Here is a 144,179-nt window from a genome sequence, read left to right on the forward strand (position 1 = left end):
TAATGAACTTATTACAATAAAACCATTAAAAAAAACATTTTAAAAATCCAAACAATGGAGTTCAATGTCGAATACTCTAGTCATGCTGAACCTGCCTTTGCCTTAATTTACACGCTGTTGTCTTCTGCTTCATTAAGAGACAGTATGTACATTTTTTAAAAATCTGATTCATTAAAACATTTAATTGAAACATTTAATTTCAGTTAGCTTTTTTGTAGCTAAACAATAAAACAAACAAACGGTTACCTTAAAATGGAAATGAGAATCTCTGTTAAAGGCAGTCCCTAACCCTTCCAAATCATATTACCTCTGGCGGACCAAATCAAAGGATACAAAAGTACGAACTTTGGCCCGCAGGCCCTAGTTTGGGTATCTCTGGTAGAAACCCCTCATGTTTGGTTTTGTAGACTATCATAGAAAATAGATTAAATGATGAATATCTCATAAACCTGAAAGATCATTTGTTCAATATCAACATGTATTACTAATGTTAACTGAACAACAGACTTGATGGTGATATGCAGGGACATTTTTAGACCATCAGGCATAATATAAACATAATTTTGGTAAATGTAAAAATTGGATTGCTGAAATTCTTGTAATATTTAGGTACTTAAAACGATCAACCAAAATTGAAAATGTTATTGAAATGCTATACCCATAATATTTACCCAACAATATTGTTCCAAACATATTAGATCTATTTTTCTTCTTTGAAAGTCAATTGAGTCAAATGCTGGTTTGGACCAAGCTGAATTACACCGTAAAAGAAAGGACAAAAAGCATTGAAATATTGAACAGAATAACATCCGCACAGAATGTCTTTCATTTCACAGGAGAATGAGCCAGGTTTGGAATCAATGTAAATAAATCAAAACAGAAACATACATGTGCCCTACATACGTATGACTGAGAAGATCGTGTCTAATGTGAAAGACATTTAAAAGTGTTGTCCTTCCTGAGGTATGACAGTTGCTGGCGCTGAGGTTGACACAGCTGTCTGGGAGAGTCTGCTGCTGCTCTCGCAACGATGGGAATAGAAAAGGTCAGAGGACACTCGCATGTCAGTTGATGTCAAAACAGGTGCGAGCAAATCAGAGGTAAGCAGCTTATTCCATGCCACACAAACGTGCTGAAAATGGCTCTTTGAGTAATTTGAATTTCTTGGTTGGTATTTTGTTGTCAATTCACCTTTATTATTTTTCCTGCGGGATGACAATTTCTTTAATTTGCCATGAAAGTAAAGTTTGAAAGTAAAGTACAGTTTAACATCTCTAGTTGGGTATAATTTTTGTTTTCCGATACCCGTGCCAATTCGATAAAATGGTAATGGTGCCAAACCTACGGTGGCCGGGAGAGTTTAACATGCTGCAATTAAAGAAAACACTTTTATCAAAAAAATGCCAGCAAATTAAGAAAAGATCCTCATTGGTTTTACACAACACAATCTCACGGCAATTCGTAACTTTTTGATTTAGTGGCTAATTCGTATGAATTCGTACAATCTAATTCATACAATTTAGTACGATTTGCTCATCCCCCAATGGCGGTTGGGTTTAGGGGTGGGGTTAGATGCCACGTCTCCTTAAAATCGTACAATTTGGTACGACTGAACTCGGTACGAATTAGCCACTAAACTGACAAAGCGTAAAATACTTACGTTTTCTCGTGAGATTAGGCTGGGTTTACATCATACATGTTGCAAATCCTTACAACGCAAACACATTTAAAACAACATGTTGCAATTTCTCACAAACCAAACAAATTATACGTTATAATTACAAGTTATAAATTATAATTATTCCACCAAATAGCACAGAAGACAATGGAAATGTTGCAAGGGAACTCTAAAACAGGATGGACACCAATCTTTAGACTATGGTTATTTGCAGCATGTTAAGCTCTCTTGGTCACCGTAAAAAACAGCGCCTAAATAATACTTGTATAAAAGCCACAAAAACATAGATATATAGAAAGATATAGACACTAGATATCGCATACAGACCGTGAGCATGCGCCGCCGCCATATTTGTACAGTGCTCACAGGACAAATGTCATTTAAGCGCACTAGACTTAAAGCGCCTGGACTTTTGGGCCGTGTACAGGTGTAGTAATGAGCAAACAAAGAAAACAAAGCACAAAGGCATCACATTTTATAGGTAAACTTTTGTTTTTTTACGTTTTGTATGTTACAAACTTTTGTGCTAAACAAGTATTGATACAGTCTCTTACTGCACTGACCATGAAGCAAAGTAGGACCAACTCGCACTAAATTCTAGCTTATGCTAGTTTTGTTGAATAAAATCAGCAAACAAAGTAAATGAAATATGACAACAAGATGATGCAGTGCCAGAAACTTCTAAGTGAAGTAACGGTTGAAGTTGAAGTAACTTATAATGATGCCTGATAACATTACAGTGTCTGCAGCTCAGTGTGTATACTGTCCACCCTAAATGATTGAATATTACAAATGTTATATACCATTTAGATCAGAAAGGTGGATGTGCACATTGAGACACAGGGATATCAATAGTTCACACGAGTCATTCATAACGGAGATTCATTTACAAATGAATCGCTCCCTCCGTTAGAATTAGAAGTGAAAGCGGGTGAGGGGCTGTGTTTCAGGACATGGATTAGATCAAATTTAACAGGGAGGGAGGATAATACATTTCAACGCACACAAACACTTATCCATCAATGGAGAAAAGTGATGTAAAATGATAATTTTCATAATTTAAAAGAATATTTGAATATTGACCATCAGGAAAACTCCCGATTGTAGATATATGTATAAATGTTTATATGGCTACAGATGGCCAGTCCTCCACTACACCTACCACATTCATTTGAAAGGAATGCTACCCTGTACTAAAATGGCAGCTCTATTGACACATGCCATCCAATAGACAACAACAGAGTAGGCGATATCTAATGTATCTATGCACCACACAAAAAGATGACTCTCCCTATATACCCCTTTAAGTTTTTTTTTGTGACACTGGGAATATATGTGCGATAAGCAATACTGTTGATGTTGTTGAGTGTTGTATAATGACATGCACACAAATAATTGGCACATAAAATTAATTTAATGCACTTCTTTGCGATATGGATATTGTATACTATATATATATATATATATATATATATATATATATATATATATATATATATATATATATAAATATACTAGTATCGCAATGATAATGTTTCAATATATTGTGCAGCCCTTATAGTTTGAATTACGAGGACACATGGCATGTCCTCATGAACCACCCCAACATTATAATACATAGGTCATACCCTTGTCAATATACAAAAATGTCCACCAAATCACCAAAACACACACACACACACACACACACACACACACGCACACACACACACACACACACACACACGCACACACACACACACACCTGTTTACTCTGACCATAGCTTTTATATGCTTTTTTCCAGTCTCGTGTTGGCTAAAGCTTTAGTAATGAGGTAAATGCACACGGATATTTAATTTCAGTCAGCCAGCCCCAGGGCTTCTGGTTGATTTTCATCCCATACAAAATTGCCTCATTTAAGACATGATTTCTTTTTTTTAAAAAGCAGCAATCACTGCCTTGCTGAGATACGATGTAAAGTGGGTATCAGACCAAACAAGAAGCACTGCATTAAATTCTATTTTTCCATGCCATGTCTTTAAAATATGGAAATTAATTTTACCCCAGTATTTACAATGGAATTTCTGCGCTGACTTGCAGCTAATGACGATGCCTGCGTTTAAACATTTTTTCATCTCTTTTTATGCTTTAACAACCAAATAGATGCTTAAGTCTACTTAACTGAATGTATTGTAATTACATTACAACATCGATGCTGTAAAAGGAACCTTATGAAATTGAAAATAGTCACATTAAGCTTTCACCGGAAGTTTATCAGTGGCTGAAAAACACTAGCTGTGCATATAGCCCACTGAAGGCTAGATATTATTAAACAGCAGACCAAATGGTCATATGGCAGGAAATGCACCTTTGACCTCATCTGGTCGCTCCTTGAAGACCTACATAAAAGAGGCAAGGTGTCAGAGAAGATGCGTTGGTTCAACTGGTGTCAGCAATCACACACTATGAGCGGCCGAGGCCAGAGAATGAGCATTGGTGGTCAGGGTAAGATTGGGGTGACTAGGTCAAACCTGGCACGGTAACGTCAAATGACTAATGAACAAAGTATAATAGGTGTGGGAAATGAAGGATTCTACACTGAAGTCTACTGAAGCCATGATGTGCGACAAATAAGTAATATACTGCGATTGTCACTTCAGTGTTAAGATGGTCATTCACAATATGTCATCAATTGTTGTGGATTTTTTGGTCCATGCATCATGGTTCTTTCATCATATTTTCTGTCAAAAAGTAATATATGGGGTGTCAGAGCAAACTATTGACATGATGGTGCACATAAATTATACATACATATTTTATTATATTTTCAATGAATTTACCACAAAAACCCACTTACCATAGTTCAAACATATACTTTAATAGTAAAAACTAAATAAAATAAAACACAGTTAACACAATCGAATATCAAGCATTGCGATAGTTATTTATTAGATATCTTAATTAATTTTGAAGATAGAGTAGCTTAATTTCTTTTATTTGGGTTGGAGCTGCGCGTTCTGTTACTTCCTGTTTACAACCGGGCAAAATGGCGGCGCCCATGCGAATGGCACCACGGAGCATGTACAGTCTCTAAAACGACCGGCACATTTTTTTGAGAAATCAGTTTGAACACAGAATTTAAAGAATAAGTGATCCATAAAGAGTTTTCTGGGGGGTTGCACGCGTAGGCTACACAGCCCCGACTCATCTTTTTTTATACGACGCATTGACGGTCTGCAGTGCTCTGCGGCATGTTCTCGCTCGCTGTGTGTGCTCGTTATATCCGATCGTTAGAGAGTAAATTAACAGCGGATTGAACCGCAGACGAAACGGGGAAATATAAGCCGATTAATGCTGTTGGTAGTGTTGAAATCATCAAACTGAAGCTCTAGCAGGCATGCGGTGTGTGAAGGCGCTTCAGCTCACCCTTGCGGTCATCAAACCAGATGCTGTGGCTCATCCACTCATACTGGAGGTGAGATGATGATGATTACACTGCTCTCCACCTGTTATTATCAGCAGCACCTGTCTGATTACATACACAGATGAAGAAAAGTCAATGGCAGCAGACCATATGGAGTCTATATTTTTTATGTTCAAGAACTATTTTTGTCAAGTCTCCCCTATTTCATTGACAGGGAGACCAGAACTAGTTTTTTTTACTGGAGAATGAGGATATTTTCACAAGCAGTTGTTTTGGATTTTAGGTTTTGTAGTTTTTATTCCTATAGTAATTTATAGCAATCTATTTCATATTAGTGCTTATATTGTAGATGCTACATTGTAAAAATCAGTCATGATTTCAATGGTAAAAAATGTGTAACCTGGTTGACAGTAAGCTTTCTTTATGTATATATAAATTCGATATAAATTAGGTAAAATAATATATAAGAATAACTGTAAATTTACTTTCTCAGAATACCCTCCATTACACTTCATGTTTTTTTTCTTTGACTTTACTGTTTTGTTTTTTCCCCTCATATTCCATTGCTTTCCTTTTTCCTGTTGCCATTATGGTGTTTTGTAGATGTGTGAATAACACTGATTGCCTTCTAAATATTAATATGTTTTTTTATTATTTTTGTGGGAAAAGTTGTTTTAGTTTTGGTTCATTATATGACTTTATCATCTCTATATGCTTATGGTTGTGTAACAAAGGATATGATGTGTATATGTTAGTACATCAAAACATTAGTGTATTAACATTATAAGCTAAAGAAATATGGTAGTAAAAATTAAACATTTATTTTATGGTTTGTACCATATTTTAACAGTAAAATGCTGGAAACTAGCGCTGCTTTTTTAGCGTAAATTAAGATATTTTTTACAGTGTAGTATATTTTCTATACTAGTACTACTGATGAATTCCAGCGTTATGGATGTGACATTTGCAGTAAAAGCTTAAAACATAAATCACAGAGTTATGTGATCACAAAAATATCTATCTGCAAACCTTTATTTGTATTTTAAATGAGAAAAATAAACATGCGTTATGGATGTGACCAAAAAAGTCTTACAACATATAATGCACTTTGTTAAAATTCTGTAGAATGAAACTGCACAACCCTAAAGAAATAATGCTCATCAAAAGGATAAGAGTTGTCTCAATATAGAACAAACATTAAAGTATTATTTATCTGAAATGTTACTGGCAGGGGACCATTTAGAAACGGGTAATTAATAATTATATGAATGTATGATCTCATACAGCCGCCCCCCTCACTTTTAAAACGTCCGCTACGCCTCTGGTTACTGGTAAGCATGGGCCCTCTGACTAGATGATATTGAAGAGCGTGGTGGGTGGGGGGTGGGCGGTAGGGGGTTGTTATTGCGGATGAAAGTGAAGAGCAAATTGGCGTGGGCCTTTGATAATGTCTTTGATGTTTTTGGGGCCCCCCATAAATGTATGGTCCCTTAGAATCTTCCTAATTTTCCCCACCCTAGCGGCGCCCCTGCTGGTAAGATTTTTGTTTTACTCTTAAGATTTGTATTTCAACTCTGCTGTGACTTCTCGCATTACTCATAACATAAGACGAGTATAAAAAAGTACTCATTAACTTATCTAGTGGTCCGAAACCTTATAGACCCTATTCACATTACCAGGTTTCTCAGTAGCGGAACTCGTTATAGTTGGGTAAACTTAGCGTGCAGTGAATAGGAAAATAAAACAAATAATTTTTTTACAGCTTTATTTGCTTAAATAATAACCGAAAAACTTCACTATGGTGTTATCAAGACTTTCAAAAAAAAAGGAATAAAATTGTGTGAGACTGTTGACCGCTGCCAGAGGAGAGAATAACATCAAATTTCACTCTCAGCCCCAGAGATGCTACATTAGAAACACCTCGCATTAGTGGTCATTCGTTCGTGTAATTTGATGCAAAGATCATATAATACATATAAATGTTCATACGATGTATATATATGCATATAAATGTTCATACGATGTATATATATGCATATAAATGTTCATACGATTTAAAAAAAAATCTAAATATTAAAAACTTTTAAGGATTCAAAATTATGATGACCGTTAAATGCGTCATAACAGGCTTGTGAAAAGGGTCCATTGAGGTTTTTTCCTGTTGAACAAAACAGCAGATAGTGTTCAGAGTGAGCACTTCTCAAAAAAAAAAAAAGATATTTAGAAGAAATGGAAACCAATAACTATTGACAAACATTGTAGAAAAAGTAAAATTACATGGAAGTTGGTGGGTACAGGTTTCCAACATTCTTCCAAATATCTTCTGTTGCATTAAAAAAAAAGATACTCTAACAGAAAAAATGGAAGGAGGAGAGTAAATTATGACTTCTTTTTTCATAGAGGGGGGGAGTAAATCTCAATAAAGTCAGCGTGAAATTAAAATGTATGTTTATTTTGCCAGCTCACATTGTTATTCCTAAAGTGAATAATTTAAAGTGCGCAAATTGTTTTGGTAATCTTCAATTAAAATCTGACCATTTGCTTTCATCTTTGGAGTGGCGGTTCTTCTGTTAACGTCAACCTGATGGCTTCCAAAGCAACTGTTTATCAATATCTTTAACTACTCCCCTCTTACTATTAGTTTAGTATGGGAGGGTGATGCTTAAATAAAGCTCATTTTGATTGCTTTTAATGAGCAAAATTCAAAGTCAGTGGAGAATTAAAGCTACATAATAATTTGTCTTTACTAATAAACCGAGCAAAAGTCTCATCAGATGTAATTTCCGCTCTCCAATACTTCAAAGAGATAAAGGTGTCTTTAATTAGCAACAATTTGCTCTGATGCGATGTGGTTTTAAAAAACTGAAGCCTAGAACTGATTTAATTCACACCAGCATATTTTAAATGAAATGTTTGTGTATTCATTTGGAGTGAGACGTGCTTTCATCACTCAGCCTTTACTCTCCTTCTTCTGGGAGATTGAAACACTTAATTAACTCTTTTTAATTTACTTTTTTATGATCTTTGTTGATGGAAAAGATAAAATAAAAATCCCTACAAGCTTCCATTAGCATGTAGCGACACATTTATTACAGACAGCGATTTCAGTTTTATGCAGATGCAACATTCTTTAATATATTATTACTTTTAATTTCAGGCTCTTCATCAGAAGATTCTGGAAAACTTCATTATAATTAGAAAGAAAGATCTGATATGGCGAAAAGCTGATTCGGAGATGTTTTATGCTGAACATACAGGTAAAAACTGTTTTTTTTATTCTATGAAACACTGGATGAATGAAAACGCTGTGGGGTTTGTATGAGACTGAATGGTGAAGCACATGCGTGGGTGGTTGTCTGTGTGATGCGTGATTTTAACAGCGTGACTCATAGTAAAAGGCTTCACACAACCTGCAGATATAATGTAGAGACAGCATGTGGAGAGTGAACATGTTAGTCAGTCTCAGCTTATCTGATCCTGCATCCAAAGAAAAGCAGCTGCCTCACATTCAGATGTCTGAATAATATATGCACACGAGCCTGTTCAGATCACGTTAACAGATTGCAGAAGAAATCTGCGGAATAAAACAAATCAACCTCACTGGTTTATTCGTAATTGATAAACTGATTCAAAAAACAGTCAGTGTTTTTAAAAATAAAAATTATAATCTCTGTTTTTTTTTTATTTTACAGGACGTTTCTTCTTTCAAAGACTGGTTGAATTCATGTCGAGGTAATTTTAACTATTATTTCCTTGTTTAACTGTCAAGGTTTTAACTAATAATACTTTGGAAATTTACATGTTTATTTATACATACAATGTACATACACATATATTTTCTATGCTAATTTTGTGAAATGTATGTAAAAAAATGATAAAAAAGATAAGATTTCCCTGTTAATTGTGAGGGAAAAGTCTGAATTAACAAAATCACAGTTACCCTTTTCATTGTGAATTATAAACTCAGGATGAGATGAATTTAAAATTTAAAATACGATAAAAATGTAATAATATGAAAAAATATTATATTATTAGATATAAATTCTGAATTGCTTTTGTTTATTTTAGAAATTCTCACAATTCTGGCTTGCAAACTTGCTATTTTTATATGCGCAGCCTATGGATCATCCAGACATCTGTTGTTTTACATTAAAATATTCTGTAAATAGTACCTTTTTTATATATTTTGTTCTGTTTCATTCATTTATTTTCACATGTATTCAGACTTGAGGGTTCATTATGCTGTTATACAAAGTACAATTTGTTAACATTTCATCTATTTTATGAAAAGTTTCCTGGTAAAAACGTGTTCACATTACTGAGAAGAATGACTGATGTGGAACTTTCTAAAATTGTATGTTATTTAACTGAACATGCATTTATAAAGGTTATAGGTTAACCGCTTGCAGTTCACAAGCACTTTTCAGAGGTTTTCAGAAATTAATTGCCTCAAATTATTATCACGCATTCATAGAAAAGAAGATCTTCTTTCAGTGGATTTTTGAGGTCAGCAAGTTTGGGGACAGTTACATTTTGAAAGAAGTGAACAATTCAGACAGCAAAGATGCATTCAATTTATTGATGGGAACACTAAAGAGACTTATTGGGCCTATCATACACCTGGCGCAAGGCGCGACGCAATTGTTGTTTGCTAGTTTCAGCTTGGTACAAGAGTCGTTCTGACATTTTGCGCCACGCTGTTTAACTAGCAAATGCATTTGCGCATAAACGTGCGCCCATAGGCGTTCTGGTCTAAAAAAGGAGGCGTGTTGAGGCGCATTGCTGGCGCGTTGCTATTTTGAGGAACTTAAATAGACGGTTCAATAGACCAGATCAAAGCTGGTCTACTGTCCAGCGCAGAGCGCGTTAGTTATGCGCCTCGCTTACATGTTGCTTAATACACACAGAGTGAACAGCAATACGCAAATATCTTTACAAATCAAAAAGAATTAAAATATTAAGGATATATATAGGATATAATAAGTATATATGTATATATATATATATATATATATATATATATATATATATATATATATATATATATATATATATATATATATATATATATATATATATATATATATATATATATAAAGGAGTAAAATATTGCAAAAAATTCTATTTTCTAGCCTACATAAATATAAAAACCATACTTTCATGCCTACTTCATCTCGGGGGGCCTTTTCAATTTATTCATAATAATTTGCTTTTGTATAATGTTATTATTATTAGGATTATTATTTATTATATGCATATTTAATTTTTTTTTTATTAAAAACAAGCTTAGATTTGCCCACCTGTCAGGTTTTAGACCATATGGGGCATAGCATGTGTATTTAGATATAACTCAGTTGTTTGAACACACTTCGTTATTATTGTTCATTTATTCATTTGCTGGAAATTAGAATTGAATTTAGAAATGGTTTTGAAACAAATCTTTGTGCTTAATAAACAAAATTAATTATGTATAGGTTAATAGATGTCTGTGCGTACAACACGTTTCCCTATTCCAGAGAGTGAAAGTAAATAATGAGGAGGCTCATCTCTCATTCTCACACTGTAGATGCTCTGTTTAACTGTTTTATTGCTAGTAAAGGGTTCAGTTTTTCCACTTACAAAGTTTGCCATGTAAATAGCAAATGCACCATGGCGCGACGCAACTGACTCTTAAAGGGAATGGGAGATAAGGCTCTGATTGGTTTATTCTCAAAACACACCTATAAGCTATTAAGAAAATAAGCTCAACCCTGTAAGACCATGCGCCGTGGCACAAAGACGTTTTCCCGTCCTTAAAATAGCAAAAGTGGATTCTGACACGCCCTTAATGTGTTTGCGCCCTGCACTTTGCGCATGGATCGTCAAAATAGAGCCCATTATGTTACAAAAGATTTCATGAACAAATATGAACCAATAAGCGAAGAACCAGTGGTGGTCAGAAATAAAGAACTAGCATTTTATTACTTTTTTCAGATGTTTACTATCCTGTTGTCATTTTGCCATTGTTTATTAGTTCATTTGTTGGAGATTTTTACAACTGTAATACAGGTATGTTCCAAAAAAATTTAATATTGAGGGAAAGTCCATTTATTTCAATAGTTTGTTTCAAAAAGTGAAATTTGTGTGTTATATTAGTTCACTACACACAAAGTGAAATATTTCAATATTCCTTTGACACAGTTGAGGTATTATGGTAGTCCAAGTTGCTTTGATATCGGCCTTCAGCTCATCTGCATTTCGTGGTCTCTGTTCCCTCTACTTCTTCTTGACAATAGCCCATAGATTTTCAATGGGGTCAGGGTCAGGTGAGTTTCCTGGCCAATTAAGAATAGGGTACTGGTAGCTTTGGCATTGTGTGCAGGTTCCAAGTCCTGCTGGAAAATAAAATCATCATCTCCAAAAAGCTTGTTGGCAACAAGAAGCATGAAGTGCTCTAAAACATCCTGGTATAGAGCTGCGTTGACTGTGGACTTGATAAAAGACAGTGGGCCCACACCAGCATATGACACAGCTCTCCAAACCATCACTGACTGTGGAAACCTCACACTGGACTTTAAGCAGCTTGACTTTTGTGACAAAATTTGCATTCATCTGAAAAGAAGACCACTGCGCAACAGACCAGTACTTTTTCTCTTTAGCCCAGCACAGATGGTTCAGGAATGTCTTGACACATGGAATTCTACAGCTGTAGCCCATGTCATGCAGATGTCTGTATGTGGTGGTTCTTGATGCTCTAAAACCAGCATTGCTAAACAATCCTCTCAAGGCTGCGGTCAAACTCGTGCACCTTTTCCAGCCACATTTTTCCCTTCCTCTTAACACTTTATTAATATACTTAGATACTGCACTCTGAGAGCATCCAAATTATTTTGCAATTGCCTTTTGAGACCTTTCCTCATTATGGAGGGTTCCAATGATAGTCTTTTGCACAGCCATCAAGTCAGCAGTCTTCTCCATGATTCTGAAGCCTACTAAGCCACTAGATTGAGACATAGGGAGCCTACAATGTTGAACTTTGTCATGATATTCTAATTTTGTGAAATACTGGATTTGTTTTTGTTTTCTTCGTCTTTTATCCATAATCATTCAAATTTAAACAAATTAAGGCTTGAAATATTTTACTTTGTGTGTAGTGAACTAATATATCACACAAGTGTCACTTTTTGAAACAAATTATTGAAATAAATGGACTTTTCCTCGATATTCCCTTGATATTTGTATGATAATTAAGGTTAATGTTTTAAATTTACATGCACTTTGTACAATTATGCTCCTAAAGCTATCCATACTAAAGCATCCAGAAAAAACACTATAGTAATTTATATAAATAAATACTATAGTGTTTTAAATAGGCATAGGCCGGTAAAAGATTCTGACGGTATGATAACCTTGGATAAAAATATCATGGTTGCACGGTATCACGGTATTGTGCTCACTGCTCTAAAATAAATATTTTTTAAATGTCTGGGTAAAAAAAACAAACCTTTTTTTTCTCCTTTGAAAACAATATATTTTATTTTTTGAAATATTTATAATATTTTGGCACAGTGGACATGTCAGGCTAAGCAATTTAAATGAATCGTTGACTTCTGCTGTCTTCATATGTTTCAAAAACACAGATTTCTTTACAATTTAAAATGCCATCTTTGGATATTTTTTTTCTGCTGGAGATACTGTTGTCCTAATAAATTGTAAAAAAATGTAAATAAAAAATATTACATACCTTTGGAACGGTATTACAGAAAATGTTGACAGTTTTAAAACCTTGACTTTTCCAAACCATGGTATACCTTAAATGGTTATCGTCCCATGCCTAGTTTGTAACCATATTATAGTAAAGTACTTTAAGTAATCTGTTGTCATAATTCTATTATTTCTATGGTAAAAAACAGCTATATTAAACAAATTACCCAATACTGGATTATCTATAAATATAGGGTATATTATACTGCAAAACTCCATAGTTTTACTGTAGTAAAGTTTAATACAGCATTTAATAATGTTTAGTTGTTCACTGTAGGAAATACTACAGTATGCTGTCATTAACAAAGTGTTGTAAATAATATAAAATATACAGTATACAATTAGTATTATAGTATTAATAGTAGTATTTACTATAATTGGGAATTCAATATGTTATGCTATCGGTCCTTTTGAAAGTAATAATTAATGCAGATATGATCTTTCATCTGTGGAGAAGGGACATCAGTGCTCAAAGACGGTGAAACGGATGTTTCCATGGCAGCCTGTCCTCTGAACATGTCTTTGTCTATGAAAGATGAAACATTAGCCTGTGCTTATTTTAGTCTTCATTTTAAAAACAAGCAACTGATTATTCCCCAAGTTTCTATCCTTTTTGTGTGCCTGCAGAGCCATTAAGGTAGTACTTTTCAGGTCTGAATGCACCATCGACGTCTTGTAGCAAATTATGTCACTCTTCTGTTTTGATTCAGTTCTGTTTTTCCATCTAGAAAAAACACAGAGCTAATCCCGCTATTCACTTTAATTCTTATTTCCACAATAGCGGCCCAATGAGAGCGTACATCTTAGCCAGGGAAGACGCTATCACTCACTGGAGGATGATGATGGGGCCGACTAAAGTTTTTAGAGCTCGTTTCAGTTCTCCAGAGACCCTTCGGGGCCAGTATGGACTGACTGACACCAGAAACACCACTCATGGATCAGGTAGAGTAACACTCACATGTTTTGATGATTTTCCAAGCTAGATATTTTAAAGGATCAGTTCACGTCTAGAATTAAATACCCATCATTTACTCAGCTTGCAACGAAACTTTAAATGTGTTACTTTATTGTTTATGATTTAGAATTTTTTTTTGTTATTTTGTTGTGTGTAGTTTGATTTTGTTGAATGAATTAAGTTATGGTTGGGGGACTTTAATTATGACACTGAGATTACGGAGCCTATCGCATATATGACACGTATAATAATGGACATGAAGCAAAGCAGGCCAGGCATTGAACGCTAGGTGAAACACGGCAAAAAGGCATGGGTATACAGCTGATTCACAGATTCCCCATTTATTAAACCATTCCTGGTTTAAGGGAAAATAAGGTAATTTGGTTTATTTGTTTAAGATTAATGTTTGATTGTTGATGTTGGCCTAGTGTTTTAATTTTTGGGATTTATTTGTGTTTGTTTGTTTTCTCTCTAGTTCTCACGGTGATTCATGATGCAATGTTGTGTAATGGTTCCATGGGATGTGACCAATAAATGAATCGTGTACCATCAGTGAAACACTTAATCATCTTTTAACCAGGACGCGACACAGCTCTTTGTCATCCAAGATGTTAAAGATGCTATTGAATAAAAATCTGGATATACCTAGCCATAACTAAATAATAAGAGATCAGTACACAGAAATGGCATGTTGTGAGCCTCAAACACCGTTGCTTCTCATTCTCCAGTATGTGTAAAATCCCACTGATTAACAGGCCAATCAGAATAAAACAGACTCTGCCTGAAGTGTGCATATTAATGATCCTGTGAATTGTCAGAGTCTGATTGGCCACAACATTTCCTTATGAGATTAGAACAATGATATATGTTTTAAACACTTTTAAGTTTATATAATATTATCTTTACTTACTATATGTGTGGGACTCTGATTTTAGAAATGGGTCAGGCTTAAAGGGAGAGTAAAGAGCAGTTTTGTGAAACAGGCAGCCACACGGGATCATTAATATCAGGGTTTGTACGGGTGCTGAAAATCCTGGAAAATGCTTGATTCTTAATATAGTGTTTTCAAGGTTAGGAAAGTGCTTGGATCTTGGACAAAGTGCTTGAACCTGCTTGAATTTAAAATTGTCGGGCTCGAAATTGCAACGGTTTTGGTTGCATATGCACCCAAAATTTTGTCTATGCGAGCTCAACATATATTTGGGAGCATTTGTGCGAGTGCATAAAATTGTTGTCATCCGACCAGTTTTCACTGCAAAATGTTCACCACATGCATGTATTTAGGAGACATTCACACAGAATGCATATTTGCACCTAAAAACGCCAAACAAATCGCACAGAAATAGTTGAAAACAGACTTGTCAATTTGCTACTACATTCAAACAAAATCTGAATGTAAGCTGATTTTTTGAGATGTCAACTTTAGGTAAAAGCAGACCAAACTTGAAAAGATACTTCATCCAATAACTGAACTTTAAACATTTTTTTTGCCAGTTTTGGGTGAACTATCCCAATAAATCTATGCTCCAAAATATTCAACAATTTAAATTGAAATGTCATATTGTGTTTTTTAAAATAGCACAATGGATTTAAATGTGAAAAAGTACATACAGCATATATAAACGTAATTTACTTTGGTTGTTAGGTGCTGGAAAAGCATAAAAATGCACCTTGAAAGTGCTTGAAATGTGATGGAATTTGAAGTTGGAAAAGGTGTAAGAACCCCGTAATATGCACACTCTAGCAAGCATCTGATTGGCCACTGATATATATTTTCTCCCTCTAATATTAAGTTTATATAAGACTATATTTACTTATTATATGTGTGAGACTCTTATTTTGGAAATGGGACAGGCTTAAGGCTGATTTATACTTCTGCATCAAGCTTGCACCTCTCAAAAAATTTAACTACACATTGCACCGAAGCATAGCGCAAGCTGTGATTGGTCAGCTTGGTACCAGTGACGAGTGTGGGCAGTGCTGAGAGCTGCAAGTGCAATGAAATGAGTATCAAGTCTTGTGAAGGAGTTCCGGATGGAAACTTTTGTTTTGTCTTTATTCAATTATTTAGTCATTTTCTTTTTCGGCTTAGTCCCTTTATTAATCCGGGGTCGCCACAGCGGGATGAACCGCCAACTTATCCAGCATATGTTTTATACAGCAGATGCCCTTCCAGCTCCAACCCATCTCTGGGAAACATCCATACACTACGGACAATTTAGCCTACCCAAATCCACCTGTACCGCATGTCATTGGACTGTGGGAGAAACCAGAGCACCCGGAGGAAACCCACGCTTACGCAGGGAGAACATGCAAACTCCACACAGAAATGCCAACTGACCCAGCCGAGGCTCGAACCAGCGACCTTTTTGCTGTGAGGCGACAGCACTACCTACTGCGCCTACTGCACCTACTGGGCCTGTTTTGTATTTACCTTATGATTAAAGTTGTTGCACGTCCGCCAGTTCCAGCCTCTGAATGAGCACCTTTTAGCTACTTGTAGCCTTCAGAAAAAACAAAATACCCGTGAAGAAACTCGACACAGAGTAACATAAAAACCTCACTGCCAACTAGCGTCTCGGAAGTGTTATGCAGAGCAACACAAACAGCACAAAAAAGTATAAATGCCTGACTACGTGCAAGGCAGGTGCCGTGGGTCAAGCAAATCACTCAACTTGGAAGTATAAACCAGCCTTGAAAGGAAGAGTAAATAGCAGTTTTGAGAAACCGGCAGCCACCTATGATCTCATCTGCATATACTAACGTCAGAAGGCAAAATGCGGTATTTATGGATTATAAATGTATTCATTGCTCCTTCTATAAGACATAAGATATGTTTAAATGTATCTTTAGATAGTTTAATGTATACTTGCCACATATTTTGTAACGAGGCAACAACCACACATAGGCTGCTGAATATATGCACATTTATGCATCATGTCATATCGCTCTGCTCTTACTGTGATTTTAATGGAGTGAATATACAGCTATAAACTTTATAAAACACTTTATCCATCCTGTTGGATCCAAATCTTTTAAACTGTAACTTTGATTTCATAAATTAAAGACTTCTTTCTTATCTACTCTAAACACTAATACATTATTATCTTTAATTCTTTCTTTCAGATTCCATTGAATCAGCCAAAAGAGAGATTTTGTTTTTCTTCCCAGAATTCAGCGCAGATGAGTGGATGATAAGGGAAGAGCCACGTTTTCGGTTGGGACTCACTGAATATAATGAAGAGAGCCAGATTCATACTGTCAAGCACACATGAGGATCACTGGACTGATGGTATTTCTGCAGTGTTACATGATTGTGATTTTCACCACGTTTTCCTTCTGCTGCACTTGATGATGTTTTCTTTGCATTGCCATGTTACTCTATTGTAACTTCAGACTTCTACCACAGCTCTGCCAACAGTTTTGTATATACTGTATGCGTATTTATGAACATATGTACTAGCGTTGTAGTAGGTGTAAAATAAAATGTAAATTTCCCCAGCATAACCAATATATTTAAATATATTGATACATTAGGTGTCAATGGAAATAAGAACTGTAATTCTGTGTTCATTAGACATTTGATTTTGATTTCAACTTTGGAAATTCAGTTTTTCTCAACCCCAGCAATTAAAATGATATTAGATAATTTATAAATTATAATTTAAAAATACTTACAACTACATCATTCAATGACTAAATTCTCGTTTTTTTCTTATTACTTGCATTTAAAATTGATTTTTACAGGGTTTCCATGGGTCATGGTATTTTTTGAATATCATTGAACTTTAAAAAAAATATATTCCAAACTTGACTGAAAGTCAGGGAATTTTTAGATATTTTTTCTTTTGTCCAAGTTATGGAATATCTGTATTTTTGTTGGCTGCTTTAAAGGTTGTTTCCATTCATTCAGTCATTTTACTTCGGCTTAGTCCCTTATTTATCAGGGGTCGCCACAGCGGAATGAACCGCCAATAATGAACCAGCTAATGAATCAGCTAACTACTGAGCCACCGTGCCGCCATTGTTTCCATTTATCAAAATTTAATTTTACTGTTCCATTTTTAATCTTACATTAATTGTTTCATGCCTGTTGTTATGGTTAGGCTATTGTTCTGCTCCAATTTCTTTCTTTCATAAAGTAAATGTGATGCATATTTGTCCACCAGGTAAAACAAGAATAAGATTTTGCTGTACATTTGACTGATTTTGGTTACTGGAATCTACATTTTAACTGATCAAATTTAGTTCCACAGCTAACCCTATTTGGACCTTTAGAAATGATAACATTCAGTTGTTATCAAACTTTAGAGACTTTAAATAAATACATTTAGAAAATATGATTATGTAAAGGCATTTTTAATACTCTTTTTATTCTTTTGTAACAATACATTTGATCAAAAACAAACAGGAGGGAATGTATGCTTATTACTTTTTTCTGTCTTCAAGTGGTAAAATATGTTAGTAAATATAGAAACTTACATTAACCTATATTAATATGTGATGTAAAAATGGGAATGGGAAGGTTTAAGATATTTTGACAGTGTATTTATAATTGTAATCAGGGGAGTAGCGGACATTTTAAAAGTGGGGGGGACAACTGTATGACATCATACATTCATATAATTATAAATCACCTTTTTCTAAATGGTCTGTCTCTAAAAGTGAGGGGGACGTATCCCCCTGTCCCCCCCGGTTGCTGCGCCCCTGAGTGTAATTATATAAATCAATTGCATGCATAAAATGTGCATTGTACCAAATAACTAATTAAACTTTAACTACATAGTAATTAAGACCACCTAATAAAAAGGCTCAAACGTTTCGTACATTGGTAGTTATAACCAGCCAATCAAACACATGGCAGCAACTCAAATAGCATAGACATGTTTGAGGCAATCTGCTGGGGTTGAAACTGAGTGTAAGAACGGAGAAGAAAGCTGGTTTATTTGACTCTGAACAAGCCATTGTTGATGGTGTCAGATGGGCTGGTGATTTTGAAACACAATCATCTCTAAATTGTTTACAGAGAAGGTTTGAAAAGAGAAAATATGCACTTCTGTGCATGAAAAAGCCTTGTTGATGTCAAAGAAGAATGACAAGACTGGCTCATGCTGGGAGTAAGTAAAAGATCACATTGGTGTCACTCCTGTTAGCTGGGAACTGAAAAATGAGGCTACGATTGACACGAGTTCACCAAAAATTGGACTGAAGATTGGAAAAGTTTGCCTGGTCTGATGAGTTTTGTTTCTGCTGCAACATTTGGATGGCAGGGTCAGATATTCTACATAAACAACATAAAAACATGAATCAATACTGCCTTGAATTAATAATTCAGGATATGGTGTGTGGGAGATTTTTTTGGCACACTTGATGCCACTTATTACCAAGTTACCAACAGAGCATTGATAAAAGTTGGAATGAAACCAACATGTGCTGCTCTTATTTTTTTTAGTAGTGCTTGTTGTAAAAGATGCATCTGTGTTCGTCATTTTTTTGCCTTCATAATATTTTTTTTCAAATACCATAACCTTTCCTGCCCCCTCGAAATGACTTTTCTTCACTTCTGGTCACATGGGATGCCTTTAGGGTGGTGCTATCTGGACGTGTCTCGTTTCATCCATTCATCAATCTTCTTTCATTTTGTTAGCAAGACCATCTTCCAACATTACAATCAGATAATTCTCAAAGAACAAAATAATGCACCACCCTCCATTATAGGACCATTTCAATTGGATGTATTATGATATTGGAAAAAAATCTTAACTTCTGTTTCATGGCCACTTTAAATACCACAGCTAACCTGAATAGTAGGGTCTGTCTGCGGACTGCAAGACAGGGACGTAACATGAAGGGGCTTAATGGGCATAACTTGTAGTTATGGAGCCATGTAAAAACTATGTTGTCGGATGGTGCTTTAGTTATTAACATCTACACCTACTCCACTCCGAACCTCAATCAACAGTTATTAACGTCTATACCTACCACAACGTTAAACCCAACCATCATCATTATTAATGTCTGTACCTACCACAACCCTAAACCCAACCATCACATTTATTAATGTCTACACCTTCCCCAAACCTAAACCCAACCATCACAGTTAATAACGTCTACACCTTCCCCAAAACCCAACCATCACAGTTATTAACGCCTACACCTTCCCCATACCTAAACCCAACCATCACAGTTAATAACGTCTACACCTTCCCCAAAACCCAACCATCAGTTATTAACGCCTACACCTTCCCCATACCTAAACCCAACCATCACAGTTATTAACGTCTACACCTTCCCCAAACCTAAACCCAACCATCAGTTATTAACGTCTACACCTTCCCCAAACCTAAACCCACCCATCACAGTCATTAACGTCTACAACTTCCCCAACCCTAAACCCAACCATCACAGTTATTAACGTCTACACCTTCCCCAAACCTAAATCCACCCATCACAGTTAATAATGTCTACACCTTCCCCAAAACCCAACCATCACAGTTATTAACGTCTACACCTACCCCATACCTAAACCCAACCATCACAGTTATTTATGTCTACACCTTCCCCAAACCTAAACCCAACCATCAGTTATTTACGTCTACACCTTCCCCAAACCTAAACCCACCCATCACAGTCATTAACGTCTACACCTACCCCAACCCTAAACCCAACCATCACAATTATTAATGTCTACACCTTCCCCAACTCTAAACCCAACCATCACAGTTATTAACGTCTACACTTTCCCCAACTCTAAACCCAACCACCACAGTTATTAACGTCTACACCTTCCCCAAACCTAAACCCACCCATCACAGTTAAAAATGTCTACACCTTGCCCAAAACCCAACTATCACAGTTATTAACGTCTACACTTTCCCCAACTCTAAACCCAACCATCACAGTTATTCATGTCTACACCTTCCCCAAACCTAAACCCAACCATCAGTTATTTACGTCTACACCTTCCCCAAACCTAAACCCACCCATCACAGTCATTAACGTCTACAACTTCCCCAACCCTAAACCCAACCATCACATTTATTAATGTCTACACCTTCCCCAACTCTAAACCCAACCATCACAGTTATTAACGTCTACACTTTCCCCAACTCTAAACTCAACCACCACAGTTATTAACGTCTACACCTTCCCCAAACCTAAACCCACCCATCACAGTTAAAAATGTCTACACCTTGCCCAAAACCCAACCATCACAGTTATTAACGTCTACACCTTCCCCAAACCTAAACCCAACCATCAGTTATTAACGTCTACACCTTCCCCAAACCTAAACCCACCCATCACAGTTAAAAATGTCTACACCTTGCCCAAAACCCAACCCTCACAGTTATTAACGTCTACACCTTCCCCATACCTAAACCCAACCATCAGTTATTTATGTCTACACCTTCCCCAACCCTAAATCCAACTATCAGTTATTAACGTCTACACCTTCCCCAACCCTAAACCCAACCATCAGTTATTAACGTCTACACCTTTCCCAAACCTAAACCATCAGTCATTAACGTCTACACCTTCCCCAAACCTAAACCCAACCATCAGTTATTAATGTCTACACCTTCCCCAAACTTGAAACCACCCATCAGTTATTAACGTCTACACCTTCCCCAAACTTAAAACCACCCATCAGTCATTAACGTCTACAACTTCCCCAACCCTAAACCCAACCGTCAGTTATTAACGTCTACACCTAACTCAAACCTAAACCCAACCATCATCGTTATTAATGTCTACACCTTCCCCAAACTTAAACCCAACCATCACGTGTATTAACGTCTACACCTTCCCAAACCCTAAATCAAACCATCAGTTATTAACGTCTACACCTAACTCAAACCTAAACCCAACCATCACAGTCATTAACGTCTACACCTTCCCCAACCCTAAACCCAACCATCACAGTTACTAACGTCTACACCTAACTCAAACCTAAACCCAACAATCACAGTTATTAACGTTTATTATAGTTATTTGCAACCACAGGGGGCGACGCATGACGAAGTCAGCGAGTGGAGTTGCTAAATGAATTAAGATGATTTATCAAATGAATTGGTTTTGGATAAATTTGGAGAAAACTCATGAAAACATTTGATGAAAATGTTCTCTGTTAAGTATTTCCACCACCTTGCCAACAACATCTCGTTGTGACATCTCGCATGGTTCAATGGGATCTCGAAATCTGCAAGTTATGCCTCTAACTTACTACAAGTTATGCCCCTTCATCTTAAACCCTGGTCTTGCAGTCCGCAGACAGATACACTTGGACCTGAGCATTAAACTTGTTCATTCCTATGGCCACAGTGTACTCATTTGTTTTTGAAGCAAGAGAAAGACAGGAATACAGCAAGCGATTATGCTTTTCCAAATGACAGCAATAAATATTTAATAACTCTGCAATAAATAACATCTTTCAGTCAGTAAAGCAGTGATGTATCAAACAGTATTGGAATAACACAACTGAGCATCCAGTACCCTTTTCCCCCAGTAGTATTTGCTACAGAAACTGTAATCAGGCTTTAAGCAAATGTTTGAAGGCAACAATATTGTGGTAGTACTGCAAGTGTGCAGGATGTACAAAAGAGCCCTGATTTTCAAATCTAAAATCAAATGCAGTACATCAACTTTAAGCCACTGGAAACAAACAAACTAACAAAAAAAAAAACAAAACAAAACACATATGTTGTTGGTATTTTGTTAAACAATTAACTTTTTTGAACACTTAAAGTCAGTCAGTACGCCACTCAATTGCACTTCTTGATCCGTCATGTGCTTTCAGTGTGTGTACAGTAGATCCTTTACTAAGACTCATTTTGTTGCCATCAGAAAACAACATTTAACATTATTTTGACACGCACTATAAAGATAAGATGTACATTAAAAATAGACATTTATAAAGTGGTCAAATGTAACCAGAAAAAACAAAACAAAAAACAAAACTTTTTTTGACCCTTGAATGAAACCCGTTAATCGCAGCACTGATGAATTTCTTCATTTAGGTCGTCCCTGCTTTGTACTTCTTTGGTCCACTCCTTCACCAAAGCTTTCAGGCAATCCAGATACAATCTTCATGAGGTCTTGAACCTCACTGAGGCACCGAGTCGATCGCTGCGGCCATCAGACCGTCCACCGGCTTCATCAGCTCATAGGTGGTCTGCGATGTCTCCTTGACCTTTCCGCTCTTGTCCACCTGTCGGATACTTTGAGTCACAGTGATGGTCACTTGCTTGGTGGACATCCTGTTGTCCTGCCATTTGGTCTAACAAATATTGACAGATTATTAAAGGTTGTTGTAAGGTTACACTGTTAACAATTTTCTGTAGAATCTACAGTAACTCACTGGCAGCAGTTGGCCAGTAACTTACTGTAAATCAATTGCATCAAAGATACTGTATTCACATTTATAGCACTATTTTTCTAGCTGTATATGGATTTACAGAATTACAGTGTGTATATCTTTAGCTTAAATTACTTTAAAATACAGTGCAACTTTAAAATACAGTAATATACTGTATAACTGTCCTAAAGTAAAATAGTTCATATTACAGTTAAATACTGTGTAATTTACAAAAACTGTGTATATTTAGACGCAGAACGCGCAAATAAATGCATGTGAATAGACACGTGAACATTTTGATTTTACTCACTTTATTCACGCGTCAAATTCCCTTTATTCGCACGTCAAATTCGCATTATTTGCGCATCAAATTCGCTTCATTCGTGCATCAAATTCGCTTCACAATAGATACGGATTCGCATCATGGGCGAGGATTCTGTCTGCCCGGAGCCTCTAGTTTTGTTGCTAAATGTCTAACATGGATTTTATTGAGATAGTAGCTTTGTTTACGTGCTTTAGGAAAGCTGAAAAACATTGTAGATTTGTTCAGCTCCGTGTCCACTAGATCCTTTTAGAGGTGCACCCAGCTCTGTGAGTTCATCAACGTATCCAGAAGCTTATCCTGGATGATGGAGGCTTTTAGCGGTGCTTCAGACTGAGCCGAGCCCAGTTTGATGAACTGTTGTTCGGTGTCGGCAAGAGGACACCAACAACGTGCACTACGTCATAATCATTACAAGAGCAAGCTCATGATTGGTTAACCCGCCACGAATGTCCGCTGAAGTTCAGATTTTCCAACTTGAGTAATTTGAGTCAAGTGCACAAAATGCTCAACTCGTGGCGCTTCATTCGTGCAAATCTTATCAGGACGATAATCATCAGGATGTCTATTCACGTCTTTGCATTGACTTAACATGTAAATCACTCACACTTGATGCTTCATCCGCGTCTGGTGTGAACACAGCATAACAGTTTCTTACATTCTGATGTTTGCACCCACAGTTTTCTTAAAGTCTAAAAATAAATTGTATTTAAAAATTCAAATTATGTATTTGATAGTTATAGTCCTCGAATCTGATTGATTGAGCCCATTCAAAGCTGTTGTAAGGAAATCTATAAACATACACCTGTGAATGTGGCTTACCAAACTTTTCACTGTCAGTACTGAGTCAAAGAAGCTTTGTTTTGTATATGGAATAAATGTTTTATAAAAGAAAGTGCCAAGAAGCTGTGGTTTACCATCAATTTATAACAGCTACGGGGTGTTTAGGCATGATGAACACTATAATCAGTTCCTCATAAACCACCGCAGTATGATTGGATTCAACTTGGCAAAAACTGATTTAATTGTAAGGACATCTTGAAAATGTTTGCTTATACACTTCACCAGACCCACAATACAAATAAATGAAATCATCTCTTAATATTACAATATTAATTTTGACATACTAAATATATGCATAATAAATATATATATAATATATGTACAATAAACTGAATACCAGTATCAATTTTCAAATTAAACATTCTCATTTATTTAACTTTCATTAAATATGATTGTTTCTGTTTGGTAAATATAATCAATTCAACTAAATGTTATATATCGGCGCTTAAAGGGATAGTTCACCCAAAATTACGATTTACTCTCCCTCCTAGTGGTTCAAAACCTTATAGAAGATATTTTGAAGAAATCTGAAACCCTCTAACCATTGACTCCCTTAGTAGGAAAAACAAATCTATGGAAGTCAAAGCTTACAGGTTTCCAGCTTTCTTCAAAATATCTTCTTTTGTGTTCAACAGAAGAAAGTTATATAGGTTTGGAACAAGTAAAGGAGGTGTAAAAAATGACAGAGTTTTCAGTTTTCATATCTTTAATGCAAATGTAATATTTACTAAACCTGGCTATGCAAATATCTTTTTATTTATAAAGGGAATGCGGACAGGTCTAGTTTAAATAAGTATAATAATATATATTTATTATTATTAAATCATACACAAAATATTGTTTATACACAAAAACACTTAATTGAAAATGTATTATACACACACACACACATATACATAAATATATATATATATATATATATATATATATATATATATATATATATATATATATATATATATATATATATATATATATCTATATCACAAAACCTTTTTTTGAAAAGGACACTATTGTTTAACTGCAGATTAATTAGCTATATATGCTGTCCATCCTATACCCAACACCTTAACTTTTCTGATTATGACAGTAATGTAATATTGTGTCACATGCACCATCTGCAAAGCTGCTTTGGAGCAATAATTACAGTGAAATCACTATCCAAATATACTTCAAGTTAATTCAATTAATTTCAATATATTTGATTCTTCTTTTTGCTTGTCTAAATATGATTATCTGCATTATAAGTAAACAAATTCCACAATTATTGTAATATACTGTATGGTTAAAATTTCCTTCAGAACGGCCTTAAAACATCCCTGATTTGGTGTGAAACCCTGCAGAAACCCTGGCACTATATTCAAATCAAATACTCACTATTTCTTCAGTCCGCAGCACACTTCTCCTCTGCACAGTGGTAGCAGATGAAGACAGCACATCCTGCTCTTGAGAAGAGAGGATTGCTGGGGTGCTGCCAGTTTTCATGTCATTCAGGCCCACCTCAGACATGGCAGAACACACTTTCAGATAAGCCTGAGCTGGTGTCGGCAGACCATCATCAAAGAGATCTTTAAAGAGAAAATAATAAGGACATCAGCAATTCTCACTCCAAAGGTGATTATTTCAGAAATATTTTACAGTTTCACTGACATTTATCTATCTAAGGTATAGGGGTGTAACAATACATTGCTATATCAATTGTTTGCGTAAAGCATCGATACCTCAGTAAATTTTTTATAAGCCTCTTATGATGCAAAATTAACTTTTGGAAGCAGTTTGGAAAGAACTGTGTGAAAGTATAGTTTGTTCACAGTTATGAAATAAACACCTAGTCCCAAGTTTATAAGAAAAAAAATTCTAATGTTAAAATAGAATCCAAATCCCATCAATTTTGAGGCTCACCGCAACGTGATGTAGCACTACGGTTTTCCCTGCCCACCGAATTGATTGATATGCACATACAGTTGCAATCAGAATTATTAACCCCCCTGAATATTTAGCCCCCTATTTATTTTTTCCCCAATTTTTGTTTCACACATTTGTTCAACACATTTCTATACATAATAGTTTTAATAACTCGTTTTCAAAAACTTTAGCTTTTATCTCCCCATGTTCGCGGGGGTTTCCTCCGGGTGCTCCGGTTTTCCCCACAAGTCCAAAGACATGCGCTATAGATGAATTGGGTAAGCTAAATTGTCCATTGTGTATGTGTGTGAATAAGAATGTATGGATGTTTCCCAGTGATGGGTTGCAGCAGGAAGAGCATGCCTGGAACAAGCTGGATAAGTTGGCAGTTGATTCCGCTGTGGCGACCCCAGATTAGTGGAGGGGCTAAGCCGAAAAGAAAATGAATGAATAGAAAACTGCTTTTATTTAGCCAAAATAAAACAAATAAGACTTTCTCCAGAAGAAAAAATATTATCAGACATACTATGAAAATTTCCTTGCTCTGTTAATCATCATTTGGGAAATATTTAAAAAAGAAAAAAATTCTAATGGGGTTTAATAATTCTGATTGCAACTGTATCTATATGTATCCGTAACACAAATACATATGTCCACAAGACCATTTGCAAAGAAACTGGGATTAAAAGATCTGTTCCAACTCTCTGTGATCAGCTGCATGCCAAGAATGAGTTTTACAAGTTTAAAATATTTTTAAAGCAGAGCAATAAAATACATTTTTTTAAAAATAAATGATTTTTTCCACCGTTTATTCAGCATCAGTTCATAAAAGCACTACACTTCGCACTGCTGATGTATAACCTGTGGAAATATGCATCAGCAGCACAAAATGCATGCAGTGCACAGTACACTCATGAAAGCATGCCCTGAACTGATGCTGAGGAGAAAAAAAGTCATCGTTTTTGTTTTTGTGTACACAAATATACTCATAGCTTCATGAAATAATGATTGAAGCACTGATGACACTTTTGATTATGTTCTTGGTACTTTACTGGACTATGATAAGCCAGAAAGCTCCCGGATTTCATCTAAAATGTCTTAATTTGTGTTCCAAATATGATCGAAGGTCTCAGGCGTTTGGAGGAGCTTGATGGTGAGTTATTCACTTTTTTGGGTGATCTAACATTTAGGGTTGCACCAGCTGTTCATAAGTTCTTTCTTAAACTGGAATGTAAAGTCACTATTCAATTCAATTCACCTTTATTTGTATAGCGCTTTTACAATGTAGATTGTGTCAAAGCAGCTTCACATAAAAGGTCATAGTAAATTGGAACAGTGTACACTAGAGGCTTAGTACCTACTAGCTAGCTATATATATATATATATATATATATATATATATATATATATATATATATATATATATATATATATAAATATAAATATAAATAACTGTGCCATTTATAGTACATTACAATAATAACAGACGCCGCGCATACACAAAGTTATTAAAACATTAAACTTGATTTTTTTATATCCTACATATGAAAAAGAAAAGAACAAGAAGAAAAACATGAAAGAATTTTTGATTTAATTGATGAATGATTAAAAAAAAATTTAACTCTTCTTTCACAAACTGAAAAAAATGCCAGATTTGTGAGGAAATTCAGGCTATGTGAGTAGAGGGATATCATTCATTGTTATTATTATTATTATTGTGAGCTCCTTAAAGTAAACTAATCTCGCTGTCATCTCTTTTCTACTGTTATACATGAGGGGATGTTGCCATAAATTTTTATTTGGAATGTAGTGTTACATTTAAATGAAGTTCAAAATATTCACTAATATTTATTTATTTTCAAATATTTACTAGTGTGTAAGTTGTAACTTTGTGTCCCTTCACGTCACAACTAGGCTCATTTTGACTTACCCTTGTGTCATTTTGACTTGAATATTGTCTTTTCATTTATAAAAATTAAGTGTTCATGGGACAGATCCTTTACTGGAGACAAACCCTGGACACTGAACGCTCTGTCCAGCTTGCCAAGACCAGACATGACTGATTTTATACAGAAGGATATTCATGTTGTTTAAGGACACTGATAAGCCAGCCATCCATAACTGGCTAAATGACAGCTCTTCATTTTTCAACATGCTTTAAAAGGTACTACTATGGTGTGATGTACCCTCATAAATAAATGTTTTCTTAGGTTAGAAAAGAAATTTGACAGATTGTTTTTTTTTCAGTTGAGAACTTTAAACTATAAGATTTGAAAGGAGTCAGAACAGCACCAAAATCCCCTTCTGATGCACTTAAATAAAAATATTCTGCAATTAGATGCGTTTTTGACACCTGTATGTATTAATGAGTTAATTCAATTTTGCAGTTATGAAGACAGAAACTAATGGATTCTACCCATTTTGTTGTTTTATCTAGTTATCTATCTAATCATATCCTGCTTTTAGTTTAAGATATCTTTGGTGGCAGTTTATATTTCCTGTTGTGCACCAGAGTTCAGATGGCAGTGTTCAGACTTGCTCAAAAGAACACACCAACACAGGAGTTTTCAAACTTTTTCAACCGAGGGCCCAATTGTGTAGGGCGAATTCTTTTGGGGAGCCCCAAAAATAAAAACAATGCAAAAAAACACTTAAATTAACAACTTTACTTAAAACATTTTAAATTGCATTATTCATGTTCTGGAATAATTTTTGTGAGATGTCAGTTGAGTTGACGGTTTTAGTGCTTCAATCAATTGATCAAATCTTCAAGTGCAGTATTCACTGTGGTCTGCTCTCACTGGATTCCATCAAGCCATATTTTGTGTACGAGTCATCACATTTACAGTTTTTTAATGCCAGGTTTTATGCTTTTTTTAATGCCTATGCACAGCTAGGCATTTCTGTATTTACCCCTACAGCTGAGAGTCTAAATTTATCTAAAGATTTAAAGCTTTAAAGAGTTTTGTCATTCATCAGCCTGTTAATGGTTAACAGTTAACAGTACTGTTGTAACTAGCAATACTACAATGGAGGCTGTAGTGGTTCAGTGTGTTGAAGTTTTGTTTATTTTTATTCCTTTTTTTGTGGACATTATAATTTACTCAGGTCGACAATCCTGACCTGCACTGTTCATTTCCTAAATGCATTCTAGAATGGGATATGCAAGTTCAAAGAGCCACAAGTTTTACTTTGCATAATTTTAGCAGCTTTGCTGACTTTAAAATGTTCATTACCAATTTGTTCTATTAATAATAATACTGAACACTGCATTTAAATGAGTTACACAAAAAATGGATTCATATCTTGAAAAAAATGCCTTTATATTCAAGTTTGGGCAGATATGTTGAGCTCCATTAAATATAGAGCACTAATAAAATTTAGCGCCCAGGTGATCGGTTACTTAGCAGCGCAAGCCATATACAGGGAAGAGTTTTCAGCCACCGATAATGTTCTTATTGGCCATGTTTTTTAACTGAAATATAGTCTGTTAAATAGACCTGAGCATTCATTCAGTTGTTTAAGTGTAAACGAGATAAGGGTAAGTGAAAAGTAAACGCCGTCAGGTGCAGCAGACAAGCGCCAAAAATCACCGGAAGCGCTCAGCCGGAAATGCTTATTCAATAAAAGTCCCCGTGCATAGCACGGCACGGAGCTTCTTTTCCTGCATGCGAAAGTGTCAACTGCATTTAAATAACACAAGGTTAAAGCTTAATATTTGCGGTACTTTTGAGCTCAAATTATAATAAAGAAATACAATAACCTACAAAATGACGCAGGACACAAAATTAATTCAGGTGGGCCCATTGATTACCCCTCGTTTAGAATTTCTTTGCGGCCCCCCTAGCTCCATCTGGTGGCCCCCAGTTTGAAAACCACTGCACTAACAGGGCAATCACAGTTTGTTTTGATTTTTTTGTTTTGAGGTCTAACTTTAATTTAAACACACTCAGCAAGTGTGAACACACCCTTTGGAGAATCTGAAATCAATAGTCAAGTTATTTAGCTATTTTTGACTATCCCTATGAAGCTGCACTGACATCTGTACTGTTTAAAATGTTATACAAATGAAGGTGACTTGCTAAACTGACATCTCACCACAACCATATCACCCTGCAGCCCAAGACTGAAACGGGAAAACTAGGATGCTGTTGGAAGTAGTGTTGGTGAGGCCAGCAGGGGGGCGCTCAACCTGTGGTCTTGTGAGTCCAAATGCCCCAGTAAAAATGAAGGGGACACTATATTGTCAGTGAGCACCGTCTTTCGGAAGAGACGTTAAACCGAGGGCCTGACTCTGTGGTCATTAAAAATCCCATGGCACTTCTCTTAAAAAGAGTAGGGGTGTAACCCCGGTGTCCTGGCTAAATTCCCTCCATTGGCCCTTAACTATCATGGTCTGAAAAAAAATTCTAATGTTAAAATAGGATCCAAATCCCACTGATTTTGAGGCTCACTGCAACCTGATGTAGCAGTTTGGTTTTCCCTGCCCACCGAATTGATTGATATGCACATACAGTTGCATTCAGAATTATTAACCCCCCTGAATTTTTAGCCCCCTGTTTATTTTTTTAACCAATTTCTGTTTAACGGAGAGAAAATTTTTCAACACATTTCTAAACATAATAGTTTTAATAACTCACAATCATCCTCATCCACCGAATTGGCTTTATCACTGTCTCTCCACTCCACCAATAGCTGGTGTGTGGTGAGCGCACTGGCGCCGTTGTCCTGTGACTGCCATTGCATCATCCAAGTGGATGCTGCACACTGGTGGTGGTCAGGAGAGACCCCCTCTCATGATTGTGAATCGCTTTGGGTGTATGGCCATACACAATAAATGCGCTACATAAATCCACATTACATTACATCACCAACAGGGCTAAAACAAAACAAGAATTGAAATACTGACACCAGTAGTCATTATGAATGCCACTTTAATGATCCATTAGCAGTTAATCTGACTTCTTTTCATTTTAACACTACAGCCTAAAGTGTAACAACTCTGCACAAAGAGGTATGGAGTGCTTATTGTGCTCATCCCTGCTCATATTGTTGTATCGAAGTACTGCAGGGACTTAAGCATTGCCATGGCAACAAGAGGCCCACTTCAATGACTTGCTCACCAACAGCACACTCGCAACACTTTCCCTGTGCTTTTGGCAAAGAAACCTCTTTTGAAGGCTTTTACAGGTTACACCAGGCTGACTAAGTTCAAATGTGATGTCAGATGTGTTTAACCGTGTTTAACTGAAACTGTGTGATTTTCAAAAACGTTATAAACAACACTCTCAGTCCATTCTTACCCAGGTTGGCAGTTTTCTCTGAAGGAAAGCCCACCTCTGAAGAGTTTTCTGAGGGGATGCTTTGGATGGAGGACAGGGGGATGTCTGTGTCCGTGCTGGTCAGCCAAGTGGACTCTGTCTCTTTGGTCCAGCTTTCCATGTATCTCGGTTCCAACACATCTGTCCTGGAGCCTCCACAACCCATAATGTCAAAGGCAAATCCACACCTACACAGCCTCGTTTGGCAGGTCCATTAGAACACCTCCCAAATAGCAAATAAAAGGTGTTTAATATATGATTTCGAGTGCATTAGCCATTGCCATCAAGTGTAAAAGTTATGTAATTTAGTATCAAGAACCCATATTAGCAAAAATGAGTCGTCCATTGTCCAGGTCAGTCAAACATTGAGATCTGGGATTGATTCTGTTGAAGAGAAGTGATAGATGTTTGTGAACTACTTTTATTTTCATTAACATAATTCTGTAAATGGCTAGCTACACATAGTACCTCACATTATTATCCATGTAGCAAACATAAAAATGGTCACAGAAGTTCTAATGTTTCCACTAAAATAACATTAAAACAATAAAAACCATCAAATGCTAATACTTGAAACCAGTGGCCTACAATGTAATTTTTAAATTTAGTTTTGGAACATCTTCCATTAGGATTTAACATGCCACTATTAGAACAACAAGGGACATAATCCCTTTAACTGCCCCACCAAGAAAAAAAAATGGATTGCATTTCTTAACTCCTAAAGTCGCTAGTTAACACACTCAATGCATTTATTTTCAACAAATAAACTCTAAAACAAATTAAAACAAATTCTAAAATATTAACCTCTACCAAATAGTTGATGTTTGTTTATGGAAAAAGTACCAGAAATAATTCACATACTATGAAAAATCTGATAATATGAAGTGTAAGACCAATTTATTTAAAGACAATCAAAATTAATAATTTTGAACACTAATCATCTTTATTTTGTGATGTCATAAAATATTTCAGATTCTCATTTAACATGCTTTCTTGTTTGTTCGTGTTCTAGAATAAAACCAAAATCAAGTGTAGTGCAACATGATTATGTTTGTTTGATTTTTTTTGTAAACCAACAAAGCTGTGTGTGTAAACCACACTTTAACAGTCATTATCTAAAACAGCCAAAATATGGTCAACCATTTGGTCGAGGAGGCAGTTAACGGGATATAGTTTACAGTACAACTAATATAGCTCTTATTGCTAACCATTAAAGCAATTACAAATTCTATGAGCGTTTCTACATGTATTTTTTTGGCTGCAATATTGCATTGATTGTTTCCAATTTTCCCAGCATGCTGGTTCACTCACATAGCCTACATAATGTAAACAAAGACAAGTTGGTTATATTATCGGTTCCAAAAATAAATAAACCACAAATACATTGGGAGTAAACGCGAATTTTCAATCCAACGATGCTTATTAATCGGTCATCATTAATCGATTGATAATTCTTCATATGAGCTTCGTTGTTTGTGATGACGGCGCGTTGCTGCTCTCACATAATTAGAAAATGTGATAATAATGTGCAGAAACACGCATTACGCTGCCATGCAGTGGGGAAAAAGATTATTCAGTCATTCGAACCGAATCGCTTGGTCTTTCGCAAGACGAATTTGTTTGGACATTACCTTAAGTCGACAGAGGATTCAGTATCAGGAGTCGAACAGTTTTCATCGGTATGTTCACTGTATATTGGAATAAAATATTATTTCCACGATTCGTAGAGAAGCTTCACCGCGACGAAAAACCAAACACTGAGAGATAATGACACTCCCCCATCTCACCGCGACGAAAAACCAAACACTGAGAGATAATGACACTCCCCCATCTCTCTCTCTCTCTCTCTCTCTCTCTCTCTCTCTCTCTCTCTCTCTCTCTCTCTCTCTCTCTCTCTCTCTCTCTCTCTCTTTCTCCCTCTTTCTCCCTCTCTCCCTCTCTGCTGGTGTAAATGATGCTGACCCTCCCTTCTCTTGACCCTTAACCGTGGGAAAAATAGTGACAATAACGGAGTATAACTGTGAAAAATGATTTTGGTCCTTCCTTTTTTGTTAATGTTTTTATTATTATTATTATTATTGTTATTATTATGCAAGAATTAGAACATTTACAAAGATATAATATGAACAAAAAGGGTTACATAAATAAATTCCTAGCAAATTATTAAACAAGTTTAAATGATTTACACCAAGAAAGAGTTTTACATGCAATACAATTATTAAAGTTCACATATAAATCAAAATCCTTTCTGAAGATAAAAAAGTAAGGGTGTTTCTTTGAAAATTGACAGTTATGGATGGAAAATTTAACCAGAAAAAGCAATAAATTAATAAATTTACAATGAGAAGGATCTAAGATGGGCGACGCAGTGGGTTGCGCTCTCGCCTCACAGCAAGAAGGTTGCTGGTTTGAGCCTCAGTTGGATCAGTTGCCGTTTCTCTGTGGAGTTTACAAGTTCTCCCCGTGTTCATGTGGGTTTCCTCTGGGTGCTCCGGTTTCTCCCACAAGTCCAAAGACATGCAGTACAGGTGAATTGAGTAGGCTAAATTGTGTAGTGTATGTGAATGAGAATGTATGGGTGTTTCCCAGTGATTGGTTGCAGCTGGAAGGGTATCCGCTGCGTAAAACATATGCTGGATAAGTTGGCGGTTCATTCCGCTGTGGCAACCCCAGATTAATAGAGGGACTAAGCTGAAAAGAAAATGAATGTATGAATGAATTAATAAATGAAATGATCTAAGCTCTAAGATCTAAGACTAACCAAAGAATAAAATGTTTGGGGAAATAAAAAAGTTTGGAAATAAGAATGATTTTGGACCTGGCAGCATTTGAAACCCCTCTGTAATGCTTCAGCATTTCATTAGTGTGATATTTATGTTTCACTTCATATGAGGGGGTAGAGTTTGCAGTAAAATTGCATGTTTCAGGCCATGAGTTTCCTCTTGAAAACATGGGTTTGTACACATATACTTGCTATATTGCTGTATTGTAGGCTAGATGTCAGTTCCATGTAGACTACTGATGACATTTACATGAATGTACTCATGAATCAACATTTGATTACATTTATGCTTTTCAGATAAGGACAAATGCCCTGCTTAACTGATTCAGATGAATAAATTATGTGACTATAATGTGTCGCATACCTATATTGCTGGTTTAATTTTTTTTGGTTTACTATGGAGTAGAAAATGGACAAAATTATTCAGTTTGGCCCGTCAAACTCTTCCAGAGCACTGTTAATCTAGAAAAATTACGTTTTTCTATGAAACCCTGGGTAAAAAATCTGGGTGCTATTCTGGATGATGGCTTGAGCTTTGACAAACAGATTAATGCAGTGGTCAAATCCTGCTTCTTTCAGCTTCAACTTTTAAAAACAGTCAAATCTGTTTCATCTAGAATAAAAAACAACAGTCTATGCTTTTATTACCACTAGATTGGACTATTGTCACTCATTACACTTTGGGTTAGTCAGAAAACCTTATCCCGGTTACAATTAGTTCAAAATTCTGCTGCAAGGCATTTAACAGGTACTAAGAAACATGATCACATTACACCAGTTTTACGCTCTTTGCACTGGCTGACTGTGCACTATCAAGTCACTTTTAAAATGCTTCTCTTGGTTCTTAAATCTCTAAATGGCCTGGCACCTTCTTATCTGTCAGACATGTTAATTAAGCATCAGTCTGGTCCGTCTCTTCGGTCATTTAAACAGAGACTGTTATGCATCCCTAAGTCGAGGCTGAAATGCAGAGGTGACCGTGCCTTCACAGTAGCTGTTCCTAGGTTGTGGAATGCTCTGCCACTCTGTATTAGATCTGTTTCATCCCTGTCTGTTTTTAAATCTAGGTTGAAACTTTGATTTGGCATATCTGTGAAAATTGTCTGTTTTAGCTATAATTTATATATGTATATTTGTCTGTTTTAGCTATAATCTATATATTTGTTTTTTTCTTTGTCTTAATTTGTACTGTGCAGCACATTGGTAAACCTATGGTCATACTTGTCAACCCTTCCGTTTTTACTGGGATTCTCCCGTATTTTACAGTTCTATCCTGCTATCATCCCGTAAAAGTATTTTTCTGTATTTTTCCCGTATTTTCAGTCTTTCTCTGAAGAGTGGCAAATAAACATTAAAGAGCCGAGTCTCCCTATAACCAACCCATACCGCCGAACCACCAGGGGCCGCCCCTTGCTCTTAAATGTGAGTCTATGTTTTATTATTATTCATATGCAATTCTCAAAACAGTCATATAGTGGTGCATGACTGTCAGCTGACGCGGTCCATCGTGATAGACGCTGTTTCCCAAACGGATTCTGTACACGTGATTTGAAGCGGAGTAAAAGTCTGGGTTTTGGGTGCGTGTTTAAACAGACATATACACATAATTAATTATAATAACACCTAAAGATGTCGATCTTGGTAGGTATTTTCAAACACAACTAATTTCGTCCTAAATGTGCATAAAAAGTTAGGAAAGCAATCGAAAGCTTTCATAATAACGTTAGATGTGTGCATTTTTAAAGTGACACCTGTTATTTAATGTAATGAAAAGAAAAAAAATGAAATAAATAAGAGATTCATTCGTTGCTCTTTAATCAGAATGTGTAAGTTATACAGTAAAGAAACGGCTGATGAGATTTGATAGCTTGAATCTATTTCATTATAATAGCTTTTAATTTTAATAAGCTGAACTGTTTGCTAATGTATACTATTTATTTTTCTTTTGTAAATAATAATAACAAAACATATTACTGACCATTTAACTGTTTATTTACAATGAAACGGCTCCAAATGAACATATTTATTAATTTGGGTATTTTATTATTTACCTTATTATGGTGGCATATCCCTTATTTTTTATGGCATATCCCTTATTTTCACATCCCAATGTTGACAGGTATGCCTCTGGTTGTGTTAAATAGTGCTATATAAATAAAATTAAAAAACATTGACAAACTATTTGAATGCTGCAGTAGAATTAGCTTCTCCGCCATTAGCCAAAGATGAAATAAAAACAAAAAGCTGATAACTTGGGTTTTAATAATACAATAATCTCCATATACAGGGTTTCCACTCAGTCCATTCCACAAAAACTTACACTAAAATAAAAATAATAATTCCTTGCATTCGTATAACACATATCTGGACACTCAAAGCACTTTACACATTGGAGGGAATCTCCTCATTCACCACCAGTGTGCAGCATCCACATGGATGACGCGATGGCAGCCATATTGCACCAGACCACACACCGTAAACCCCTACTCTTTTTGAAGGACATCCTGGGATTTTTAATGACCACAGAGAGTCAGGACCTCGGTTTAACATCTCATCCAAAAGATGGTGCTCACTGAGCAGTATAGAGTCCCCTTCACTATACTGGGGCATCAGGATCCACACAGACCACTCCCTGCTGGCCTCACTAACACCACTTCCAGCAGCAACCTAGCTTTGCCATGTGGTCTCCCATCCAGGTATTGACCAGGAGCAGCCCTGTTTAGCTTCAGTGGATGACCATGTGAGAGTTGCAGAGAGATGACTGCCGGTTAAAGTGAGAGTGCTCTAATGTGTGTATGGTTCAAATGAAAAGAGTAGGTGCTAGCACTTCTTTAGAAAAAGTCTATCTAGGCATCCCAACATAGACATCTTGTCTAAAACTAAGCTAATTTTGGGCTGACAAATCTTATAGATATTAAGGAATAGCCCCAAATCATCAAATAGACAAAAATGAATGACTGCACATCTGAAGTCTGTTTAATCTGTCTATGTTTGGGCTATTCTTGGACATCTATTAGATTTTTACTGACAGCCCAAATTTAGCCTTGTTTTAGCCAAGCTGTCTATGTTTAGATGTCTATTAAACAGAAAATTGCTTGATGGAAGAGTTCAGCAAATGTTTATGTTTATGAATGTGATGTTCTTTCAAAATGATTGGGTAATCAGAGAATAAAAGTTAGCTGCAGTGTTATGATCATCAAACATCAGTCTGAAAGTATATCACATACATATCTCAGCTCTTTTGTGAGTATATTTCTCAGTGCTTGACAACTGACCAAGACTTCAGAACTGTCAATAATAAAGGGCAATAGGAAAATGTGGTGAACCTTTTAATAATGGCTGTAATGTGCAACACTTAAAGATGCCATAAAATGCTGATGGGAAGCAATTTAAATGGGTTTTAAAATTCACCACAGAGCTAGTAAACCACTAAGTGAGCAGAGCCGTAAACCATCAAGTCATGCTGTGAAGCGCTTTTCACCAGATGGGGGCAGTGCAGGCATTGTTTTCAGAGGATCAGAATATAACTTAGTAATCTTTTTGACCTAAAGTAGCTCAAAAATAATAATTTTTTTTGCAAAGTGTGTCATTTGGCCCTTTATTATGTACACTTTATTATAATGTGGGCCATGTTTGCCTTAAATTCTTCATGTCATTGATTCACAAAGGCACTGGATAAATTCCTTACAGATTGTGCTCCATTGCACAGCTGCTGCAGGTTTGTCGGCTGCACATCCATGATGCAGTTCTCCTGTTCCTCCACATTCTAAAGGTGCTCTAATGGATTGAGATCTGGCAACTGTGCCATTTGAGTTTAGTGAACTCACTGCCATGTTCAAGAAACCAGCTTGAGGTGATTTGTCCTTTGTGACATGGCATGATATCCTGCTGATATCACAAGATGAGTGCACAGTGGTCACAAAGGGATAGACATTCTCTGGCAGGCTGTAGTGTTTAAATGAAGCTCAGTTAGTTATAAGAGGACCAAAGTGTACACGGAAAATCACCCTCATGTCATCACATCATCAACTGCCTGTATCGTTACCAATACTAGGCAGGATGGATCCATACTTTCATGTTGTTTAATGGCAAAATTCTGACCCTACCATCAAAATGTCACATCAGAAATCGAGAATCATCAAAGCAGATGTGTACAAATGTGTACCACAAGTTTATTCTTAAGGTACCAATGTGGACATGTTTGGTACAAATATATTCCTTTTAAAAAGTTACTGCCTCTAGTGACAGGTTTTGTAATTTTCGGTGACATTTTCACCCACGGAACTGCTGCTGGCTTGATATTTTCTCTTTTTATACCACTCTCCGTAAACACTGGAGATGAATGTATGTGAAAATCCCAGTAGTTTTTGAAATACGCAGACCAGCCTGTCTGAAACCATCAACCAAGCAGAGTTCAAATGATCTGTTGCTCAGTTTAAACTTCAGCAGATCATCTTGATCACGTCTACATGCTTAAACTTTTTCAAGGCTTCACACTTAGTTGACGATTGATAATAAAGCTTGTTTGGCATGCTGTCCTGGGAGAGAGCCCCAAGCTTATGAGATCCTCGAGTACTGGGCTCCCTCCCGTTAGCAGGGTGAGAGGAGCGTTTGAGCTCAGGTATGTCTCGATGAAATCCCCCGACTTATTTCTGGCTAATGACAGATATAGGGATGCTAATGAGAGATATACAGCTTTCTAAGAGCTTGACTGTGATGTCAATTTGGTATTTTCAATTTACTTAGTTTACGTGTTTTTTGGACTGTGGGAGGAAACCGGAAAACCCACGCGAGCACAGGGAGAACGAGCAAACTCCGCACATTAATGTCAACTGGTTTAGTAGGGACTTTAACCAAAGACATTTTTGCTGTGAGACAACAGTGCTAATCACTGGGCTGCCGTGTCGCAAATCTAGAAAGGAGGGGAGTAGGGGTGGAAGTAGGGGACGAAGATACTGAAATAAGAAACTCTGGTTATTTGTATTCTGATTGGTAATTCTCGTAAGCTAATGGAAATTGGTTTAGAAATAAACTTCACTTAGCAAATCATGTATATATCTGTTACACAAACAAGCTAAAGATATAAACATGAATTGTTACATGTTAGGTTATGTTGGTAATATGGGAGGGGAATCCTTATTGCTCTTGCTTGGACAAAAATCTGTGGAGGGCACTTTGAGTGATTAAAGGTGCTGTAGGTGATTGTCTTCAGAAACATTTTTTGTTGTGCTGGTTGAAAGTCTCTTCACATTCTAATAGTAATGATTAAAGTAAATGATCTAAATGTATTTATATGTTTTGTTTTATTCTGGGTAAGGCATAAGACTAAAAAATGTTCATATTGTCTGGCCGATAATTCCCATAATTCTGATAAGAAGCCCCAAACTGTCTGTCAACAAATGTGGATTTGTACATCTGTGCACCGTTCACGCAGATCTGCTGTTTGCGCGTGCACACGCACTGCATTCACGTGCAGACAAGAGAGTGACGGCGGTAAAAACAAACGCTGAATCAAAACTTTAAAATCCTGAATGAATATTGGAGTTACTTTGCATGCTGGAGTATTTCTTTCAGACAGGTAATGTTATGTTTTAAGACTCCTTTAGTCACACAAAGCTGATGTAGATTGAATTGTATTATGTATGGGTTATATGCACAAAAGTTTTGATCAGCCACTGAAATCCTCTGGCGAAAGATTGATGTGACTATTTTCAGTTTCATAAGGGACCTTTTACAGCATCGATAATGATAATGATTTTTATTCAGTTTAACAACAAACATCAGTAAAATAGCGCTAATTCACCTAGCCTGCTTTACTGAGGTGAAGTTGGTTTTATATTCATCACCCTGTGACACGCTCCCTATATTGTTTACCATGCTACTCTGAATATTCGGTCTGAAAGAGAATGTAAGTTTGGCTTAGTAATAAGTGTAAATCCTGCAGCCCGCCAGCCAACCACTAAGCATACAGTAGTTGCTTTAGGATAGCCTGTGAGAGAGTGAGACCATGACAAGTGTTATGACAAGTTTTGCTTGCTACACAACTGAAAACGTGCTAGATATAATACAGTTTTTCGTTTAGAATTGTAGTAAAGCACTGTAAAGTTTTCTAACTGGCTAGTGACATGATCTAGTGATTTGTCTACTGTCATCTTTAGGGTGTGCTTTCATGAAGGACTGTGTTTTAATGTAATTATGGTAACAAATAGCATTTTGGCAGATCACCTACTGCACCTTTAATATTGTTGGTTCAGTTTCCCATCTGACTGTGAATTATAATTTTCTACATAGTACAATAGATGATCTCAAAGCTAACACGCATGGACTACATGCCACAAAATTCTCAATTTGGTCTAATTAGGTTTTTAATAAAAAAACATATTACTCAAGCTCATATCTACTACCAACAGGCTTCCTGTATTGTATTTTTTCTGACTTGTTTTATGCTTGTTGTTTATCCTGCAAACACATCCTCCTTCTTTCAAAGCAAATTTATTGAACCGAATAAAAGGAAACACTAAATGAAAGCAAAAACCATGCCAATAGCAGTTTGAAAAGCTTTCTTGATTCCACGGCTGTCTTACTATGCTTACAATCACAGTTTCCCATTTTACATGCAGTAAGTGTATGCTTGCACACTGTGGATTTTGCTTTGTCAAGGTGACAGGATCCTGTTCTCTGTGTCAGCTAAGATTCCCATCAAGACTGGCGTCTTCTGGCAGAATATACTCCACTTTTCTGATCCCACTATTTTTCGCTTAGTCGAGCCAAGCCCAGTCAACACAACGCTGGGAGTTAAATCCACCTCATCCATCACAGCCAGACCTGAAGCAGGCAACGCACACATATAGGACATATGAGGAGGAACCAGACTAAATAACCTGCATAGCCCTAAAGCTTTATAAGATTCTACCAATCTTTGGATGCTCAAACTATTAGTAATATCAGTGATGGATGATATGATTTTAATTGTTTTTGAATTGGTAGAAATTTATTCACTTGTTTGATAATACTCAAGTCTGCTTTCCACATTTAAATATCCATCATCATCATTATCATCATCATCTAAAGCAAAGCTGTAAGCAAGTGATTTGATCAATGTTCATGTTTATTGCACTGTAAAATGACTAATAATAATAACATTTGATGCAAACTACTGGGATTTGTTTTGTGTGTAATATTTTACTATTTTTATAAAAACTATTGAAGGAGTCATTAAGAATACATGGCTCATGTTTCTGTTAGCACTGGATATACAAAAGCATTTTTCTCATTCCTTCTTCCCACAGTGGTTTAAAGAAAGCTTTTCTTACAATCTATAATATAAAACTGAAATATCTAAAGTATTAATATCTATTGAAACAACATTTATTGAAAATGCACACACTTGTTGGGTCCAAAAACTTATTGAGCAGTGCACCATCATGTAATGTGATGTGTATTTATATAGCGCATTTATTGTGTATGGCCATACACCCAAAGCGCTTCACAATCATGAAGGGGGTCTCTCCACACCACCACCAATGTGCAGCATTCACGTGGATGATGCGACGGCAGGAACAGGACAACGGCGCCAGTGCGCTCACCACACACCAGCTATTGGTGGAGTGAAGAGACAGTGATACAGCCAATTCGGTGGATGGGGATGATTGGGAGGCCATGATCGTAAAGGCCGATTGATGGCCAGAACACCGGGGTTACACCCCTGCTCTTTACGAGAAGTGCCATAGGATTTTAAATGACCACAGAGAGTCAGGACCTCGGTTTAACGTCTCTTCCGAACGATGGCGCTCACTGACAGTATAGTGTCTCCTTCACTTATACTGGGGCATTTGGACTCACACAGAACACAGGTTGAGCACCCCCTGCTGGCCTCTCTAACAGCAACCTAGTTTTCCCATGTGGTCTCCCATCGAGGTACTGACCAGGCTCAGCGCTGCTTAGCTTCAGTAAGTTACCGGTCTTGGCCTGCAGGGTGATATATATAACAGTTGAAATCATATATTGTAATTGCGCTGCAGGAGTCTAGAATTACAGTCCCAACTTTTGGACTTTTCTAAACTCACCCTTCCCCCATCTTTCTCCAACTTAACTTTCTGTCTTGTCATAATAAACAAAACAAAAAATGAAATGAAATTCAATGAATTTAAATTGAATTTTGAGAGCTTTGTGTAACTGATTTGATTTTATTAAGTAAACAAACTGGCAGACACAAAATGTTGCTTTTTACTATGGAGGAATGACTGCGCTGACTGATTGTATCCCTGCTCATAGTATACTATATAGTTTGTGTACATCACTTTAGACAAACTATATGTTTTAAAACAATGTTTTAATGCATTGCACTTCACTTCAGGAGGAGTGAATTAATTTAGCTAAACTGCGACATAGTCATCTTGCGGAAATATTACCAACGATCCATCAGGTAATGTCTTTCTCTCTCTCTCTCTCTATTGGTAAAGTGCTGTCAACAAATGTTCCTCCACATTCCATAATGCACAGCGCATCGGCCTAAGTTAGCTGCATTAGTCCAAAAAGGCGCAGTACATTTTGCGGTTGGGTCTGTTTTAGTTCAGATTATAAGCCGCTTCAGGGTTTGTTTTAAAGTATACTGAGACCACCTCTTCAAGTAGGGCTCAGTACACTTTTTTAGGTCCGCTTTTGGTGCACACTCGAGTGAGATAGCTACATTGTACTAGGGTGTGGTGTGAGAGGACGCTGGCGCAACCTGGCTGCCGCTTCTCCGCCAGGTTATGCAAATTATGCAGCTCCTGTGAATAGAGCGCTTACTTTTCGCGACTGTGGTTTCAGTCATATTTTATCGTGACTGCATCGTGACATTTGATCGGAGCTGGAACTTTACTGCTTTTGCCACCAGGTATTCCTTATGCTCCTTTTAGCATCTGTTTTGCTAGCACGCGGCTATGCTCCTATGCTTTTATCCTGGATTTTATTGGAGCACTCGTCACGACCTTTATTGGTCGCCTGGATTTTAATATGATCACCTATTCTGCCAATGAACTGTACAATTTTGAACACACTTCGTTTCCTGATACTGATGTGCTGTCCACTCTACGCTCGTTACGACTTATATGTCGCCCAAGATACAGCCACAGAGGCTCTCGCCGGAATCTCCAAGCAACGTTACACCCTGCTGGTACAATTAACATGGTCTGGTCTAACAGGTATGTGGATTATCATCATCTTCCATCGCGGTGTTGTATATGTGTACTTTACCTGGCTATAAATACCTTGAGCGGCCTTGCTCCACCGGCCGGGGTGGTGGCTTGGCTGTCGTTTTCCGATCGGACGTGGCTGTATCTGCAGTAACACTGCCCTTCTTCCCCACCTTTGAATGTTTAGTGTTTAAAATATCTGGTCCATCCCATGTCCTGATTTTAAACCTCTATTGTCCACCCAAACTCAATATTGACTTTTTCTCAGAATTTTCTGAGTTGTTAACGCTCGCCAGCGCACACTGCTCTGCTATTCTTCCAACTGGTGACCTGAATTTTCATGTTGACAATATGAACTGTGTCCATGCTTCATGTTTTATGGACATTTTAGACTGTTTTAACTTCATTCAGCATGTTCATTTTCCGACGCATAAACATAGTCACACACTGGACTTGGTTTGCTCCTCTGGAGTGATTATTAATTCACTTGCAGGGGCTGAAGTTTCGATTAGTGACCATAAACTCCTCACTTTCAATCTCACTCTACCCGCCACTCAGATTGCCAGTGGGCGCACTATTTTCTTTAGGCAACTTGGAAAAATTGACCATGATCAACTCAGGCAAATAACTGGTGGATTATCTGTTATGCCATCTGTCGACCAGTACAATCTTGTTTTCAAGTGTTTATTGGATGACATTGCTCCCATGAGAAGTCGTATTGTTACATTTAAAAGATTATCTCCGTGGTATACACACAATCTTCGTAAAATGAAAGCTGTTGGCAGGCAGTTGGAGCGGAAGTACATTAAATCTGGTCTCCTAGTGCATAAACTTTTGTTTGATCAGCACCAAAATAACTATCGCGATGCTCTTACAGCCGCAAAAAGGGAGTTTTATTCAAGAACCATATGTAGTAATAGTTCTAATTCCAGAGTTCTATTTCATACAGTCAACAATCTGATCAAACCCTCTTGTAACTCAGACCTCCCGACTATTGAACGATGCAATGAGTTTCTTAAATTCTTTACAGATAAAATTAATGACATATTCAACTCTATTGCCTATAATCACACTTCTGTCCCTGTTGAGTTGTTTCCCTCCGTCCTTCCTGTCTCTGGTTTCTCAACTTTTAACACGGTTGACTCTGATTTTATTATACATCTTGTACTGTCAATGAATTCTACCACCTGTATACTCTATCCACTTCCTACGACTGTCTTGAAGCACTCTGTGTCTGTTTTTGAGCCCCACATCACTGCCATTGTTTATGCCTCCCTCAGTAGTGGGTTTGTTTCACCTGTTCTGAAGATGGCTGCTGTAACTCCAGTTCTCAAAAACCTGGCAGTGACATTTCGCTGTTGTCTAATTATCGGCAGATCTCAAATCTTCCATTCTTGGCTAAAGTCCTTGAGCGTGTGGTGGTGTGCCAACTACAAAACCATCTTCAAACAAACAGTTTATCTGAGAAATTTCAGTCTGGTTTTAGATTGGGACACTGAAACTGCCTTAGTTAGAGTTGTCAATGACCTTCTTTTAACTGCGGACTCTGGGGCATGTAGCATCTTAGTTTTCTCAGATCTGACTGCAGCTTTTGGTACCATCTGTCACAAGATATTGCTGGACAGGCTTAATAAGTGGATTGGTATATCTGGTACGGTGTTTAGCTGGTTTGTGTCTTATCTCACTGACCGTTCACAGTTTGTCAGTTTGGGTGGTCATAGATCTAAGACTATCCCACTGCACCAGGGTGTTCCCCAAGGATCTGTCCTTGGCCCACTCCTATTTAGTATCTACATGTTGCCTCTTGGACAGATCATGCATAAATTTGGCTGCTATGCTGATGACACACAGATTTACATCAGTGCTTGCCCTGATCTCACCTCTGCCACGTCAGTTTTATCTGCCTGTTTACTGGAAGTTAAAGTCTGGATGAATCCAAATTTCCTCAAATTAAACAGTTCTAAAACAGAGGTTCTACTAATTGGCACTCCTACCAATGTTAACCAGTGTAATGATTTTAAACTCTCGGTTGGTCATCTTCAAGTGTCTCCCTCTACCCAGGTGCGCAACCTTGGGGTGCTTTTTGATGCACAGCTTAGTTTTAACTTACACCCAAACACTTGACTAAAATAGCCTTCTTTCACCTACGTAACATTGCACGGATTAGACTTTTTTTTATCACGGCCTGATGCGGAAAGGCTTATCCATGCCTTTATTACATCACGCCTTGACTTCTGTAACTCACTCTTCGGGGGCCTACCAGCAAGCTCTCTGAGACATTTACAGTACATTCAAAATTCTGCTGCACGGGTTTTAACACATACTTCCTCGCGCCACCATATCACTCCTGTACTTCAGCAACTTCACTGGCTTCAAGTTAAATCACGTATTGATTTTAAGACTCTGATTTTAACATAGAAAGCAGTGCATGGGCTAGCACCTGATTACATTTGTGACCTGGTAACTCTGGCCACTCCCACCCGCAGTCTTCATTCTTCATCTGCAATCTTGCTGTATCAGCCACGCTGTAAACTGAAGACTATGGGTGGTCATGCTTTTTCGTACAGTGCGCCTAAGTTATGGAATGGCCTACCCACCAGCATCAGGAATGCTGTTTCTCTGGAATGTTTTAAGAAACTCCTTAAGACTCACCTTTTTACCGTTGCTTTTAACTTAGATTGATTATTTTTGTTAATTTTATCATCCAATTGTATTAATAGTTCATATTTTGGTCTTTTTATTTTTTTGACTGTTTTTATTATTCTGCTTTGTTTGCCTTGTCTCTCTGTTAGCGCTTTGGGACTGAGAAAAGCGCATTATAAATAAAATGTATTATTATTATTATTATTCACACCTGCCCAAACGAACTGCACCAAGAGGGAAAACGAACTCTAGTGCGATTCAACCGAACTAAATAAGGCAGGTGTGAAAGCACCCTTTATTAACTTAAATTTAATACCTTACATTTTTTTAAATTACCTTACAAATGTTACCTTATGTTAACTAATATGTTAACGGTGGCTCAGTGGTTAGCTCTGTCACCTCACAGCAAGAAGGTCGCTGATTCGAGTCCCAGCTCGGCCAACTGGCATTTCTGTGTGGAGTTTGCATGTTCTCCCTGTGTTGGTGTGGGCTTCCTCCAGTTGCTCCGGTTTCCCCTACAGTCCAAAGACGTGCTATAGGTGAATTGGATTAACTAAATTGGCTGTAGTGTATGAGTGTCTTTGTGAGTCCAAAAGTGTATGGGTGTTTCCCAGTAATGGGTTGCGGCCAAAAGGGCATCTGCAGTATTAAACATATGCTGGAATAGTTGGCGGTTCTTTCCGCTGCGGCGACCCCTGATAAATAAGGGACTAAATCAAAAAAAAATTTATGAATGTTACCTAATATGTAGCTACCTATTTTAAATAAATAAAACCTTATTGTAAAAGGTTATGGCGATGCGGTGGCACAGTGGGAAGCACAATCGCAGCAAAAAGGTCGCTTGTTCGAGCCTCAGCTGGATCAGTTGGTATTTCTGTGTGGAGTTTGCATGTTCTCCCTGTGATCGCGTGGGTTTCCTGTGGGTGCTCCGGTTTCCCCCACAAGTCCAAAGACATGCTATAAGTAAATTGGGTAAGCTAAATTGTCAGTAGTGTATGTGTGTGAATGAGTGTGTATGGACATTTCCCAGTGATGGATTGCAGCTGGAAGGGCATTCGCTGTGTAAAACATATGTTGGATAAGTTGGCGGTTCATTCCACTGTGGCGACCCCAGATTAATAAAGGGACTAAGCTGAAAAGAAAATGAAGGAATGAATTTAAAATGTTACGGAATTTTTAAATATCTTCTGTTCAATGTTATCAGTAATTATTGGACACAATTTTGAATAAAACTGTCTCTCTAACATTAGTACTTAAACATAAAAAACTGCATACAAGCTATATCATTTTGTGAAGAATAATTTCAATGAAGTAAAAGGAAGATTAAAGGAGAAAATCTAATTATTCCAGGCAGTACAAGAGTCTTTAAATAGACAAGAGAATCAATGGACTTTGTTAAACGTTGATGGCCTTGCATTGATGGACCTTTCCCATTTCCTTTACCTACGTTAAATGAAATGTGGACAGCTTATTTAAAAATGCTGACCTCTCCGCTGACTAAGGGTTTAGCAGAATAAAAGCTCTTGGCATAAAAAGTAATGTTTCACTTAAAGAGCTCCAGCATATTAGCATAATAAGAGCTTACATGTTGACAGATGGAAGAAGCCAGTGGATGTCAACAGGCCAGCTGGCCCTGTCTGATATTTCTGGATTGCTCTGATTCTTTTTGTTCGACAGGCATAACATTTTGTTGGCTTTGGCATTCTCTGCTTTGTGCCGGTTGATTCTCCAGCAGACAATAGACAGTAAAATGGTTCAGAGTACAGGAATTTTCCAGATTGAACATTATCAATTAACCTGTTAGGGGATGATGAAAGGAATGTCTATATCCATTTAGATGGATTTCAACAACATGTTAATAAACGAAAAGCAAGCAAAGCTTTTTATTGCATGAATACCAGTGGTGGAAAGAGTACTGAAAAATCAAACTTAAGTAAAAGTAGTATTACTTGCCTAAAAATGTAGTCCAAGTAGAGTAAAAGTATCTGTTGTAAATATTACTTAAAATATAAGTAAAAAGTAGACCTTTCAAAAGTACTCATGAGTAGTGAGTATTACGCTGTAAAAAGCCGATGGATTCACATGTAATTTGTGGATGTGTGTAAACGCAACATTCTGTAGTGCATTTAGTTATTGCCCAGCAGGCACACAATGTCATAAGACATTAATATTAGGTTAGATTTAAGGTGTGATGTCAGGTGACCAAAATTCAATGTCTAGCCAGAGCCCTAGCACAACGTTATGTTGATCACCAATAACAATGTCAAATGACGTTGATGTTTAGTTGATTTTAGGTTGTATTAGAAAGTGACCAAAATGCAACATCAAACTGACATCAAATACTGACATTTATTCGTCAGATATGGCAACAAACATCCAACGTCTGATAGACATCATAGGGGTATAATCCACACAACGTCAAGCTGTAACATCATTAGACATTGATATTTGGTTGATTTTAGGTTGGAGGTTTTACATTGACGTCGGCCTGACGTTAGGTTCTGACATCAACCCGATTTTCATTTCCAAACAAAATTCAACATCCCATGATGTTGGGGTACAACAACAACCGTTATCTTCTCATCAGTGACATGCATCTAAACAGTCTCTTGAAAGATTTTGGGTATCATCTTGGACACTTTTAATGCTTCCAAACAGTTTGTTGCAATTATAAATCACCCATGTCTTCAAGTAGTTCATTATGAGGCGATTTACATTCTATGTGCGATTTGATTGGACAGCAATAACAAGACAGATTTTTCTAATCCCCATAGACAAGAAAAAATAAAGTAGTGACTGCGGGTTGAAGTAAAGTAGTGGAGTAAAAGTGTCAATACTGCACTAAAACTTTACTCAAGGGAAAGTAAAAGTACAAGTTTTTAAAACTACTCAGTAAATTACAATTCCTGAGAAAAACTACTCAACTACAGTAAGTTGACAATTTGTATTTAGTTACTTTACACCACTGATGAATACTTGGAATAATGCACAGTAGTTTACTGAACAGATTTGGAACTGGTTCTTGGCTTGATTTTATGTTTAGTTTGGCTCTAAATCAGAATAGTCTGTCCTATGAAGTGTTGTTGAACCGTTTTATTATATGACTATTTCTTAGTATTGTAGGAGAGGCTATTTAACAACAGTGGTTTAAGCTATAGTATGCCAAAGGTAGACATGGGATGTTAACCACTTTTAAAGGGTACCTATTTCATCCCTTTTTCAAGATTTAAGATAAGTCTTTTGTGTCTCCAGAATGTGTCTGTAAAGTTTCAGATCAAAACACCCATCAGATTAATTGTTTCAGCTTTCAGAATATTGGTTATTCTCGTTTGAACACAATGTAGATGTTTTTGTTGCCTGTGCATTTAATACTAGTTCTCCCACCCACCGTTCCCACATGCCTGTCAGAGTGTGCCTCAGTCTCCACCTCGGCTGTGTCACATTAACAGCACAGTGACAGACATGAAGGAAGCAGATCTCACGTCACGTTTGTGAGCAATATCACAGTAAGAACTTTCCCAATGATTATTTGGTGTATTTGTTGTGGAGTTATTTCAAGCCATTGGATGAGTCACACATCTCAACAGTCAGTGTTTTTTTATGACTGTTTTATTTAGTTTTTTAGGGCAACAGTTTCTCCAGCAGAAAAGGATGCTCCACATCAAAAGCTACTGGCCAGGCCATGATTCAGGAAACATCTAAAAAAGATAGATCTCCAAATATGCCTTTTCAAGTTGTGTTCTTGAAAATAATGAAGACAATGATTTATTTAAATTATTTAGCCTGACATGTTTACTGCTCCAAAATATTTTAAATCTTTCTTAATATAAAATATATTGTGTTCAATGGGGAAAAGGTTTTTCACCCTGACATTAAAAAAAGAACTTAGAGCATTGATCAAAACACTGTGAAACCGTGATATTTTTAACCAAGGTTATCATACCATCATCTTATAGCAGACCATGCCTAGCCGAAGGTCTAAAAAATAAATCAGCATGATGGTGTACAACTACATTTCTAATCGAGCCACTTTTTGCAGTTATAATGAAGAACAGATTATAAGAACAGTTATGTATGGCTACAATTAGATGATAATGGCTAATTATGTGGGAGTGTGTTGCTAATATACCATAATAGTATATTGTATTACACAACTAAAGCTGCGGTCACACTGGGCTTTTCCTCCCATAGACCTCCATTCATACGCACGCGAATGCGTCAGACCGGAAACGCAAGGTCATGCGTCAAGTTTCGCATGTCGCTGCGGTGCAAAGTTCAAGCTTGGTGAACTCTGACCTGCGAAATCGCATCATTTGCCTGCGTGAGACCAATGGAGGATCAAAACAGCACCTCTCTGGACAGAAATTTAAAACATGGAGCAAATCGCTGGCTTTTTAATGTCTAATCATCTTGTTTAATCCTGCCCCTTTTCGCAGCGCCATACGACAGAATTTCGCACACACAAAGCCCAATGTGACCATAGCTTAAGTGTTAAGATTAAAGTCATTCACAGAACACTTAAAAATGAAATATTTTAATAAAAATATTTTGCTATGGTTACACTGTATTAGATTAAAAAGGTGAAATGATAAAAACGTAGCAATTATGATGTAACCTTGAATCAAATATGTTCATCTGTGAGGAGTGGAAAACATTACGAACAACATCTTTCATCATGTGATAAATGATCCTGATAAAAGTCCTGTATGCATCCTGAAATCAATCTTTCTACGTTCAGCTGCACTGAACGTACTGCATTACCTGTATTGAACGAGTAGCATGTATGAATATAATAGAGAGAAATGCATGTCTTAAAGCAGCAGCTGCTGCAGGGCTTTCTGGAAAAATGAAGAAGACAAGCAGCTCAACACATCTGAGTCCTTAATGGACAACTCATTCGTCATCTTCTTTAGCCTATTTACATTGATCTTCTTCAGCTCTTTTTTGTTTTTTTCTTTCCTGAGGGATTTTATTTAGCCAGGTGTTTTTCTTAAATTCAGGAAGGCAGGTGTTGGGAATTGTACTCTTGCAAATCTGCAGGTGTTGATGGAAGTTTAATTACAAGGTTGTGGGAAAAGTTGCAATCCCGAGAGCTAAAGTGAAATTAATACATGTTTATTGTTATTTCATCATTCTGTTTTAGTAGTCTTGGAGTTTAACTTTACCCACAGGTTTTTCCCTGTATAGTTATGTGTATCCTCTGGTGATGAATACGTACACTTAATGAAACTACGCTAGATTGTATTAAAAGAAAACATTGCATTGTCTTGGGTGCTAAAGCAGCACTATTAGCATGATTTCCTGGCTTGCAGAAAAAATTAATTATGACCAGATATTAAATTGCATTAATTACTATCAAGTTTGGCTTTTAAACTTTATTAAATGGGTTGGAGATGATGCTATAAGTTTTGTTAAGCCAGAATATTATACCATTATTTATTCACAATCATTTATAGTTATTTCTTATGTGCACAAGACAAAAAAGATATTACAAATATACTAAAACTATTTCAGGGAAAGCTACTAGGGTTCAAAATATAAATTGCTGAGGATCTTGTTTCTAAATGGCAAATGTAACCAGTACTTTCAGATTATTTATTACTTATTTATTTATTTTTCTTGTTATTTTAATTTTAAATTCTGGTAATTTAGTTGTGGTATGTTTATTTTTACAACTGTTTAAATACCTACAATGGGTTAAAATGTTCAATATTGAGAAAATCAAGTTTAAAGTTGTCCAAATTAAGTTCTTAGCAATGCCAACTCAAAGATTTTAGTTTTATTTTAATGAAAAATTTTGCCCACCTATTTTGCGCCTTTTTACAAGATGAAAGATAAGCCTTTGGTGTCTCCAGAATGTGTCTGTAAAATTTCAGCTCAAAATATAATTTATTATAGCCTTCAGAATATACCTATTTGGTGTCTTGAGTACATTGTAGCTGTTTTTGTAGCCTGTGGCTTTAAATGCAAATGAGCTTCTTCTCCCTGACCACCGTTCCCAGGAGTGTGTCTGCTTCTCAACATGCTTAGACAGAGACAGACTCGGATGAAGTGGAAATACAGCTAATTAGTCAAAAATGCCATGTAATTTTGTTTCATGTATTTGTGGTGGAGTTTTTTTAAGCCTTTCTGAAACGATGAGTCTCACACAAATGCCATTTGCAGTACACATACACACATATTGCCATTTGCTGACACCATGCGGCGGTGATTATAGTGGTTAAGAATTAGATAGCAATTTTTCTGTTTTTATTACAAACATGCTCTGTTTTAAAAACATTTTAAACTTAAAAAAATCACAGAGGGTTGTAACAAATATATACATGTTATTATAGAAACATGATGACTGTCAGTCAATTTGAAGGGCAGGGAAACCACACTCCTACGTCACGTTGCAGTTGGACCTCAAAATCACTGGGATTTGGGTCCTATTTTAACGACTTTTAAAAAAAAGAGACTTGTTGTGTTTATATCACTCCAATATTACAGTGAAAACACTATACCTACACACAGTTCTGTCCAAACAGCTTACAAAAGATGATTTTCATCATAGGTGCCCTTTAATAACGATTTTTTTCGTGATATAGTTGTAGTTTTAGCTGTACAAAAAACTTTTGCAGATATATAAAATAAAATAAAACAAAATGGACAACAGCAGCTGAAACATTCTTTAAATTATCTTCTTTTATTGCACAAAAGAAAGCGAATCATAATTTGCTGATCGATGACATTATTTCCATGTTTGGTCCTCTTTAGACGCAGACACTATTCAGCTGGGGATATTAGGTGTTTGCAATAAAAAAAAGCATGTTGTTTGTCTCACTGAGCTCTTCAGGTTCTCTGCCAACATGGTGCCAATGTTCTGTGGCTATTTTGCTGATAAATGCTTGACTAAAACAGAACAGACAGGTAGCTGACGACAGCGGCACTCCAGTTAACAAAACTCCGCTTCCACAACAGCTTCAACACAAGCTTATTTTCAACTTGTTTTAGCTGTAAACCCTAAAAAAACATCCTATATTATTGCACTTGCATACATGGATGACTTTTAGTAAAACTTTTAGTGAATACTAACAGATATTGATAGTACTAGAGACTGAGGATGAAAGAAAGGAGAAATCTGCAATGATCCAGTAAAGAAGGGCAAATGTGTTCGTCCATGGTTAACGGGTGAATGACCGCTGCTGAAGCTGATATGCAGAGTCATCAGTGAGATCTGACAGATGGCGATGATATAAAGCTCATGAGGACAGTGGTGGACCCTTTTCTTCTGTTTGCCCTTTATCATCTCAGGCTGAAAGTTTGGTACAAGTTCAATGCAAGTCAGTGCTGATTTATGTGACCTGCAGTTTCTCCTATAGATATAGGACAGGGAGAGAGTGAAACTTGGAGTCTTTTAGTGACAGAAGCACCTTAAAGGATCTAATACTCATAGCCAAAAGCTTTTTCAGTCTTTGTTTGGGGGTAAAAATAAGTTTGAAATACCTGAGAAATGGTATAGTGTTAGTGGAAGAGTGGCATTTAGATGAATATGCAAACGTGTTTTCATGTCAATAACAAAAAGACATTACTCAAGTGTAGCATTAATAAAACAGCAGTTAGCATCTGATCCTGGTAATTATTGATGTTTTCATGAGCTCTACAATTCAGAAAGTTAAGCCACACACCATGTAAAGATGAATAAATTTACTCCACAACAACTAAATGAATGTATCCATTAACCTTTCAAAAGCATCAGTGGATCAAATGAGATGAGGTCAGTCAAATGAGGTCAGTCAATTGGTCAGTCAGTCGACAGCAGCCTCTGGTGGATTTACGCAAGAACAGCAGGCAAGAATGGCACTCGTGAGAGAAATCTGAGATCTCAAAAAATGTACACTGCAGCCTTTGGTGGATTCATGAAAACAAAAACTGTTAAAAAACTTACCTCCTGGGATGTATTTTCCTCTCTGCAGAAATGTATATAGCGGTACGTTTTCAGAATAAGCCTGGGTTAGACATTTTAAACTATTGATAAACAAATTCAATACAGAAAAGGTAAATCACACTATAAGTAAAGCTCCATCTCTTTTACATTTTGTATTACTCTATTCAAAGTACAATAATCTAAGGTGCTTGCTTTGCTTGGGCTATTATCAGGATAAAGGGGATGCAGCAGAGAAATACAATCAAAACTCTGTGAACGTCTGATGTTTTATGCCATTCAGCTGTGAAGCAAGATCCTCTGTTTTGTCATCACTAAGACATTATAATGCAATACATTAGGCAAGGGAATAATTTAAAAAACTAGTTCTAAAGTGATGATTTTGAACTGGATTTTGCTGTTTAGACAGTCATCTCATCTGCAGATACCAAATCCATGGCAGAAGAAAGTAGTTCTTCACACAAAAGGGTTTTTAAGACTCTCCTCAGTGATGGGAATAACGTTACTAACAGCGCTACTTTTTCAGTAACAAGTAATCAAATGAAGTACTGATTGCCCCGTTACAACGCCATTACCGGGTGTGGGCAGGACACATAACCAACCAGTGATTATTCAGTTCAATTCAATTTATCTTCATTTGTATTGCGCAATGTAGATTTTGTCAAAGCAGCTTCACATAGAAGATTATAGTAAATTGAATACAATGTCAGTTCAATTTTCAGAGTTTAAGTTCAGTTCAGTTCAGTTCAGTGTGGTTTAATATTCACTACTGAGAGTCCAAACACTAAAGAGCAATCCATTGGTGGGAAGCTCTACAAGTCCCGAACTATGCAAGCCAGTGACAACATCGGCGAGGGAAAAACTTCACCCATTGGCGAAAGTGAAGGATAAAAAACCTTGAGAGAAACCAGGCTCAGTTGGGCAGGACCATTTCTCCTATGGCCAAACTTCTTGTGCAGAGCTGCAGTCTTGGCACCGGGGCTGGAGAACACTAGACGTCAGCAAAGACTCATCTGCCACAAATGCAATTTCTGTATATGATTTCAATCATTTTTTTAATTCAAATCACTGTATTTTGCATATTTCCTGCTCAATTACAGTGTAGGAAGCGAGCTGAGGCAGCACCGAGCTGTGCCTCACGTCAGATTGCAGAGTCCCTTGTAAACTGGCTTGAGCCCGCCCCTTTTGCTCACTCCAGTTTGCAAATCCTGTGTGTGTGTGTGTGTGTGTGTGTGTGTGTGTGTGTGTGTGTGTGTGTGCACACAAGCAAACTCAAGTTTACATTATTTGTACACTGGATTCCACTTTAATGAAAATACATTTAAAAACTCGATTATTGTAACCATTTAGAAGAAAACAGCATGCTTTACTATTGCTTTTAGACCTACAGTAGGGTGCCGCCATCTTGGAAGGTCTCTGTGTCTGACATCATGGGGTTGGTTCTGTTCCCTCAGCTGAACAGATACAGTGGAAGTAATGGACTGAACACGGAGACTGTAATGCCTATTTTAACCCAATGCGTGACCTGGAGCTGGTGCAAATACAACCATCAGATGTGGGTCTAATATAAAAATATATATATTTATTCAATTTGTCTTTTTTTCCTTTCAATTACCGATCATTTGATGTGCTTTGACTCACTCTCTGTATTACGCTGCCTGACTGTCTGTCTGGGTTTCAACCATAATTGTAAAGGACTGAAACACGGAGACTCGATCTCTCAACATGTATGGAGGATAAAAACCTAACATGTGAAAAATGGCACCGATCTTAGTTTGGTTTAAACACAAACAGAGGTGAGCAGCTGTAGTAGTCAAAAAAGTGAAAGTACCCGCCTCCATTACGTCAATAGCAGACCTTGTTGAAACCATGGTTGAAACCCAGACATGCAGTCGTAATACAGGGAGTGAGTCAAAGCACATCAAATGATCGTAATTAAAAGAGAAAAAAAGAAAAATAGAATAAATATATATTTTTATATAAGACACACGTCTGATGCTTGTATTTGCACCAGCTCCACATCCACAACTTTACGCATTGGGTTAAATTACGCTTTACAGTCTCCGTGTTCAGTCCATTACTTCCACTGTATCTGTTCAGCTGAGGGAACGGAACCAACCCCGTGACGTCAGACACAGAGAAATTCCAAGATGGCGGTGCCCTAGGTCTAAAAGCTATAATAAAACATGCTGTTTCCTTCTAAATGGTTACATTTAATCAAATTTTTTAAAAAATATATTTACATTAAAGTGGAATCCAATGTACAAAATAATGTAAACTTGACTGAGTGCTTCATTTTCCCTTTAAAGTAATGCAATAGTTACTTTCCCTGGTAATTAGTTACTTTTATAATCTCAGTTACTAACTCATTTACTATTTGTGAGAAGTAATTAGTAACTAATTACTATTTTAAAGGAACGTGCCCAACACTGGTATTAATGCAAATAAATGTACTCTATATTAATATAAGCATTGCTTTCCCAACATTCTGCATAAAGAACTAAACGTGCAAGAGCTCACAAACCATAAACATAGTTGATTCCCCTTACAGGACAGTCTCATAGATTCAGCTATTGACATGAGGTATAAACCAGAGCGCAGCAGTCCATTTCTATTTCCTATGGTAGACAGGCTGCAGTGCAGTGCTGCCATATAATACACAGGCAGTAAGTAACTCAGTGAGCCATACAGTAGATGATTGGACAACCTCCACTTCAGCTGCATCACTGCCATCGCAACGCATTCTTTTAAACAATGAATCTTGTAGCTGGATTTCACAACATAAAACAAAATCAAAATAAATTGTTCTCTGTTCTGTATTCACTCTTGAGTTATTCATTTTTTTTTTCACCTATGAAGCTGTACTAGTGCACTAGCTGCTTGATGTTTCTTGTTTCATTACACTGTCATTGTGTGTCTTTCTGAAGGACTTTTCTAAAATGTTTTTTTTTCACACAGTAACAGCTGAAGCTTTACAGGCCTTGTGGGAATTTGTACTTCTGGAGGGGATTTGTCGAGACTTATGGCGGCAAGTTTGGACAAGGTTTGTTCAGTTTCTCTGGGGAAAGTAAACTGCAGGAAGCGGGAACATTTGGGATCTGGATTAGGGAGGTTCAAGTCATGTCAGATCTGATTAGCAAGAACAGTTTCCTGAGATGAATTTACAGAAAGGATCATTTATTAATTGTTATTTCGCTGCAAAGAGACAGAGAAAAGCATTTGATTTCATAGAAAAGATGCCAAATTATGTTTTAAAGAGGCTTTTTTGCATTGTAATGTTGCTGTTTGAGCAAAAATTACACTATATCCCTGATACACACTATATGGCTACATGATCCACTTCAAAGCAGTGATCTACTGAGAAGTATTTTTATTCTTTTATTTTAGGATATTTTTTCTTCACTATTAGAACAAATCACGGTACTTTTTTCTGCACTACATTTCATAAATGTCACAGAGTAAAAAGTATTTTGAACTAAAGGATCACCTATAAACCTGATAGTGGTGTGCGATTCATGATCAAGCTTGACAAATCATCCTGAACAATACATTTATGAACTGGAAAGATCTGATTGCACCGTGAAGCTTTAATATGAGCTCAGGTATATTCTGTTTCCACTGATCATTCTTGAGATGTTTCAGCAGCTTAATTTGAGTTCACCTGTGGTAAATTCAATTGATTGGACACAATTTGAAAAGGCATACACCTGTCTATATAAGGTCCCAGGGTTGATAGTGCATGTCAAAGCACAAACCAAGCATGCAGACAAAGGACTTGTTTGTAGACACAAGGCTGGGGAAGGTTACAGAAAAAATTCCTCTGCTCTGAAAGTTTAAATGAGCACAGTGGCCTCCATCATCCTTAAGTGGAAGATGTTTGGAACCACCAGGACTCTTCCTAGAGCTGACCAGCCATCTAAGCTGAGTGATTGGGGAGAAGGGCCTTAGTCAGGGAGGTGATCAATAACCTGATGGTAACTCTTGTCTGATCTCCAGCTTTCTTCTGTGGAGAGAGGAGAACCTTACAGAAGGACAACCATCTGTGCAGCAATCCACCAATCAGGCCTGTATGGAGAGTGGACAGACGCAAGCCACTCCCCACCTGGAATTTGTCAAAAGGCATCTGAAGGACTCTCAGACCATAAGAAACAAAATTCTTTGGTCTGATGAGACTAAAATTGAATTCTTCGAAGTGAATGCCAGGCATTACGTTTGGAGAAAACCAGGCACCACTCATCACCAGGCTAATACCATCCCTACAGTGAAGCATGGTGGTGGCAGCATCATGCTGTGGGGATATTTTTCAGCAGCAGGAACTGGAAGACTAGTCAGGATAGACAGAAAGATGAATGCAGCAATGTACAGAGTCATGCTAAATGAAAACCTGCTTCAGAGTGCTCTTGACCTCAGACTGGGGCGACGGTTCATTTTCCTGCAGGACAATGACCCAAAGCACACAGCCAAAATATCAATAGAGTGGCTTCACAACAACTCGGTGAATGGCCTTGAGTGGCCCACCCAGAGCCCAGATCTAAATCCTATTGAACATCTCTGGAGAGATCTGAAAATGGCTGTACACCGTCGCTTCCCATCCAACCTGCTAGAGCTTGAGAGGTACTGCAAAGAGAAATGGGCAAAAATTCCCAAAGACAGGTGTGCCAAGCTTGTGGCATCATATTCAAAAAGAATATTTTTGAGAAACTTGAGGCTGTAACTGCTGCCAAAGGTGAATTAACAAAGTATTGAGCAAAGGCTATGAATACTTATATACATGTGCTTTTTCAGGTTTTTTATTTTTAAAAAATTTGCAACAATTAAAAAATCTTTTTTCACATTGTCATTATGGGGTATTGTGTGTAGAATTTTGAGGAAATAAATTAATTTAATCCCTTAATGTAATAAGGCTGTGACATAAAAAATGTGAAAAAAAGTGATGTGCTATGAATACTTTCCGGATGCACTGTATTTTATTATGAACTACATTTCTCTTTGTTTGGTATCTCACATGATACAGCATTGCATTTATGATGTAAGGCCTATGGATCTTGTAATATGTAGTTCAACAGAAGAACTCAAATAGTATGGATGCTTGAGCAAATACAGTTTTGTTATGGTTACTTGTTAACTCTCTTAGGTTTAGTGTACACTCAAAAAATGCAGGGTTGTGACCCAATGTTGGGTCAAATATGGACAAATTGTTTGATAGAACAAGTCGGAATTTAAGATATAATTTACTGAAAAAAACTTGAATTTATTGAATTTATTGAAAACAAACAACACAGTTATTTTTTAGAATGTATGATTTAGTATAGTTGATTTGTTAAAAAAATTATGCTTCATAAGTATTTAAAGCTTTGCAGAATCATAGTGTCCTGTATTTTCATTGAGCATGTGCAATATGTAACACACAATCTGAACACTGGCTTTCTATGTGAGCACTTTATGTCTTTGTTGTCAGAGATCATATTTTAAAGCATTTAACACACAGATAAGTTATTTGTTGTTGTGGAGTAACTGAGATACAGATTGTAAAGACACCTCTCTTTTCCCAAAAGGAGCAGCAACTCATTTGCATTTATAGTGACCAAAAAGGGGCATTTACAGTACAGCATGCTATAATAAATGATCTGAGCTGTATTTTGAGCCGGACAACCGAGACGTAACAGGACCAATTTAAATATGGTGTATCTAGTGCTTTAATTGTGTCTATTTATTAAATAAGTAAATCCCCTTCACTTGATAAGTGGGACGACACTCACTACAAGTAATTAAAAAACATCATTTGGCTACAAGAACACTTGGTTGACCAATCATAAGAAATTAACCTCTTTTACACAACACCTTTCACTGGTTTAAAAGGTATATGAATATATTTTTACCTCATTTACTTCATATAAGCATTAAAGTCTAAAGTGTACAGTGAACGTATTTTGTACTGTTGTGCTGGGAGTCACACAGCCTTTGAAAACCTTGGACTGAAACACCTCTGTGAATTAGCACAGAACAGAACCAAATCTAATGAAGAATCCACTTTTTCTAACTTTTGCCACTTGGTGGCAACATTAACACATATTGTAGTCAGCTAACAGTATTTGACCCCTCAATATCCTGTAATTAGTTCCACTCATAATACTGCATAACACAGGTCATCTTACTAAATACTGCCATGCAGGCAAAAAAAAAAAATAATAATAAAAATAAGAATCTACATTAAAAATATACATATGAAATATCTTTTTGCTTCAGCAGTGATATGGTTTCCTGTAAAAAAACAACAACTAAAATATGACAAAAAACCTGCTGAAAATTTTTAAAAACATTTGTATTATTGTTGAAGAATAAGAGAGCTACTATAAAATGTACACTTTTTTTTTTAATTTAAGCAGAGCATTCTCTTTAAATTACATACGGCATATACACACTGGAAAACCCAAAAGGTTAAGGTAACTCAAACCATTTGAAGAAACCGATTGCAACAAACCATTTAAGTTCAAAAATGAATCGTAATGAGTTCTGTGAACTTAATCCATTTGAGTAAACAAAGCAATTTGAGCACAGTAAAACGCAATAAATGAAGAGAACTCAAACCAATTGAGTACTGTAAAACACAATCAGTTAAAACAACTCAAACCATTTGAGGAAACCGACTTCTACAAACTAATTCAGACGAATCTATATGAGTACTGTGAACTGAAGTTGAGTTTAGTTTAAGTTGAAATTTGAATTAATGAGGTATTTAATTAACTCATTACCTTCAACACTTTGTTCAAAACTCTTTCAAATGAGTAGAATTAACTTTCAGTCAATTTTGAGTTAACTACACTCATTTCATTTGATAAAGTCGACTGTTGGGTTTTACAGTGCAGTATATGCTCTATTTAAAAATAAAAATGCTAAATTATTTCAACTTTCAAGCCAAAAGAAAAATATCTCTTTTCAATTTCCAGGCAGAATCGCTAACTCTACTAACATACAGTAATCTCTAGTTATAGATATTCACAAATGTAATTAACCTCAGATTTACAATCCCAAGATAAGCTCAGTTTAATATATTGTTAATGAGAATCCGACTTCTGACATTTCACTCCCACTTACTCTCATTAGCATAAAACTATGTAAAAAAAGCATATCAAACTATCTGCTCTAATACAACTAATGGGATGAGCATAACAGATTTATTAAGTTTAACATGTCACAAGCTGCTGTCTAGGGTTTTTTGATTGACTTCCAATTAAGGTGTGCTGCTTGTATAAACACCAACCACGAATGATTAAGGTTCAATAAAGATGTAATATTAATGTCATGAATATTACGTAGTCATGATTCCTGAAACCATCCTGCAGGATTGTGGCCTTGATTACAGCACATCTACCTGTAAAAATGACCTTCTTTCATGAAGGTAGAGCGAAAACATGTCCTTGCACACTTTTACTGTGGGCCAGTGGTGGGCAAACTTTTTAGGCCCGAGGGCCACATCAAGTTTTGCAAACCAGGTGAAGGGCACATGTCAAATCCTTCAAAAAATAGCTTTTATTTATAGTGGCAGTGTGCGTGAGACATGTAATATTGGACAGGAACATGTCACATTAACACAAAACTGATTTTTTTAATAGTTATTATTGAGTCAAATTTACAAGTCAAATGAATTTAAACTGCTATTTATATTTATCATCACTCATCAATAATCATAAAACAATAAAATAATCTCTTATAAAATATAATAATAATGTAATAATTTTTTACAGTGGAGAATTGAAAATATATTGTCTTATAGAAAAAAATCTCATATTAACACATTAAAAAATTCTTAAGTTTACTATTCAGTCAAATTGACAATAATCTAATTTGCACTGCTTTTAGAATATTAAGATCAATCATCATAAAACTTGATAAAACCATACATTTTTGATAAAATTACTTTTTAAAGTGGATGTTTGCATGGAAAATATATTCAATGACAAAAATTCACAATTAATCAGCAATTGTTATATAATTTAAGTCAAATTCACAACAATCTCATTTGAGCTTGTATTAATATGCTCATATCAATCATTATAAAACGGAAGAAGAATCTCAGTCTTTGTTATTTCAAGTCATGTTAATATGAGTGTGTTAATGTGAACAATGAGCCTGAAAATAAATTATATTAATATCAACAGCAACACCCTCGCAAAATACCTAGCTGATATAGTCGTTGCCTAACGACATTAAAAAAGCGCAGCGTGCTCCTTTTTTTCTTGTCAACAAGAAGGCAGTGTGGTGCACCTCACGTTTTTGGAACGTAAATGCACGTTTGGTGTGATCGGCCCCTAAGGTCGTAGTCTTTAAAAACAGCAATAATTTCTTGGCATATTCGACCTACCGCTTTCTGTCCGATATTGGTAAAGAAGTATTTTGTTGTCCATTCTTCCTTAAACACATGACACAGAGTCTATTTTTATTTTTTTTGCCAGACTCATTTTCAATCATTAACGGTTGAGTGCATTTTAATATCCGAGAGTGTTTTCTAATTCTACTGGTTGCACTAACAGTACCACGTGGCGTTTACTTGTATTGCATCATTAATTTACTACTTCTGAACCAAACCGTTACTCTGAACCAGCATTGTAAAAACTCCATCGCCGGCTGGATGTAAGTGTTCAGCGGGCCGCATATGGCCCGCGGGCCGTAGTTTGCCCACCTCTGCTGTAGGCTCACTCTGATTAAAGTAATCCGTTTTGTAAATGTTAGTTATCTAAAAACAACAATGGAAGCTACAGTACTTTACTTCGGAAGAGTTTAGGAGAGATTTTGTGGATGGACTTGTTTCTGTTCACTGCTTTTTTAACACTAATGTGTAATGGTCCCCTAATGATTGCCAAAACCTAAATTTGTTTAATGGACAGTGAAAAATAGGCATGAAAGGAGAAATGCAAATTGCCTTATGGCAGCAGGTAATACATGTACATGTCATATTTATATCCAGATACTAAATATGCATGGGCTGTTTACACTTTGACTATATAGGCTAAATGGCATATCGGCAAATGTGATTGCTGTGAGTGAAGACTCATTTTCAAGGGACCTTGGTGACAAGTTCATGCAAAACATATTTACACTTTGTTTGCAAATGCCTGGAGCAAATGTACTGTGGCAGCTAAATGGAGGAAAGGAAACATAAATCTAATTTGTCATCTAAATGGCCGGAATATTTAAATTCAGACTGTAATTTGAGATGGTAACGGATGTGAACTGCATAACTGACATTATGTTTGCAAGTACAACAGAATATTACTTATTAAAGTCATACTTTTGAAGTTCACCCAAAAATGAAAATTCTGTCATTATTTCACTACCCTTTACTTATTCCAAATCTGTCTGTGTTTCTTTTCTCTGTTGAACACAAAGAAGGATATATTGAAGAATGTTAGAGGCACGTATGGAATGCTGGATATCTCAGCATTGCATAATATATCAGCTTGATATAGACTGACCCACACACCCCCTTCCCTAAACCCAACCTATAGTGCTTTCAAGACCAAAGTGAAAAGCCATCGCGGACCGCATGCTTCTACTGCAACCTAGTGATCATAGTATTACAATTAGTTTTTATTTTTACATAATTTTCAGAGCTCAAAATGAAGGTTTTACCAAATTTATATCTGACCACACCAAACATAATTAATTATTTCTTAGCCACAAATTTTAAATGTATCAAAACAAGCAAAATATAGCTGTATACTGCACATTTTATTTAACAAAACATATGCACAGTAATCTGTCCTGGCTAAAGGTCCCAGATCATCAGTTAACTAAACATAAATGGGGAGTTAATCTCCAATTAAAGCAATGTTATTGTAAAAAATTATAATTAAACCATATTAACGCAAAAGAAAGCAGGTAAAAAACATACCGTGTGATAATGAAAGGATAATCACACACACACACACGATTAATGTTAGACCTATAAATAATCTCTTCAAAGAATTAAAGCGAAAGCAACCGGTGCTGCTTACAAAAAGACAAATCTGGAGCTCTTGAAAGCAGCAGGACTGTGGGGGCATGAGCACAACTTTTTGTCTACTCTATTCGAAAGAGAACCGATCACATCAATTGTGTTTCTAGACACAGTTGCTTCACGCAAGGAAACGGGAGCGTGCACGCGTTTTAAACAGTCGCGCGCATCACCTCAGCTGATCATCCTCCATTCGGTATTCACCTGCTTTCTATTGCTCACGCGAACGCAATTATATTTGTCAGTTGTGTTGCTTCTCAATTCTATGATCGGCTTTGCATGCATATTGGACCATCCTTATTGTGGAACCCTGCTTTTAAGAATTATTATCTGGGAAAATGATTTTCATCTCAAATTATTGTCTTACCCGACACCGCTGAATCTACCTGCATTAGTTAATGTCAAGCCCTGTTAATGACCTCCAGAATCAAGAGTGTCTATGCTCCACGGCAGTTACTGCATGTCAGGATTGCCTTCTGAGGCACTTATTTATTAATAAATAGTCATTAATAAATAGTATTTTAACTATTTAACTATTAATAAATAGACATTTATTAAATGAAGAAAAGATTCACAGCAAATTCTGTTTTTACTGTTGATATTTGGTGCCAATAATTAAGAATGACAATTTTGTTCGTTTTGAATCATTGGATGGAAATGCTGCTTTCTTTTATGTGATATTCCAGTTTTGCGCATAAAGTTAATTTGCATTTTTAGATGGAAACATAGCTAACGAGGAAATATTGTACTGATCTGTCCCTTTAAATAGCATGCTGTACTTAAAGGAAATTCTGACCTGTTTACACACATTCTTCTGTGATAATAAACAACGTAAGCCCAAAAGATTGCACACGAGATTGTAGAAAAATCAAAACACAATGTTGCTGGTTTATCCATTAATGGCATCCAAAAATGCCTATTTTTGTTGTCACATGATCTCTTAAAGGTCCTGTGAGTGCTTTGTAATGTGTATTTTTATATGATGTTCAACGTAATCTCAACCGAAACATGTAGAGAGGGTGCCAAAAGCTTTTCGTTTTATCACTGCTCTGCCAGTGATAGTGGTTGAATTCAAGCGCATCAAATGTAAAGCTTCTTGAGGGGCACGGAGCATACTAGAGAGCATTTGATTGGTCAAAATTTGATGAGAAACTGAAGTATAATGGCCCGTTTCCACTGAGTGGTACGGTACGGTACGGTTCGGTTTGGTACGCTTTTATGGCCGTTTCCACTGTCAAAAGGCGTACCGAACCGAACCGTACCGTACCACTTTTTCGGCACCCTTTCGAAAGGGTACCAAACACAAGAAAGGGTACCAAAAGGCGGAGCCACACGCGCAGCTGAATGCTATTGGTTTACAGAGATACGCCATTCTCTTACGCAACAAGCCAGAATGAAAACAAAAAACCCGCCATGTTTGAAAAACACAGCGAGAGATTATAGCGGAATTAAAAATACATATAATAATGAGCCATGGTCGATCTGGGCTCAAACAAACCTTGTCGTCGTCTTGATGAACAGCAACAAATCCAAGAAGAAGAGCAAATTTACCCTGTGCCCCGTAGTTTTTTACGAGCCAGTCTGAGGCGCGAGCGAATTCGCTTTCTTGCTCGCCGCGCGTCTATATCTGAAATAAGAAACTTCTTGAGCTGATGATGATAACAACCTGCGCTTGATTATTGACGTGCTTTTGAAACCCGATCCTGTCAGACACTGACAAATGCGAGAGTGAAGCGCGGAAAAAACAAGGGAGGAGCCGGAAAAAAGGAGCACATTATTTTTCAGCAAACATGAACAAAATGCAATGTATAACTAACTAATTATCTTCACCTTTTGGACTAATATGAACTGGGAATGACGGAATTACTCTCTAACAGAGGCTACATGTGCTGCTGAAGATTACAGACACAGATAAGGGGTTTTCACTGACTGTAGGCTATAATTTCTGTTGTTTTGAACCTAAATACGGGCGAAATGTCTGCTTTATGTAGTTCTTCTGTAGTTGGTAACATATCGGAGACTGTAAGGGGTTGTATGTGTTTATATATGTTCATTTATTTAGTTATTTAATATAATTACAGACGTTACAGTAGGCTGTTTCGCACTGTCTTTGATCTGCAGTTAAAATCAACTCATGTTCATTGAAAAGTTAGTAATGTTAGTAAAGTTAGTAACTTCTACACAAGTATTTATGTGTGTAAAGCATCTGTTTGTGAGAAGTGCTTCTCATATGATATGTGAGCGACCTGTACAGCTTTATTGTAGACATTTCCTCGAGCGAGAATGACGTCGACTGAAACTTTCTGTCATACACCATGCCCATCAAAAGGGTACCCATGTTAGTGGAAACGCAAGCCTGATAAAGGTGACCCGTACCAAACCAAACGGTACCTTACCGTACCAGTCAGTGGAAACGAGCCATAAGGTGGTGTGAATAAAACCGTTAACCAATTTAGGTGAAAATGACAAACTACAAGCTTTACATGTTTATATCTGTTTTACATCACATAAACACAAATTTTGTCACTGTTTTGGTGCACACTAGCTTATAGATATACTAAAAGCTAACAATGGTGGTACTAAAATATTTATTTTTTTTATGGGACCTTTAAAGACATACTTTTTGATGTTTATACAGAACTTATTCGGTAAACGTGTTTCCATCATAGTTTATGTGCATTATTTCTTATCGAATAAAATGTTTGTTTTTTTTCCGCATACATTTTTTAATGCACATTTTCAAAATTTATGTGCATTATATTTAAGCATTAAGCATTTGTTATGCGATAGTTCTAAATGCGCATAAAAATAGGTAGATGGAAATATAGGCTAGCTATTGACATTGCTTTCAGTTATATTTTAAATGTTTTCACTGTGAAAACTTTCAAGGTCAACATACAATAAGGGTTAGAAGTATTAAGTATACTTACAATTAAATAATAATCTTGTAAAGTATTAATTATAATATCAATGTATTGATGAGGTTGCATAAAGTGTCCTTATGAATTTATGAAGCATGAATTGAAAGTGTCAAGGAATTCAGAAACCTTGAGATGAGCCAAGACTCAAAACAATGACCTGTCCACCTCTGGCCAATCTGCTGAATAAATCTTTAAAAGACAATCAGCCTTCTGAACTCCAGCTGACCAGCTGCCAAACATTAAAGACAGAGCAGCTTAGGCACAGGACCGGCCCGAGGCGATGGAAACCACCTTCACCCTCAACAAACACACACAGATTCCACTGTAGGCGAACATGATTAGCGGTATACCTTCTGTAGCTCAGCCATAAAAATTTAATTGATATTTTATGCACATGTTTATTTAGTAAATTAAACACAAAAAATATAATAATTAGACTTAATTATCTGATGATAACTGAAGCTGAGGCTGAGACAATCAAAAATCAGTATAGTGGGTGTCTTTAACTTAATACTTTCAAGACAAAATTGTATTTGTTTTATTTGGTTTTATTCAAAACGGTTTCATTATAATTCTACTAATTGGTATTAGTAGATAATGGTGTTTTTTTTATCAGCTGCAAACCAGTGAATTGTATATTGTAAGTAATTTTTTTTTCTTCCAGTTATAGTCACAGTCATGAGGGCTCTAAATAGAAAGTCATAATTAGTGTCTGCTAGCAAAAAACTGTGCTCAGACTGATTTACATGTTTTTAAAGGCAAACTCTGCATTTACATTGTTAAATATCTTTAATATTAAGTGGTAAACATTGAACACAACATTCATATTTTGCTTCCATGAGAACAAAAAAGATGAATCGTCCGGACGTGGTTTTGGAAATGTATCCAGCTACACAAGGAAGCCACAATAGTTGTTATTTCAAACATAACTAACAGGGTTGTTATGTATGTATAACCACTAGTACTCAAGCAAGCACTTTATTCTGTGTTTATTTGAGTACTAAAGTATTAATTAAATCAAAACCATGATCTTTCATTCGAAACACTTTTAGTTTTAAGTCCACAGTTAATTAATAATTCACAAATAAGCAGATGACTTTCACTGTAATGCTTTTTCCACTTCAGCAATGAAAGCCATTTGCACAGAGTTCCAAGCATGAGCTAGTTCTAATATCTTAAAGGGACAGTTCACCATAAAAGGAGAAGTCGCTCAAACTCAGAGCTTCCAAGGTGTAGTTGACTTTTTAAATTCAGTATCTATTTTAATCGATTATTGTCCCAACTGTGTGTGTAGTCACCTGACCCCGCTCTGTTAAGGCCGATTTATACAGATTTATATTGAGAGCATGCATGGTCCAGCGCAGCCTTCGCACGGTCGCATACCCACGCACCTCTCAAAAATGCTCTCTGTTTGGTTGGTTTGGAATCGTTGACACGCATGGGTGGAGACCCGTAGGACAGCAGAGAGCCGGTTGGAGTGAGTGTTTACAAGTGTGGAGTCCAGTGGAGGAGCTGTTTTGTGTTTACCTTATGATTAAAGTTGCTGCACGTCTGCCTGTTCCGGCCTCGGAATGAGTGAGTTTACATGTACATTAAGGTAGCGTTCAGAAAAAAACAAAACACCAGAGAAGAAACTCGTTTCAAAAGTGTTATTGCAACATAAACAGCATGCAGAAGAATGTCAATGCACGGCTACGCACAAGGCATGCGTCGTGGGTCACGATGATCACTCGATGCAGATGTATAAATCAGCCTTTAAAGTCTGAGGCTGATTTATTCTTCTGCGGCCACTTTGCAGCCATGATCCCTGGTCAAGTAAGATGATGGACCCATTCTTGAGCCTTTGCACCAAATTGACGATGATTGGAAGCTGCGCCAGAGATGCCTTGAGACAGCATTTTATCCATTACATTAAAATTATTATTTACATTAAAATTTTTGTTTACAGAAGATGCAAGAATTTATTTAAGAAATTATTTAGAGAAACTGCTTATTTTTTACTTTTAATATGAAAAGCACTGAAAATAATTTATTTTGTTTCCAAAAATGCAAGTTATTTGTTTTCACGTTTTATAAGAAAAATTGACAGTTGGTTTTAGGCAATGTGTGTTTTAATTTCAGTTGTTCAATGTAGATGTTCAATTACTAATCATAGATAGTAGATAGTGTGCATCTTCTTTAATTTCTTGTAATATGTGAGCATACTGTATTTACTGTACAAAACTTGTCAGTAAACTATGAATGCAAAAAAAAAAAAAATAATAATATATATATATATATATATATATATATATATATATATATATATATATATATATATATATATATATATATATATTTATAAAAATAAAAATAATTGTTCATTAATCGTAATTGAGTTAAAATGTTCATTTAATCAATATTTTGATTTTAGGCCAAATGGCCCGCCCTACAGTATAGGGTATTTATTTTATTCACTGTATATTTTATTTATTTTTACTCTCAAAGTGCAAGTAGCTGTTAAACGTACATTTTTTAAAATCAATTTTACAGATAAAAAACAAAACACAAAAATAATAATAATTTAACAGCTACTGGCACTTTGACAGTGAAAATATACAAGCAAAACACATTTAATACCCATGGCTCCTAACAATACACTGAGCTCTCATGATAGCATAATGATTGGTCTATGCAAAAACTGAACATTATATGACATGATTTTCTTTAATCCACAGCCTCTGCAAACAGTTCTGTGTATGTGTTTGAATTATACATCTCAAATAATTGGTTAAAAGTCACATCACAGCACAAAAATAAAACATTACAGAAACATAGTTAAAATATGTTGGTCTGAAAGTAAAGCCTAAAGACAAAGAACATGAAACTGGACCTCCAAAATGTATTTTGAGGCTTTACTCTGATAAACTATATCTTGCTGGTTGCAGCATCACAAAACCTTTTTTTCAGCTGATACACATTGCAATTGGTGTTTATAGTCCAGTGAGGAAAGTCCGTCCAAAGCACTATCTGTTATCAGGCAGTGGATGCTTCCATCCTAATGGCTTTAGATTAATGGAGCACACGGGTCTGCCAGTGGATGAGGAGCTGCACTTTGCGTCCAGTGCCTAAACGGCAGACATCCAGAGTGGACATAAATCATGGCCACCTTTTGGACTGACCTGATGATAAAGTAAACTTTCTTCTGATTCGAAAAGGGTTGCGACAACCACTTTTCTGAGGTTTACATCACAGCTTTTCACCCTTGAAAAGTGAACACTGGTTCATTTTAAACATGGTAAATTTAACCCTTAGTTTAAATTTACATCCCAGGCATTTACATCTGCCTGGGTTTAACAATTAATCCTAAGTTTCACACAAGCCATTTGTGATATTTACATAATTTTATACTTTATTTTTTGTAAGATTATTGAGTAAATAAGATTAATAATCTTATGCTGTATTATTCTGTGTCACGGATTGAGTGGTTTGGTGATATGGATTAGCTCCACCTACATTTCACATCAGTTCACCTGCTTACGTAAGGGCTTACGTAAAACATCACTGCTCCAGTCAAAATGGCTCCATATTCACCAAATGAATCAGAGACCTTTAAATACTGTTTAACAGTGTATGTACAAGCTTAAGCTTAAGTGAACTATCTTCTTTTTGTTCTTGTCGGTTGATTGGACAAACACAGCATATGATCTGTTTACACAGAGGTTCGAACATCACAAGGTTTCCCAAATTAAACGAAATATCAAGTTCCCTGACATTTTCATCACATTCCCTGACTCAAAAGCTGATAGGATGTTGTTGTGCGTACATATTCATACACTAAAATGTTAAATGTACTCTGTTAAAATAGTAACATAAATAATATTAAAATTAAAATATTTATATATGAGAACATCAATGTATAATTTACCTCAAATAAGAAAAAAATGAGGTTCTTTGTGTGGCTGCAAAATGCATGAACCACCTTTATATAATATGGATGTTTTAAGTATCCAATCCATATTACGTAACATGTTACTTAAACATTTGTTATTTAAAAATGTCCTCAGGGTGAATAATTATAGATTATCAGTAGGGTTGCACGGTTTATCGGTACTATGGTAGTATCGTGGTAGTACTATGGCTCCAAAATACTGGCGATGCCACTGTAGTTTGTAAATGGTCGGATCGTCATTAGCGGTCCGTCTGCAATGCATAATGTTGCATGTGGAAAAGTCACTAAAATGCTCACATGTTTCTGCAACAATAGACCATTGTATTTTAATAGTCTATGGAGCCTTCTAAGGTTGCAAAACTGTAGAATTTGCGCCTTTTGTGGTAGCCTATTGCATATTTTCTCATGCTTCAGTTCGTATCTCAAGCCATTCATTTTTGCTCCTGTCGATATGATTTAATAGCTACAACAACCGTGACAATCTCTTAAAAAGAACAACTCACAAAGTGAAATTTTGAATTACTTTAGATTCTTACCTGATAAGACTGAAAAAAAAAAAACAACAGAAGAAAAACCCCAAATAGCAACAGGAAACATTGAAACAATTTTTGACCATTTCATATAGCTTAAGTTTGTTGAAAAGATGCTCTTTTTGCAACTAATTAGGTTTGGTATAATTTGTATCTTTATTTTAATGTATTTTTTGCTGGTATGAATACATTTTTGGTGAAGAGACGTGCAAATACTTTTTTTAAATAATAAGGGAATTATGGCGACGCAGTGGCGCAGTGCTGTCGCCTCACAGCAAGAAGGTCACAGGTTCGAGCCTTGGCTGGGTCAGTTGGCGTTTCTGTGTGGAGTTTGCATGTTCTCCCTGCATTCGCGTGGGTTTCCTCCGGGTGCTTCGGTCCAAAGACATGTGGTACAGGTGAATCGGGTAGGTTAAATTGTCCATAGTATATGTGTGTATGTATGAGTGTATAGATGTTTCCCAGAGATGGGTTACGGCTGGAAGGGCGTCCACTGCGTAAAAACATGCTGGATAAGTTGGTGGTTCATTCCGTTGCGGTTGTTCCGGATTAATAAATTGACTAAGCCGTAAAGAAAATGAATTAATGAATAATGGAATTATTAATTAAATTTAAGTAGGCCTATTAGAACAAATAAAATATAGTATTTCTTACATTTTCTTTAATTCATGGATTTGAGTTTTGAATTGCAGTATTGCAATCCTACTTGGTATCACGATACTTCAGCTGGTATAGTATCATGACATGAATTAATGGTATCGCGGTAACCCTAATTATAAGTATTTTCTGTCATTTCGATGGGTATAAGTTTTTGTATGCAGGTACTAAGCAGTTTATTTCCTCATCTCCTCTCAGATACTTTTATCTGTGTTTATTAGGGCAGCAAGGGTGTATCGTTTGCTGCCTTTGGTACCCCACAATCCAGTACACTCATTCCTGACTTGTCTTCTAACCATGACCTTTAGGCAAGGTTAAAATCATTGTCTGGAATAAACAATAACCTGGGCTAAAACAAATTTTAAAAAGCACTATTGTTTGCTAGACAATAGCATTATTCCATACACAACATCTGCATACGACAAGAGCCTTTACTATTGCTCATACACACTTGCCAGATATTAGTAGTCTCGTCACAATTGGCTCTCTTGCACAAGACATTACCATTTGAAGAGTCTCTTTTAGATTCTGGCTTGAAATTACTTTAGAAGTTATAAATTATGCCCCAAGTTAATTGAATGAGCATTTCAGGCACACTAAATAGCAAACGTCTGCAATCTACACATACTAAATGACAGGGGGGGAAAGCTGTTATTATTAATTGATGTGCTTTAGCTGTAGCTAGCTGTTCCATCATCTGTCTAAATAATTTGTTCATCCCACTTCTAAAATATCCACTAGATGTTCATAAATCTTAAATTTAAACATAATTTTAGCAATCTTTTGATTTGGTATCAACTAGGGTGGCACAGTATATCATTTCAATATCAATATCGCACATTGGCAATAGTCACATCTTCTTACTCTGAATTATAGCTGATCAGACACACAATTCAGAACACATGAGATTTGTTATGAACCATTATAGAGCAAAAGTTTATCATCCACATTTTACATATATTTGAATTCATACAATTGTTAAGAGGAGACTTGGTAATGGAGGAGTTCTAAGTGCAGATTTTAGAGAATGGTCAGCAGACAGTGGTTAACAGGTGCAAAACAGTTTCATAAGAAAAGTTTCATAAGTAAAGAGTCGGCGGCAAACAATCATAAAACAAGAGACAGTTCAACAATCACAAAATAAATACAAAGTCAATGACAGAAATAAACAATACACCATACAATATCCAATAATGAAAGTAAGTGAATGTGGTGCTTAAATAGTGTGTGTAATCTGTGATGATGAACCACAGCTGTGTGCTGTGTGAGAGTAAACTGTTTCAGCTGAGAGATGCAAAGCACAATGGGAGGTGTAGTCCATGTGAAAGTGTTCATATAGCCGGATTGCCTTCTAGTGAGTCTGGTGGTTACTCCAGCTAATACTAACAACAATGTAGGTCATGTGTGTTTAACTATTGATTATTCAATTACTGTACTTCAATACTGTTAGACTCCCCAGAAAACAATTGACAAAATTGAAGGGGTGGGGGGGAAGAGATGAGGATGATGGCGAGGCGTTGGATGGCGGAGGGGTGTCGCGGACGAAAGTAAAGAGGGTTGGGGAGTCGCGGAAGAAAGTGAAAGTGAACAGCAGACGGGGGAGGAGGGCGGTTGAGGAGGGGGATCACTAAAATGAGGTGATGAACCAGATCCTGATCTGGCGTGTTCCGGCACAAATTAAACCCTGGTCGCCAGTGTCTAAGGACAATGTTATTTTGACGTCCAATAACGATGTAAAATGACATTGATATTTTGTTGACCATCAACGCCTGTCCGATGATCTGACATCTGACGTCCTGTGCCTGCTGGGTACACTGCTTAAAAATACTAGATCATCCCACCCAAAACCTAAATTAATTGATTCCTCCAAGTAAAGCTATTCAAGTTAATTGGTGAAATTGTATTCATATCACAATACATATCACAAAAACAACGAAATATTGTAATGTCAGTCTTTTTCAACATCATGCAGCTCTACTACCAAATAGACTTTTAATCCAGTATGCGGTTAAAATAGTAGGTTCAATGAGATTCAAAGCCTGTGGAAAAGATAATAAAATAAAAACACAGTTGTGCGTCATTCGTGGTTCTGCGTAATGCCAGTCCTGATGCTGAAATAATGGTTATCAAATCAAAGCTCACTAAAGCTCAGCAAGTGTAATTATACCTCAGTATGAGTTTCACTGCTGTCATGAGTCATGCTGAGGACTTCATTTGTTTATTAAAAATCGAGTTAAATACTATTCAGAAATAATCAAATACGTAGGTTGGCCATTAACTGGGGTGATTGGGTCTCCTGGGTCAATCTGCAGTTTTAATGGCCCGGGCTTAATAAAATCACTGAAGAGAAATCACAGTTGATGCAGAAATAGCTGTAGAATGGCCACAAGCCTGTATGATGTCCAGTGCAGTAAATGTGTATAAAAAGGCAAATGTAAACCACATCAGAAGGTTTTTTATTCTGTGTTATTGTCTTTAAAACAGACCATTAATAATGTTTTAAACCTGGTGATGGCAAACATGTGGAACTGAAATCTTCCAGCAAGTCGTTTAACAACAGACTTATTAAATGTGTCATTGCTTTTCTTGTTAAATGCTTTCATACACTCTTGTACATGTTGTATTTTCTTTTACTATCTAGTGAGGGGAAAATGAAGAAAAAAATCTTCCTATTCTACGTCCTCAATGGCTGAACAAACAATTTAAGAGCATTATCTCGTTCCTGCTAATTAAAACTGCACAAGTAAACGTGTGATTTCATGATTATTTCTCTAAATTATCGCCTTTAATAATGGTTAAATTGCATGCATTCCCAAAGGGATTGACATGTTTTGATGGTAAACTAAAATACTTGCATGCGATTTAAATATATTTGTGATTAAAAAAATTGGAATTACGAAGTTTTAATTGATTATGATGATGATAATAATAATAATAATAATAGTAATAATAATAATACATTTATTCATTCAAAGCACTGTACAAATCAAGACAACATACAAAAGATACAACAATGATAAAAAATAAAAACATTTTTTTATTAAAAACATTTTTATATAAAAACAAGATTATTTCATCTAAAACATATTAAAAGTAATATTGACACTGAAATACTATGATACTGAAAATTAAAACATGAAAAAAAGTGTACTTAAAAATACAAGTAGCTCAAATTTAAGGACATTAATGGAGGATATGAGAAGAGCCTGCAATACAATAACTTGCCTATATACAATACATTACCCTAATCTGTCTAGTTAACCTAATTAACCTAGTTAAGCCTTTAAATGTCACTTTAAGCTGTATAGAAGTGTCTTGAAAAATATCTAGTCAAATATTATTTACTGTCATCATGGCAAAGATAAAATAAATCAGTTATTAGAAATGAGTTATTAAAACTATTATGATTAGAAATGTGTTGACAAAATCTTCTCTCCGTTAAACAGAAATTGGGGAAAAATAAACAGGGTGGCTAATAATTCAGGGGAGCTAATAATTCTGACTTCAACTATATATATATATATATATATATATATATATATATATATATATATATATATATATATATATATACACACACACACACAAAAGAAAGAATGTGTACACTGTTTATTTTCCTTATTTTATAAAAGCACAAACTTTTGTTGTTATACACAAAAAAGTAAACACCTAACAGATTTGAATGCTGTATAACACTTATTTGTGTGACCAAAATCAACAGAGTATTCTTAGTGTCTTTGGCACTGATAAGAAAAAAGAGATGCTAAACATGCTAAGATCTGGCGACCTCAGAGGGTTAACTGCATTCATACAAATTATAACTTCTGGAATTCTGATAATTTAACACATGATTTTCTATTTGGAGTTTTTCACATCTTAGAACTTAGAATTGTGTATTTCTATGTCAACACTACCAACTCCTAAATCTAACTATAGCACCTAAATTAATCTATTAATTAGTCAGAATTTCATAATAACAAGATGGATGCAGCTATATAGAGTTATGTCCAAAGTGTACTTTTTTTATAACAAACATGCTAGCATACACTCACGGTCAAACACACACTAACATTACGTGTGATTTAAAAAGAAATAGGGCTGTGTGCGTACTGTTCTGTGAAATAAAACCAGTTAGATGAGATGGACACATTAATGTGTCGCCGAAATTAGATCAAACCGGAATTAAAGCAACACAAAGTTTTCTTCGCCGAGCTGACCCAGAGATCAAAACCAGGGCTTTTGCTCTAGTCATTAATCACCTTACAGCAAACTCACTTCTATCTTTCCAAGAGGTCGTTGTGAAGACCAGGAAACCCATACGAAATAGGATTTTAAAGCTGACGGTCTAAAATTAGCTTCAAACCAATCAATTCCTCCTGTCAGGACTCACACCTATGCAATTAATTAATAACTACAGCACAATAGACAAAGCAGCAGACCCAATTTATGATGACTTTGCAGAAAATTTCATATTAAGGAGCTAAAACTTTGCCTGATTTTGCCCACAGCAGACTCTTGTAAATGGGAAAGTGTGAAAAGACGTATTTAACTGGAAGCAGCTTAAGAAATCTGTGCGCTGATGGTGGTTGTGGACTGCTGTGCTGTGGTGTAGGAGCGTAATTCATCTTAACATACACTTTTAGAGGTTAATCAGGTTGATTTAGACCATGTCTGATAAATGATGCAACACTCTGCCTGTTTTAACACAGTCCTGTAGATCAATGCAATCAATGATGAGAGTAATGCAGGACGATGGCTTGGACAGGTGCCTTTGAACATGTTCTCTGTGATAACATGCATTCAGGAGAAAAAACGAATCTGTCAGGCAGAGAGCTCAGATTCATGCAAAATTACCTCTGAATCAAAATCCTGCAGGTCAGTGCAATCAGTGGTGAGAATGATGCATCAGAATAAGAAATTCATTTTGAATTGTATACCAAAATATTTGTCTTTATTGTGGTAATATTTTCTATAATCTTTTGAATTTTATTTAAATTTATTTTATATTGGGTCATAGAAAAGTCGTTACCAAGCATGTAATATGTTTTTTTCCTATTACTATATTGGATTTATTAAATGTAATTAACTGTAAAAAAACAAAACAAAAACAAAGTATATAATAATATATAATAATATAGTATATATATAATAATAAAGAACTATTTAAGTTCCCACTATTTAACTATATAATAATAAATAATAATAAACAACTATTTTGGCATATTCCAGCCACAACCCAGTATTGCGAAACATTAATACACGCTCATTCACACAAACACTCATACACTAATCCTAATTTTAGTTTAAAATTCTTTTTGGACTGTGGGGGAAACTGGAGCACACGGAGGAAACCCACGCAAACACAAGGAGAACATGCAAACTTCACACAGAAATGCCAACTGGTCCAGCCGGGACTCAAATCAGCAATATTCTTGCTATGAGGTGACAGTGCGTACCATACTTTAGTTCAGGTAGAAGAAAATAAATAAATAAATAAAAATAAAACAAAATATGCAATTAATAAAATTATATGGACATCTAAAAAAATAAACACAATAGAATGACTAAAATACTAACTTTAAAACAAATAAATACAAAGATACATGTTTTTTTTTTAAATAGTACAATATACACTTACAGTACAATACATACAATATGTCATAATCAATAAAATTAAGTCAAATCAGTGGTTGCATATTTGATTTTCTCTTTGCCAAACTTTAAGGACAGTTTTAAAAATGTTAAAAGTGGTACTCCGGAAAGTATTCATAGCACTTAACTTTTTCCACTCTTACAGCATTATTCCAAAATGAATTGAATTCATTGATTTCCTCAAAATTCTACGCACAATACCCCATAATGTCAATGTGAAAAAATATTTGAATTGTTGAAAATTTCTTAAAAATAAAAACACATAGTTTTCACAGCCATTGCTCAATACTTTGTTGATGCACCTTTGGCTCCTGAAGCTCCTTCAGGTTGGATGGGAAGCAACGGTGTACAGCCATTTTCAGATCTCTCCAAAGATGTTCAATAGGATTTAGGTCTGAGCTCTGGCTGGGCCACTCAGGGACATTCACCGAGTTGTTGTGAAGCCACTCCATTGATATTTTGGTGGTGTGCCTTGGGTCATTGTCCTGCTGAAAGATGAATCATCACCCCAGTCTGAGGTCAAGACCACTCTGAAGCAGGTTTTTATTCAGGATGACTCTGTACATAGCTGCATTCATCTTTCCCTCTAGCCTGACTAGTCTTCCAGTTCCTGCTGCTGAAAAACATCCCCACAGCATGATGCTGCTACCTCCATGCTTCCCTGTAGGGATGGTTTTAGCCTGGGGATGAGCGGTGCCTGTTAACGTAACGCCTGGCATTCGCTCCAAAGAGTTCAATTTTAGTCTCAGCATTCCTTCTTAGGTCTGAGAGTCCTTCAGATGTATTTTGGCAAATTCCAGGTAGGGAGTGGCTTCCATCTGGCCAATTTACCATACAGGCCTGATTGGTGGATTGCTGCACAGATGGTTGTCCTTCTGTAAGCTCAGACAGAGTGACCATCGGGTTAATGATCACCTCGCTGACTAAGGCGCTTCTCCCCAGATCACTCAGCTTAGATGGCCGGCCAGCTCTAGGAAGAGCCCTAGTGGTTCCTGTCTCTGAGGTCTACAGACATTTCCTTTGTTTTCATGCTTGGTTTGTGCTTTGGCATGCACTGTCAACCCTGGGACCTTATATAGACAGGTGTATACCCTTTTAAATCATGTTCAATCAACTGAATTTACCACAGGTGAACTCCAATTAAGCTGCTGAAACATCTCAAGAATGATCAGTGGAAACAGAATGTATCTGAGCTCAATTTAGAGCTTCACGGCAAAAGCTGTGAATACTTATGTACATGTAATTTTTCAGGTTTTTTATTTTTAATACATTATTTCACATTGTCTATATGGCGTATTGTGTGTAGAATTTTGAGGAAATACATGAATTTAATCCATTTTGTGATAAGGCTATAACATAAAAAAATTGGTATTTTATGCCATCTTTCTGCTGTTCTGACTGAAAAAACTGATTGTCCAAAAACAGTTAACTTGAGTTTAACAAACACCTCTAACCAATGACCTAGTCTGTCTTACTGTATGTTGTCCTTGCAGGGAATCACACATTGTTTGAGAGGTGGTGGTGCATAATTATTATTAAATATTTTGTACATTAAACAGACATCAGCATAAAATAGGAATATGATAAATGTTTGTAATTTATGTTGTGCAAAACAGCTCCAGTAATGATAGCTCATTGGCTTTTAGCTAAAACTTTTACAGTTTGTTAATATACAGTGGTTACAATGTTGTAATGTTCATGTGGGACCAGCTTGTAGCACAATAAGATAAATGAGGGAAAATTATTGTGTTCATAAAAAGTTTAGCAGCAGCCATAGGTAACTGATGCCTGATGTTTTTATACATTCTCAGGCTTGCTCTAGCACTTTTGGAAACATTGTTAATGTGTTTTTTTTTATTAAATTAGAGTCAATAATTATACCAAAATATTTAAAATAATTGAATAAATTAAATATTCCCACAGTTTTACTTACATTAAGGGTAAGAAATGAATGACATAACCAGTCTGAAACTTTCATGAGTGCAGCAGTCATATTTGCTTCCTTCTTGTAAGCAGTTTAAAATAAATGTAACAAGGATGTCCATGCATGTCCTTCTCTCCCTCCAGACAGCTGTTACAGACTCTGGCAACAGCTGGAGAACAGAGCCATGACCACCTTCATCACAGAAACAGCCATGTATAACCCTGATCCACAGGCTGGCTCAGAACCCAACAAAATCTGTCCGATTCTATATTTAAAATTCATTTAAACTCTGACAATACTCGGTTGCTGTGCTGCGATGAGTCGGATTGTGACTGAAATAGGAAAAAAATGCAGGCCCTCTATCTATTCATTCAAACTATAAAGTCCTATGTAGGGTTGATGGTGTTGGAATATCTAGCCAATTCCATGCATGTTCAATACAAAAAGGTCAGGAGAGGCTTTTCCTCAAATGCACAAAATTTGTGTAATTTATTAGATACAATTGAATAATTCGATGACAGAACTCTGGGTTATGTTACACCAATGCAATACAAGAATTGCATTCAGGAGGTTTGCAACTACCTTACATTATCCTTGACTCCAGCATATATGCACAGCTGATACTAACAGGTAGAGTTTTGTATAATTTGTCACTTGTCAATTATTCTACAGTCCTTTGGCTGTTGTACCCAAACATACTTCCTCTTTCTGCAACCCTACTCTGCATACCAGAACTGAACAGTTAAATGTATCCTTATTATATTTCACAACTTATACAACTATCCAACCCATTGTGACATGTCTACACTTCTTATTATACAGCAGTCTGGGGCAAGGGCTCCCGCGCTATATTTATTCTTATTCTGCTATTTCCCTCTTGTCAGCAGTTCCTTCTAAAAAGTATGCAACACAGTAAGAAATAAGATGCATGCTTGGTTAACATATGGTATCATACAAAAGAAAAAGACTGATTAATCTGTTCAAAATCAGAATCAGAAAGAGCTTTATTGCCAGGTATGTTCACACATACGAGGAATTTGTTTTCGTGACAGAGCTTCTACAGTGCATCAGAATTACAGAGACAGAACAAAAAACAGATAATAAATATAGTTTAAAAATAGAAGTAAGTAGTGAATGCATATATGCAAATTGACAAGTGTATGTACAGGTATGTTACTATATACAACGTTGTATGTGCAGCTGTTATGTGCAAATTGGCATGTAAAGTGTGTTGTTAAATAAGTCTATATGTGTATAAAAGTGTATAGCAAGTAGTGATGTTGGTTTCGCAATTATTCTCATCAAGTGTACATAAGATAGATTGCCAGAGGGAAGAAACTGTTTCTGTGTCGGGCTGTTCTGGTGCACAGTGCTCTGTAGCGTCGACCAGAAGGTAAAAGTTCAAAGAGGCAGTGTGCTGGGTGTGAGGGGTCCAGAGTGATTTTGCCAGCCCTTCTGCTTGCTTTGGATAAGTACAGTTCTTGGAGAGTAGGGCGGGTTGTACCAATGATTCGCTCAGCAGTCTAAACTATTTGACGTAGTCTTCGGAGTTCGGATTTGGTAGCTGAGCTAAACCAGACAGTTATTGACATGCAGATGACTGATTCAATGATGGAAAGTAGAACTGTTTCAACAGCTCCCTTGGAAGGTTGAACTTCCTCAGCTGACGAAGAAAGTACAGCTTTTGTTGAGCTCTTTTGACAATGGAGTCAATGTGAGTGTCCCACTTCAGGTCCTTAGAGATGGTGGTGCCCAGGTACCTAACTGACTTCACTGCTGCCACAGTGCTGTCCATGATGCTCGGTGGGGGGAGACCAGGGGGCTTTCTCCTGAAGTCCACTATCATCTCCACTGTTTTGAGCGTGTTGAGCTCCAGGTTGTTGTGACTGCACCAGACAGCCAACTCCTTAACCTCCTGTCTGTAAGCAGACTCATCACCGTCCTGAATGAGGCCGATAAGTGTGGTGTCGTCTGCAAACTTAAGGAGCTTGACAGAGGAGTCCTTTGAAGTGCAGTCATTCGTGTACAGAGAGCAGAGCGGTGGGGAGAGGACACACCCTGGGGGGCGCCAGTGCTAATTGTCCGGGTACTGGATGTGCGTGAACTGGAGTTAATTTGGGCAGGAGAAGTTTCGGGATGATAGTGTTAAAAGCCGAGCTGAAGTCAAAAAACAAGATCCTCACATAGGACCCTGGTCTGTCTAGGTGTTGCAGAACATAATGCAGTCCCATATTTACTGCATCATCCACAGACCTGTTTGCTCTTTAGGTAAACTGAATAGAGTCCAGTGAGGGTTCAGTGATGTCTTTCAGGTGGGCCAGCACCAGTTTTTCTTGTTTCTTGTTTTTCTCAAGACTTCATGACCACAGATGTTAGTGCCACCGGTCTGTAGTCATTTAGTCCTGTAAATTTGGGTTTCTTTGGTATGGGAATGATGATGGAGCATTTGAGGCAGGAGGGCACTTCATACAGCTCCAGTGATCTGTTGAAGATCAGGGTAAAGATGGGGGCCAGTTGGTCAGCACAGGATTTTAAACAGGCTGGTGTTATAAAATCTGGGCCTGGTGCTTTTTTCCTCTTCTGTTTCTGGAAGACCTGGCACACATCATCTTCGCTGAACTGAAGAGCAGGTATGGGGGAGGCGGTGGGTGGTGGTGGTGTTAATTGTGGCATGAAGAGCAGTTCAGAGTGGGTGTGGGGGTTTTTCTCAAACCGGCAGTAAAACTCATTCAGGTCGTTTGCAAGTCGTTCATTGTCTACAGTGCTGGGGGATGGTGTCTTGTAGTTTGTGATGTTTTTCAAACTTTTCCACACAGATGCTGGGTCGTTGGAAGAGAACTGACTCCTTAGTTTTTCAGAATAGTTCCTTTTTGCAACTCTGATCTCCTTTTCCAGTGTGTATTTGGCCTGCTTATACAAGGCCCTATCCCTATTCCTGTAAGCAACCTCTTGGCCTGACGTAGCTGTCTGAGTTTCACAGTGAACCATGGTTTGTCATTGTTGTATGTGAGTTGAGTCCTGGTAGGAATGCACATGACATCACAGAAACTGATATAAGATGTTACAGTCTCTGTGAGCTCATCCAGATCATTTGCAGCAGCTTCAATAACACTCCAGTCAGTGAGGTCGAAACAGGCTTGTAGATCCCGCTCTGTTTCGTTAGTCCATCTTTTCACAGATCTTAATACAGTTTGGGATGTTTTCAGTTTCTGCCTGTAGGTTGGTATGAGATGTTGTTATTCTAAACCTTTTTTCTTATAAAAATAAATTCATTTTCCCCCACAATGGGATGCTGGAGCCTTCTTAAATATTAATAAAATTTTTTTAAATCACATAAGTTTTAAATGTTTCCAGAACCCCAGAAATTGAGCTGCTTGATATTTTTGTAAAGCCTAACAACTTTTAATATTGAGGAGGTTAACAAAGTGACTTTTACCAAGATTAAGTTTTAAAATCTGCACTCCGGTGACATGGTGGCTGAGTGGTTAGCACTGTTGCCTCACAGCAAGAAGTTTGCTGGCTTGAGTCCCAGCTGGGTCAGTTGGCATTTCTGTGTGGAGTTTGCATGTTCTCCCCGTGTTCGCGTGGGTTTCCTCCGAGTGCTCCGGTTTCCCCTACAGTCCAAAGACATGCACTATAGGTGAAGTGAATAAACTTAATTGTCCGTAGTGTGTGTGTGAATGAGTGTGTATGGATGTTTCCCATTACTGGGTTGCAGCTGAAAGGGCATCCAGTGTGTAAAACATATGCTGGATAAGTTGGTGGTTCATTCCGCTGTGGTGACCCCTGTTGAATAAAGGGACTAAGCCGAAGGAAAATGAATGAATGAATGAATGAATGAATCTGCATTCCAAAAAATTATATTTGATATATATTCAAACTATTTATTTTAAATGAGCTGAAACACAATTCTTGACATTTTTTTGGGGACAACTTTATGTTAAATCCACTTAAATATGTAAAACTAATATTATAATCTAATTACTTTATGTTGTCTCAGCAACACAAATCGATTGTGTGGAACCCAACATTTTTTACAGTTTGTATGATGTTCTGACAGCACTTTTTCTGTCATTGCACATATTTATTTCTTTTGAAATATATTGCTTCAAGGTACTAAACTATGAATAAAAGTATTTAATTACAATCCTGAAGAGCAAATGAACTGAAAACACCCATGAATAACATGCTACAGTATGTGCAATTGTTAATTAACAGTTTTTTACAGTGAGTTAACAGAGTTAAAGTCCAAAAACGTGTTTTCAATATCTAAATTTAAATTTAAACCCAATCTCAGACTCGCAATGCAGAGTAAAGAATTAGCTAAAATGCTCTTCTCTGTCAGTTCATCATCAGTCAGTGAATTACTGCTGCCTTGATCAATAAAGAAAGCACACAAATTCTGTTTACCACCTGTCTTCCATGAGCAGTAATAGGACAACAAACACTGCCAGGAAAAAAACTGCTGAGTTTTGTGAACGAGACGCAATCTGTAAAAAAAAATCTAATTTACAAAGACAAGAGAAAATAAATAAATTAAATAAGCACATGCACACACACACTTTGACTAGTTAATGAATAAGAACAGTGATGAAACAGAGTGTACTGGAGTCTGGTTAGTGAATGGGAAAAGTGCTGTAATGCTGTGGAAAAGTGAGACAACTTTGTAAATCCACCCCTGAGACTTGTAAATAGAGAAACTGAAAGCATGTGAAGAGATAGCAGAGCAAAGCCCTATTCAAAAGAGTGTATCTGACGAAAGCTCGATAAAGCAATGGATGTGCCGCATGAATATTCCATTGTGTGGATAAAAAAAAGCATCTGTTAAATAAATAATGTAAATGAAAACATTCAGATCTGAGAAATAACCTGTCCTGTATTAAATATTCATTACAAAACTCAGAACTTTAAATGGCTTACACCTGCATTTAATTGTGCACTGTACAAAACATGAATCATATATTTGTTCAGTCTGTTCTGGTTCTGAAATCTGATTTTCTAGTCTTTCTAGCTATCACGTATTATCACACTGCGTGTATGACTTCATTTGCAGCAATTCTCCCAGAGAGTGGGATGGCCAAGAACTCACTAGTTTTACAAAAATGTCAGCATTTGTGTCATGGATCATCGTTTTAGGAGTTGGGCGACATGGTGGCTCAGTGGGTAGCACTGTCGCCTCACAGCAAGAAGGTCACTGGTTCGAGTCTCGGCTGGGTCAGGTCGCGTTTTTATGTGGAGTTTGCATGTTCTCCCCGTATTCGCGTGGGTTTCCTCTGGGTGCTCCGGTTTCCCCCACAGTCCAAACACATGCTATAGGTGAATTGAATAAACAAAATTGGCTGTATGAGTGTGAATGAGTGGGTATGGATGTTTCCCAGCTCTGGGTTGCAGCTGGAAGGGCATCTGCTGTGTAAAACATATGCTGGATAATTGGTGGTTCATTCTGCTGTGGCGACCCCTGATAAATAAAGAGACTAAGCCGAAGGAAAATGAATGAGTGATTAATGTTATTATTTCATTATTATCTATAAAGGAAATATTTGATCACTGTCATCTCTTATTTGTTCCAGAACAGATACATTTGGCTGCACTGTTAAATTTGACAGTTTTCTGTTTGAAAACTTGGCCATTGTTCATTTGTCTGGTTTACCAATCTTTATATTGTTTGTTAAATGCTATTGTTCACTAAATAATGGGCAATAGCACATGAGTTGCACTGCAATATGGCTGTATATCAGCACTGCAGTGACGCAGGCCTACAGTTTAACAGTGTATAAAACAGGACAGAGACTATTATATATATATATATATATATATATATATATATATATATATATATATATATATATATATATATATATATATATATATATATATAAACACATATAAATACATATATATATAATCAGTCCTACAGGCTTTAAGGGAGGAAGTGCTTTCCTCAGCGAACATTTTAAACTACTTTATAGTATTATTTATATTTAAAACTACACTTTAAAACCCAAAAAGTTAAGGTAGCTCAAACAATTTGAGAAAAATGATTGCTCCAAACCATTTAAGTTCAAAAACTAATCCTAATGAGTACTGTGAACTTAATCCATTTGAGTAAACGGCAAAATTTGAGCACAGTAAAACCCAACAAATGAAGAGAACTTAAACCAACTGAGTACTGTAAAACCCAATAAGTTAAGGCAACTCCATACGAGTACTGTAAACTTACTCCATTTAAGATGAAGTAATGAGGTATTTAGTTACCTTCAACAATGAGTTCAAAACTCTTATCAAGTGAGTAGAATTAACTTTCTGTTAATTTTGAGATAACTACACTCATTTGATAAAGTTGATTGTTAGGTTTTACAGTGTTCCTATAACTACTAAAACTAAACTACTAAAGTATTAAACTACTTCAAAATCCTATTATAAACACAGAAATGTACGTAAATAATCCTGATCTTTGAGCAAGAGCCTCTGTTTTGTTTATAGACTGTCTGTCATCACTAAGACATTAAAATACTCTACATAATGCAATGAAATGATTAAATACTTGTTCTGTATGGCAACTTAGCTTTTGCCATACAATTGTCGACTTCAGATGTGAATCCAGTAGCTCTCCAACTTCCTTATACAAAAGCAGTTTTTGAGACACTTTAGTTGTTTTAATTTTTTTATTTACACACTTTTGCCATCAAACTTTTGTTTAAACATATCCTACTTGCAGTACTGCTGTGATTATTTCCACATGAATTATAACAGTGCTAATATACAGCCAAATCATGCTGTAATTGAGATATTGATCATTTAAGGAGAGACAACAACACTGAATTGTTTATTCATTCATTTTATATTCGGCTTAGTGAACCGCCAACTTAACCAGCATAAGTTTTACACAGCAGATGCCCTTCCAGTCACAATCCATCACCGGGAAACAGCCATACACACTCATTCACACACTTACACTACGGACAATTTAGCTTACCCAATTCACCTGTACCACATGTATTTGGACTTGTTGGGGAAACCTACACGAACACAGGGAGAACATGCAAACTCCACACAGAAACGCCAACTGACCCAGCCGAGGCTCGAACCAGCGACCTTCTTGCTGTGAGGCAAACGTGCTTCCCACTGCGCCACCTGAATTTTTTATATTAGCTGTATATGTGCGTGAGTATACATTCAACTTTGGTCCCTGATTAAGTTGTTCATTTTGTTTGATAAACTGTATCACTGTATGAGCCTGGAAACACATGGAGATAATATATTGTCTATTGGAAGCTCTGCAGTGGTATAATCCCCACTGAGGAGAAGGGACCTCCAATTCAAAGCCATAAATGTTTCGATATCAGAGCTGTGACCCTCGAAAAAGGTTAAAACCAGCCGAAATAGCATATAATTCCTCAGTGTCCATAGCACAGTGTTTTAAAACTGATCCAAACTCCTCAGATTCCACTAGTGCTCTTGATGAAAAGCTGGTAGGCCATTATTCTATACTTTATCTGCTGGGCACGAGCTCTTTCAGATTCTGCCCTTGAGATATATGGGAAGTGTGGACGGACCCGATTTCGAACACTGAGCTTTAGAAATGTGTGCTGTGCCAGTAATAGGATTCCAGGCTTATACAGACAATAATAATGGGGGGGAAATCGCAGCCTCCAAGGCATTCTTTTTCAAATGCATGAATAACAATATGAAAAGATGTTGATTTTATAATACACTTGAAAAACTACTGGAAAGTGTGTGGAAAACATCTCAGCCATAGCTAAGTTTTACATCGGCCTTCAAGTATTTCATGCATGGACATATTTAAATAGTTTCCGTCCTTCATCCATATCTGATCTCGCTGCTTCACGGCAGACCATAAGATTTTGCTACATTGAATTTACAGTGCATATCGATTTATGTAGCGTTTCTTGCACAGCCATCTGGGAAAAACGATATATTTATGAGGACAGGATTGGCAATCTTCAAGTTGCAAGGGATGACTTCACTTGACCTTTTACAAATCAACCATATTCACTTACATGGACAGGGTTTTTTGAGGTGAGATGCACCAAATGAGTTATTTATTATTATTACACCATTAGTTTTCCTTGTAAATTATTGCATTAAAACTGTAGTTTGTTCAATAATTTAATTATTTATTGTAATTATTATCAACACATTTATTTATTACATTAATATAAGTTTTTACATAATTTTACATCACTTCTTGCACATAAATTGGTGTCACATTGTGCACTTGTTTTAGTTTTTTCTCCCTGCAGTGAATCTGGCAATGTTATATTGATTGATTCATGCTTGTAAGTAAGTATTCCGAGGTCAGAATTGGCACATTAATATTCATTTTCAAAAAAGCTAATTTTTTTGTATAGCTATGATAAAAAGCACTGGCATTTTAACCGTTAATGTAAAAAATAAAGCACAGAAAACATAATTAGCATTTGTCCTACTCCATGTCTTAAATTGCACAAATTTTATGAAAAGATCCAATCAAAAGCATCAGTATAGCTAAACTAAACAGCATTAACTGACATACATTTACTAAACGAAACATCCTTTACTAAACAGCATTTTACTGACACAAGGCATCATGAATATTAAAAATTAGGCAAAGCAACAAATTGATATCAATGTATACAATGTTTAAAAAAATATTCATATGTAACGCCCTTTGTAATCAGTAACATTTATAAAAAAGTCACTGTAATTTAATTACTTTGTTTGTAATATATTACTTTGATATATTTTAGATTAATTTTGGCATAGAAGTACAGTTCCTACTGTTTACCCAAAAATGAAAATTCTGTCACAGTTTACTCACGCTCCACTTGTTTCAACATTTTTTTTTAACACAAAACAAAGTTGGTGACACTTCAGTTTAGGTCACAATTCATGGTATTAACATTGACACTACTACAGTAACTTAATAAACTACTAATTAGCTGTTTATTAATATTAATAAGGTAGAAAATGGGTTTAGGTTTTGGGCAGGATTAGGGATGCAGAATAAGATCATAATTTATAATCACTAATGAACAGTTAATAACTTAATAATAGACAGGTAATAAGCCAGTAGTTAAGATTTTATGAAGAATGTTGGAAATCAGTAGCCATTGACTTCCACAGTATTGTTGTTGTTGTTGTTTTTTTTTCTCTGGAGAAGTAAATGGTGACAGAATTTTCATTTTAGGGTCATCACAGCCATATCATCCTGCAGCCTAAGACCGATTACTCACTGAACCTAAGCAGGGTTGACCCTGGTCAGTACCTGAAAGGGAGACCACATGGGAAAACTAGGCTGCTGTTGGAAGTGGTGTTACTGAGGCCAGCAGGGGGTGCTCAACCTGCGGCCTGTGTGAGTCCTAATGCCCCAGTAAAGTGAAGAGGACACTATACTGTCAGTCAGTGCCGTCTTTCAGATGAGACGTTACACCAAGGTCCTGACTCACTGTCATCATTAAAACTCGCATGGCACTTCTTGAGAGTAGGAGTGTTATGCTGCGTTCACACCACACATGGATGAATCATCAAGCGTGAGTGGTTTACATGTTAAATCAATGCAAAGGTGCAAATAGACATTCTGCGGCACGATACGGACATTCGTCAGTGGACATTCGTGCCACATTAACCAATCAGGAGATTTCTCGTAAAGGGCCATGATTATGACGTAGCGCCTGTTGTTGGTGTCCCGGGGGAAAATCCTCTTGCCGAAAATTCTCCCGACATAGGATAACAGTTCATTAAACTGGGCTTAGCTCAGTCTGAAGCACCGCTAAAAGCCTCCATCATCCAGGTTAAGTTGGTGAACTCACAGAGCTGGGTGCATCTCTGAATGGATCTAGCGCACTCAGGCATGGCTCTAAATTAATCTACGCTGTTTATCAGCCTTCCTAAAGCACATAAACACAGCTATTCTCTCAATAAAATCCATGTTAGCCATTTAGCAACGAAGCTAGAGTCACCGGGCAGACAGAAGCCCTACCCATGACGCAAATCCGTGTCTATTGTGACATGAATTTGATGGGTGAATGAAACGGATTTGATGCGCAAATGAAGCAAGTAAACTCAAAATGGTCACATGTCTATTTATGCACGAATAGAGTGATTTATTTCCATGTTCCACATCTGGTCTAAACACACGCTGTTGTCCTGGCTAAATTCCCTCCATCGGCCCTTACCCATCACAGCCTCCCAATCATCCCCATCCACCGAATTGGCTGTATCACTGTCTCTCCATGCCACCAATAGCTGGTGTGTGGTTAGCACATTGATGTCGTCATTGTCCTGTGGCTGCCGTCTGGTAATCATGGAACATTATTTCTGGCACATGACCACACAGAACAAAATTATTGGCATCCAAAGACCTGTAGACCTTTAACTATTTAACTGGATGCTTGGCCAATGTCCATTTGGATGGTGCTATCGCAAATGAACCTGTCAGACGAACGCCGCTCACTTTAACGTTAATTTTGTGGAATAACTGTGCTTATCACTCATATATGGCTCTAAACTCTGGAATAGCCTTCCTGATAATGTCCGAGGCTCAGACACACTCTCGCAGTTCAAAACTAGATTAAAGACCTATCTTTTTAGTACAGCATACACTCAATGCATCCAACCAAGGCTCATTCTGAAAACCTACCTCCACGGACGTTTCTGGAGGCCGCGAATTACGTCCTGGTGGCACGTTTTTCTGCAGTTTTTGTTTTCGCGAATCCGCCAGAGGTCGCCGTGTACGCTTTTCGAGATCTCAAATTTCCCTCGCGAGTGCTATTCGCGCCTGCTGTTCTCACGTAAACCCACCAGAGGCCGCTGTCGACTCACTTTTGGAAAGACTTTCTGACTGAGTGAACGATCGGCTGACCCACCCTCCCCCTTCCCTAAACCCAACCGACACGTTTGAAAAGCAATCCAAAAAAATAAAAAGCCCTCCTCTGACTTTTTTTTTTTTTACCACATCCTCACCCTGCTATTCACTTGTTTGTTTTATATTTTGGATTCTGTTTTTGTCTTACCTGCTTTCTGAAACCGCTCTTCACCGGACTCGAACCCCCGTCTTCGTGGTCAACTCCTCTCTGCATCTCAAATCCGCCGACGGACGTGGCGTGCTAACGGGACAAACTGGTTGCAGCCAGAATGCCGTCCATATGGAGGTAAGCGGTCAGCTGGTAAGCGCGAAAAGGAACGGCGTCACACCACCCCGTAGTGTTCGTTTAAAGAAGTGAAATGCAGCCATTTGTACCTCCGCCTACATAATTCACTATCTCCAGAAACGTCCACAGGGCTACGTTTTCACAATGAGCCTGTGTTGAATGCATCAAATACTGGTATGATGCATGAATGTACTCCACACAGGTTTTTGCATCTCGTTTATATACCCTATGAACAGCAGCTACGCTAATTATTCTCTTTATTCTCTATTTTCACCTGGGGACACTCATCCCAAGGCCCACAGAGACTATGCAGCGGCACTGATTCGATCCAAGACTCGTGACAAGATGATCCCAAGGTTTCCATAATCCTGGACCAGGCCATATCTTGAGCAGCTGCTGTGGTCATGGAGGAGAGGAGAGCATGAGACTGATTCCTGTGATGCTCCAGAGACAGACGAGCCTCGCTGATGTCCAGCTTATCCAGCCTCTGTCGCCTAGACTGCAGCTCTGCACAAGACGTTTGGCCAGAGGAGAAATGGTCGTGCCCAACTGAGCCTGGTTTCTCTCGAGGTTTTTTAATTCTTCACTTTTGCCAATTGGTGAAGTTTTTTCCTCGCCGCTGTCGCCACTGGCTTGCATGGTTTGGAACCTGTAGAGCTGCGCATCGATGGATTTGCTCTACAGTGTTTGGACTCTCAGCAGTGAATATTAAACCACACTGAACTGAACTGAACTTAAACTCTGAAAACTGGACTGACACTGTTTCACTATTTACTATAATCTTATATGTGAAGCTGCTTTGACACAATCTACATTGTAAAAGCACTATAAAAATAAAGGTAAATTGAATTCAATATATAATATGTAATCAATATAACTTATCTCTAATACAACAACAAACTCTGAACCGCATCGGATGTCATTCCCTTGCTGTAAATGCAAGCACTCCCGTTTTTTTTCTGCAACATCGCTGCGTGCACATCCTGAATGTTTACAAACCAGTAATTTGTCTATATGCATTATCATTTTAATCTATGTCTATGAAATATTTTTAATATGGAATCTTTCGGCCATTTATCACTGTAAAATGCCCAAATATTGGCCCTTTTATATTTAATAACCATAGGTAAATTGTTCATTCCAAAGCAGAGGCTGTGCTCCTGCTTAACTAATGAATGGATGGGAGCTTCTTGTCATGTATTTGTATGATATATATGCATGCCTGTGAATGCAGACATATCGACTCTATCCAGGCTCTCTTTAACAATAGATAAATGAGTTGCAAGCTTGCCTGTGCTGTACTGTGTTCATTTTTCTTCTTTTGACATTTTTTTTCAGCCTGGCATAAGAAATTGCTCAAGCTGATGTCTAATGAGGTGTAGGATAGGCCTCATAGGCTACAGTATGTACCGAAAAGTGCCGTTCCAGCTCTGATTCAAAGACCACGCTTTCACATCGGCCTCATTGGAGAGCCTTATTAATGTGCACTTACAAAGGGCATGTCCTCGCTATTCACATCATTTGATTTAATTCATCCTCTAGACCAGACTATGGCTCACAATGAACCCTGACTATTACTCTCTTTGAGCCTTTGAAAGACATCAGCCATGGACAAGTGCGCTTTGCTGAAATCAAAATGGCAGTCACGGTTGGGTCGAGAGAGATGCTGGATGAAACAAACCTGAGGACTTTCGAGCATTAAAAAAATTACATGAGTGAGTCCAATCAGTCTAGGTTCCATTAGAGGAATGAAAATGGTACTAACTGTGAATTTTAAGGAATGCGTTTCATTGTAAATGGTCAGATCCAAATGCATGTGTGTTTATTTAGTGTCATGCATTATACGCTAGCGTGAGTGAAGATTTACATTACATTTATTGGCACTTTTATCCAATGAAAATCAAAGGGCATTCAATCACATTTAATCAGTGCTTGCTTTCCCTTGGAATCAAATCCAAGTGACGATGATTCACTAATACATTGTTTTACTCTGTACTACAGTAAAACAACCAAACATAATCATATGAAAACACTAATTTTACAAGAAAATTTCTGACAGGACTCTTCAAATACATTTTAACTATAATTAATGCATTTTATTATTATTTTTTTTTGCAAAAGTCACACAGAATTCATTGATACTTCTATGGTTGTGACTCATACCAAGCTCACAAGCAGCAATCATTTGTAAGTATGTAAAAAAAATTTGGGAGCTACTGACTTCAATTCAGGAGGTGTGTGCGGTTGAAATTTGCTGAACAGTGAGCTCTGTATGATCTGTCATGCATGACAGAGTCGTCAGAGAGGATAATTTACAAGTCAACCACATGGGGTGACCAGGCATACATAGTCTCCCGGTGCTGAAAAACAACCCATTACGTTTTGTGTTGCAAACATTCACAGCTTGTATCAGTAGCTGTTATATGATAGAGAAAGAGAAAGAGACCGATGTTTTTCTCTGTCTATATTTGGCTGGAATTTCATACGATTGCCTCGGAATTTGGCAGGTCATAAATTTGTGTTGTGCACTCACATGCCACTTTATTAGGTAAACCTGTCCAACTGCTCGTTAATGCAAATTTCAAATCAGCCAATCGCATGGCAGCAACTCAATGCATTAAGGCATGTAAATATGGTCAAGGAATTTTTACGCACAACCATCTCTAGGGTTTACAGAGAATGGTCCAAAAAAGAGAAAATGTTCAGTGAGTGGCGGTTCTGTGGGCGCAAATGCCTTGTTGAGACCAGGGGTCAGAGGAGAATAGCCATGCTGGTTCGAGCTGATAGAAAGGCAACAATAACTACTCATTACAACTAAAGTATGCAGAAGAGCATCTCTGAATGCACAACATGTCGAACCTTGAGGTGGATGGGCTACAGCAGCAGAAGACCACACCGGGTGCCCCTCCTGTCAGCTAAGAACAGGAAACTGTGGCTACAATTCTCAGAGGCTCACCCAAAATTGGACAATAGAAGATTGGAAAAACGTTGCCTGGTATGATGAGTCTTTATTTCTGCTGCGACACTTGTATGGTAGGGTCAGAATTTGGCATCAACAACATGAAAGCATATATCCGTTCTGCTTTCTATCAACGGTTCAGGCTGCTGGTGGTGGTGTAATGGTGTGAGGGATATTTTCTTGGCACAAATTGGGCTCATTAGTATCAATTGAGCATTATGTCAACGCCACAGCCTGCCTGAGTATTGTTGACCATGTCCATCCTTTAAGACCACAGTGTACCCATCTTCTAATGGCTACTTCCAGCAGGATAACGCACCATGTCACAAAGTGTGAATCATTTCAAACTGGTTTCTTAAACATGACAATGAGTTCACTGTACTCAAATGGCCTCCACAATCACCGCATCTCAATCCAATAGAGCACCTTTGGGATGTGGTGGAACAGGAGATTCGCATCATGGATGTGCAGCCAACTAATCTGCAGCAACTGCGGGATGCTATGGTGTCAATGTGGACTAAAATCTCTGAGGAATTTTCCAGTACCTTGTTGAATCTATGCCATGAAGGATTAAGGCAGTTCTGAGGGCAAAAGCGGGTCTAAACCGGAACTAGAAAGGTATACCTAATAAAGTGGCCGGATGTGTGTATATCACTGTCTGAATGATTTTCAGATAGGTAAACTCACTTGTTCCGTGTGCATGGACATATGATCCTCCAACCATCGGAGTTTGCACAGTGTATGCCCACCATAAACTAGCAAAAATGTTTATTCATTTCCCTCGATGCACATGGGAAGCAGTCTACAGGTAAATACTCATTTTTCTCGAGGTGTTGTCTTCCTGTGTCTAAAACTTCTCAGTCCAGATTAGACTAATGCCCTGGCACACAAAATAGTCCCCATTTAAGCCCATCAGATGCCAAGGTGACTAGCATGGACACAGAATTGTCACCCAAGCGTCTGATTTACAAGCCCTCCATCATGACAGCTCCTGCCAGCTCATTTAGCGGGACCAGGCCAAGACCTCCGAGCCGGAGCAGGAGATGCCACAGCAATAATTCACGGCTAATTAAACAGGCCCACCAAAGCCCCTCACATCCCATTTCTCATGTAGGTGTTGACAGCTCACTGACACAGACACTGGCAGCAGGGTTGACCATGGGCACTGCGTGTCATGTCAGGCTCCTCTGAGTAAATCCACTAGTTAGGCATCGCCATCGACTTTCTGTCAGCTGAGATAAATTCTGAAACACCTTCTCTGATCATCGATCCAGCACAGCTCTAGATCTTTTCTATCTTGCAGATATGTTAAGGCTGTTAAAAATTCAGTGTTGAGATGTTGGTTAAATAGAAATGAAACAGATGTATGTAAGTGTTTATCAGAAGCTTGCAATGCATTAAAAATAACTTCATATTAATAATATTTATAATAGTTTAAACTTTACATTTTTGTTTGTAACATGTATCTTTAAATGGAAATAAGTCCATATCTACTCGTAATTTGTTACATTTATGTTTGTGATGTATTATGTGGGTCTCTTTTCTTTTGTCTGTGGAATATGCAATGGGAAAATCTTAAACTACAGTTTTAAATATAGCTGAAACAAGCTACGAGCTATAAGAAATTCTTCTTATTCCCCCTGAAAGTACTTCTAAAAATGCTGGGTTGTTTTAGCAGTCCAATTTTAGGTACATTTTGGACAAACCTAGTCAAAGAAAATTATGAAAAATAAGGGGTTGTCTTGACATGCTGCTTTGAATCTACAGAGACCAGTCCTGTATGTCTATTTATGCTATATGTATATGATAAGGGAAAAGATGAGGACACATGAGCAGTGACATGACCAGGGGCGATTTTAGGATTTTCATTTTCGGGGGGATTCAGCTCATTATGGGGTTATAAAAATTTTAATATATAAATTAATAAATTCATTAATTTTAAGTAATAATTATAATGTAACACACTTAAAAAATGTTTGACTAATATGGTAGTGTTGTATACTAAAGTAGCATGATTCCACTGTACGCCTTACTAGTACCGGGTTAGAGCCAATTTTGCCTTCAGTACTGCCCTAATCCTTCGTGGCATAGATTCAACAAGGTACTGAAAATATTCCTCTGAGATTTTGGTCCATATTGACATGATAGCATCACGCAGTTGCTGCAGATTTGTCGGATGCACATCCATGATGCGAATCTCCCATTCCACTACGTCCCAAAGGTGCTCTATTGGATTGAGCTCTGGTGAGCGTGGAGGCCATTTGAGTACAGTGAACTCATTGTCATGTTCAAGAAACCAGTCTGAGATGATTCACGCTTTATGACATGTTGCATTATTCTGCTGGAAGTAATTCAATTCAATTCACTTTTATTTGTATAGCGCTTTTACAATGTAGATTGTGTCAAAGCAGCTTCACATAAAAGATCATAGTAAATTGAAACAGTGTGGTTCAGTTTTCAGAGTTTAAGTTCAGTTTAGCTTAGTTCAGTGTGGTTTAAAAATCACTACTGAGTCCAAACACTGAAGAGCAATCCATTGATGCGCAGCTCTACAGATCCCGAACCATGCATGCCAGTGGAGACAGCGGCGAGGAAAAAACTTCACCAATTGGCAAAAGTGAAGAATTAAAAAACCTCAAGAGAAACCAGGCTCAGTTGGGCACGACCATTTCTCCACTGGCGAAATGTCTTGTGCAGAGCTGCAGTCAAGGTGCCGGAGGCTGGAAGCTGGACCTCAACGAAGACTCGTCTGTCCCTGGAGCATCACAGGAATCAGTCTCATGCTCTCCACTTCTCCATGACCACCAAAGCAGCTGCTCGGGATACGACCTGGTCCAGGATATGGAAACCTTGGGATAATCTCGTCGCTGGTCTTGGATCGAATCAGTGGCGCTGCATAGTCTGTGGGCCTCGGGATGAGTATCCCCAGGTGGAAATAGAGAATAAAGAGAATAATTAGCATAGCTGCTGTTCATAGTGTATATAAACGAGATGCAGAAAGTGATGCATTGAGAGTATGCTTTACTAAAAAGATAGGTCTTTAATCTAGTTTTGAACTGCAAGAGTGTGTCTGAGCCTCGGACATTATCAGAAAGGCTATTCCAGAGTTTAGGAGCCATAAATGAGAAGGCTCGACCTCTTTTACTCGACTTTGCTATTCTAGGTACTACCAGAAGCCCTGAGTATTGAGATCTTAAAGAGCGAGTTGGATTGTAGCGAGACAGAAGATTGGTTAGATAAACAGGAGCTAGATTATTTAAAGCTTTATATGTAAGAAGCAATATTTTAAATTCAATACGAAACTTAACAGGCAGCCAGTTTAAGAAGGATAAAATTGGGGTGATATGATAAAATTTTCTAGACCTGGTAAGAACTCTAGCAGCTGCATTTTGTACTAGCTGATGTTTGTTAATAGAGGATGCTGGGCAGCCAACAAACAGAGCATTACAGTAGTCCAGCCTAGAAGTCATAAAAGCCTAAGCATGGACTAGTTTTTCTGCATCTGAGATGGATAGCATACTTCGTAACTTAGCGATATCTCTCAGATGAAAGAAGGCAGTTTTTGTGACATGGGATATATGATTTTCAAAAGTTAAATTGCTGTCTAATATGACACCCAGATCTTTTCTAGTAGAGCTTACGCTAAATTTGTATCCCTTTAATTGTAGGTCTGGTTGTGAGATCTGCTGTGTACAGGATTTAGGCCCAATAAGTAATAATTCCTCTTAGTCTGAGTTTAAGAGAAGAAAATTATTGGTCATTCAGTCTTTAACATCTTTAATACAATCAGTTAGCTTAGGCAGTTCAGACATTTCATCAGGTTGAGTTGAAATACAATTGAGTATCATCTGCATGGCAGTGAAAGCTGATCCCATGTCTTCTAATAATGTCTCCCAGGGGTAGCATGTATATTGTAAACAGCAAAGGGCCTAAAACTGATCCTTGAGGCACCCCATACTTTACTGGGCTGACTTGTGAAGGCTGTCCATTAATATTCACAAACTGGTAACGGTCAGCTAAGTATGACTTAAACCATTGTAGAGTCTGTCCCTGGACACCTGTAGAATTTAAGCGATTTATGAGGATATTGTGGTCAAAGGTGTCAAATCCAGCACTAAGATCGAGTAAAACTAATAGCGAGATGCACCCTTGGTCAGCAGCTAAGAGTAAATTGTTGGTTATTTTCACTGATGCGGTTTCTGTACTGGGATGAGCCCTGAAACCTGACTGAAACACTTCAAAAACATTGTTCGTCTGCAGAAAGGAGCATAATTGGGCAGAAACAACTTTTTCTAGCATTTTAGACATAAATGTAATATTTGAAATAGGCCTATAATTAGCCAAGTTGCTGGGGTCCAGTTGTGGTTTCTTAATAATAGGCTTAATAACAGCTAGCTTGTAAGGATTTGGAACATGGCCTAAAGATAAAGAAGAGTTGATAACGTTAAGAAGAGGTTCTCCTATTACAGCTAGCAATTCTTTCAGTAATTTTGTAGGAATTGGGTCCAACATACACGTAGCTGGTTTAGAGCTATTTATAATTTTATTCAGCTCTTCCTGTTCTATGATTTTGAAGCACTGTAGGTTATTTTGATTCAGTGGAATGTTTACTGGATCTGAAGTATATATTTATGAAGACTAATTTGCGGTGGAACATTCTGTTCCAAAGATGGCAGATTATTTGTTAATTTAGCAATGGTGTTAAATAAAAATCTAGGATTGTTATGATTATTTTCTATCAGTTTGCGGAGGTGCTCAGCCCTGGCACATTTTAGAGGTCTCCTATAGCTGGACATACTGTCTTTGTACGCAATTCTAAAAACCTCTAAACTAGTTTTTATGTTCCAGGCCATTTATGTTCCAGGGCACGGGTTGCTGTTTTGAGAGCGCGAGTATGACTATTATACCATGGTGTAGTTTTATTCTCTCTAGCAATTTTTAATTTGATGGGTGCCACAGTATTTAGTGTGCTAGTAAAAATGGCATCTATACTGCTGGTTACTACAAGTTAATTTGCGTTTGCGGGTGCATTTCGAAATAGAGAAAAATTAGGTAATTTATTTGTGAATTCATCTTTGGTGGATGGAACAATAGTTTTACTAGGGCGATATATCGAAGTGGATCTGCTAATTTCAGGTAAACACAGCTTATATAGTGTAGGGATGGTATACAGTTTAACCCAAGGAATGACCAGTCTGTCAGATGAAGTCTGGCAGTCAGAGCTGGAGTCAGAGATTCAAATAAATAAAGTTTACTAAAGCTAGTTTGCAGTTTCATTAGCAGAAGCCAGCTTCAACACTCGCAATGAGTTAGGCCGCTCTGCTTACAATCACAAATCATTAACAATTATACTCTCACATAACGTCATTAACTGCGTCATACATATAGGTGTCCTAACCTGATTGGTTAAAACACAGATAGACTAGGAAAATTTCCACGTGGGGTGCGAGCGTACAATTCTGAACAATATCTTAAGCATAAACGTCAGACATCCACTAGATTGTTTAGAGCTGACTCCAGACCTGTGAAACAGATCCACAATCAAATAGAACACACACACTTAAAGTATAATCTGTTTCTTATCCAAGGCTGAGTGTACTCTCAGCCGTCTTTATCAAAACTGGTTAAAAACCGGTATAATCTATATTCAGGCTGTTATAATATCCTTACTACACAAAGTCTATCTTGAATAAAAAGTATAATCACTTTAAAAGAATTAACCGTAAAATGAGCAAAATCACTTTAGACATTTTGGATAGTATTAACTCATAGAAATAACAATAGAGACAGTTGCTTCCAGTCCTCAGCCCTCAGTTTCAGTCAAGGTCTCCGTGACCTCTGACCAAGTTTGGTGGCTGCTGAAGACAAAGTTAAAATAGACAGACAAAGAGAGGAGCAAGGACACTGAACATTCTTACATAAAGCAGTGTGTTACTTATTCATTGGTTCAAATCAATTTCAAAGTTAAATACTCATTCAAATAACCAAATAATTATATTTAATAAAAAGTAATGAGGAACAGGATGATGGAAAATGATAAATGTTGATCCATGATGAGACAGACTGGAAGGCAGAAATCTGAATCCTTCAATAGTAAGAGGTAGTGGTCTGTAATATCATCACTTTCTGGTATGTCTACATCAATGACCTCAATGTCTACATCAATGACCTCATTTCCATAAGGCAGAATTAGATCTAATGTATGCTTTAAGCAAGGGGTTGGAGCAACAACGTTTTGCTTTATCCCAAGTGAATGTAGTAAATCCATAAACGCGAGCGCTAATGTGTCGTTAGCATCATCTATGTGAATGTTAAAGTCTCCTACAATTAGTATTTTATCAGTTTTAACTAGGAGGTCAGAAATAAAATCAGAAAACTCTTTATGAAAATTGACATAGGGTCCTGGGGGTCTATATAAGGTGATTAAAGCGAGCGATAACATAATATCCGGAAGCATAACATGAAGCGTCCTGGAGACAGGAGTCAGCTCCAGCTCAACTGGGGTGCAGGCCGTCAGCACGAAAAAGCGGTTCTCCATGGAGATTCTCAAACACGGGAGGTGGTGATGTTCTGCCCCAGGACCTGGTAAGCACCTTTTGCGGCTGCACCCAGGGGCCGTGGCAGCCGGGTGTCGGCGTGAACGACGCCTGCGCAAACCGTGTCCTCGGTGCGCTGGGCCTGGACACAGAAACACGCGGGGTTGAGGTAGACAGAGTGTTGTGATTGTATCGCACACTTACCTCAGATGAGCGAACCGCAGCGCAGGGCACACCGAGCAAGGCCCATTGTTCCCGTAGCTACGTTCGCTTCATCTCGAGATCGCGAATCTGGGACTCCACTGCTTCCAGCTCCAACACCTCCATCGATGCATCTCCTGCACTCAAGGACAGACACACAAGCGACATTGTACAGAGTGAAGAGCAAAGCCAGTAAGGGAGAAAATGAGTGAATGAAAGAAGTCAGCAGTTTTAGAGGTGCTAGCAGGCTCGAGGGACAAAATGTTTTAAAGTAGATTTGTTTGTATAAATGTATTAAGGATTTGTTCACCCTAAGTAGGAGACAAATACTTAGAGAATGTGGAGGTATTTTATGATTAAAACGTAAATTGCGAATCTACGCAACAGGGCTCCAAACACACACAGCGAGGCTACCGTAACAGCGACAGCAACGTCACTCAAGCATACGCCCCTATCATCAGACGATGGGTACACTGTGGTCATAAAGGGATGGACATGGTCAGTAACAACACTTAGGCAGGCTGTGGCATTGACACAATGCTCAATTGGAACTAATGGGCCCAAATTGTGACTGAGGCGATAATTTAGTAGTGTACAGTTCATGAGCTAACCAAAAAAGTTTTAGGGGGGCTGAATAGAAATATAAGGGAGCTAAAACTCCCCTAAAAGTGGCCTAACGATGCCCAAGGACACGACATAGGCACTCACAACAATGTTTAAATAGGACCCTGAATGTTGTCATTCAGGGGTGCATTTCCGAAAACCATCGTTAGCCAGCTAAGGTCACAAGTTGCATTGTTACAAACGTAGTTCGTTGATTTAGTGTTTCCCAGATCCATCGTTCCAACGAACATTGGCAAACTGCGTTGCAAACTTGCAACTGCTTGCAACTACACCTCTAGAGCTGTAGGAGCATAGTTCCTGGTTGTGTTCTATTCATAGTTATCTATTCCCAGTGTACCCTGTTCATTTCGAACATTCAAACATTTAAACTTGAAATGTTTAAAACAAACAAACAAACATTACGATCATCTCTCTTAGGTGTAATTTGCTTTCAAAGTATATTTACAGTTCAGTTCTAGCGATCTTCAAATTGACAATTGCATTCCCTTCGTAGCCCCTTCGTAGATAAATAGTCTACTGTAAATTACAACCATCCCTTCATAATTTTCACCATCTTTTCGTCTTAAATGCTGAAAAAACGGGCGTTTGAGGATGACAAGCAATTGTAAATGGGCGTAATTTGACTCATTTGGCTTTTCCATAGGTGAGAAAGGTCAAATTCACGTGCTGCAGTCATGTTAGCAGCCATGCTAGTCATCTGTAAGAGACCACATCAATGAGGTGATTTCAGAACATGGAAAAGTACCTCATGACTTCAGAAAAAAGATTAATAGACAGCTGGCTTCAGTATGTACTGCATCAGAGCCAAAGCTCTGCAGTTTTGTTCCAACTAGCTCCAACTACCACTTGCTTGGAAATTTCTAATAATCTTGAAAACCTTGATTAGTTGGATCAGTTGTGTTTATCTGGGGTCTGAAGCAAAACGTAGTAGAGCTGTGACCCTCCAGGAATTGAGTTTTAGACCAATTTCATCAAGTTATGTTTGCACAATATAGTGGTCATTAAAGGGGTTGTTGTTCACAAACAATTATTTCATCTTATGCGCAACCTTTACTTGTTTCAAACCTTTATTGGTTTCTTTCCATTGTTAAACACACAAGAAGATATTTAGAAAAATGTTGGAAACCTGTAACCATTAATTGTTTTTTATTTTACTATGGAAGTCAATGGTTACAGTTTTTCAGTTTTCTTCAAAATATCTGCTTTTGTGTTCAGCAGAAGAATAAACTCAAAGGAATAGTTAACCCAAAACATTGCATAAGCGGTATTTTGTTTCTTGTCATTTGACGCAAAGATGATGTAATACATTCATAAATGCATAGAAATGTTCATAAACTTTAAAAAAAAATCTAAATATTAAAAACTTTCAAGGATTTAAGATTATGATGACCGTTAAACGCGTCATAACAGTCTTGTGAAAAGGGTCCATACGTAGAACATTATTGTATTGAAACACTGTAATACACAATCATTATTTCTCTATGTGAGACATGAAATCTATTTTTCTTCCTACACAATTCACGAGTTCACGGCAATTCGTAACTTTTTGATTTAGTGGCTAATTCGTACGATCTAATTCGTACATTTTAGTACGATTTGCTCATCCCCCAATGACCGCTGGGTTTAGGGGTGGGGTTAGGTGCCACGCCTCCTTTTTAAAATCGTACAATTTCGTACGAGTGAACTCATACGAATTCGGATGAATTAGCCACTAAACTGACAAAACGTAAAATACTTACGTTTTCTCGTAAGATTAGGCTGGTTTCTTCATACGTTAGCCTTGACCTTAACTCTGCTATTCTTTTAGAAGATCTCACCACAGTAACCCTTGTTTATTTTAACTACCTTAATTACTGTCATTAACCAAAATTAAACATAAATCATTTAAAGTTAATGTTACTTGCCTTCATTCATTCATTTCTATGTGAAACACTTTCATGAGTCCATTTAAACAATATGAAAAAACAAAGCTTCACTACAGTAAACTAACATTTATCATAAACCTAACTGTATTTTTTTTGGTAGCAAACCCATGGTTAATTGTGCACTTTGCAAAAATCCCACTTTAGCCTGCAAAATGGTTTTTCAAACTGGCCTAACAAAAATATATAAAGAAATATAAAGTGATTGATGTCAACCTAGCTTTTAAATACTAAAATAATTAGTTTAACGTACAGTACTGTTAACATTAATTTTCATCAATGCCTTAGCCTCAAATGCTAATTAGTACTAGCTAACTAGCCTGTGACACACAGTCTTAAATGCTCTGTTTACACTAACTTTAATATTCATTGGTTTCATTTGTAATTATTTAATTTGTGAATTTTGTTCTTTTTTTCTTTATAATTCGTATTTTTCACTCAGTGAAGTCAGGGACTATTGACTAGTTAATTTATTGACTGGAATGCCGGTGTTACTGTTTAACTGGTGACTGTGTTAACTGGTGACCCTTTCTAGATGTAAACTATTCACGTTTGCAGATTGGCAGGTTTGTATGTTTTTTATAGCCACAAAACATGCCCATACCAATTAAACATTCATATTACTTGGTGTCAGCGTGATTGTTAACATTGTTGATTTCAATATTTGTGTGGCAGAACAGCATATAACCAAAATTAATCTAAAAAAATAATTATAATTTACATGTCATCAACGGGACTCGAACTCGTGTAGTCAAAAGGTTCAGCATGAGTATCACTCAACCTATCCAACTGACCTATTCAAGACTACACATTTAAATTGGGTAGGATATTTTTTTTTATCAGTCAACATGTTTTGCTGTGGTTGTGGACTCGTGTTAACATGTTTATATAAACTCTCACAATGATATTTTCTCAGAATAACTCTAAATAACAAAACTATGTTTTATCACAGTTAACTTCTGCCTCATGTTAACTTCTGCCTTTGGACTCGTGTTAACCTGTGTCTACAAACTCACACGCTGATATTTTCTCAGAATAGCTCTGAATGACAAAACCACGTTCCACTAAATAGCCTACATTATAAATAGCAGTTTTTCCCCTATTATTTTGTTTTCTAACAGAAAAACAAAACTCGTACACGGGATTCATATTCCCGTGTACGAATGAATGATTGACAGGGCTCATAACTAAGCAACACAACGATCTGTTTTTTTTTTACTGCACCATATGTCAGCACGCTAACCACTAGGCTATTGTACACTATTGTTTTCTTCTACTTATTTTGTCTTCTGCTTCTGCCTTTTTTTGAATTATTTGGTGCTTATTTTTATGCACCTATCACAATCAAGTAATCTACAACCTGGAGCTGGAAGTTCTCCAACCTTTAGCTCTTGATTCTCCAGCAGACGAAGACTTTGACTCCACTCACAAATCTGAAGTGAACAGCTTTGATTCTGCAGTAGTTGTTGAGAACATCTCTGCAGAGTTTCACTTCACAGCTGACACTGAATCCTCTCTCAGTGAGGATTACCTGGAGCTAGCCTTTGATAGTCCTCCAAGTTCACCAGCGTTAAGTTCAGCAGCGATTGATACTCCTGCCAGTTCAGCAGCGTTTGTTATTTCTGCAAGTTCATCATCAGATGAGGACACTGAACCAGTAGTGAGGCAGCAGCTCTCGGCAGATGATTTGATTCAGAAGGTCTTACAAGATGACAACGCAGTGATCGAGTTGGACTCCACTGTGACATTTGACACTGCAGTGAGTCCTACAGCAGATGATGGAACCGGCTTAAACAATAGTAAGTTTATAGCTAGAGTTCATAACATTTGTTTAGGCTTTTCAAACTTGGTGTTTACAAATGTGGCGATGTCATTGCCATTTCCTGCTTGCTATCAAACTATTTCATAACTCTAACAAGAAACAATTCCATCATAACCTAATGTTAAAATAGCAATCATAACATTATTTGTTATAATTATCAGAAGCTATAGAAATTAAAAATGTAAAACAGGAAGTATGCTGGGAACATTGTTTTTGTTTACATCCCTCAAAATGGTCTATACAGTTGAAGTCAAAATTATTAAATCACCCTCCTGTGATTTTTTTTTCCTTTTTCAAATATTTCCCAAATGATGTTTAACAGAGCAAAGAAGTTTTCACAATATTTCCCATCATTTTTTTCTATCGGAGAAAGTCTTATTTGTTGTAAACTGTGTGTGTTTTTAATGGGTTTTGAATAAATAACATTTTATGTCCATTCAGCTTCATTTTCTTCATTTTTAACAGATAACATCAGCTGCCACTACAAACTTGGAAAGCAGCTCGGTGAAGGAGGTTTCAGCACCATGTTCGAAGGAATTCACATACTGGATGGTCTGCAGGTATTCATTTTTGTTCACTCAAATCCTTTGACGAAGTTCGCTATTTAGAGAATATCTTCAGAAGCATGCTTTCATTGTTTGCACATTTCTGCGTAGAATTCTAATTGATGAAACCTCTATTCAGGATTTGAATGAAATTATCTCGATGCACATGTTAATTGTTCGGTTATTCCTTTAAAAAGGTGGCTGTTAAATTTGCCCAGAAGACACCAAATAGGCAAGAACTCTGCTCTGTAAGTAGACTACACTTTCTGTTTTTTCTCTTCTCAGTCACTGTGTTCAATTTATTACAGGTATGTCTTATATTTACTATAGACAACAGGCTGTGGTCAAAAACCTTTGTTTAATAACCAACATTAATATTTTGTTTTCAGTCTTGTGACCAGCCGCTTCCTTTAGAAATCACCTTGGCCAGCAGTGGCTCCAGGTGTCCGAATATAATTCAGCTTCTAGATTGCCAAGCATGGACCTGGAGGCATTCCTTCAACTCAGCGGAGGCATCCACAACGAGTAAACAGCACAAAATACCATGTGGTAAGCTGTTTATGCTGCCAATGTTTGCTGTTACCGGGGGGTATTCCACCGGGATATAAAGCTACAAAATCGGCTTGTAAAACTGAACACGCTGGAGGTCAAGCTGATCGACTTCGGGTGCGGAGATTTCATGATGGAATCAGCATACAGTAACTTTTCTGGTAGGTGTTTTGAATTGGGCTGTCAAAAGTGTTGACTTCTGTACCAATCGATACTGATATTTTAAAAACATCCATTTGAGTGCTGTTAAAGACCTCTGCATTGAGGATTGCCCCAATGAAGTCTAGTGAATCCTTATTAACCTCTGCAGTACTCTTGTCAGAGTTGGAGTCATCATATTGAGTTTGACCATTTATTGCACAAGGTTTGACCATATTGTCAATGTATTTGAGGTTGTTTCTGAAATGAGTAACAAACCAATAATTACAAAGTATATTCAAGGATTCAGCATATCATAAACTCCATAATAAGCAACTTGTAAAGTGCACTGACACATGACATATAGACTGAAAAAATATCTGCAAAAATCAGTCAACACAGTCAACAAAACAACACTTTGAAATGAATAATGTCTTCCACATGTATTAGCAAAGCTCATGTACATGTACATGAACTCCACATGTATTAGCAAAGCTCTAATCTAATGTAATCTAGAAACATTTATACTGGGAATAATACATTGACAAGCAGTTCATTTTTGTAATTTTACAAGTTATAACTTACCAAATTTGATGATTGAATAATTTCAAAATCTGGTGAAAAATATCCCATGTGTCTGACTTCTTCTGGTGTTTAACTGGCAGTGGGCAAAACCTGGGCATGCCCTGTTGCTGGGCATGGTGTATACGCATGGTGAATATACGTAACCGGAAGCCCCTGTGATCTCATTTACCCGGATGTATTTTTTGTAGTCCCCAAACTTTGTTTGCTGTAGGCTTTACTAAGCTAACTCTGTAAAAGCTAATGTCTCGGTTTGCATTGAACTGTGAGCGCAATACATTCAGAGATGTTGTTTATGTTCACACAGCTACATTACACATCAACTAAAGTTTAAAATATGATATTGTAGTGCACCACCCCTTTAATAGAAAACAGGTCAAATAAACTGATGCTGCACATTGTGATAACTGATGCAACATGACGTGACTTCTAAAGGAATGATAAACCTGTCTGGCCAATTTGTTAAAATGCTAAAATGATTCTTATTATGGAAAATGATGTCATAGGGTGCTATCAAGTGTAAGCCAAAATATCAGAGGAATGCAGGTTAAAGAAACAAGTTTTTTGCTTTAAAGTACAGAGAATATCTGTAAGTACCATTAAAAATAGACCTGTTAAAAGCCATTAAAATACAAATCTGTATATTATGGGATTATATTATTATATATCATAGCTCTCTTTAGCATTATATATTATAGCATTCTTCATCATACCTGTCAACCCTCCTGTTTTTCCTTGGATTGTCCTGTATTTCACAATTCTATCCCGCTATCATCCCATAAATGTATTTTCCCATATATCTCCCGTACTTTTAATCTTTCTATGAAGAGTGCTAATAAACTTTAAAGAGCCGATCCTCCCTATACGCAACCCATTCAGGGAGGAGGCGCCCCTTGCTCTTAAATGTGAATCTGTTCAGTGCAATCATTTTATTTAGGCATGAAAACACTTTGAAATAAATATAAAAACGGCGGGATTTCCTTCCATTCCAGTATAGGCTCCATTGCCCCTCCTATGCAATCCTCAAAACAGTCATGTAGCGGAGCGTAACTGTCAGATGCGCTCCATGGTGGTAAATAGATGCGGGGTCTCCCTTATATTCACATCCCAATGTTGACAGATATGTTCTTCATACCGATAACTTTAGAGCAAGTCACATGACTTGATCTGTTTTATATGCACTCCAAAGCACAAAAGATTCATACAATTTTTAAGGATCGTGAAGGAGTGTATTAAACACCCATAACTTCAGCACTATAAGTCTTCAGAAGCACTTCGAATAGCTTTATAAGAGAAGCAGACACATATTTAAGTCATTATTTAATAATAAACCTGTCATCTCCTCTAGCGCTTTACCATGTCGGTGATATTTCACTTGAGCAATGCCTTACAAATTGAGTAAATCATTCTTTTTGGTTGGTCCTTTTCAATGAAATATTTGCTCTGCTTCACATATGCTGAAATAATAAACAGAAGGCTCATTTGATTCAATTGATTGACAGAAAACTCTGGTCACAGCAATTAACAGCTCAAGTGAAGGTTATCACTGAATATTATATATAAAATGTAATATAATATAATACATAATTTTATATTCTTTTTAAAAAAGTTTTTCTCTCACAAAACCTACCGATGTGGCTACTGAGAATGCGTGAGTGAATGAACGGGATCACACACTGTACTGCAGTGCTGCGCGGCACAGCACAATATGGTCTAACACAAGAAAGACATGACCAGCAGGGGGCAGTTATACAACATAGTGAACATACTGAACTGATATACTGTAGCAGCCAGAGCATGTGAGCTGATGCTCCGCCAAGTATTCCGCTTCATGGTTGTGCGCTCCACTCAGTCGCTAACCGCCCAAAGCAAGCAATCGGTTAACATTCCGCTCACGCTTGCCGGTAAACCAATACCGCTCAGATCCCGCGCTGACATAAAATTTCTCTGGTAGGCTTACATTAAGCATACTTAAATTAAAGCACTTTGCTAAAATAAGTTTCTGTTACAAAACGGCATTCTTTCTTGTGCTTTTTTTTCCTTTCAGCACAGTTTTTAATATTATTTTAACAGGCCTAAGTGATCAACTGTGTATTCTATAACCTGTTTAATTAGATAGCTGTGTGTGTTATCTTATACTTACCGACTGTTTTAAACTATGGAGCTCTGAACATAATTTGAAATACAAATTCGCTTCCACAACCATGTCTTATTAATGCATATCCTTGTTTTAATTAATGTTATAGTCTAATAATTAATTATGAAATCGAATAATTTGTTCCTCGATTAGTTCTACTAAAATTATGAAACAGAATTAACTTATAAATTAATTCATGGTGGCGAAGCAGTGGTGCAGTAGGTAGTGCCTCACAGCAAGAAGGTTGCTGGTTCGAGCCTCGGCTGGGTTAGTTGGCGTTTCTGTGTGGAGTTCTGTGTGGAGTTCTCCCTGCGTTCGCGTGGGTTTCCTCCGGGTGCTCTGGTTTCTCCCACAGTCCAAAGACATGTTGTATAGGTGAATTGGGTAGGCTAAATTGTCCGTAGTGTGTGTGGATGTTTCCCAGAGATGGGTTGCAGCTGGAAGGGAATCCGCTGCGTAAAACAAATGCTGGATAAGTTGGCATTTCATTCCGCTGTGGCAACCCCAGATTAATAAAGGGACTAAGCTGACAAGAAAATTAGTGAATTAATTCATAGCATTTAAGCCTGAACAGAAGAACACATACAAAACACAAATCTAATAGATTCTAAAATGAATTTTTAATTAAAGTCGTAATATGCAGCTCAATGAGAACTATTCTAAACACGTGCCCGTGACTTTGTCTGCATGTCATCAGGGCTCCGTAGTCCGTAGCCTAACAACAGACATGCGGAGCGTGTTTAAGGCTGGGGAAGGCTATGGAATGTGCAATTAAAATATCATACAGCATATACTGTACAACCAACAAACCAACTTTTTTCCATTTGGAAAATTACAGTTAAAATAGCTTATGCTGGTTCTTAAAAAGGATTCAGTCAGTATTTTTATATTAATCTAAATTTAAGTAATTTAGGTGAAAAATATTTAGGTACATGTTCCAATATCTCTGTACCAAGGCTGAAGGAAAGTGACTCTAACAAAACAGTTTGCTGCAGCTTTCAGAACACGCATACATTTATAATTTCCAAGTTTCTCCTAAAGCTGTCTATAAATTGTCCAATTGTTCTATTAAAGATACATTTGAAACATAAAAGTATGCTTTTACTAGATGAACTGTCAAAATGTGCAATATTGATAAAATAAATCAACAGGGATTGTTCCCAAAAGTAAGTAAATGCAAAATATTTTAAGAAAGATATGCATGATAATGTTAGATTGTCTTTATATGAAATCTAATGACAAAAAAATAAGAGTAATATATATATATATATATATATATATATATATATATATATATATATATATATATATATATATATATATATATATATATATATATATAGGGTGATACGCCATGAATCCTTTATGTTAAAGTCATGCTAATTCCATCATTCAAGCAAATCCCTACAGTGCTTTGAGCTACATCTCATTCATTTAATAAAAAGTTTGAATCCCATTGAAAGTTTGAAACAGCACAAAGAAACAGAACGGCTGAATGCTGAGTCTAAATGGATTACAAAGTGAGACAAAATGCCATTTTCTGGACTGCTGTAAGCCCAATCAATCTGGAAACAGTCAGCATAAAAACTGTCAAGCACTTTCCCTAACTTATTCCTAAATGACTAAAGCCAAAACACATTCAAAGCCAATCAACGGGCAGTGTATAATGACAACTGACTAAAATTCTGGCTGAATGAAGCAGTGACTAAACCTCTTCAGTGTAAAACTGCGATCACGTTATGAAACACGTAAACGGTTAGCAGTGGTGAAAGCTTATGTTGCCGTCTTAAAAATGATTCTGCTGAATGATTCGCAGCAGATGGCAATTTCCACCCATCTCCAGCTCTCTGCTGCTGAGGCAAATGATGCTTGTTAAAGGAGCATCTGGCCTCATCACTGTTGTGTACAGACACCAGTCACAGTGAAACGACCATTCAAAACAATACTGCCACAGAATTCAAACTAAGTCATCAAAAAATATAAAAAATAAATGAAAAATAGTACCTGGCATCAGTGCTGGAGCTGACCACAGTTTTTTGTCTTGATTGTAGTCCCAATATCCATATATATTAAAAAAATTAAGTCAAGAAGCATTTTCTAAACAAGTAGTAAATATTATTTTCTTTTCAGAAATAATAAATCAGTTTTTCATATTATACTGCAGTTTTCAGGGTGTGTGCCAACCCATGCAATTTTGGTTTATTGTTAGTCAGTGTAGATTAGATAGGACGTTGTTGACGTTGAAGATTTATTTTCCATATCTTTTGTTTATTAGATTAGATTAGGGGGGGATTGTTGTAAATATTTGTAAGATTGTTTGGTTTTGTTTGGTCTAACATTTCTTTGTTTATTGTCTCTGACATTGTATTTGCTGTATATGAAAGCTTCACTCACTGATTCACCATCACTTTTTGTAAACAAATTACTAGCATCTGATCACTATCTTGTTTTCAGCATCCTTACTTTGTCCCACCCTTTATTGACTGTCTTATCCTATCACTTATAATAATAACAATAACACTGTACATCGAATACAGTCTAAAATCCTGAAAAATCACATATACATAAGTATTCACAGCCTTTGCCGTGAAGCTCTAAATTGAGCTCAGATACATTCTGTTTCTGTCAAAGCACAAACCAAGCAGGAAAGACAAAGGAATTGTCTCGAGGCACAAGGCTGGGGAAGGTTGCAGAAAAATTTCTGCTGCTCTGAAAGCTCCAATGAGCACAGTGGCCTCCATCACCCGTAAGTGGAAGATGTTTGGAACCACCAGGACTCTTCCTAGAGCTGGCCGGCCATCTAAGCTGAGTGATCAGGGGAGAAGGGCCTTAGTCAGGGAGGTGATCAATAACCTGATGGTCACTCTGTCTGAGCACCAGCGTTCTTCTGTGGAGAGAGGGGAACCTTACAGAAGGACAACCATCTGTGCAGTAATCCACCAATTAGGCCTGTATGGTAGAGTGGCCAGACGGAAGACACTCGGATCCCCACCTGGAATTTGTCAAAAGGCATCTGAAGGACTCTCAGACCATAAGAAGGAAAAATCTCTGGTCTGCTGAGACTAAAATTGAACTCTTTGGAGTGAATGCCAGGCGTTATGTTAACAGGCACCGCTCATCACCAGGCTAATACCATCCCTACAGTGAAGCATGAAAGTAGCAGCATCATGCTGTGGGGATGTTTTTTTAGCAGCAGGAACTGGAAGACTAGTCAGGACAGAGGGGAAGATGAATGCAGCAATGTACAGAAACATCCTGAATGAAAACCTGCTTCAGAGTGCTCTTGACCTCAGACTGGGGTGACCCAATGACCGAAAGCACACGGTCAAAATATCAGTGGAGTGGCTTCATAACAACTCGTTGAATGTCCTTGAGTGGCCCAGCCAGAGCCTAAATCCTATTGAACATCTCTGGAGAGATCTGAAATAGCTGTCCAATCTGATAGAGCTTGAGAGGTACAGCAAAGAGGAATGGGCAAAAATTCCCAAAGACAGGTGTGCCAGGCTTGTGGCATCATATTAAAAAGGACTTGAGGCTGTAATTGCTGCCAGAGGTGCATCAACAGTATTGAGCAAAGGCTGTGAATACTTATGTACATGTGATGTTTCAGGTTTTTATTTTTAATAAATTTGCAACAATTTAATAAAATCTTTTTTCACATTGTCATTATTGGGTATAGTGTGTAGAATTTTGAGGAAATCAATGAATTTAATAAGGCTGTAACATAAATAAAGTGGAAAAAGTGAAGCACTGTGAATACTTTCCGGATGCACTGTGATTTAAACTTACTATTTTTGAAAAATGAAGCATTTCTTTTGCAATGCAGAACTCATGATGGTTTAGTCAACTAACAGAGACCACAGTTACTAAATGTAGTGTGTGTAGCTGGATTTCTTTAAAAGGCAATGAAAATCGAACATCTAATGGGTGTTCCTATATTAACTACATATTTAACTTTCTAAATACAATTTTTGTCAATATTGGGGTCTTGGTACAAATAGAAAAAGATCATCATGGTCTGCATCTTCAGGGAATCATAATTAGATGTGTGAAATAACGTAGAAAACTCGTCGTTCATCAACTCAATCATTTGTACATGTAGGAGTTGTCAATAGTTTAGTCTATGTGGTCAATTTTATGGTAGAAAGAGGCAGGAGGCGTAGTGGAAGTGGGAGGGAGAGGAAGATGAAAGAAATGAGCGGACTGTGAGCGTAACAGATGTCAGTGTCATCATTGTAGAGCTGCTGTCACTGCACACACATCAGCTGGCATTTAACACATCAGCCGGACCCTAACAGAGTGTGACAATCCCAGTGCCAGTCTCTCCACACACTCTTACTGAAGCTGACACACCACACAAATCATCTGACAGACAACAAACACACATTCTCACTTCCAGAGCCATCGATTCTGACACACAGAGAACAAGAAAGGTTATCACCAGAAGATACCTTCTTGTGGAAATTTGCAGATTATTATTATCATTAGGTAATGTCAAAGGGTTGTTTTTGTCAGTACACTTGGAGATATATTAAGGTCACTGCATGTTATTTTTGAATGTATTTCATTTATAAATATATGTTTAAAAACATATAAAATGTATTTGTCTAATTATTTTAGCAAAAGATACATAACATATTAACATATAACAATGGTAGAAAAATAATGAAGTTACTTTACTTGTTACTTCATATTTCAAAATGTTATGATTAAGAAAATAAAGGATGAAATAAGACATTTTGCATTTCAAAAATATATTTTATTGACCCTCACAGTAACAAAATAAATTTAGCAAATATTTCTAGACAGAAAAAAACATATACACTTACTGGCCACTATATTAGGTACACCTGTCCAACTCTCGTTAACGCAAATTTTTAATCAGCCAATAACATGACAGCAACTCAATGCATTTAGGCATGTAGACATGGTCAAGACAACCTGCTGCAGTTAAAACCAAGCATCAGAATGGGGAAAAAAGATGATTTAGTGGCATGGTTGTTGGTGCCAGACGGGCTGGTCTGAGTGTTTTAGAAACTGCTGATCTACTGGGATTTTCACACACAACCATCTCTAGGGTTTACAGAGAATGGTCTGAAAAAGAGAAAATATCCAGTGGGCAGCAGTTCTGTGGGTGCAAATGCCTTGTTGATGCCAGAGTTCAGTGGAGAATGGCCAGGTTCGAGCTGATAGAAAGGCAACAGTAACTCAAGTAACCACTCGTTACAAGTGAGGTATGCAGAAGAGCATCTCTGAACGCACAACGCTTGCTATGTTTCAAAAATGCGAATGAACTTTATGCACAAAACTGGATGATCGCATTAAAGACGTGCGAATAAAGCAGTGTTTCTATCCAACGAGTTAAAGCGAACAAAATCGTCACTTCCTGATTAACTGGCACTAAATATCAACAGTAAAAAATGAATTTACTGTGGTAGGAGAAGCTGCGTCAATCTTCTCTTCATCTAATAAACAGGAGGCAATCCTGACACACAGTGAACGCGCGGTGGTGTTTGAAGGTGTCAGACGCTCTTAATTCTGGAGGTCATTAATAATATAATAACACTAATACTTAAATGGTAAGGTGTTTTAGAATGACCAAAACAACAGTTTAGATGGTTTACAATGTGCTCAGCCAGCTGATTTGTCCATTTACGCACATTTTCACCATCACATGATCTCTTATAACAAAATCCCATGACCTTTTTTAATGCACATACTTGAATTGGTGTGGTAAAAGTGTGGAAAAGTGTTCCCATCGTAGTTTATGCGCATCTTTTCTTATCGAATAAAAAGTTTATCCTACACAGTTATGCGCATAAGCTTTTTATGTGCATTTTTAAAATTTATGCGTATCATGGAGTTTCCATCAACCGTTTTTTATGCGCATATGCAAAAAGCACATAAAAATAGGTGGATGGAAACATAGCTACTGTCTAACCTTGAGGCCGATGGGTTACAGCAGCAGGAGACCACACCGGGTGCCACTCCTGTCAGTGAAGAACAGGAAACTGAGGCTACATTTCACACAAGCTCACCAAAATTGGACAATAGAAGATTGAAAAAACGTTGCCTGGTCTGATGAGTCTTGATTTCTGCTGTAAGATTCAGATGGAAGGTCAGAACTTGGCATCAACAACATGAAAGCATGGATCCGTCCTGCCTTGTATCAACGGTTCAGGCTGGTGGTGGTGGTGTAATGGTGTGGGGGATATTTTCCTGGCACACTTTGGGCCCATTAGTACCAATTGAGCATCGTATCAACACAACAGTCTAGCTGAGCATTGTTGACCATGTCCATCCCTTTATGACCAAAGTGTACCCATTTTCTGATGGCTACTTCCAGCAGGATAACCCGCTATGTCATAAAGTGCAAATCATCTCAGACTGGTTTCTTGAACATGACAATCACTGTTCACTGTACTCAAATGGCCTCCACAGTCACCAGTCTCAATCCAATAGAGCACTTTTGGGATGTGGTGGAACGGGAGATTCGCATCATGGATGTGGACTGTGTGATGCTATCATGTCAATATGGCAATAGAGTCCAAAATCTCTCAGGAATATTTCTGGTACCTTGTTGAATCTATGCCACAAAGGATTAAGGCAGTTCTGAGGGCAAAAAAGGGTACAACCTGGTACTAGTAAAGTGTACCTAATAAAGTGGCTAGTGAGTGTATATATTTTTCCATATAGCCGATAAAGGCTGCTTATGTGTGAATGTAGAAAATCTAGAGTTATTTTCATTCTTGGGTCTGCTTAATAAATGAAAACAATAATTGTTCTAACCAGCTATTATACAAATTGCGATTACATTAACTGTGACCCAGAAGCATTGATGTCATTATCGGTTTGACAGTATTAATTTTTCATCAGAGTTAGATTTTCCATGGAAATATGGCTCATTCACATCAAACTGTGTCATTATGAAGACGTATTTGCTCTTCCAGCAATCAGAAGCTTTAGGCAAACAATTATTAATCCTCTGACTGGAAAACAAGGCAAACAATGGCCTTTTCTCCAAGCTGTATCAGTCATGAAACCCCAAAGTGATGCTGAAATATTTATCCCTTTGGAAATGAAATGTGATGGCAGAATGTGGAGTAAAACATCACAGAAATGAGAGATTTGTGCCATTGGCTTTGTTTTTAATAGGATGGTGAGTTTAGCTGCTAAATAATTGACTTATTCATCTCTGTGTGCTCGGTGTGATTGTTGTTTTGTTGTCACATTTTTAAATAAATAATAAACGTTAACTAACATGTTCTTGTTATAGATTGACATATAGAAATATGGGTTACATGTAGGCCATCACGAAATCTGAATATTTTCTGTCTTTTAGTAAATATATAATATAAGAAACTTGCTTTGTTTACCAAATAAATGGATCTAATTGGACTTGCATTGTAAACATTAAATAAAACTTAAAAAGGTATTAATATTGTTTTGTTTTTTGTTACGATACTCCCAAAATTCTGCGCAGAAATAGCAAAAAATGTCCGCAGATTCTGTCTGGCCCTAGTTACATGTAATTGTGTAAAATTTACTATAATTATACAGGTAACATGTAACAACAGCGCAACATTACTGTAAAGAAGTATTAATTGGTCTTTTTTGTTACTATTTTTTAGTATTTTAAATATCTTAAATCATTTCATTTACTGTTAGTTCAATTACATTTTTGGTCATTTTAATTGTATAAAAGTAAATGAAAATTAATTGAAAAAAAATTAATTTAAGATGTCTAAAAATATCATTTTATTTTGTTTAAATTTGGCAAATGTTAATCAATTATACCTTTAAAATAAATCCTATATATGCACTTAAAATAATGTAATGTATTATATTATATTATATTATATTATATTATATTATATTATATTATATTATATTATATTTTGTTTTATTATATTATATTATATTATATTATTTTATTATTATATTATATTATATTATATTAAATTATATTATTTTATTATTATATTGTATTATATTATATTATATTATATTGTATTATTTTATATTATTTTATTATTATATTATATTATATTATATTAAATTATATTATATTGTATTATATTATATTTTGTTTATTATATTATATTATATTATATTATATTATATTATATTATATTATTAATTTTACGATGTAAGATTTTACAAAATACTAATATGCATTATATGAGAGAACATACATATACATATAGAGAATTACATTTACATTTGCTCACTGTAAAAAAACAACAAGATCATTTGTTTGTTTCACGCATAAAATCTGTATATAATATTTACTTATGATAGCTCATAGTTGCATATAATTGGTGCTCTTATTTATTAAGTAAATTATAAAATCAAATTAATTATTTGTATATTAAAATTCATCATCGTACTATGGTTCTTCTGAATTTGTTCTGCTAGCACAGCAGGACAGGGCTCTTGCTTTGAACTGAAACACATTCATATGGACAAAGCAGAGAATTGTTAGACAGACTCAATATATTTTCTCTTATTTTGTACAATACGTTTCCTTATATTGCAATATACACAAGTCGGAACAGAGATTGTGAGGAAGAAGAGATGGCCAGTGTGTGAGCGAGAGAGTTGTTTGTGTGAGATTAAGAGAGCGAGACAGAGCAAATTTGCAGAAGGGCCAGAGTAAAGGTAAGGAAAAGGCAATCCCAGGTGACACCTGGTTTTGCCATCCATCACAGTCCGAGAGGCAGACAGAAACTAGCGAAGCGTCCGCATCTGTCACCCAATCACAGCCTCTGCCTTTCCTCCATCACCAATCTCATTTGTTCCTCTCAACAATTCATTCCAGGCACGCTTTCTGCACTCCGTCAGATGACACCCGGTTGTCACCTTCAATATGTTTATTTATTCCTGTTTTGCTCTGCTCAGGCAATGATGACTCAAATTAAACCTCTGCATTCTATATAGAAAAGCAAAGATGCAGGAATTGTGCTGAATGCTTTGAGTGTAGAAGAATGCTCCTTTTCGTTCAAATTAGATTATGTGTGGCATTTAATGAAAATTGTCCACGTTTAAGTGCTAGAATCGGGTTCCCAGAAAACATGAAGAAAAAAATACAACCTCAGAAACTTTGTTTTAGTAAGACTTTCTCTGAAAACAGAAAAATGTGGCGTCCCTATTTTGCACATCTAGTGTCGCTGATCTGCACGTTTCCACCCACTGTAAAACTGGCTCACTATCATTAATTGTGGCATATAATGTAACGCTGACTTACTCAATCTTAAAGTTCTAATAATGTGTTCCTAATGTATCTATAAAACCTCAAAACATTTCTCTGCAAGCATACTGTATGGAAGATGCAGTATTCAGATTTCCTCTAGTGACATACTAGGAAGGGGATCTTATTATACAGTCTATAATCACCTCTTAATTCAAACATTTCGACCCACAGCACCAATGCAGCAGTTCACCAATTCTACACCACTTTAAAAGAGATTCACAATGAGGATCAGTTGAAATTTCTTGAATTTGATATATCTAAATGTGCTTGTAAACTTGCTGTACAGCTAATGTCGCTTAAGTCATAATAGTTTCTTAATATATTCACAAAAGCCAAAGTTTGTCAAACCATCTGCATAGTTCATAAACGTATGCACTGTCTGAGTGTTTACATTAATATAAGTGAACTGTACTCATGTTAATAGTATAGTTTTTACTATAAGCCATAACATCAGAAGTTTAACTAACTTTACACAATAATTACATAAACTAGATATGTGCTGAATTTTTTTTCAAGGAAATCGATTCAAAATGCATTGCTATTCTCTGCGCTCTTCCTTAAATTTATCTCAGATTAAAAACGTAATTCACTACAATTCCTTTTAATCTTTAGAGAGCTTCTCTTTCTAAAAATAATAACAAAACTGACACTCTGATTAGATTATTTCACAATGTTTAAACATTAAAAATAATAATTAGGCTTAGGCTGAGACAGATCCCTTCTTCATTCAGAAAAAAAGAAAGCAACTCAAAATACTTATTAATTGACATTAGACATATGTTGGTTCTAAAAAACAATATATATATATATATATATATATATATGAAAATAAATAAATTCAATTTCAGTGCACGTGCTTACCAGAGGTGAGGGGGCCTATGGGGTCGAGCCAGACCCCCTGGGGACCCTCCCCCATGGTGCCAATGCTGATTAAATGTCAGATTGTCAATTTTTTTTCATCTAAATATTGTGATGACCCTAAAAATGAGATCGATCCTCAAAAATATAAGATGATAAACGACACTGTATATTAACTATGAATTTAAACATGTAAAATAACGCTCAACCACAGCTACCCTTTTCTTACTTTTCATACACTCCTGATCAAAATTTTAAGACCAGGGGTAATTGTGTGAAATGTGTGTATTAACATTTCACACTGGTGAATGGTAAACAAATACTGCTCTAAAATGCCAAAAGAAGAAACCACAGCAAGTGACAAAAAAGAGAAAGCTTGAAATGTATAGCATTTTTTTAACTCAAACAACTGTTCATTAGCCGAAATAAATCCCACAACAGAACTAAAAGTGTCAACAAATGACTAGCTCCAGGATCCTCCATCATTCCAGACATTAGTTTCAGCATGCTTGAGGCTGGTGGGAACATTGTTCCATGTGGTGAAGGTGACTTTACATGTAAATTTCGATTGCCATTCATCCCAAAATGTTTTGAATGGGATTTAGGCTAGGGAACGTGCAAACACGTACAAAGGTGCAATTTATTCTGCTGGAAAAAGTCCTTTATCAGGCAGGCATTGTGAACTGCAGCATTGTCCTGTTGAAAAAGTCATTTATGCATAGACAATGGCTCACAGTCAAGTGAGATGCCCACTGCAACATGTCCACAGCCATTGTTTGATGCCCTGCACAACCTAAAGCTGATTTTCCCATTGAAAAAAGCATTGGAAATCCAAGTTCATTTTTTGTTCATAAAACTTTTTCCACCCTTCAGTTTCCCCTGCAAATTCCAAAAGGGCAAGTTTGTGGTGTGGGAGGAGACGTGATCTTTAAAAACATTTAAGCCCTTCTCAAACAGATGCCATCTTATGGTTATTCAGCATCAGAAAGAGCTTTAATCTGGGTTGACGATCGGGCTGTGTTATGATGGACAGCCCATCTGATCCTCCAGCTGAGTGCAGGTGAATTTTTGTTTTAGGTCAACCACTTTTTTGTCTTTCTGCATCCAAACATTGCCACTATGGTGTGCTGTGAGACAGTGCCCAGAGAAAGAAAATCTGTCTGCCTTTGCTCTCAGGAGGTTATGAAAGTGTAGCTGCATAAAGGTAAATGACATAAAAGTCCATGTTTTTGTGCAGATTGTTTAAAGGCCTTAGATTGTTTTATGGTCTTAAACTTTTAAACTGTTTGAGTGTAAATTTAGTTTTCTATCCATGGCCTGCTCTATTTTTTTTTTAGAAAAAAATAGCTCTGGTTTGTTCTTTTGGCATTTTGAAATAGTATTTCAAACTTTTTCTGTTCCATCAGAGTAAATTTTGAATACTCCCCTCTCTCTTCTTCAGAGCAAAGGTTTCATGTCCAATATAGCGTTATAATTTTCATTTACAATTGTCATTACACATTATCATGTTTTATATGTAATAAACTGTTTACATTTTCAGTCACACTCACCATCAACCATCAACTGTTGCATATTAGTATAGTATAGTATAGTTTGAGTTCCGTTTTTTTCTGTTAAACAAAAGAGAAGAAAACATGCTGGTTGTTGTGACCCATTGACTTTTATAGTCATAGTATCTTTTTCGTCTGTTCAAGAGAAGAAAGCAACCCAGGCTCATTCTGAAAACGTACCTCTCCAGATGTTTCTAGAGACCACAAAATACGTCCCGGTGGCATGTTTTTCTGCAGTTTTTGTTTTCGCGAATCCACGAGAGGCCGCTGTGTATGCCTTTTCAGACCCCACCCACCCACCCCAAGTATTAAGATTTTAATCAAGAGTGTATGCAACATCACCGAATCAACTTAAATGCATTACTTTGCAACAGCATTTCAAGAGTTCACACTTAGCTGATGATTGGTTATAAAAGCGTGTTTGGCATGCTGTCCCGGGAGAGAGCCCTGAGCTCATAAGGCCCGGGGCTCCTTCCCGTTTGCAGGATGAGAGGGCAGTTTGAGCTCAGGTAGGTCTCGAGAACTCCCCTGCTGTTTGTAACTTGTGAACAATTAGGCATTGCTATGAAGAGATAACTACTTACTAGGAGCAAGTCTATGGTGCCGATTTGGATTAGTCAATTAACTTAAATCACATGTTTTTGGTTGGTGGCAGGAAACTGGAGGACCTGCGGGAAATTTATGCGAGCATAGGGAGAACATGTAAACTTCATGCAGAAATATCGGCTGACCTGGTAAAGATTAGAACTAGTGCAATCTAGGAAAGAAGGAGTAGGGGTGGAAGGGGGGATTCTTCAAAACAAAGATGACTGTGGTATGAAACTTTGGTTGGTGAATCATGAATTGGCTGATGCGGGACTGACTGTGATAAATCATAAGCACGAGATCCTCTTGAAATTAGTTTATAAATAAACTTCACTAAAAAGAATTACACAGGTTTTATGGTACAGTCTCAAAAATAAATATGAACTAAACTATAAATATTCCAGATGGTCATGCACACATTGACCTATTACAATAATGCAGACCATGCATTAAATCCTACCTCTAATTTCCAACTGAGGGCAAACTTGTTTTCTGATTCACATTCTTGTTCACAGAATTTGAAATTCCATAGTGTCCAGCATTTGCATTTGCTAGAAAGTAATGTGAAAGTCAGCTCGTAGCTGCCGTCAAAAGCTTGTGAAGCTGGAGTGTCCACTTGAATGTCATACATCAGAAATGAGCCTCCGAATCTTCCATCAATGTCAAGTATTTCATGTTTAACATAAATGTCACATACAGCCTGGAGACCATGTCATCTGAACAGGTTTATGATTGATGGACTATATTCTGTTTTTACCAGATAAAAAGATATTCCAGGAGAACTGCTTTGCTTTTAGATACCCAGATGATATGTAATAAAGACAATAAAGAAATATATTTTAGTTAAAATTAGTTACTAATTTTCAAAATTAATTACAAAGAATTAACTCATTGGAATGGGAAGTAATTAATTGACTTCATTGGGAAATATGCAAGAAAGGCTCATTCTGATTACCTATATACATTTCTGGAGTGCACAAAATACGACAAAGCAGGAATAAAAAGCAAGGAATAATTCGCGATCTCCAGAAACGTATATACTGTAGGGCTACGTTTTCAGAATGAGCCTATGTTACAATCATGTGCAAGCAGAAATTTTAAATAGTTTTTTTGAATGAAACGTACTTTGATAATCCAAAAATGTTTCTTTGATATCACATTGCACATTTCCATCATTAGAAATGGATACAGATTAGAGTGAAACATTTAAAGGTTTTATTTTTAGAATAATAAATATATATAAAGTCATCCAGTAATGTACAATTCATTCTACACTCATTCTTTGCAGGGATGGTGAACTAATTAATACAAGTGCATAGCACAATAACCCCCAAAAATGAGGTTGGTTAAGAGTTGATAGAAGTTCTGATGAGTCCTGGTGAAAAAGGGACTGTCTGCTGCATTGGCTTTCAGCACATAACAGCAGCTTTCAGAGAATGTGCTAGAGGCAATCTCATAATGGCAGATATCTGTAATGGGATAATTTTAAGGTGCGATTTCTTTGACCTGTGAAAATATGAATCAATTTCAGAATAAGATCTGCGTGTGTATTCGCCTTTACAGATGTGTGATGTGTCTTGAACACATTAATGGATGAAATGAAACCAGGCGTTTTTCAATATAAAGTGTGATTCAACTGGAACAAATAATGACTAAAGAGGTGACAGAAGAGAGAACAATCAAGGATTCCATATTGGGGGCAGCTGTGGCCTAATGGTTAGAGTTGAACTTGTGATGGAAAAGGTCACAGGTTTGAGTTCCGGCACCGGCAGGAATTGTAGGCGGTTGGAATGAATAACCAGCACTCTTTCCCACCCTCAATACAATGGCTGAGGTGATTCCCATAAGCAAGGCAACAAATCCCCAACTGCTCCCTGGACACCCCAGTGCTCTGGATGTGTGTTCAGGGGTGTGAGTAATTTGCAAAATGCTTAAATGTAAATATTTAAAATTGTTCCAAACAATTTTGCTTGCAATGTCATGTTCAGTAGATGGACAGCTCTTTCCTTTTATACCCTTGTTGTTGTGAGGTGTTAGATCACACTCTCCATGCCAGATCCTGTCAGGAAATGTCCGTTTCTCCATGTATATAGTGAACAAGTCAGCAGAGGTTCCAATACTCAAAATTGTTAACCATTATTCAACAGAATTAACCATCTCCTATCAATATAAGTGTTGAATGAGAAAGCCAGAGAGGAGCAGAAGCAGGAGATGAAGTAAAGAGCAGAGTTTATTGAATAATCTTAGTTGCGTATGATACAATGCTCAGACTTAGTCTGACCAGGATAAATCCAACAAGTGTTATACCACAAGCAACAGCAATGGAAAATTACTGCTTCAGAGTATTGTCCAGAGACAATAGGGTATATGCACACAGGCGTTTATTTTTTAGCCAGGCAGCCCAAGGGCTTCCAGTGAACTGTCTTTCCATTACAAAAATGTCAAATTTAAAATCTGATTTTTTAAGAATCATCGATCATCACTGCTTGTTAGATATACGATATGAAGTGGGTCTCAGGTCAGACTAGAAGCACTGCATTCAATTCCATTTCCCCCTGCATGTCTTTAAAATATGACAGTTTATGTTACCCCCAGTATTTTCAATGGAGTTTCTGCGCTAGCCTGTTGCTACTGACGGCGCTAGTAGTTACAACGGTCTTTCATATTGTTTTACGCTTGAACAACTAAATGAATGCTGAAGTCTATTTAAGTGAATGTATTGTAATTACATTACAACATTGATGCTGTAAAAGGAACCTAATGAAATTGAAAATAGTCACATTAAGCTTTCACTGGAAATTTATCGCCGGCTTTAAAACTCTAGCTGTGAATAGAGCCCATACAGACCTTGAAATGGAGACATTCTCTTATCTCTTGCTCATGAAAACAAGTGTCGCTTGAATCTAAGTCATAAGATCATAACAATATGGAAAAATTAAATAATAAAAAGTAATAATCATAGGAAAATAAAAATAATAAAATATAAAAACATAATAAAATGACAAATAATAATCAATAATATCAAATCCTTAACTACTGATCAACAAAATGATATAATGATAATTATATAAATGACAAATGATCACATGATTAAATAAAATAATTAAATAAGGAATAAATGAATATAAGCAAATGTAACACATATGAACACAATGAATGGTTGCTTCCTTAAAACAACACACACGCATAAGTTTTCTTCAAGGATTCTCAGATCCTTAGTTAGATTCTGCAGAGGTTTCATATCCAATATAGTGGAATAACGTTCATTTACAATTGTCATGTTAGTGTTTAAGTCATTACACATTATCATATTGTATATGTTATAAACTGTTTATATTTTCAGTCACATTCATTAGCAAGTGTTGCATATTAGTACATACCAGATTTTACCCACCTTTGGGTCCTGATTTGCCTTAAAAGGATAGTTTACCCCAAAATGAAAGTCCTGTCATCATTCAATCCTCGTTCACTTGTTCAAAATCAATTTGAGTTCCGTTTTTCTGTTGAACAAAAGGTTGCTGTGACCCAATGACTTTTATAGTCATAATATATTTTTCGTCTGTTCAAGAGAAGAAAGGTTTAAAACCACATGAGGGAAAGTAAACGAGGAGGTAATTGTCATTTTTGTGTTAACTATTCCTTTTACTCTTTGAGGAATTGATATAACAAGGTGTTTGAAATATTCCTCAAGGGCTTGGATCCATATCGACATGACAGAATCTCACAATTGAAGCATATTTGTTGGCTCTACTGGATTGAGATCAGGAGACTACAGACCATTTCAGTCATTCACTGTAATATAAAAAAAATGATAGCAACCCAGCCTGATATGATTTGAGCTTTGTGACACTTAAATGATGTGTTGGAAACTGAAAATACATTACTGTTGCTCATCTGAATTTTTGCCTCAGAGGTTTTGCCAGCTAGTATAGTGATCCGAGGAATAATAATGGTTTCCCAGTTATGGTAGTGCATGCAAAGTGGATTTGCTTTCACAGCACAGAAAACAGCATCTTCTTAACATGACAACAACACAAATCAATTACTTCTTAGCTTCATGTCATACAGTAACTACAGTGTTTGAGGTTCAAAGTACATGGGGATGTTTTCTGCAGGCAGTCAGTGAAAACCATAGACTTCTTCACATTCTGCACGCTTGTCAATTGAAAAAATTGGTTGGGTTTATGAAGAAGGAGGGTGGGTCAGTCGATTGGTTGGTCAGTCACTCAGTCAGTCAAACTGTCAGTCAACAGCGGCCTCTGGTGGGGTTTATGCGAGAACAGTAGGTGCGAATGGCACTCACGAGAGAAATTTGAGATATGAAAAAGCGTACACAGCGGCCTCACGTAGATTCGCGAAAACAAAAACTGCAAAAAAGTACCTCCTGGGACTTATTTCGTGGCCTCCAGAAATGTATATAGAAGTACGTTTTCAGAATGGGCCTGGGTTGCTTAAATAGGTTTTAGGGAGTAGGTGATTGATTAAGGAGGCAAAGTGAGGGTCGTGGTCCTTCTGCCGAAACTTTAACAAGTTAACTTCATAAAAGCTGATGGCAAGAAAACTGGCAAGATGCCATGAACAGGCAACTAGATGAGAGACAGGGCAACTATTTAAAATTATTCCACAGCAGCTTGTTCTGAGCACCGATCATAAAGTTTACCATTCTTGAACAGCTCTCAATAGCTGTATGCAAAGTGAAATCTATTAATCATAGCAGAAGCAAAGCGAAACAATGGCTAACAAATAATAATGAAGCCACTTTAATGAACGCTCAACAAGGAAGCACAAAACAAACACATCGATACTTTAGACCTACACAACGGAAGCTAAATTGCACCTTTAAATCAGACAACTGTTGCGATTGTAAGCATTCAATTACATAGTGATGTTGCGCTTTGTGCAGAGGCTTCGGAGCATGTGTTGAGAAATCCCAGAAGCGTTCATTGAAGCTTTGGAGAAATTGCGTCATTGATGATGTTCACAGCCTTTTTTTCTGTCCAGCTGGTCCAATCTCGGCGAGACATCACATGTTCCAGTGCAAATTTTCATGCTTTTCACTTGCTAGCTTCATTCCATCTAATCTCAAGTACGGCATTGATTAGTTACACAAAAGTCCGCTACTGGTGGAACATTAAAGTAGGTTTAAATGGCCCTAAACCCTTGAGCACTTAGTAACTATACTATTGTAACGTCACAGTTGCTTTGTATTATGGGAGATATACTGTATGTGCTGGAGTGGATATATGAAGGTCAAAATCGAGGGATATGTCCATGTAAGCTTCCCTTGTTTACTTGATGAAGTGGAATGCACTTTAAAATGGCGGTGGGGAGAACAATTTTTGCTTCTTAAAGTTGCTCCATGTATAACCTCCATCTGGACTTAACTGTCGACTTTCAGAATCAGTTCTTTCTTTTTGGAGACAATGACTCCATTTATCAGACTTTTATATGTACACATTTCCTTTTACACACAAACAGCACTATTTCACACACCATGAAATGTACTATCCCAATAAACAGCACAAAACAGTACATGAAAGTAAACATACCTAAATTATACCACAAAACAATGAGTGCTGGTGACATTTCCCAGAAAAGAATAGAGAAAACGATGAGCTGATATTATTCAATAACATGTAAATCATATTCAAAGGTTCTCTGTTATTATCAGTGGCAGGTAGTCACTTGCGGTTCCATCTAATCATATTTCACACATAATCACTGCTTTGTGGATGGCAGACACTGATAAGATTGTTTGTGACGAATGCCCAACTTCCATGATAGATGTGCTTTACATCGCTTTGCCAGTGCCAAATCTTTGACATTATGTAGCAAATAAATGCAGGTATTTCTCATGTCATGCTCCAATCTAGACAAAGAAAGAGCAAATCCTTATGGATTGGATATTACGCCGTTGTCACAATATTATTCTTCATATCCGAAGTAAATCAACAGAATCAATCACGAACAACAGATTTGTTCTCAAGTGTAAATAGACATGATGGCAAGGGATGAAATTCAGCAACTCACTAAATTACAATTCACTCTATACATCAAAACCGCACATTTCAAGGGTCTCTTATCCACTTGAGTGTAATGAGTTTAGACTAGGAAGCAATATGGAAGAATGGTTGAAAATCCCTCTTGTAGATCAACTGCTGTTATGGCGTATATCCAGAACTTGTGATGAGGTGAAATATAATATTGACATTATTGGACGGCATGGTGGCTCAGTGGTTAGCACTGTCGCCTCACAGCAAGAAGGTCGCTGGTTCGAGTCCCGGCTGGGTCAGTTGGCATTTCTGTGTGGAGTTTGCATGTTCTCATGGGTTTCCTCCGGGTGCTCCAAAGACATGTGCTTTAGGTGAATTGAATAAACTAAATTAGCCGTAGTGTGTCTGTGTGAATGAGTGTGTATGCAAGTTTCCCAGTGATGGGTTGCAGCTGAGCATCCACTGTGTAAAACATATGCTGGATAAGTTGGCGGATCATTCTGCTGTGGCGACACCTGGTAAATAAACAGATTAAGCCGAAGGAAAATGAATAATTAATATCATTTTCATTTCAAATTTCAAGAAGTTTCTATTTTTTAACGAGGCAGTTTTACTTGATCAGCAATGAAGGAAAGGCAGGAATGTTACTGAATATTATTACAACTATTGATACTGATTACAGTGTTATATTTTTATGTTATATATTATTATATTTATTATATTAATTTTTTAGCATAATTAGTCCAGTCATTCAAGAATTATTAATATTTGTTTTGTTTTATAGGGGTCTGAAAACATTTATTTTTTACATTTCAATTAAAAATATTGGCATTTCGAGCATTGTTTTTCTTTTAGAAAATGACAATTGGTCTGAACAATATATATTTTTTATTTGTCGTAATTGAATCCACCAATAATTTCTTGATATCTTAACTCTTCTAATGTTAAAGGGCATCTATTTTCCCCCTTTGTCAAGATTTAGGATGAGTCTTTTGTGTCTCCAGAATGTGTCTGTAAAGTTTCAGATCAGAATGTGACAGGATACACGTTAATATCCACTGCTGTATGTTACAAAAAATAAACCTGATTTAATGTCCACGCACCGGGATTGAAGCAACTTCTTTCATAATTGTACTGATATGCGGCTATGGTGATGAATTACAGCGAGTTTTACTTTTTATTTTTTTTATTTTTTTTATTTTATTTTATTTTATTTTTTTACTGTATTATTATTATTATTATTATAAACATGAACTGTTTTAAAAATGTTTAAACTTGTAAAACTCATTCTAGATCACATTTGATGATGATTGATGATCACAGGGAGCTGAACAGATCTTTTATTCCCTGTTGCTTTGCACACGTCCTGTCTTGTTGATATGATTTTTCACGTTACTACGGAGACATGTTGCCAATCAATTCGGTGGGCGGGGAAAACCGCACTCATCATGTTGTGGTGGGCCTAAAATGAGAGGAATTTGGATCCTATTTTAACATCAGAAAATTAAAAAAAAAAGACTTATTGTGTTTCTATCACCCCAATATTACAGTGGACACAGTTCTGTCCAAACAGCTTACAAAAGATGATTTTCATCATAGGTACCCTTTAAAACATTAGTTTTGTCAGAAAATCATTATAAATATGATCGTAAACATGACTTGTTATGCACCTTATATGCATCTTCTGTGCCTTATTTTAAAAACTGGGAAGCATCATCATAAGTAGTTTATCATAGCATTTTCACTATACTAAATATCCAGTGAAACTGAATATGTTCAAAGGGTTTCTTAATATTTTCCATATAGCTGTAGTTTCATTCCACTGACTTTTGCCTGAAGGGTGATGAACAAATGCTTGTAATCTTCCCTGTATTTGTAGTGCCTACTTAAAATAAAAAGTCTCATCCTTCCTTTGATTCTATTAGACAGATCTAAAGATGCTGCTTTTTAGGTTAATAAGTATTTTGCCTTTGGCAAGGTTACAGCTGCCGGCTCTCTATATTCAATTAGTTCTGGTGTGAATCCAGTGAAAAGCCAGTTGAGAATTATGGATGGACCTATAAAGCAAGCCAGTGATGGTTGCCAAGATCCCTCAGGCCTATTTACAGGGCAAACCAGGTCTTTAACAATTAGCAAAACCGCAATGAATTTAACAAGGCAAGAAAAAGTCAAAGAAAAACAAGAAAACTCAAACTCCAGCAGATGGTCAGAGGACAAAAAGTTGAACTGCTCTGCAATGATGACATTACTGGCCTGGACAATGATCTGAGCCATACATTACTCTGGATGCCATAGAGTGGGTGTGTGTGCAATATAAAACCTGTCCCATTTCTTTTAATTATTGATTATTTGTCTAGCAGAAACACTAATCAAGTTCATCGCTGTGTTAATTACGAACTGTCACAAATGACTTTCACTTGATAAAAAGGTCATTCTGCTGGAGCTGGCCACACATTAACTAATGGATAATCGATTTTTACACATCATCCTAATCAAGCGAACATTAAATTTAATAAACATACAATGTCAATGGAAAGAGTTCAGCTACATTCAATAATTCCAACATTCAAATCATTCGCAGGCGACGTGAATATTGTTGATTATTTAAAAACAAATATTGACACATATTACTGTCTAGGTAGATTAGACCATGTCCACACTAATAAGTTTTATCTTTAAAACACATATTTTTCTCTGTTTGGGTCTGCTGAACTGTAAAAACGAAGACTTTTTTAAATAAAATGACACATTTTTAGTCACATGACCAAGGACATAGATTCACTCTTGACATTGGTGGGGACATACATTCCTAGAGCCCATGCATTGAAAAGCAGAAATTCTGTTTCAAGCTTTTAAAAACATGAATAAAGTACTTACTAATATAAAATAAACACTTAATAATACAAATAACAATCACGTACCATGCTACAAGTCAATTTACATGATTTTACAGCAGTCGGGTACTGCAGGTATGAATGTAGAGAAATTTACAGAGGTGTGTGACGCAATTTAACAGTTTTATCCCGATTATTGTTTTTCATAATCATGGAGGACAAAATCGAAACTGAATTTTAATTAATTGCACTGCCTTTGTTAATAGTATTGTGATGAACTAGTAGTGAACTTAACTTGGTGCTTGTGTACACTTTTATTTTAGTTTTTTTCTCACAGCTGGGGTGCCGGAAAAAAACATAAAATTATGGCCGTTAAATTACAGATATTTACTGTAAAATAGCGGACTTTAAATTACAGAAATTTCCTTACATTTAAATTTCCTGTAAATTTCTCTAACATACCATCTGTTGTTTTACGGTAAATGTCTGTAATTTAAAGGCCGTTATTTTACGTTTTCTTTTTTGGCACCCTAGCTGCCGAAAAAAAAGGAAAATAACAGATTTTTTTTACAGTGTAGGTTAAGAGTTGGAGCATTACTTTATTTTGAAGTTGATTAAATTATTGGTAGGGACATTTCAGTAATTGGTGGATATTGGTGGGGACACATCCCCTCCGTCCATGCCAGTTCTACACCCTTGCACATGACCAATTTAGCTAAAATAGTGGGTGACACTTTACAGCGATTGTTTTGGATGTTCTCTATTTGGACAGCATTGTTAAGGATAAATGTCAGTTTGCACGTGCACCAAATTGATTTTCTTCAAAGGGCAAGGAATGTTTACTCTGACTTTGTTTTGATACGTATCCCATATTATATTCTTTTGCACTTTATACTTTTGCAACTTTATACTGTGTTACTTTCAGGTAGCAAAAACTCCACCTCGCTGTCAGTTCAATTAAAAAGCTCTGTGCTTTTCCTTGACATATTGCTACAACGTTTCAAAGAGTTGGAAATTAAATAAAAGCAATTATGCAGCTCGAAGCATCTTATGCCTTGATGCATATGCAATACAGGGACGAATAATGGCAAGATGAAGCAGTGAAGCTAAGTGGCACATTTTGTGTGGCTTAATTTGCTTACAATAATCTCATGTTTATTTATATAGTGCTTTTACAATGTAGATTGTGTCAAAACAGCTTTACATAAAAGTTCTAGTAAATTGATACTGCGTCAGTCCAGTTTTTAAAATTCATTTTAGTTCAGCTCAGCATAGTAAAATTTTCACTGCTGAAAGTCCAAACACCGAAGAACAAATCAGCAAGTCCCAAACCAAGCAAGCCAGTGGCGACAGTGGCAAGAAGCAAACTTCACCAATTGATGAAAGTGAAGGAAAAAAAAACCTCTAGAGAAACAAGGCTAAGTAGGGAACAATCATTTCTCCTCCGGTCAAATTTCTTGTGCAGAGCTGCAGTCTAGGCACTGGAGGCTGGAGAACACTGGACTTCCATTGTGGAGAATCTGCAGGTGTGTGTAGGTCACCAGCGGGTGTACAGACTGGCCCACGGGATCAATGCGGAGACTTGTCTGTCACTGGAGTCTTTAAGGAATCAGTGTCATGCTTTCCGCTTCTCCATCACCACCATAGCATCTGCTCATGATACGGCCTGGTCCAGGATTATGGAGACCTCTGGTTAAGGAAATACAGACTAACATAAGCGTAGATGCCATTCAAATTCTAATGTCTTTTGGAATTCTAATCTCTCATGGTGGCTAAAGAGTGTAAAGCAAGCAGATATGTTACAGATGACTTGATGTAATAGGTTTGTACACTGTATTTTGCGCCAGTTATGCTTGTCAATAGCAATGAAGACAAATCATGTAATGAAATGTAATCAATTTCTTGGCTTGAAATGAATGGGCTATTGATGATAATGCTCAAAATTGATACAGGCCTCAATCCAAAACCTTGGCTGAGTGATTTCATTGTGGATGACCAATGTTTGGGAAATTATTGAGAAAGAAACATTTTTAGAAAGAATGAAAAAACATCTGAGTGATCCATGATTGATCCTGAGTGGTCCAGATTTTCTCTGAAAGGCAAGACTTGTGGGTTGCTGCTGGTTAACATACTTTAAATAAGAGCTTACCCTCAGTGGTCATTAGGGACAAACCACAAACCAGTAACAGGGTGTTAGGCACAAACAAAAGCTCTGTCATAGATTTTCAGCCAAGAGATGGTATACTGTAGCACAAGTCACACAACATTTTAATTATGGTAATGGCAGAAATGCATTACACTCCTCTACATACTGAATGACGCTACCTAGACCAATCAGAGTGCCTATGATGACCATTGTCCTCCATTAAAAGCACCTACATTTAGTACTTGAGCACTATGGGAACTTCACCTGGGTCTTGCATAATGGATAAAAGTTACTAGTGGAAGTGGCCTCTTTCACAGGATAATAGATCCAGGCAAACAGCACTCATTGTTTAGGAACTGTTTGAAAAACATAATGAAGAGTTCAAGATGTTGCAATGGCCTCTGGATTCCTCAGATCTCAATCCACTTGATCTCTGGGATGTGCTGGACCAAAAGTTCTGATCCACAGCAGATCTACCTTGCAGCCTACAGGACTTGAAGGATCTGCTGCAAATATATATGTGCCAGGACACCCTCAAGGATCTTGTAGAGTCCACGTCTTAGCTGTCTGGCACTGTTTTGGCAGCATGCCAAGGACAGACAGGACATTTAAGCAGGTGTCATAATGTTTTGGCTCTTTGGTGCACTGCATTTAGCCTATTTTACAATAGTAACCATAGTTTCTGGTAAAATACATTAATTATAGCAGTTATTGTTACTAAGTCTACCATAAATCTTTCAGAAAAATACATGAAAAAAATTTTGTGAAGTAGTAACTGGAGTGATAACATGGTGTGTTATTTTTGTATAATCTATAGGTATGAAAGTATGATTAATTACTGTTCATACTGGATTTCATTGAAGCTGCATTTTTTAATATATATATCCCATATATATATATATATATATATATATATATATATATATATATATATATATATATATATATATATATATTCATTTACATAAAATAAAGAAGGTTCTCAGTTACTGATCTATAAAAGACATCCTGTTGCAAGAACATGCACAAATTTGCCATATATACAAGTGTTAACCACAGGTAAAGACAAAATGTTATATTGAGACTGAGGAAGACCATACTCCAAGCTTTATAGAACTAGAAATTGATTTATAACTGTGTGATTGCTGTGAAGATTCTCCATTAAGACCCATGAAAAAAGAAGAAAAGCTTATAGAGAAGGCAATTTTCTTCCTGTAGTGTGCCATGGCAAAAGGCACCAAGAAATTCACCATGAAATACTAAAATTCTGAAACTAAATCACATGATTACATCACAAATTGGTTAAAATGAAAAGTATCTTTGATAGCACAGGGGAAAGGAACACATCAAACAGCGTAATCTCTTAATGTTCCTACATGAACTCGATTTCCTCCTGTCATCTGCGTATCTGACAGCTCACATTTCACCTTTGCCAAAGTGTCCTCAGCAGGGAAATGTTTCTAACATCGTTCATCGTGTAGTGTGGATTCAATCCACGCCACCATCTGTCTCGCTCACTGCTGCGATGCGCCCTGAGATGAAACACATGCTAATCAATACTGCTGCATCCCGCATCTACTTAAAAATCTCAATTACATCTAATTGTAATCACAGCGGTTTCGATGTCAGGACCCTGTCAAAACAAGGACGCACGAGGGGTCTCAAGTCCAGGCAGCTGACAGGATTCAGTTTTCACTGGGGTGCTTCTAATCATGCCAGAGTGAAAGAAAATAAATTATGCGAGCCAGGTTTTATGTTTTAAAAAATCTCATTGCAGATTTCTCCTGTTTACTTTTATACATAAAACCAGGTAAAGGCTTTGCAGGGAAATTGACATTGAGTAGCCATAAATTGTGAACAGCACATGAAACCTGTGCCATGCGGCCTCGACCTGATAAACAGCCTTTGAAGCTCATTTTATTTTCTTTTACCTTAAATCAGAAGATTTATGAGATGATTTACGAGCACTCAATCTCACCTTTACTCTTTTAGAGGATGATTCCTTCCTCCGCTGCCAGCCAATTTCACCAAAAGTCTCTCTGACAGCCATATGTAATAAATAGCCTGAGCTGAGTAGAAAGGCAGACGTGGTCATTTTCTAAATATCAATCCAAGACCAGCTTTTTAATGTCAATAATATGACTGACCTGCAAGTGTGTGTATTCTGTCACAATTTACATTTGTATCTCTTGAGGAATTAATTTTCTGTTAAGTAAATAAAACTTAACCTTGGTTTGGCTCTATGGCTTCCATCCAAGTTAAATCTTAAAGTTGGCATTACTGCATTACATTACTTATTTTGTCAGCTATGATTTAGTATCAGTCCTGGTTTTGTATAGTCAAGTTTTAGTGAACTAAATGTCTGGGGATTTAGTCTTGTTTAAAGGAGTCCCTGCAGGCACAGGACGTCAACATGACGTCATATTGACATTGTACCCCAATGTCGTGGGGACGTTGGATTTTGTTAGGAAATTAAAATCAGGTTGACGTCAGAACCCAACGTCAGGCCGACGTCAATGTCCAACCTAAAATCAACTAAATATCAACGTAATTTTACGTTGTTATTGGATGTCAAAATAACTTTGTCCTTAGACGCTGGCTAGACATTGAATTTTGGTTACCTGACATCATGACCTAAATCTAACCTAATATTAAACAGTTTGGTGCAAATAGCATAACCCTCAGGGAAGACAAGGGGTAGTGATGGACTGACCATTGACAGTTTAATCGTGGAGAGAGCCAGTAGCACTAACTTTTTGGAGGTACAGAGGATCTGGACCACCAACATTCACCAAGAAGGTGCAACGGAGTCTCCAGCTACTGCACCAACTAAAAGTACAAAAACCTCCCTCCGTCCTCACTTTATTATTCAGGGGCACCATTGTCAGAGTCCTGATCAGATCTATCCCTGTCTGACCCCAAAAATATGTTCACAGATGTTCATATATGGCTATAAAGGAACATATCAGAAAAATCTAATTCAGTTAAAAAAATATACATACAAAAGTAAACAAGAATTTTGAAATATACTGAATGTTGTATTTATGACATATATTTTATATATGTGAAATCCAAAAAGAAACTTGCATGTAATATAATTACATGCAATATAATAATAATAATAATAATAATAATAATAATAATAATAATAATAATAATATAATTATATGTAATTTTCTGAATTTTTAGTTTTGGGTGAACTACCCCAGCAGGCACACAACATCATAAAACATTAACCAGTTGTGTCTCTTCCTCTGTGAGGGTTGTGGCTGATAAGACCTACCATAGTTGAATCATCTGCAAATCTGATAATGTGATTGGAGTTGAATTTGGCAGTGCAGTCGTGGGTCAAGAGCATGAAGTGCACCGGGCTGAGAACAGAACTTTGTGGGTCACCTCTGCTCAATGTGGTAGTACCCAAGGTGTTGTAACTGACATATCTAACTTAGATGTTCTGAATCTAAGTTAAAAAGTCCATAATTTATTATTTTGACTATTATAGACCTATTGTCAAATCCCTCCCTTTAAACTCAGAAGCAGCAATGGCAGTAGACTATTTGTTGCACAAGGATATCATGAAATTTCTATGGCATAAAGAAATGTTGGAAGATTTGTTTTGATAGTGTTTATGCTGGGACTGTGTCACTCTGTTTGCCAGGGTCCTTATTGGGATCCCCTCGGACAGGGGTGCCTAAACTCCTGGAGAGTTTAGCTCCAACCCCAATTAGACACACCTAAAACAGCTAATCAAGCTTTAACTAGCATACTAAATTTCCTGGCAGGTGTGTTTAAGCAAGTTGGAGCTAAACTCTGCAGGACACCGGCCCTCCAGAACCAAGGCTGCGTCCAAAACTGCATACTGCCATACTAAATAGTATGCTAAAAACAGGATGTGAGCCCAGTAGTATGTCGGAATTCATAGAATTCGAAAACAGTATGTGAGAAGTACCTGGATGACCTACTCCTTCCAGCAAGATTCTGAAGTGCGCATCACATGCACGCTGCGCTATCCCATGATGCCCCGCAAGAGAATTCCTGAATGGCAGTGTAGCAACGCAACTCACGATGGTAAGTCACGTGATCATGACAAAATGGCAGATGTAGTACATCCGAGTTCCATACATCCTGCTCACATTCATACTGTAGAATGTACTTTTCTAACGGCCAAGTAGTACATTTAAATTGCAGTACCTACTGGGTAGCAGGCGGTTTCAGACGCAGCCCAAGTTTGGGCACCACTGCCCTCAGAGGAGCTGGAGAAAGTGTCTGTGTGGTGGGAAGTCAAGTTTCCCTGCTGAGGGGTTGAAGACAGATGAACAGATGGTGTTTATGCTACAAAAATAGTAAAACATTGTGCCTATGGTACTTATAACACCAGTTCCAGATATCCTGGAAGGGTGGGCAATGACATTTATTTTATCGTTTTTCATAAACCCAAACAAGACAATTTTCCATCCAGAAGATCAACACAGGTGTATACAATGTTGTTTCTAGATGCTGTCATCAAGGCTTTCACACACAGGTAGGTGTCATTGTCAGTTAAGGTGCTTTTCTATTGCCTGGTATAGCATGGTTTAGATAGGTATGGCTCATTTTTTGCAAGCTGAGCCAAGCAAAACCTAACTGAAGTAAGCCATGCTGTGTCTAACCGTACCATACTGGCAGTGAAAAAGCAGCTTTAACAACTCTGTTTGTTTTCAAGTCAAATCAATTTGAGCTTTATTGTCTTTCACTACATGTGTGGACATGCGATGGAATGAAATGTTGTGTCTCGCAGGACCACTGTGCTACATTAATAAACAATCAAAAATATGAACACAACACTAGATGTAAAAGCTATTGTAAACCTATACATAGCAAACATACTGAAGCAGTCATCTAACTACAGTACCATCAGAACATAAACTATCAAAACTTAGTTTGTCCAAGTTTGCAACAGTAGTTCAAGTTCAAGTTCAATTTATTTATATAGCACGTTTCCAACTGCCACAAGGCTGCACAGTGCTTTACAGAGAAAAAAATAAATGAACAATATTAGCATAAAAACAGTAACAGCAATAGGCACATAATAGGAAAGAACATAGAGAGTGTAGCAATAAAAAGAGCAAAAATAAAATAAAATAGAAATTTTAAAATTAAAAGATGATACCACAGTTGACCACACTAAACAAGATTAAGAACAGGACCGTTTTGAACGCCCCCCAACCCCTACCCCCAGAAAATAGAAGACCTAGAAAAAAAATGAGTCTTTAGTTTAGACTTAAAAATACGTAGCGACGAAGCCTTTTTTAGTTCTAATGGCAGCCTGTTCCAGAGGCGAGGACCTGCTATGGCAAAAGCACGTTCGCCCCTAGTTTTGAGGTGGGCCTTTCGAATTTTTAATAAAATCAGCGAAACGCAAGTGTCTGGATGGCGTGTAAATAACAATCATGATATTGATTACAATCAAAATATTGAGGGCCCAGACCATGAAGGGCTTTAAACACAAAGAGAAGGATTTTGAATTCGATTCTTTGTGTCACCCGTAACCAATGGAGAGATCTCAAAATAGGAGTGACGTGCATATTTCGGGCTTTTTGTTTAAAATCTAGCTGCTGCGTTTTGCACTAACTGTAATTGAGCAATCTGAGACTTAGGCAGCCCAAAATAGAGAGAGTTACAATAGTCCAACCGGGAGGTTATAAGCGCGTGTATGGCAATTTCTAGAGAGTGTGAAGGAAGAGAGGGTTTCATTTTAGAGAGAAGGCGGAGTTAGTAGAAACTAGTTCCAACCACTTTTGAAATATGTTTATCAAATTTTAAGTTCTGGTCTAATCCTTTGCCCAGGTTACGTACCTGGGGTGATCTGAACTCCTCCAAGTTGCCCAACCTGGGGCGTTTACAGTTACACTAAAGGAGTTCACAACAGAGGACTCGTTTTTTCTTTTTGAGTGACAGATAGATTTGTGTATCGTCTGCATAAAGATGAAAGTGCAGGCCATATTTTCTGAAAATAGGGCCTAGTGGGAGCATATAAAGAGAGAATAGTGAAGGTGCTAGAATCGAGCCTTGGGGAAGACCACACGAAAAGGTACCAATTTTGACAAAAAACTTCCTGTCGGAGATGTATGATTTAAACCATTTCAACACTGTAAAAAATCAGGGTGATACAGTAAACAGGGACTAAACTGAAGCAAAGTAAATTAGTGAGTGGGTAAGACCCAGGTGAAGGTTGGAGGAAACTGCATCATCCATAAATCCAATATGACAGTATTGCAAACTGGGTCAAGTGTATAGGAAAGGTGTATGACTAACCTTTGAAAGCAATTTGCCACGATTTTTGTCAGTGCTATGGGACTCTTGTCATTTGGACAAAACACAGGACTTCTTTGGTACCAGTATCATGTTGGTGGACTTGTCAGGATGACTGCCTTGCTCAGTGAGGTGTTAAAGATATCTGTCAGGACGTCTGTCAATTCAGCACAGTCTCTCAGAACACAGCCGGGTATGTTGTCAGGGCCTGCACAATTGTGTGGGTTAATCTTACTGCAGATAGGGTCTTCCTTACTTCGCCTGGAATTGAACAGAGCACTTGTTTGTTGAAGGTGTAGGTCATTTTTTGGAGGTTTAATTTTCTGCATTTTCAACTATGAATAGAACTGACTGAGTGTATGCGGGACAGGCCTGTGGCAGGGGCTTGCAGTCTATAATGGCGTTCTGCTTTCTCTGAAGTGATTGCGGATTTTTATTTTTTTTGTGCCTATACCTGTTGTGTTGATGTAACCAATTTATAAAATTCTTTCTTCTCTGCAATGATCACATGGTCAACATTAGAAAGAGGCTCTTACACTATATTGATTCACGCATACAAAGTGACCCAGATTTCATGCCACAAAATGACTTTGGATGCAGAGATCAGAGTCAAGGTTAAAAAATCCCCCCGAGAATTCTCAAAGTGAATCTGAAAATGAGTTTAGATTCAAAGAGAATAATGATAACATGGATTAGTTGTGCTGTCAAAATGAAGACATGTGGAGTGTTAGTGAAGAACAGATTAAACTTGTGGTCCTGTCATTGAAGCCTGCTAAAACTACATAAACCAAAGAGGACCAATTTCTTTCTTTATTTACTCAGAATAATTTTTTTTGTCTGTATTTACTGTCACAATAAAAAAGGCCACACTTTATTTTGATGGTCCATTTGAGTATTACTAGACTGTCTGCTTAATATCTGTTGATACTGCTCTTTCTAAGACATTTAACTGACTATAAGAACATTTGCAAGTACATGTCAATTCACACTAACCCTAACCCCAACCTAACAGTCTACTTATAATCTAATGAGAAATAGTTGGTATGTAGATGCAATGTAACCTAAATTCAACAAAAAATCATTAGAGCATGGAAGAATGCTTCCAAAACAATGACTTGTGCACATTTATACTCAATACAAAGTACAGCAACTTGTTCATTATTTTCATAAACAAGTCTGAATACAATGAACAATGTTGTGAATAAAATAATTGCAAAGTTTGACTGATTGCGAGTTCACAAATGAACAACAGAATAAGCCACGGCTGCAAATATGAGATATGAAACTAATATGAAGGACAATGGCATGCTCAAGGTTATCTTATTCATAATTAAATTTAATCTGTTTTTCTTTTATTATTGTGTTCCTTCCGTCAACACGCAAGCAGCCAACTAATAAGAAACGTTAATTTCTCCATTTACTTTGCTTGAGGCATGGCTTTGGTGTCACGTTATGCTCAGGCCCTTTCTACATTATTTATATTCACTCTCCATTTCTGTTATATAATGACTTTTTTATCAACTCGGTTTTGCATTGAACAAATAAAGCACACGGCATGCATGGCATTTCACTTTAGCGCATCTAGCATGAAATCCATTATTAAACATGCTTTTCACTATCAACGTTGGTCATTCTCAAGAAGTTGCTTTCTGGTCATTCATCAATTTCATTTCTCCATTTGGGAATCATATTAGCCCGGAAGGTCTGTATTGCATATGCACATCTCATCTGAGCCAGCAATAAAGCTGACAGGAGAGTTTGTAACCTGAGGTGTGTGGGTGATGACTCCGCATTGATGTTTGCGTAAAATAGATACTATAAATGATGCATTGAATGGTAATAAAATTGGCTCTGCAGTGATGGTTAGCTGTGCATCCCACAGCAGTGTATGTCTAATCCTTTGGTCAATATTCACAGAAACATTTCTTTTTTTTCCATCTTGCAGGATATCTCTTTTACTTATCACTATGGGTCTATTGATTAAAAACAAGGCAGATGTACAGTACATGAGATGTTTGATAATGGTCTAAAACACTAAAATAGCTGCAGGACGAAAGCAGCTTTTTATCTTGTCAGCAATCATCTCTGAAAGAAAAAGGATGTAAGTAGCCAGTTGTTTATCAGATGGCCTGAACATATACTCCCTCAAACAAATGGGTTGTGACACATTGTGCCTATTGAGATTCTGTCTGGATCTGGCACCATGTCCTGTCTTTTATATCCACAATGTGCATCATTCTGTTCGATAGCCTTTTGTCTGCTTATGAAAAATGAAAAGAACAGTAAGGTGACTTTCCAAGAGCACTGATATACCGTCCAACTGCTCTGGGACTTTTAACTTTTTGTACCTTTGCTCTGCTTATATGCACTGTAAAAAATGTCTGTTAGTTTTCGTATTTTGTGGCTCACAAGTGTTTTGCGTTTATTTATGGTTGTGAACTGCATTATGGAACCTTGAGCTCTGCGAAATTCTAATGTTGAAAATTCATCTCTACAGTTTAACAAAGTGACTTTTATTGACATTTTGAAATAAAATTATGTGTAAGAAATAATATATAGACCATTTTAATGTGGTGATGTCATTGGCACATGAACATTTTGTGCTTGTTATAAAGCTATTTCATAACTGTAACAAGAGGCAAATCAATCATAACTTAACTTTAAAACAGATATCATAACAATTTTTATCAATATGGGGCTCTTTCTGGATTCTCGGAAGCCATAGAAATTAAAAATGTAAAACAGGAAATACGTTGGTAGATCTTTGACCATCTGAGAAGAGAGTGAGCATGATGGAGAGTAGGGTGGGCGTTGTCAACCAATTTGGAATTGTATGATTTCAATTGTGAAACATCGCGATAGATGATGGCATCATTGTCGTAGGCGGCGTTGAATTAATTATTTATGAATAATTCATGAATTTATACTGAAATAGTTATTTGTAGCCTACCATTTCAATTACCTGACCTGCATGGTCTTTGTTTTACACATAACCAAATCATAAATAAATAAATAAAGATAAGTTACACACAAATTACCACCTGTCAAACACTTTTGCGAGCAATCAGTGTCGTTATAGTGGCGTTGACAAACTTGTAAAAAAGGTGCACAACCAACAGGAACCAACCAACAGCATCTGAGGTTTTCGCCAAAATTACGAAGTGCAAGCGTAAAAGCGAAAGATTGAAGCAGTGTACTGATGCTGTGACACGTTACCTGATAGATTTAAAAGACAGAAGAATCGTTAGATAGTGGCAAGATAATTAAAATATCACGTTTAACAACTATAGTGAGACGCGATCCAGCGGTACATCCTTGATAAACTGTCCGACGTGCACTGCTCTCTGGGCTGACTGCTAGAGCTCAGATGCTGCAGCGCATGACAGAGAGTTTGTGTGTGGTCACGTGATGTGCGTTTTCAGCGGTATGGATGTTGATCGTTTTCGTTCTAAAATGCCATTTTAATACTAAGACGTATTAGTGTAAACGTGGCCTGAGTGTGTATTTTTTGCGAGCGGGTTGCTGCTGCAATGGGGGCAGGGCAGAGGACCGCAATGCCGGCTCAGCATCATGATGTCTATCGGCCATCGTTGATGGATAATGGCATCGTCTGTCGACCCAACCCTGAGTGAGAGGGTTGGAGCGAATTCCTTTATCAGAGATCGTCATTTCTAATTTGATGTGACTTTTTGTTTGTTTTATTGCTGAGCTACAAAAAAAGCAAACTGAAATTAAATGGTTTAATTAGATGTTGCAAATAAATCAGATTTTATAAAATGTAAATACTGTCACTCGACTATGCAGAAGACATCTGTGAGCAAATCAAGGCATAAACTAGTGGTACTCCATTCTGTTATAAATGAGATTGTTTTTGTTTTCACTGTAATATATAAACATGACTAAAAATGTCAAAAGATTATACTCCATTAGTCAATATAAAGAAATGTTTTCTAGTTATTTTTAAATATTCTAAAATAAATTAGGAAACTACCTATGGCATCTATATTTACCTTCGGCACACTAGCCTCAATCAAGTTTGGTTTTTGGCCCTTCATAAGAAAAAGTTTGGGCACCCCTGATAAAGAGGAATAAGTAAAATGTATTGGCTGTTTACTACAAGGTTTTTGTACCGTAATATCCAAGACCAACCCAGACGATATATCATTTTACAATGTTAAAAATTGTAATAAAAGTCACTTTTTCCAACTTTTTAAGGTTAAACGTTGTTGGAAGAAAGATCAAGGTACCATGATGCAATTTAAAAGCATAAATAAATGGGGGAAATAAAAACATGAATCACAAAATGGCTAATTTATGGATTTTTTTTTACACATTTTACAGTGTGATATTTTATTAGTGACTTTATCTAGGTTACATGACTGCACAAGTAGGTGGTAACAAATTGAATCTTTGAGTGAGCCCGACATTATTTGTTCCAAATTATTTGGGAACACTTGAAGGGGGTGTTCATAAGAATGTCATGACACCTTTACATTCATGACATGACAATTCATAAATATGAATGAGATTCTATGCATGCATCACAATTTATGGATCTGTATGCTCATTTTGTTTGTTATGAACAGCCTATTTCTAGCTGGGGTTTCAGTGGTTGGTTATTAGTCTGTTGTTTTTCACAGTCCTGTTTGTTTATCATCAGGATCCTCTGTCGTGAATGAGATCTTGCCTCTAGATCTTATGTTCGAAGACATTACCAAGACAACAAAACCTGCAGTGTCTTTGTCATAACAACTTGACATTGCCAATTACAATTGTCATAAATTTGTCTTAATTATATTTGACATGGTATTGACAAATTCAAATCGTTTCACTGAAAGAAGTAATAAGAAAAATATTCATGAACACATTATAGTGGCTTCATGACAATCATGTTTATGACAGATTTACAGAAGTTATGTTGACTTGGTAAAGTCATGACAAAGACAAAAACAGGCTATGATAGGTTTGTTTGTCAAGTTGTCATAAAAAGTTGTCATCTTTGCATTGAAAATGACAAAATTGAGATAATGAAAGTTGTCATAAGCACGCATAAAATCTTGTCCTGTCATGGTCATAAAGGTGTCATGACAATCTAATGAAAACCATCTTCAAGTAAATCGTTACCCAATATTTTTTGCAATTACAAGAATTTGTCATCTCATGCACATGTTGCCCTGCAATCAGTCTCACATTGGCGAATAACTTGGCCACTAATGTTATATTCGCTCTTAAGTGTGATTAGGCTACAGAGTGTGAAAAAGTGTGGCAATGGAAGAGACACACTTGATGGAAAATCCATTGCTCAGACCAGGTAATGAGGCACCGGGGGTGATGAAGGCAGAGGTGCACGGTGTAGATACAGCCAAACGCTGCAGTTCTGCCCCGAGCGCAGGCTTATGTCCCCTTTGATCTTTCTCCTTGATCACAGCACTTTGTAAAACCTGCAAACGCCAAAATGACCAAACATTCCTTGTGTGAAACAAGTACTCTCACTTTATACAATACACGTGCAATGATTCAAAGATACTTTGATCTCTGTAAATAATCAGTGATACATGATTTGCATTGTAGAACCAGAAAGGGGATGTCAATTCTGACATTATTAAAAATTTTATTATTGAAGAGCGAGAGAGAGAGAGAGAAGATGAAATATCAGGTTCTCAAGAAACCTGCTTTCTTTTTGCTTGTCACTTTGTATAATGAGAGTCTTGCTTGACTTCAAAAGCATATAGCAGAACTAAAATGCCTAATTTAAGCAGGGTGGCATTTTAATTTCATTATTCAAATTAATTCATGTCCAGAGGTTAAGATTTAATTTTAGAAGAATTTCGGAGTACTGAG

At 36.9% G+C, this 144,179-nt stretch overlaps 2 protein-coding genes and 1 pseudogene across 4 annotated transcripts; 2 read left to right on the forward strand and 1 right to left on the reverse strand.

The window, feature by feature from the left end:
* The first annotated feature begins 999 nt into the window (after positions 1 to 999).
* nme6 (NME/NM23 nucleoside diphosphate kinase 6) lies at positions 1,000 to 17,417 on the forward strand. Of its 3 annotated transcripts, none has more exons than XM_056481456.1 (5): positions 1,000 to 1,100; positions 8,240 to 8,339; positions 8,775 to 8,814; positions 13,607 to 13,767; positions 16,907 to 17,417. In XM_056481456.1, the coding sequence occupies exons 1-5, from the start codon at positions 1,062 to 1,064 to the stop codon at positions 17,053 to 17,055; spliced, it is 489 nt and encodes a 162-aa protein (XP_056337431.1). In that variant the 5' UTR covers positions 1,000 to 1,061; the 3' UTR covers positions 17,056 to 17,417. The 3 variants fall into 3 exon arrangements, with proteins under 3 accessions (XP_056337431.1, XP_056337430.1, XP_056337432.1); XM_056481455.1 differs by lacking the exon at positions 1,000 to 1,100 and adding an exon at positions 4,698 to 5,133; XM_056481457.1 differs by lacking the exon at positions 1,000 to 1,100 and adding an exon at positions 4,698 to 5,133 and having other exon boundaries at positions 16,952 to 17,417.
* Positions 17,418 to 22,158: 4,741 nt separating this feature from the next.
* On the reverse strand, positions 22,159 to 33,271 carry baalcb (BAALC binder of MAP3K1 and KLF4 b). The gene is made up of 4 exons (XM_056481653.1): positions 33,158 to 33,271; positions 31,509 to 31,910; positions 25,678 to 25,868; positions 22,159 to 23,057 (listed from the first exon to the last, which is right to left on the reverse strand). The coding sequence occupies exons 2-4, from the start codon at positions 31,690 to 31,692 to the stop codon at positions 22,884 to 22,886; spliced, it is 549 nt and encodes a 182-aa protein (XP_056337628.1). The 5' UTR covers positions 31,693 to 31,910; positions 33,158 to 33,271; the 3' UTR covers positions 22,159 to 22,883.
* A 10,095-nt stretch (positions 33,272 to 43,366) lies between these two features.
* Positions 43,367 to 106,258, forward strand: LOC130247980 (uncharacterized; annotated as a pseudogene).
* The last annotated feature ends 37,921 nt before the right edge of the window (positions 106,259 to 144,179 follow it).

The sequence above is a fragment of the Danio aesculapii genome, chromosome 20 (genome assembly GCF_903798145.1).
Source record: "Danio aesculapii chromosome 20, fDanAes4.1, whole genome shotgun sequence".
Classification (NCBI taxonomy): Eukaryota; Metazoa; Chordata; class Actinopteri; order Cypriniformes; family Danionidae; genus Danio; species Danio aesculapii.

Bases quoted from the DNA above. Each gene is read 5' to 3' on its own strand.
- baalcb (XM_056481653.1), bottom strand. From the start codon at position 31,692: ATGGGTTGTGGAGGCTCCAGGACAGATGTGTTGGAACCGAGATACATG. The intron at 25,869-31,508 runs GTAAGAATGGAC...TTCTCTTTAAAG, and splicing joins AGAGAAAACTGCCAACCTGG to ATCTCTTTGATGATGGTCTG. The intron at 23,058-25,677 runs GTGAGTATTTGA...AATATTTGTTAG, and splicing joins TGCTGCGGACTGAAGAAATA to ACCAAATGGCAGGACAACAG.
- nme6 (XM_056481455.1), top strand. From the start codon at position 5,056: ATGCGGTGTGTGAAGGCGCTTCAGCTCACCCTTGCGGTCATCAAACCA. The intron at 8,340-8,774 runs GTAAAAACTGTT...TTTATTTTACAG, and splicing joins GTTTTATGCTGAACATACAG to GACGTTTCTTCTTTCAAAGA. The intron at 13,768-16,906 runs GTAGAGTAACAC...TCTTTCTTTCAG, and splicing joins AAACACCACTCATGGATCAG to ATTCCATTGAATCAGCCAAA.